This window comes from Eulemur rufifrons, chromosome 10 (genome assembly GCF_041146395.1).
Source record: "Eulemur rufifrons isolate Redbay chromosome 10, OSU_ERuf_1, whole genome shotgun sequence".
NCBI lineage: Eukaryota > Metazoa > Chordata > Mammalia > Primates > Lemuridae > Eulemur > Eulemur rufifrons.
In genome coordinates, this window is record NC_090992.1 from 6,135,142 (window position 1) to 6,260,538 (window position 125,397).

A 125,397-nucleotide genomic window follows, 5' to 3' on the forward strand; every position below is an offset into this window, starting at 1 on the left:
ATCTTTTAAGAGTGTCCAGTCAAAAAAGTGTCTGGGTCATCTACAGATTACATACCTATTTTGTTCTTCTATTTGTATGTCTTCCAGCCTTTGGGGTTGATAGTTTATCTTCCAGGTGCTTCACCAGCACTCCTTGGATGAATCATAGTCCACAGACTGGTAAAACAATAACATCTCTTTTCTCCCAGAGCTGTATGCATAGCAGGCAACATAACCAAACCCTTCCTCCCAGTTTAGGATTTAGATCTGTAAGTGTGGCCAAAGTAGTTGACCCAGAACACCTGTGTTCCTTTCTTTGGGGCTTTGGACTGGCCCAAAGTTAGTCTTTGATGAATGAAATGGCTCTGAAGAGGAGTAACCTTGTTTCTGGATTCAAGCCATCCTGTGAAGGAAAAAAAATTTTTTTAACTCTTCGTAGGTATTACAAATGTAGTTCTAAAAGATTCTAATTTTACAAGAAAATAAAAAGGTAATTCTTTTATATTTTATTTTTTTAGAAGCAGTGTCTTGCTATATTGCCTAGGCTGTATTAGAACTCCCGGGCTCAAGTGATCCTCCAGCCTCAGCTCTCCAAGTAGGTGGGATTACAGGCATGAACCCCTGTGCCCGGCCCTAGGTAATTCTTTGCATCTATCTCCCAGTCCATTTTCCCTCCCCAGAGGGAAGAAATTATTAGTTTGTGTGTGTGCACCTTTCAAATATAGTGTATACATATTAGTGTATACATATTATACATACATCCAGATTTTGAAAACACACTCTACCTTGCTTAGTATCACTAGAAATATATCTTGGGGCTTGTCGATGATAGCAAGGAAGCATGAGTAATAACAATGTATGGGACCAGTGCATGGACTAGGAAATTCTTGAACCCTGAGGTCTTACCCTTCTAACACGTCTGGACAGGGCATTTCCTCCTTTGGCCATGAAGAAATTTCCACAGGTTGCCTGGGAATCAGGTATTTGTATTTTGCGTCTGTATGCAAAAGATCCAGCTTCAAAAAGTGTGTGTCTGCACTTGTCAGAATGCGGGCGCTTGTAGATCAGTTAGTATGCCTCTGTGAATTTGTCTTAGTTTATTATGATTCCGTGTCGCTGTTCGTATGACATCGTATATCACTTTTTGGTGTGTATGTCTGAGTATGTGAGTGGCTATGTCGTTACTTAAATGTTCCTCTTTGGCGTATGAGTTTGAGGTCTGTAGGAGTCCATGTCTGTGTATCTTATCAGGGCATCGTCAGGCTCCAGCTCCACCACTCACCGCATCCCATCATTTTTGACGTTTGGGCGGGTGTGGGAACAGTGACGCGTCCCTACTCTTGCCTCCCTGAGAGAACGTGACAGAGGACTCCCAGTATACCTGCCGTTGCGCATGCACGCGTGTGCAGCCTGGGAGACCAAGTTTTGGGGGTCGCGCGTTCTCTCGCGCGCCCTCTGGTGGCCTCGGAGGGCAACGCTGACAGAACGAGAGGGCGGGGCTGGCGGCGGCGGAAGTGAAGTCACTTCCGGGCTGGGGTGTTTGTTTGGACTGGAGAAGGGAGGCGGCGAGCGAAGCGCTCGTCGAGCGGGGGAGCGGCGCTGCCTGTAGAGATCCGCGGAGGCCGACAGGATTCGTTGGCTGCCGTCCCCGCTGCCGTGCACTGGGTGAGGGATCCCCTCGGGCAGAGCGGCGACAGGGGTGCGGCGGCCCCGGCGGTCGAGAGACAGCACCTCGGCGACAGCCAAGGGCCTTAAGGGTTCCCCGGGTTGTTGGCCCCCGAGCCCTTGACGGCCTCCGTTGTTCGTTGTCTCTTTCCGCCAAGTCTGAGGGATGAGTATGGGCCGACTTCCTCTCATTCTTCTCTAAGAAATGGCCGTCGCTTTTTCTCATTGTCATTATTATTTATGATTTGGATCTTGCAGCTCTCTATCCGGGTCCTCGGTGGCGCGCGCGGGCTGCCGGGATAGCACTTTCTCGCGTTCCCCATTGCCTCAATCCTTTCTCCCTCCGCCCGTACCCTTTCCCCTGCCCCCTGCTACCGCCTCGGCAACAAAGCTCATTGTTTCTACCCACTTCACGCCTGCGCGTCGCCACGCGCAGCCCCTGGTGGCTGCGCGTGCGCGCTCCTGCCGAGTCCGAGGTTGGGGGGAGAGAAAAGGGCGGAGGGACTGGCGGGCTGGCGGCGTCCTGGGGGAAACCTCTGCAACCGTCGACGGGCCTATACCTCTCAGATATTTTCTCTCCCATTTCTTCGCCCTCCCTACCCCATATTTTTGGTTGTGTTGCGGCCCATGCTCCCGATAGGTACTGGGAACCCTTACTCCATGAGGGCTTTGAATTTGATGAACTTTAAGATCCATCCAGTTCACATTCTTTGACTTTGGTCCTCTTACCTTTTAAAACATTCTGTGCTTACTCCCCTCTCAACCCACCACCACCCAAAATAATAATAAATAAGGCTTGTAGTGAAGTAGTGTCTTCTAAATGTTTGTTGCAGCAGCCAGGAGTGATATTCTAGTGACTCCTGAAAAGGGCCTTATCTGCTTCCTTTTGTTGTCTTGCTTTCCCTTATTTAGCAGTCCCATCACCTCATTAAAAACCTCAAACTCTAAAAAGGATTTATATGGTTCTTTTAATTTGCCTTGGGAGAAGGTCTGACATAGCTGACAGCCTTTGACGTTTATTTCCAGAGAAGGCAAATTCCCATTTTGCATGTGCTGGCTATTCTAATATGATGACATTGTTTTTCACAAATTTCATTAGAGCAGTTGATCACGTGTTGGTTTGCATTTTCATTAAGTAGTCTTTGATATTTCATCCACTGTAGGTTATGTTTCAAAATAGGAAAAGGTTTTCTATAAGGATTTTAATGAGACTCCCGTGTTTGCTGTTTTGTGATTCTGTTTCCAGTTTGTGAAAGAATATTTGGGACAAAGTCTGTTTATACCGCTTGTTAATTGTGAACTTGAACAAAATTATTTCTCACAAATTAAGATAGGTAACTTTCCAAAAATTACGTAGCCTGTTCATCTGTTTCTTTAAGTGATGGAGGTTAGGAAATGGAGACCACTGTAATGGTTAAAGGTTGTGCATATTGCTCCTTAAGAGCTCAAATCCACGTAGGTAATTTCCACCGTCTTTGGGATGGAGTATATAGCAGGCTTTTCCTTGAATCTTCACTGTGTACCATATTCGGGTTTATTCCTTCGTGACTGGAGTGTGGTTCTCCAGTTTTAATGAAAATTTAAAAATTTATTAAATGTCTGCCGTTAGCCCAGTAATTTAGTGGATATAGTGGGAGATTAAAAAAGGTGGAAAATAAGGCCCCTGCCCCCTTGTAATCTAATAACCTTTTGTGCTTTTACATCTTCTTGTAATTTACAGACTACTTTCTTCCCCGCCCCCCAGACAGAGTCTCACTCTGTTGTCCAGACTAGAGTGCCGTGACGTCAGCCTAGCTCACAGCAACCTCAAACTCCTGGGCTCAAGCAATCCTCCTGCCTCAGCCTCCTGAGTAGCTGGGACTACAGGCCTGCGCCACAATGCCCAGCTAATATATATATATATATTTTTTTTTTTTTTTTAAGTTGTCCAGATAATTTCTTTCTATTTTTTTAGTAGAGACGGGGTCTTGCTCTTGCTCAGGCTGGTCTCGAACTCCTAACCTTGAGCGATCCTCCCACCTCGGCCTCCCAGAGTGCTAGGATTACAGGCGTGAGCCACTGTGCCCAGCCGGAAACATTTCTTGATCCTCTCTAACTGCCAAAGAGACAACTAGTACACTGAAAAAATAAATGTATATATATGTATAAAGTAGATAAATACATCTGCAAATAGTTCAAAGTAGAGTCCAAGGGAATGAGAAAAGGTGATGCCTAAGATTAATGAAAGAAACCTACGAGAACTCTATTTAAATTTTAATGAGTTGTGTTTTTTTTTATTGTTGTTTTTGAGACAGGGTCTCATTCTACTGCTTGGGCTAGAGTGCAGTGGCATCATTATAGCTCACTGCAATCTCAAACTCCTGGGCTCAAGCTATCCTCCTGCTTCAGTCTCTCAAGTAGCCGGGACTATAGGCATGTACCACCATGCCTGACTAATACTTATTTTTTGCAGAGACGGTGTACTACGTTGCTCAGGCTGGTCTCAAATTCCTGGCCTCAAGTGATCCTCCCACCTTGGCCTCCCAAAGTGCTGGGATTACCAGGTGTGAGCCACCATGCCTGGCCTTCCTTTAGCTCTTTGTACATGGTTTCCTTTAATTCTTTGAGCATTTTTAAAGTCTTTGTCTAATAAGTCCAATGTCTCGGCTCCCTTGGGGATGGTTTCTATTCATTTCTTTTTTTCCTGTATATGGGCCATACTTTATTTCTTTGCACACCTCATAATTTTTGTTGAAAATGACAGGCCGGGCGCGGTGGCTCACGCCTGTAATCCTAGCACTCTGGGAGGCCGAGGCGAGTGGATCGCTCGAGGTCAGGAGTTCGAGACCAGCCTGAGCAAGAGTGAGACCCCGTCTCTACTAAAAATAGAAAGAAATTATATGGACAACTAAAATATATATATATACAAAAAATTAGCCGGGCATGGTGGCACATGCCTGTAGTCCCAGCTACTCGGGAGGCTGAGGCAGTAGGATCGCTTAAGCCCAGGAGTTTGAGGTTGCTGTGAGCAAGGCTGACGCCACGGCACTCACTCTAGCCTGGGCAACAGAGTGAGACTCTGTCTCAAAAAAAAAAAAAAAAAAAAAGAAAATGACATTTTTTCCCATAGAGGGATTATCTGAGGAGAAAATGGCATTTTGAATAGTATAGCGTGGCAACTCAGAAAATGAGATTTTCCCATCTCCCCAGGGTTTTTGCTACTTACTGTAGTTGTTTGTCTTTTTAGTAACTTTTCTGAAATAATTTTGTAAAGTTTGTATTTTTACATGTGTGGCCATTGAAGTCTCTCTTCTGTTAGCTTAGTGGTTAGTGATTTGACAAATTTCCTTAAATGCCTTCAAGAAAAAAGCAAAACTCTCCCAGTCTTTGCAGCTGTATGTATGTGTTGAGGCATACCTTGAACACTCGGGCAGTGTATTAACTCTGCCTTAACCCTCACTTCCTGCATGTGCAGAGCCTGAAAGTTGGCCAGAGGTGAAAGTTTAGGGCTTTCTTGCGTCTTTTCTTAGCATGTGCCCAGCACTGATATGCCCATGGCTTTCTAGGACTCTCCATAAATGTGGGAGATTTTCAAAGCCCTTACTCTCAAAGCTCTCTTTTTACCAGGGTTTTTGCTTTATGGATTGTTTGCCCCAACTGTTATTGCTACTACATTTACCTTTTAACTGTTTTTGACAAATGTATGCATGCTGCTGGTCTACCCCCTATAGCAAACTCTTGAGCTAGTTCTTCAAGGAGCCACCAGACAGGTCCAAACAACCACAGTTCTTTGTGAATAGTATTTATATTGCTACTTCCAACCTGTACCAGGGATGCAAGTTGTTGCCGTCAAGGCTTCCACCAACCTGCAAAGTAGAGTATGGGACTGGGTAGTTGAAAATACTACAAAGATCTCTTACTGGAATTCAACTGTTTTTTCCTTCATTAAGCATTGCCCTGGTTGTTATGAGCTTTTCATTTGATTCCAGAGTTCCATTTTTAAAGTAGGTTGTATTGCAGTTCATATTCTATTATTTTGGAGAACTTTTAACCTACTAAATTTTAAGTCATTGTTTTAGGAGTGTGTCTGGTGGTAGGGAGGGAGTCAGCAACTCTTGTCACTCATTTTTTCTGTTGAAAATTCAAGACTAGCATTAAAAAAAACACACTCTAGGTAAATATACTCAAGAGAACTGCAAATATGCTCATACAAAAATGTATATAAATGTTCATAGCAGCATTAATTCATAATAGCTAAAATGTGGAAGCAACCCAGATGTTCATTAATTGATGGGTGGATAAACAAAATGTATATATCTATACAATAGGATATTATTTGGCAATAAAAAGGAATGAAGTACTGATATATGCTACAACATATATGAACCTTAGATGATAAGTGAAAGAAGTCAGACATGAGAAGAGGCCACATTTTATGATTCCATTTATATGAATGTCCAGAATAGGCAAATCTGAAGAGACAGAAAGTAGCCTAGGGTTGCTTAGGATTAGAGGACTTGGGAAATGGAGAGCGACTACAAATGGGTATGGGATTTCTTTTTGGTGTGGTGAAAATGTTCTGCAATTAGGTAGTAGTGATGGTTGCACAACCTCATAGAAACCACTGAATCAAGCACTTTAAAATGATAACTTTTATGGTGTGTGAACCTCTTACCTCAATTTTTAAAAATAGCACAAGACACAAACATATACACGAAGGACACACTTTAGATAGTGTGGTCCAAGAAGTGTCAAGGACAGATCATAAAAGAAAAGTAAAAGTCCGATACATTTTACCGTGTGTTAGGACACCTTGGGCTCAATGACTATAGGATTGTCAACATTATGGAAGTAGTTGATCCTTACTTCTCTGGTTTTCACTTGGCTGGCTATGGCCAGAAATCTGGTTAGCAGTTATTCCTTCCCCTTAGCTATCTGAGGTATAAGATTAGTGCCTAGACTCCAGTTCATTCTTGTTGGCTTCAGTTATGATTTGTTTCCCAAATAATGCTCGGCTGAAAATAACTTCATTTACTGTCCTTCACAGACTTTTTTTCCTAGGATGTACACCGAAGCCATCGGTTGTTTGATGATAATGGGCAGAAGGCTAATGTAGGCCCTGTCAGATGCATGGATTAGTCTCTGTTTGCTACTATTTTTTATGTTTTGTTTGTCACTGGTTGGCATAAAACAAGGAGAGTGGGAGTCCCCTGGTGATTCCCAGGCTAGAATTTGCTGAGGCAGATTTTTCATTGTTAGCACAAGCTTGTGCTCCTAAAATATGTGAAAAACACTTTTTAAAAAAGATTACATTTATATATAGATATACATTTGCTTCTCTATATCCATGGGTTCTGCATTCTTGGATTCAATCAACTATGGCTCGAAAATACTTAGGGTGGGGGGCGTGTGGTGGCTCATACCTATAATCCCAGTAACTTGGGAGGCTGAGGCAGGAGGAATGCTTGAGGCCAGGAGTTTGAGACCAGCCTGAGCAACATAGTGAGACCCCATCACTACAAAAATAATTTTTTTAATTAGCTGGGTTTGGTGGTGAATGCCTGTAGCCCTACCTACTTGGGAGGCTAGGGCAGGAGGATTGCTGGAGCTCAGGAGTTAGAGGCTACAGTGAGCTATGATCATGCCCTTGCACTCCAGCTTGGATGACAGAGTGAGACTCTTGTCTCTTAAGAAAAAAAAAAGAAAAGGAAAGAAAAAAAAAATACATTGGGGGGGCGGGGAATTGCACAAAATTCCAGAACGGGAGACTTGAATTTGCTAGTGCACCAAGTGCTATGTTGAATCCATACAAATGAAGTTATTTGTAGGCATTGTATTAGGTATTAGAAGTAATCTAGAGATGGTTTAAAGTGTATGGGGGACGTGCATAGGTTTTATGCAAATGCTACATCTTTTTATGTAAGGGTCTTGAGCATCTATCTGCAGATGCCAAGGGATGACTGTACTTTTTTTTTTTTTTGAGACAGAGTTGTGCTCTGTCATCCTGTGTAGATTGCAGTGGCATCATTGTAGCTCATTGCAACCTCAAACTCCTGGGCTCAGGTGATCCTTCTACTTCTGTCTCCTGAGTAGCTGGGACTACAGGTGCACACTACTACGCCCAGCTAATTTTCCTATTTTTAGTAGAGACGGGAATCTCTCTCTTGCTCAGGCTGGTCTTGAACTCCTGAGTTCAAGTAGTCTTCCCGCCTCAGCCTCCCAGAGTGCTTGGATTGCAGGTGTGAGCCACTACGCACAGCCTGGACTATTTTTTTTGGAGACAGGGTCTCACTCTACTGCCTGGGCTAGAGTGCAGTGTCATCATCATCATAGCTTACTGCAACCACCAGCTCCTGGGCTCAAGAGATCCTCCTGCCTCAGCCTCCCAAGTAGCTAGGGCTACAGGTGCACACCACCACACCCAGCTAATTTTTTAAAATCTTTTTTGTAGAGATGGGGTCTCACTATGTTGCTCAGGCTGGTCTCGAACTCCTGGCCTCAAGTGATCCTCCTGCCGCAACCCTCCCAAAGTGCTGGGATTACAGGTGTGAGCCACCAGCTGAAGCATATTTACAAGCAAGTTAAAAGTATTTCTGGATGGGTGTGTCTCACATGTACTTATTACTTAACTATTCAATTCCAGTTGAATATTGAATATCCTGTACTCTGTGCTAAAACTTAATTTCTTTTTTTGTTATTTTCAACTAACAATATAAACGGTGTGTCCTCTTGTTTGTTAATGCTGTGGTCTTCTGAAAGGTGGGATTTAATGGGTACAAGTTGGGAACATAATAATGAAAAGTTGTTTTATGTTGGGAAGTTTTTAAAAATAACTTAATGGTTGGTTCAGATGCAGATTAAGCAAAATTCCATCCATTTGTGAGGTAGGATCAACCCCTGCTATTCATAGTATTTGAACAAAATCTAAAATGTAATTCATTTAAAGATAAGCATATCAATGTTTGGTAACCTGACATGTAAGAATGGATAATTTTCTTTGGAGGAACTGATTGCTATTTATTCAAAACTTGTTATCAACATAGTTGTGGGGTTTTTTTTTTGTTTTGTTTTTTTGTTTGTTTGTTTGTTTTTTTTGAAACAGAGTCTCTCTCTGTTGCCCGGGCTAGAGTGCCGTGGCGTCAGCCTAGCTCACAGCAACCTCAAACTCCTGGGCTCAAGCAATCTTTCTGCCTCAGCCTCCCGAGTAGCTGGGACTACAGGCATCTGCCACCATGCCACCATTTTTTCTATATATTTTTAGTTGTCCAGATAATTTCTTTCTATTTGTTTTTTTTTTTAGTAGAGACGGGGTCTTGCTCTTGGTCAGGCTGGTCTCGAACTCCTGAGTTCAAACAAAATAGTTTTATTTGATCCAAGTTTAATGGTAAATAAAAATATCAAAGATATCCATTGTCTGTTTTTCTGTCTTGTCTGCTTTTATAGTGCCTCAATTTCTTAACCCAAACCATGTTTGCTTGCTTTCTCTTTATTTTTTTTTCTTTTTTTTTCCGCTTCTTTTCCTTTCCTTCCTTTTTCCTTCCCTTCCCTTCCCTCTTTCCTTTCCTTTTTCCTTTCCCCTTTCCTTTCCTTTCCTTTTTCCTTTCCCCTTTGCTTTCCTTTCCTTTTTCCTTTCCCCTTTCCTTTCCCTTTCCTTTTCCTTTTCCCCTTTCCTTCCCTTCCCTTTCCTTTCCTTTCCTTTCCTTTCCTTTCTTTCCTCCTCTCCTCTCCTCTCCTTGCTTTCTTTCTTTTTAGACATGGTCTTGCTCTGTCACCCAGGCTAGAGTGCAGTGGCATCATCATACCTCACTGCAACCTTAAACTCCTGGGTTCAAGGGATCCCCCTGCCTCAGCCTCCTGAGTAGCTAGGACTACAGGCATGCATCACCATGCCTGGCTAATTTTTCTGTCTTTTGTAGAGATGGAATCTCCCTCTCAGGCTGGTCTTGAACTCCTGGCCTCAAGCAATCCTCCTGCCTTGACCTCCAAGAGTGCTAGGATTACAGGCATGAACCACTGCACCTGGCCCACATTTTCTTTCTGCTGATACCCTACCACATAACTCTTAGTCTGTCTCTACCTCTCTGTCATACACATACATACAACAACTAGGGCAAAAGTTCCCAGTAGTTTTTAGTTGAGAACCTCTTAATTAAAATTTTCACTACCATGATGCTATTATCATTAGTATTCAGGGATAAGTCCATAAAACAGAAGGGCCAGGCAACACACACATAGAGCTAGTCTCTTCCCTGAAACTTATCCCAAGGGAAAAAAATATTTCTAGTAGGGGATTTTAGTTTTGGTGTTTCACTTGATTATGATAACTTCAAAGTAAGCAGACTTCAACAGGCTGTTCTTTAGCACAAGTCAGTACTGCTTGGGTTTATGTACAGGTGACTTGTTTTATATAAGCCTATTTTTAGCAATTTCAGACTTAATGAATTGGTAGAATGTTGTAGAATCTGAAATCTTATTCTTTAAATTTTTAGCCTATAATATATATGTTAGGTTAGATCATGTTAACAGCTATTGAGTAGTATAAGAAACCAGACCTACTGCATTTGATACTACTTTTACTCAAATAAAAAGAGATTAGATGCCTGAAGCTCATTGTACATGGGGGAAATCCAATCATGGAGGACCTTGACATGAACCCAGAAAAAGCAAATAGAGAATGGGCTCTGAAGAAGAGATCCAGAGCTATACCTTCAGACTAAGAAACTAAGAGGTTACTAAAAGTTTGTTTTCACTTTCAATCTCTGGACTTTTTGAATTCAGTTTTTAAAAGTGGGATTTGCTTTTCATCAATTTATTTAATGACTAAGTCTTCCAGACCCTGCCTGTTTTATAAAGCAAAAGAGACCTAATATAAAATAAATTGGATAGTTTGGAGGTTCCATGTAAGCAATTAACTTCATTTACTGTTATCAGAAAACATTGGATGAAAGCTGTCCTCAGCTATTTCTTAAACATTAAAATCATTTGGAAAAGAAAATAAACTTTCCAATTGCTTATCATGTACACTTAAAATGTCATGTGCTTCTTACACCTAACCACGATGGTTGGTAATAATAGATGCTCACTAAGAACTGAAAGAATGAGTAAATTAGCTGTATTGCTCTTCTTTTAAGGTTAAAAACGACAACTGACGCCAACCATGAAAGATCCAAGTCGCAGCAGTACTAGCCCAAGCATCATCAATGAAGATGTGATTATTAACGGCCATTCTCACGAAGATGACAATCCATTTGCAGAGTACATGTGGATGGAAAATGAAGAAGAGTTCAACAGACAAGTCGGTTTTGTGTACTATGTTCTTTGTTTGTAGCCCATTACAGCCTTCAAATAATGATTGTACTTGTCCCTGAAATGTGTTTTTATCTGGTCCTTTATATATGACTTCTGGATTTATGTGCCACCAGTACTGCTTTATTTGGCTGCCGATTACTGCCAGGCTTAGCTGCTTACTGAAATAATTTGGGGAGCTTGTTTCAGGGTCTCACCTGGAGACTCTGATTCAAGAAAACTAGGGTGGAGCTTGGGGAATTGTTTTTAAAAGCTCCCAGATGAACAATGAGATTTGGAAACCCTGCCTTACACCTGCAGCCCCCATGCCCCCGGGCTGCGGCCTGGTACCGGTCTGTGGCCTGTTGGGAAACAGGCTGCGCGATCGATCGCCACCTGGGCTGCGCACCACCTCTCCACCACTCATGACACCCCACCTGCGGTCCATGGAAAAACGGTCTTCCATGAAACCAGTCCCTGGTGCCAAAAAGGTTAGGGACCGCTGCCTTACACCAATCAGATTGCTGTGTTACAGTGAAAGTCAAGAGAATTAAGGAATCAGGAGCAGGTGGACACAGATGCTAGGCTGCAGAATTATGCTGTTTTTCATCTGAGGTCCTCAGTCTGATCAGCCTGAAAAATCTGATACTACTCTTAAGAAGAGAGCTGTCAACTGTCATACAATGATAAATGTTGCCTTTATTCCCGTATGTCTGGCATTTGTTCCTATCTTTTTTCTAATTCCTCCCCTGATCGTAGCTTTGCTAATCAGTAGCCAGCTTGACTTCTTCATACCCAATGATGGATGTTCATGAGTAAAACAGTTTAGTTTTATTTCAGTGAGCATCATTTCGGTGGTGTTTTTTTTTGTTTGTTTGTTTGTTTTGGGTTTTTTTAATTACCCATTCTTTGACTTTACTCCCCTAGAGGTTTTCTTTTAGTCATTTTTGGCTTAGATTAGGGTTGGTATAGCTTTTAAGTATTATAGGTAATTCTTATATGTATTCCTCGAAGAGAGCATTCCTTTGTTACTTCTTTCCTGCCACCTCAATGGTAAAAAAAGATATTCTGCTAGTGCAAGTAAAGATATGGGAAAACCTTAAACAAATCTTCCCAGGTCTTTATGGTGAGCATTTTTTTTTTTCCTTAGCACAGAAGCAGAGGAGAAAGTATGACATTGTGTTTTTAAATAGCTTAGTTTAAGATATTTTAAGCCATTCCTAGTGATATCTTACCAAGTGTGCTATAAATTATCCTTTATTTTTTATAAATCTAGATAGAAGAGGAGTTATGGGAAGAAGAATTTATTGAACGTTGTTTCCAAGAAATGCTGGAAGAGGAAGAAGAGCATGAGTGGTTTATTCCAGCTCGAGATCTCCCACAAACTATGGACCAAATCCAAGACCAATTTAATGACCTTGTTATCAGTGATGGCTCTTCTCTGGAAGATCTTGTGGTAAAAAGTTACTTTTTCATCTCTTTAAAACCTAGCATATCTTTCCCATAAGTGGAAAAGTCAGCTACCATCTGTTTAAGAAGAGTTCTGCATCTCTTCCCCCTTCACAAATTGTGCTGCTGCTTACAGTGGAAGCAAAGGTATTCCAGTCTCACTTACAACACGGAGTGACTTCTGGCAATACTATGCAACTAGTCTTAGACCACTATTATACTTCTTGCCACTGTTTTTAGTGATGTTGCCCTAAGATACTTAAATGTCTTAAAGAATTAAAAAAAAAAAAACCCACAATATTATCATGTTACTTGCCTATACAAAAGTAGCTTTGAGAAGAAGCTTTGCTCTTTAATCTTATCCTAAACATTTGGTGAAATATATTTTGCATATTTTTTACCTTTATTGGGAAGGTAAAATTTTGGAGATCTTTTCCTGACTCAGGTATTTTTTCCCTTCAAAATATTAAGGAGGGGGTACAAATGTTTTTGTTTCATGGATATCTTTTGTAATGCTTAAGTCAGGGCTATTTATGTGCCCATCATTGTACCTGTTAGGTAGGTTTTTACCTCACCCCTCCTCCCTGACTCAGGCTTTCTGTTGAGGTAGCCAGTTTGTTTGGAACTGTGATTTATGGCTTTTTTTTTTTTTTTTTTTTTTGAGACAGAGTCTCACTCTGTTGCCCAGGCTAGAGTGAGTGCCGTGGCATCAGCCTAGCTCACAGCAACCTCAAACTCCTGAGCTCAAGCAATCCTCCTGTCTCAGCCTCCCGAGTAGCTGGGACTACAGGCATGCGCCACCATGCCCGGCTAATTTTTTTCTATATATATTTTTAGCTGTCCATATAATTTCTTTCTATTTTTAGTAGAGATGGGGTCTCGCTCTTGCTCAGGCTGGTCTCGAACTCCTGAGCTCAAACGATCCGCCCACCTCGGCCTCCCAGAGTGCTAGGATTACAGGCGTGAGCCACCGCGCCCGGCCTGGAACTGTGATTTAGTAAGGAACTTTACAGGCTCTTAGGAGAAAAGGGACACTATCCTGGATTTGCATTTTTAGTTATTCTCAGTGTCTCATCACTGATGATATATTTACAGTAAAAAGTTTTTTCAGGAATTGTAATAACTAAACATTAGCACTAGAGTCCTTCATGAAAATTAAGATAAAATAATTTTCTCAAGTCACATAAAATTTTAAGTCTACATGTTAATCTTTCTGTCCATGTTTACAGTCTCTAGTTGCTTCTACAATATAGTTCTCTGGGACCAGGCATGGTGGCTCACTGCTGTAATCCTAGCATTCTAGGGGGCCAAGGCAGGAGGATTGCTTGAGGTCAGGAGTTCGAGACCAGCTTAAGTAAGAATGAGATCCCTGTCTATAGAAAAAATTAAAAAATTAGCTGGGTATAGTGTTGGGCACCTGTAGTCCCAGCTACTCAGGAGACTGAAGCAGGAAGATGACTTGAACCCTGAAATTTGAGGTTGCAGTGAGCTATGATGACCTCACTGCACTCTAGCTGGGGTGACAGAGTGAGACCCTGTCTCAAAAAAAAAGATATCTGGAATTTACCCACTGAACTCTGAAGTATTTTTATAATTGCATTCTGGTAACTGTGCAGTGGTTTCCTAATCTGTACATCATATTACCTATGAAGCATTAAAAACAAGTATCAGTTTCTCAGCTACATCCCAAATCTGGAGAATCAACTTTCTAGGCACATTTATCCAAAATGTAGTAGAGGAAGATTTCCAGCTATTCTTCCTACATGCTATCAAGACAGAATAATATTGGTACAAGTCTCTAAGGCTGTTAGAGACTTTGGCCCATTCCTCTCTTTTTTTTTTTTTTTTTTTAACTGATGCAAAAATGGAATCCCAGAGAAGGGTGGCTGATCCAGGTTTACATAGGAAGTTAGGGGCAGAGTTTGGCATTTCAGGCTTAGATCTTCTGTCTCCCCATGTAGTTTTCTTTTCCAGAGGCTTTATTACACAGCCAGCCTGCCCGAGTCAGACATTTCGAAAGCATTCTTCTAAAGGACAGTGTAGAAAGCACTGAAGTTTACATTGTGTAACCTTTTTTGCAGTGAATGATGGTAACCCAACTGAGCATATGTATGATCTGTATAGTCTGCGGGGTTATGCTTGCCTTTTTTTCCCTTTTATTTATTTCAGACCTGGTGAACAGGAAGTATATATGCTTGCTTTTAGCTACATAAATCACACCACAAATAATCCTGGTTACCCTGATGAGTAAAGCCCTTTGCTGGGCATAACGTATAACTTTATCTGGTACAGATTCTGATTTGTTCTACCCAGTCTGTTTGAGATTACTTAGTTTCATTCTTCTTCTGTAGCTGCCAAAAGATTGTACGTTTAAGAACACTACCTTTTTTATTTTTTTAAACTTAACACTTTTTAAAGTGTAGATATATTTCCCTTGGGGAAAGGGAGAATATATCCTGTCTAAGGAAATCGCTGTGTATAAATTATGAAACTAAAATTATTTCTCCAACATGTTGTTTAATATTATGCATTGGTCTTGAAGTAAGTGATGTAGAGGTCAAATTCAGTGTAAATGCCTGCCAACATGCTTACATTTCAGGCCCTGGAATCTGTCCTGGTTTCTTTTTGTCTTTATCAAATTGCAATCCAAAATGTGATAGAGGAAGATTTCCAGCTATTCTTCCTCTATGCTGACAAGTGCCATTTAGGAAAGTAAAGATTTAAAGACACAGAATAATATGGTACAAGTCTCTAAAGCTGTTAGAGACATTGGCCCATTCCTCCCTTTTTTTTTTTTTAACATGCAAAAATGGAATCCCAGAGAGGGTGGCTTATCCAAGTTTACATAGGAAGTTAGTTAGGGGCAGAGTTGGCATTTCAGGCTTAGGTCTTCGGGCTCCCCATGGAGTTTTCTTTTCCTGTTATAAACCATGCTTCCTGTGGGAATTAGAAGACAGTAAATGTAGAAAGATTAACTCCATGTTTTCAGTGAGGATCATAAAGTAAAATTAATCTATCAACAATTCCCCAGTTACTTTAATCACAATTTCAATACTTGTTTAACGTGTTTGTGTGGTATGAGAATGTTTAAAGAAAGTCAGGTGTCATAGATTAACAGAATTCCATGTTCAGTGCTATTCCTTTAATTTATGGGAACTGGGTTTCTGGTTACACTTAAGCAAACTTAATTTCAATTCCTACTTTTCTTTAGAAAGTTGATATAATTTGATAATGATATGTAAAGCTTGTGTCTGGTTCCTCCTTTCTCTGCTATAGATTTTTTGGGGTTAAGGGTAATTTTACAGTCTGAGTTCTTGCTTTTGTTTTGTACTTTTTTGGAAGATGTTTTTGCATGAGGATCTAGGTTGAAGACTTCTGAGTATCTGAAGCCATCTGTTAATGAACTTGCTTTTTTATGTACTTATTTTACAGGTCAAGAGCAATCTGAATCCAAATGCAAAGGAGTTTGTTCCTGGGGTGAAGTACTAAAATATTTGAGTAGACGGGGCCCTCTTTTGGTGGATGTAGCACAATTTCCACACTGTGAAGGCAGTATTAGAAGACTTAATTGTAAAAGCTCTCTCTTGTCACTGTGTTACACTTAATGCATTGCCAAAGTTTTTGTTAGTCTTGCATGCTAAATAAAAGTGCTGAGACTGTTATTAAGTAAAAAGCTGTCAAACGTTTACTGAAAATAGAATTGGCCCATGGCTTAATGTAAAGACAGCGAGGAAAGAAGCACCAGTCAAGTTGTGAAAAAGCACCAAATTAAATGACCTCTAAATCTTACTAAATTGTCTTCTTTGAGGCTAAACTGATCTGTTAGGGTGAACTAACACTTGTTAATAAGTAAATTTAAATTAAGTTCTAATTGTCTAATCTAGGCAGATTTCTCAATTCAGACTGAGATTTGCATTTGTCCCCATCAAAAAGAATTTCCATTTTCTGAAGGTCTATTAGTTAATTTGAGGTAATTTGTTACAGACGACGAGTATGTCTTTGATAACTGAGGTTAAAAGGTAGCGTGATCAGATGAGAGCTAGTCCTAGTTTTTCTGGTGTGTTAGCATGTTAGATTCTCCTATGTTACATCTGTGGAAGTAGAGGATCTGAGAATGGCATCTTTTGAGGATTCACTGTATATCACAGCTGCGCCTGTGTGGGGTCCACAGGCACATGACCAACACCAGCCCGTAATCCAGCTGAACAAAGATATTGTAACATTATGATTTGAGTGGTGCTTTTCCTTGCTTTGTTAACCATCACGACAATAGTCTGCAGCACAACTTTTTTTTTAACAAAGCTAGAAGAGTTTTGGCTTCTTAAACTTCATATTTGGGTAGGTTAAGCTGCCATACGTGTTCAGTGTGAATAGTGTTTAAGTTGAAAATATTGTAAAAAAATTATATTTTTTCAAAAATATTTAAAAAAATAAATAATAGTAGAACTGAGTTGATGATTGTGTTTATTGGTACTGGAGTGCAGACTCTCCAGTGATGACCCTTACTCTAGTGTGGGCCCAGTACCTTAGGACAACCTTGCTGGCAGAAGGTGCTAAGAGATCAGGCTCTGTTGGATTCTCTAGTAGCAAGTATGTTGCTGTACAAGTATCTCCAAAATACAGCAGTAAAATAAACCCCATTGCCCATCCTTGCTTTTTATTACCTCAGGCTGCAGTGTCGCTCAGTCATACAGAGCCATGTAAGAAATGTTATGGCTGACCAGTATGATGGGACGTTACTCTAGTATAACCTCCATTGGTTTCTGCCCTGCACAAGAGCTTTTCTTGAGTGTGTTGTGTTGAAGAAGACTAAGAAGGTCATGTAGTCAATTCTGGGTCCCATTCTTCTGGAGGTGGGGGATGGTGTCGTTTGGTGTGAGCACCTGTGCCCCAGTGTTTTTTAATATCCACCTTAACAAACTAATAAATAGATGGGTTTTTAAAGAAGCTCTGAGGCAGAGACAGTCATACTTGACTCTTGTTCTTTTTAGAGCCATGAAACAGCCAGTCCCTTCTGTTCTTTAACAACTCAGTACCACAAGTGGCACAGCAAGCTGTCATCTATAGGAGGCTTACAAATCCTTTTTCTCTGAGCTCAGACAGGGGCAGATGAGTTCATTTCTACGTACTGCCCAATTATAGTACAGTGAATTGGAGATATAAACTTGAATGAGGCACTGTTACCTAATGATGAAGAGCAAACACTCGAGCCAGGCTTCCTGGATGTGATATGGGCTAGTCACTTCACCTTTCTATGCCTTAGTTTCCACATCTTTAAAATGACAATAATAACAATATCTGTCTCTGGATTGTATGATTAGTTAATATACATCAAGAACTTAAGACAGTCCCTGGCACATAGAAAGTCCTATTTAAGTGATTGCTTTTATTTTTACTATTAAGGAGTTATCTAAACTAACCTCTCTTTTTTGAAACTTTTCTTGTATGTCTGAGGGAAAATGCACATTGAAACCACTTCAGTGTCTAACTAGAGAGCCAGGTGTCTACATTACAGGTAGAGATGGAAGGTTTCAGAGCATCAGCTGCACACACATTATGAAGCTTTGGGGACAAATGACTATCTCATCAGGGTCTGTACAGGCATAATTTTATGGTAATTGAAGTCGTCCTGTTTTAGAAGGTTTTAATTTTATGACCACTATTGAAACAAGGCATTGTGTCTGAGAGGCTTTTTCCTGTTCTTGTGCTGTGTTAGTATTTCTCAATCTTTTCCACGTCAAATATCAAAGTGATCCTTGTTTAGCATATTGAAGTGCAAGAATGAGACTGCCCATGGATGGAGTTACTAGCTCATGAACTCCAGTTGGCCCAGATTCTGCCCAGGTATCTAGAAGGTGGAAGGGATCAATATTTCAGCATATTTGTAACCTCTTAGTGATCCGCATCCATTGGGAAGTTCTTCTCTTACTATAAAATGTCTAAGGAATTCCACCCAAAATCTATATGTTGACTTTTTACCCAGTGCACCTTCCCCTTAAAGACCCTCAAACAGGTCACAAAAATGGAAACTGAGTAGTTTGGTTAAAGCATAAGAATGTTTTGATTATTCAGCCCTCCCACAAAAGCCATAGACACATCCTACCTTTCCTGGAAGTAACTTTTCAGACCTTGGTGTACGCAGACCCAGTTTCTATATTTTCTGGAGTGTCTTCTCGAACTGGAAACTGATCTTTAGACTTTGAAGAAAATCCTTTGAAGACTGGGCAGATAGGAATGTATTTCAGAAAGCCAATCCTTTTTACCGTGCCCATCCCAAAGGGGAAGTCGTAGCTCTTGAGACTAGCAGACGTCTCACTGTTGGCATGGGCCCCGGCTTTCCACTGTATCAGTCCTCGTTCCTCTGGGGTCCCTGGAAGAGAACAGTGGGGTCATTTACCAGAGTCCGCAACCCTCTGCTACGTCCCCTTCCCAGTCTCCCTAAGGCAGACTTCTGGAATCAAGTGTCTGTCTTAAATATTGTCTGGTCCTAAGAGTTGTTCAGTCCATGTTCTGAGCTCCCAATTTGGCCAGAGCTCTAGGAACTCCAAAGGATACCAGTTATAATTAGTATTTAGTTTGTGTACAGTGTGCCAGGCTCTGTGCTAAGTGCTTGAATTTCATTATCTTGTTTCTTCAAAATATACCCCTGGGACCACAAAATTTTAAGATGAAGAAAGAGTCAGAAAAGTTAAGTAATTGCCAACGTGTATCTGTTGAGTGTGGGGCTAATGTGTGCTGGGCCTATGGGACCACATTGTGCCCAGATTGTGTTCTCAGGATAGGCAGATATATTTTGAAACACTATAGTTAGTATTGATATTCAGTATTATTCCATATTTGGAAAATAAACTCTTGTTTTTATAATACAGACCTCACAATGAAAAGCTAGGTAAAATTGTTGATGGGTGTAGGGATACACCAAAGAATTTTTACAACTAGGGGAATTCTCTCTTAGTGGGGGAGGGGCACATGAGCTCTCTGGTTTTCACAAGAGTGCTGGGGTTGGGATTGACAAAGACTGAAATATTATAAATCTATGAGAAGGAGTGAGATTTCCACTTGCTGGCGGCCTAGGCTGAGAACAACCCCATGAGTGGTGCAAACCAAATGTATCCCAAAGTCTCTGAAGAGAGGACACTGAGGGAAGGTGAGGGTCCTTAGGAAAGGCTACCTGGAGGAGGTACTGTTTGACTAGGCCTGGCTGTACAGAGCACAGGTGGGTAGAGTGGAGAGGGAAGAGCCATAGGTGTGGCATAGACTATGTTCCTGGTGTCTGATCACCCTCCCTCCCTCTCACAGGCTGGGCAGCCCACCCGCTACATCCCTACTTGCAGTGCCTTCTGTGCTTCTCCAAATCCCCTCCTTTGTTGTGGGCCCCGTCCAGTCTCCCTCATCCAGGAAACCCTCCAGGGGACTCCAGCCCAGCCTCATTGACCTCATTGCTTATTTAAGCCCAATTTTACTTCCTATTTTGTGCAAGGAGCTCCTCAAAACAAACTGTGACTTACACATTTTTTGCACATGCTCCTCAGTGTCTTAATTCAGGGCCAAGCTGGTAAGTTCCACCAGCATTTGCTGAACTAAATTTGACTACCCTCTAAGGTTGGGCTGTGGATAGGTAAAGAGAAAGAGCAAATACAAAGTGGCCTGTCAGCAAGTTAAAGGCTGGAAAAGGCTTTTGTTCCATGGTTAAGGACTGGGTGCTGAGCCAGCCAGACCTGGGTTTGAATCCAGGTTGTGTGGACCCTAGGCAAGTGACAACCACTCTGTGCTTTGTGTCCTCATCAGTACACATTGAAGAACTGTTGAAGAGTATGTGGCATAACACATGTAATGATCCCTGGCAGGATGGTTGCTGATGTTCACTTGGGTTGAAAAATGAGGGTGTGGGGGGCTCAGCCAGGCAGTTCTGAGGCTGCTAACTACATCTGGGTAGCTTAGCTAACCAAATCACAAGCCTCTTGATGTACCGATGCCCACTCAGATGCTCTCCAGCTCCCCACATTCCCTAGGCATTAAGGCTGACACCTCACTGGCTCAGGACTACAGGACAGGCTGCTCCAGCCCCCAGCCTAGCTTCCTCTAAATGGGGAGGGGTGAGTACTATGGTCAGATACCCATCCATTCAAGGGACAGCTGCTACCAAGAGCTCCCTCATCAGTGTGGCGCAGTGACTGGGACATAGGCCCGTGACTGCATCAGATGGACATTTTTAAAAATCCCAGATTTGCAGTGTTTTAATTTTGTGACTCTGACTTTATGGTCATGGTATTTGAGAATGAAAGGAGACACTTAGCTCTACCTGACCCATAGTAGGTGTTCAGTAAATGTTAACTATGTTTATTATTAGAGCACCTGGTGACATTTTTTAATACATTTACTGGGCACCCTATATGTTTTTATACACTTATTGGGCTATGAGGATTCTCAGGGTCCCCAAAAAGTACCCTCTACAATCCTTGCAAAAAGCACTGGTGCCAAAGGGAAATATTAGGGGCTCTTCTAGCGGCCATCAGTGGTAGGCTGCTGACATTTGGAGTGGATTTTGCCAACAAACTCATGCTGCATTTCCATCTGTGCTACTCTAAGGAAGCAGACACACTTTGGCCCAGTGGCTATCAAGAATGGGAGAGGAAAGGACTCACAGAACCCAGAAATGACTCTCCTAGCCCCACCCTCTTAAAGGCCTACAAGGCAGGTCTGTGCCTCCATCTCTCCCTCCAGCCAGCAGGCACTCCACCAGCCCATCTGCTCCTGATGCTCCCCGTAGGGCCGGCATGGCATTGGACCTGGTCGCACTCTGGCTAGGGACCATCTGTTGGAGTGCATATGAGTCCAGCCTAGTTCTGCATTCCCCTCCAAGGCCCGAACTGTACCTGGCACTGTGTTGTCGAGTATAAAAGCAAGGCACCCGCCCACAAACATCTCCGTGGTCAGCAGCACAGTCAGAATCTGATCCACTTCAGGAACACCTGTGGAAGAGGCCAAGGGCCAATGGGTATCATGGCCCCACCTGGAGAGCAGACCTCAGGGACTTCCCACTTGTGCAGTCTGCTGATGTCCTTGAACAGTCACGGCAAAGACAGGGACAAAGCTCTGACTTTTAAACCTATCTGTACTCCTGTTTTTCCTATGTATGGGTTCAAATCCCAGTTCTGCTATTAATAGTTGCTAATTGTTGACTTGGGACAAATCACTTAATCTCTCGGAGCCTCATGTTCCTGAGCTGTAAAATGGAGATGAGAATATCTGTCTCATGGAGCTGCTCCGAAAGTTTTTTTTGTTTTTTTTGTTTTTTTTTTTTTGAGACAGAGTCTCACTCTGTTGCCCAGGCTAGAGTGCCGTGGCGTCAGCCTAGCTCACAGCAACCTCAAACTCCTGGGCTCAAGCAATCCTTCTGCCTCAGCCTCCCGAGTAGCTGGGACCACAGGTGTGCACCACCACACCCAGCTAATTTTTACTATTTTTAGTAGAGACGGAATCTCACTCTTGCTCAGGCTGGTCTAAAACTCCTGAGCTCAAACTATCCTTCCACTTCGGTCTCGCAGAGTGCTAGGATTACAGGCGTGAGCCACCGCGCACCCACCCTGCTTAGAAAATTAAATGAACACATGTGAAGCTCACTATCTGTCCACAGAGAGTGTCTTAGTAAAAGACAGATGCTAATTAGCCTCTCAGCTCCTGATTAATATCCGGAGTTGAGTAGGATTTGTGGCTCCAGCTGTGTGGAGTGTTGAGGGAGGGGGCTGTGCTCAAAGTTTTGGGCCCACCCCACCTCTGCAGACAGTAGACAGACAGCTGGAGGCACCTGTGTTGATGGCGCCAGCGTTGGACTCCAGGTAATTGGGCAGCGTGAGCCCGAAGAACATGGAAAATCCGAGCACGAAGAGGTTGCGGGAGGAGTTCATGTCCACGAACTGCAGGTTGGACAGCCCCACAGCAGTAATCATGCCTAAGGGCGCAGGAGAACCGCTGGAGGCGCCACGCAGCTGGTGGGTCCCACTACTTGGCGACCAGCGCCACGCCCGGGTCCCCGCGCCCAGGCCCACGCCAGGCACTCACCGAAGAGGGTGCAGAACATGCCGCCCAGGATGGGGTCAGGGAGCGAGGCGAAGAGGGCCGTGAACTTGCCGATGGTGCCCAGGATCAGCATGATACCCGCACCGTACTGCACCACGCGCCGGCTGCCCACCTGCCAGGGAGCCAGAGGCGGAGCTAGACCTGGGGGCGGGGCTGGGCGGGGTTAGTTCCGGGGGCGGGGCCTGTTATAAGCATTCGGCTTAGCCCGAACGGGGCTTGACGCAGCGGGAGGCCTCTCAAAGACAACGTGGGGTCGCTAGACCAAAGTGGGGACAGGGTTGGGGCGGGCTTGCGGCACATGGAATGAGGGCGGGACTTAGTGCTGCTCTGGCCTGTCGCGACACCTTGGTAATCCCCAGGACGCCAATGTTAGGACTGGACGAGGTGGACCCGTTGCCTGTGCCCAGTAACCCCGCGATAATGCAGCAGATGCCTTCGGTGAAGATGCCCCTGTAAGGAAAGGACGAGGGGGTGGCTTGGTCCAGCCTCTGCACCAGCCTGAGTCCTCCCATCACCCCGGCCGGCTGCCCGCCCTCTGTGGGTCTGCGCGCTGCAGCTATCAGTCTCCAGTATCCACACTCAGGGCAAAGGTAGATCTGGGAGCCAGGAGCCCAGGTTTGAGCGCTAGTCCCAGTGCCCTGGCACTTACTCCTTTGGGCAATTCTGGACTTCAGTTTCCTCATCTGTAAAATGGGGATATAAATAATGGTACCTGTCTCACAAGAGTGGTTAGCAGATTGCACAAGAGAATGCACACTGAGAGCTGGGCACATGGAAGGTTGTCCATGACTGGTTCCCCTCGACTCCATTATCTCCTCAACTACTCCCAGCAACCACAGAGAGTGATGAGAGCACCCCCATTGCATAAGCAAGGAAATTGAGTTCTGCAAAGTGTTAGTGATGTGCCCAAGTCTACACCTCTGGGACTCAACCCCATTCCTACATTTGTTTCCCGAGTGGCCCCTGAGGGGATCAGATATGGAGGAGGGCAGGTGGGCGTACCTGTTGATAGCATGTACTGGAGGGGGTGGCGCGCCAGCCAGGCGGGCACACGCGTAGTAATCTCCGATGGACTCGATGATGCCGGCCAGTGTGGCACTGAACATCCCCAGGACAGCAGCAGCAGTCACTGTGGGCAGGCCCCACTGACCTGGGTCCGGGGGAGACTGTGGTGGGTCGGGAATGGACTGGCCAGGGCTTGAGGGAGAGAGGGGATAGTGGGGGATCTGGAGCTGGGATGGGAGCCACACAGTTGCGGGAGCTTATTTGGGCCACTCAGAGTCATGGAGCTGGAGTGAAGTTTTGTCTGAGTAAATCATCACTCTGCTTGGCACACTGTAAATGTGCAGCTAACGCTAGTTGACATCAGCTGGTCTGGGGTCACCAGGAACCTGTCTCACAGGTGGTCTCAATTGGAGCCCAAGGGCCTCAAGTGGTGTTGCTCACAGGGGTAAGGGATGCGGATCCAGGGTGAGGTAGCCATGATGTCCCCACGGGCATCAGTTCGTGCCTGGAAGCCATAGGCTGTCGAGTCTGTGGGCAGCACATCCGTGAGGGTCAGGATGTAGCAGAGCAGCCACACGGTCATGATGGCCAGCACAATCTGGAGCAGGGTGGGTGGGGGCACACTGAAGGCACTGGAGGTCTCAGTCCGGGCTAACCTGCTCCAACTTCAGCCCTAGCCACAATCCCAGCCCCAGCCTTTCCCCCAGCGGTGGCTCAGACCCCAGTCCCGGTACCTGCTCCAGGCTTTGGCTGGGACCTCATCTCTGCTCTGGCTCTAGCTCCCATGCTATTCCTGCCCTTGTCCTCACTTTGGCCCTGGGCACAAGTCCAGCCCCTACCCTAGTCCCAGCCTTAGTCCCAGCCCCAGCCGCCCACCAGCTCCTCACGGGAAACATCTTGAAGATCTGGATGCGGAAGAGAGTGAAGCCCTTGCCCCAGCGGTAGACGGGCAGCAGGAAGGTGAGGTTGCGCAGGTACTGGGAGAAGAGGATGATCAGGAGAATGGAGCTGGGGGCAGAGGCACAAGGAGGTGTATGGTAGGCCAGGCTATGGCCAGGAGCCAGGACTAAAGGGGCAGGACAGGAAGGGGGGCTGGGGCTGGGCAGGGATCAGGCCTGGTGCCTGCTCACCAAGCTGAGATGCCCCAGTGGGAGCCAGCTCGGTCGCCAGCAGCTTGGAAGACAGACAGGCCAATAAGGGAGACAGTGGGGGTGACCGTGAGAGGCCCAATGTAGCTGAGCAGGGCCCCAGGTAGACCCATCAGTCCGATCACCACTTCCACCATGCTGGACACCATGATTGCACCCTGAATCTAGAAGGGCAAATATCAGCTGTAAGTCACTATGTAAAGGCTATGACCTGGCTGTTAGCAGGAGAAAAGCTCCTGGGTCACCTCCTTGAATCCCCCAACTCAGCAGTGATCCTCCCATCCAACCCCCTCCTTAGGACCCTTCTACCTTCACATGCAAACTCACCTCCCGTATCCGTGGATGCCAGATATGAGAGGTGTTCAGGGGCAGACTCCAGTTACCATAGATCTCCTCTGGGGACAGTCAGGAACACACACAGACAGGGAACGGAGAAGGACAGAAGATGCTGCCATGACTGCACCCTGTCTGGACTAGGGACAGTTACCCAGGCCTCCCCTTTTCTCCAGGGCAGACCTCAGAAATGTGCCCACCTTCTGGGGGGCATTTCCATCTGTCCAGGGCCAGGATGGCTTTGGCTGGAACCAGAAACGCAAAGGCACTGGCCTGGAACAGCGGGAGCCTGCGGGGGAGGCACAGAGCAGCAGGGGGGGTTGGGGTGGGATGGGGAGGAGTGGGGAGGAGGGTTATAGACACAGGGAGATCAGGGAAGAGGGGCACAGAGAGAGGGACAAGGGTAGGGGCAGAGCAGAGGGAAGTTGTTGAGGGCTCAGGCAGGAATGTCTCCAACATTTTAGGGGCCCAAGAAAGAAAACAAATGGAGCCCCCAGCTCAAAACATGCCCCCTTCCCTTGGCAACGCCAGCTCCTGCACTGTGAGGACGGCGCACCTGCGTGACAGGGGGCTCCTGTCACGTTCTGTATCTGAGTTCCACTCACAACCTCCCCCCGCTCCCACCCTTCTCAATCCTTTTGCCACCCAGGCCTGGGGCTGTGCACATGGGGGCGGGGCCCCCTGGGAGGGTGAGCCATTGAAGAGGCCCACATAGGCCGGAGGAGTCAGCTCAGGGCTGGCCCTTTGGGCAGGGAAGGCACCGGTCCCAAGTATTCAGAGTGGGGCTTAGGCGTCCCCTCAAACCTACAGACTCGTCCTTAGGAGCACAGAGCACGGCACACCTAAGTCAAGGTGCCAGGGCAGGAGCCGCACTGCCTCGCTCTGAGTCTGGCCTGGGGCCAGGGGCAGCAGGTGCGAGCGGACAGCAGCTTTTTTGTCCATCAGAGTCCTCTGAGCGGCCACCTGCTCTCCTGCGTGTGGATCACAGCCGGCGGGGGGTTGCTCACCGGATGCCCAGTGTGGTCTGGATGAGGGTGGTGATGCCCACACACGCAAAGATGGTGCCGATGAGCTGACTGACCATGTGCTGGTCGTGGCCCACGCACAGCGCCTCGGCCAGGAGGAAGGGCACAGCGATGGTGCCGCTGAAGCACGTCAGGTAGTGCTGCGGGGAGGAGAGCGTGCGGGGCCTGAGGCAGGGCCGGCGGAGCTCATGGGGAGACTGGGGCACCCTGGAGTCCTCACGCCAGCCTCAGTGGGCCTGAACCCGGCCACCCTTGGCAATGTGCCCACCCAGGACTGACTCCCCACAAAGGATTCCAAGAGAGCTACTGCTCACCAATGGGGGGTCAGTAATCTCCTCCCAAGTTATTCCTGTGTTTCTGTGGGGTGGACCCTTCTCCCTGTCACCAACACTCTACCTGGCAGGTGTCACACGCTCCCAGAGGGTTAATCCTCTCTTAGGCCCCATCGATCTTCTTCCCCACCCCTGTTTCATGACAGTCACTGTGCTGACCTTCGGTTTCTCTTCCTGTTACCCAACATAACCTCACTGGCCGGGAGGGGCTGGGATCCCCGGGGAGTGCGCAGAGTGAGGGTGGGGACACCCCAGGGGAAGCCCACCTGGAAGCCCAGCAGGATGCACAGGTACCAAGGTGGCACGTCCTCAATCTTGTACAACATGTCAAACTTGGGCTCTGTGGGCAGAGACTTCGGGGGGTCCCTGGTGTACTCATGCTGGGGGCAGCAGAGAGAAGCAGCTCAGGATGGAGTGAGAGGGACCAGCAAAATCCATCCTGGCCCGGAATCAGTCAGGTAGCCCGAGTGGCCTGTCAGCGACTCAGAATCGGGTCCTCACCCTCCCCCACAGTCCATCCACCCAGTTGTCACTCGGCTTGGACACGCCTGCCTCCCACCTCACATTGCTGCAGGGATGAGTCCACTGTGTTGGCTTCTAGAGCCCTCAGGACCTGGGCATTTTAGCCAGGGCAATGGACCTCTAAGTCAGAAGACCTAAGAGCCCTAGGAGAGGGGAACAAGAGGGCCCGAGACTGTGGACAAGCCCGATCCAGTCTCACTTCTGCCCTGGAGATCCTTGGGGTGTCACTGGCAGAAAGTTTGGGCCCCTACTGGCTCCCAAGCTGGAATTAGCCTGTCCCAAAGCTGAAGGCTCCTTCACCCCCACCTCCACCCCATCCCCCAATTGCCACATCCAGCTGGGGACAGTCACTGTCTTATCAAGTTCATCAGAACTTTTGTCTCTGGCCTCCCAGAGGCACAGGCCTCCAGCCCCCGCCTGCCCTGCCCCCACCCCGCTCCCACCCAACCCCCAGCACCTGTGTCCGGCCCTCGGCGTCCGCCTGGGCCCTCATCTTTGGGGCACAGGTGTGAGCAGTTCCTGAGGAGAAGAGGGGATGAGTTTACGAAAGCCGGGAGGACTTTACTCCGCGTATCGGGCACTGCTGGGCGTAAATCTGTAACCAGGCCTCCTGCCCCGGATTGCGCAAGGGGACCCCGGGCAGAGGTAAGGTATTAACTCTGCCATAGCGGTAAAGGCCACCGAGCCTCAGCCACTTCTGCCTCCTGCGCGCTCCCTTCCCTGCCTGCACCTGAGCCTGGGCACGGGCCGGAGTCAGGGGGTGAGGAGGAGACAGCCTTGGCAGTTTACCACGCACTGGCGAGGTGGGAGGAAAGGGAGCGGAAATGGGCGCTTGTTGTGTGACACCCTGTATGAGGCCCTTCCCCATTTATTAATCGCAAGTTAATCATTATCATCATCGTCATAACCATTTTTGTTATGAGGACTGGCCTTGTTGCCATATGTAACCGCTGGTGCTGGGTGGCATTAGCCCCTTTGACAGCTGAGGAAACAGATTTAGTAGATGTGATTTGAGCAAAGCCACCCAGGGAGCAAGGTTTTAGAAAACCAATCCTAACATCCAGGTCGGTCGGAACTGCCCTGGGTCCCTGCAGCAGGCAACAGATGGGGCTTTGCTGACAGCTGCCCAAGCTGGCCTGGCCTGGCCGGTGTCCTGTGCCGGGACAAGGATTCCTTTCCCCTCCCAGCCAGGACCGGCTACATAATTTGTGGGACCGAGCGCAAAATGAGAATGTGGGGCCCTTGTTCCAAAAGTATTAAGAATTTCAAGGTAGCGACAGTAGAAAGTTAGACTGAGCATGGGGCCTTTCTAAGCACCAGGTCCTGTGTGACTTCGTGTCACACAGCCCAGGAAGCCAGTCCTGTGCCCAGCCTGTTTCCCCTCCTGGCAGACCCAGCCCAGGCTGGCCCTAGTGCCTGAGGGATGGGGACATGGGGAGGGGTCCAGAGGAACTCAGGCTCCTCAGATGGTGGAGGCTGGGCCTAGGGTCCCTATTCTGCTCCCCTCTGGGCTGCCCCAGCCCCAGTACCCTAGGGGTCCACCTACTTCTCAATTGCCATGTCCATGGCCAGGCCGGAGGGCCCACGGGCAGCACCGCTCTCCAGCTGGGCAGCAGCTTCATGCCACAGCCCCGAATCTGTCCGCCTGTCCAGCCTCCAGCCTGTTCCTCTTTCCCCCTCTCCTCTCCTTCTTGGCTCCTGCGAGGAGGTTCCCAAAGCTGTCCGACCAGTTTGAAGCCTCCGCAACTCCTCAGCACTTTCCTCCCCACCCTCTCTGCCCAGTGCTCCGCAGGGGGGCTGTTACACAGAGCCCCACCCCTTGCAGACACAGCTCTGAGGACACTCAATTCAACCCAAACCACACAACGCACATAGCGACAAAGTGGAGAAGTTGTACATGGTCCGAGATGCACAGTAGCACAATGGACCCACACACCCAGACTCCGACGCAGTCTCTCTAAATCACTCCACAGAAACACATGGTCACTCAGGCCCACGTCACAGGGGCCCAGCTCCACACCTGGTGCTCCTGACTGCTCAGCCAGTTCCTTGGCCTGGCTGTCCCCCTCGTGCCTAGGGGTTCTCTCCTGAATGAGGGCCAGGGAAGGAGGGGCCTCAGGAGGGTGACGGATGGAAGGGCTCAGGCTCCAGTGCAGCTCCCAGGAAAGCCAGATGGTCAGGGCCTGCCTGGGGCACTTCCATCCCTCCAGCAGCCGACCTTCGCCCACCCCCATAGTCTGAATCCCTTCCCAGCCCTGCCACTGCTCAGCCTGGGACTTGGCTGGAGCCTCTTCTGTTGTCTAAGCTTCAGTTTCCGTGTCTGTCAAATGAAGATTAGAGTGTCTGTTCTGTCTCCCTCCCACGGCTTCAGCAGATCAGAGACACTCACAAAAGAAACCGAAAGTCACAGTGCCACTGATCTCAGGTTCCCAGACCCAAGTGGGGCCCAGGGCTCCCTTCCTAAGGAAAGGGCCCCCAGCCAGAAGAATTTCTGGGGAGAGCAGGACTGAGAGCCAAGATGCTGAATCTGGCTGGTTAGGAACCCTGCCCTGCCTCGTGCCGGGCAGGCACCCAGGGCCCACCCATCCCAGCTAGAGACAAAGGCAGAGTATGGAAAGTGAGCGGCCATGGTGTAGACCGCTGGGTTCTGGGAGGGGCACAGACGGAATGGAGCGGTCAGAGCAGACATGCCGCAAGGTGGCCTGCCTGCAGAGTTTGCCTCAGTCTTCTTTTCTCTCATGGTGGGTGTGAGCACCTGGGGTGTCACCATGCATGTAAGTGGTTCCATATGCCTTTGATAGCTTGCTCACATTTCCAACCATGGCAGCTCTCTCTTATCGCTAGGAAATTGTAGCGACGTGTTTTAGGCCCTCCTAGGAGGGATGTGATGTACTGAAATTGTATATTTGGTCTTCAACTGGACCCTGTTTCCTGGCATACATTTCCTAAAATCTTAAGAATCTCCAAAATGGCTCATGACTATAATCCTAGCACTTTAGGAGGCCAAGATGGGAGGATTGCTTGAGGTCAGGAGTTTGAGACCAGCCTGAGCAAGAGTGAGACCCTGTCTCTACTAAAAATAGAAAAATTAGCCAGGCGTGGTGGCACACACCTATAGTCCCAGCTACTTGGAAGGCTGAGGCAGGAGAATTGCTTGCACCCAGGAGTTTGAGGTTGCAGTGAGCTATGATAATGCCACTGCACTCTAGCTGGGGCAACAGAGCAAGACTCTGTCTCAAAAAAAAAAAAAAAAATCCCGGCTGGGCGCGGTGGCTCACACCTGTAATCCTGGCACTCTGGGAGGCCGAGGCGGGAGGATTGCTTGAGCTCAGCAGTTGGAGACCAGCCTGAGAACGAGCAAGACCCCATCTCTACTAAAAATAGAAAGAAATTAGCGAAACAACTAAAAATAGAAAAAATTAGCCGGGCATGGTGGCACAGGCCTGTAGTCCCAGCTACTTGGAAGGCTGAGGCAGGAGGATTGCTTGAGCCCAGGAGTTTGAGGTTGCTGTGAGCTAGGCTGACGCCACGGCACTCTAGCCCGGGCAACACAGAGAGTCTCTGTCTCCAAAAAAAAAAAAAAAAAAAAAATCCCCCAAATGATATTTTTTTCCTATGCTAATGATACCTGGCAGCCCATAGGTAGCTTCAGAGCAGTGGTTGGTTACTGGAAAGACCCAGGCAGGATTAGAAGGTTGGGACTTTTAGCCCAATCCCAACCTCTGGGAAGGAGAGAGGAGCTTGAAGGTTAAGTTGATCACCAGTGGCCAATGGCTTAATCAATCATGCCTACGTAATGAAGCCTCCAGAAAACCCCAAAAGGACACGGTTCAGAGGACTGCCAGAGAGCAGAACATGTGGAGGTTCCTGGAGGGTGGCTCGGCCAGGGCGGCACGGCAGCTCTGCGCCCCTTCCTCCACATGTCACCCTGCGCATCTCTGCGTCTGTATCCTTTGTAATGTTCTTCACAATAAACCGGCGAATGTAAGTAAGTGTTTCCCTGAGCTCTGTGAGCCGCTCCAGCAAATTAACGGAATCCAGAGAGGGGGAGAGGGGCCGCGAGAATCCCATCGGGAAGCCAGTCTGTCAGTCAGGAGTTCTGGAGGCCCCGGCTCGCGACTGGCATCGTCTCAGGGAACTGAGCCCTCAGCCTGCGGGACCTGATGCTACCTCCGAATAAATGGGGTCAGAATTGAAATGGAGGACACGTAGCTGGTGTCCACTGCAGAACTGATTGCTTTCTTGGTTTGTGGAGAAAAAGCTCCACACGTTTGGTCACAGAAGTCTTCTGTGTTGATTGCTGTTGTGAGTGAGGGAACAGGAAAGCACCCTTTGCAGAGAGGAGTTGAGGTCACTGGGTTTTATTTGAGTCCGGAGGGGCAGGCCTTGGCTGCCACCCAGGCCCAGCGACGGACGCCGGAGGAGAGAGGGAGGGTGGCAGCCCCGGGTGACGCCTCCCTGCCCGCAGACGGGAACGGGGATGATCCAGAGGAAGCCGCAGCTTCTTCCAGAGGAAGACAGAGTCCAGGACTAGAGCTCTTCCCGTGTGGCTGGCACTTCCTCCGAGCAGGCCCCCTGCGGGCCCCCACACAGCAGTGCCTCCAGAGCCTCTCGGCCTTCTTGGTGGGCTGCATAGATACGGTCCTCTCCAAACTCCCCCAGGTAGTGCAGACATGTCGTGGAGAGCCTAGGGGAGCCCAGCAGGAGCCTCAGACCCTGCCTGGCACACAGAGGGGCAAACCGGGCTCCATCCCAACCCCCACTCCACCCCCACCATCACCTGATGGGCCAGGGGCCCCCGGTGACCATCACGCTGATGCTCGGCTCTGGCCCCTTGCTAAGCCCTGGGCCCACGAGATGTTTCACCTTGTTCACTTCTCGGACCCCGTAGCTGGCGGCAGTGAGGAGAAGAGGGGTTTGGCATTGGTGGGAGCCCAGTGGGGAGAGACCTGTCTCTACACCAAGCTGGGCACACTGGCATTTGCTGAGTTCAGAGAGGAAAATCCCTGGCCCAAGGTCACACAGTGACCTTGTCCGCTGGCCCTCTGCTCTCCCACTTGCTCCCAGCTCCAGAGCCCAGACTTCATCCCAGCCAGCCCCCTCCCTAGGACTAGAGCCCCAGTGGAGTGTGTGGGGTGTGAGTGGGAGAGCGGCGGCTCCCCCACCAGCCCTGCCCAGGGAGGAGGGACGTAGAGGTTGGCAACTCACTCCTGCCACTGCTGGGAGCAGCTCAAGTCCAAGACGTCTGTGTATACCGACTCACTCAGCTGCCGCCGCCCCTCAGAGTCTGGGGTATGAAGTTTGGCCTCTGCCTTTGCCAGATGCTGCCCCATCTGGAACAAGGAGGGGCTGGGAGCCAGGGTCTCAGGACTGCTGCTCAGAGGGGCAGGGCAGGAGTCTCTGGGGAGAATGAGGTGGCAAGGGAGCCGTTTGAGCAGGAAGCACCTGTGAGGCCGGCGCGGCCCGCCCCTAGACCCAAGAGCTAGAAAGTGGCAGGAGCCACTTCCCAGGGCTGGGGGGCGGGGGCAGAAGTGCTGAGGTGGAAGGCTGGGCCCGAGTGCTGCGGCCCCTACTCCAGGGTACACCTGCCAAGTCGCACATGCTATTTTAAAGCACAAGAAGAAGGAAAAAAAAAGATCCTAATCTTCAATGGCATGAGCACTCACAGGCCCTGCACACGCAGAAATACTGGCACACAGACGTGCTCAGCAGGTGCACGCGTGAACTCAGACACACGCATACTCCCACATGCAGGCACGCAACACATGTGCACGTGCGCAGCACGTACGCATATGCGAAGGCACCCAAGTCAGATTTGGGGAGGGAGTCCAGACCTGAGGATGGGCCTGGACAGGGAGGAGTCTCAAAGGACAAGCAGGTGATTCCCTGGGGTCTCAATACTGTGGGTCTGTCCCAGACTGTCTGCTCTGCCAGGCAGGCAGATGGAGGTTCAGGGAGGTGGGGCTGGCATCACGGAAGGCTGAGTCTGGGGCTTGATGCCCAGCGCTGGGGGATTGGAGATCAAAGGCCAGAGGTGGAATCTGAGGTCGGTGGGGGGGTCTGGCTTGAGATGAGGTCTAGGCAGGGTAGGGGAACGGACTCACCTGGTAAGCCACAGCCCTGCAGGCGTCACAGCGCAGGTGGGCAGGCATGTGAGCTGAGTACTTCTCCTCATCGTCCAGCTCTGGGGCAGTGGCTGTGAACAGGTCCCTGTCCCCATGGCTGCCTGGGATGGTCCAGGCTCCCAGAAGCAGCAGCAGCAGTGGCAGTGACATCCTCGTGGCCTCTGGAGCCAGCTCAGCGTGTGGGCTGTGGCTGGGGGGCAGGTGTGCGTGTGCAAGTGCGCAGTGGGGACCGCCACAGGACACTCGGCCTAGACCAATGGGGAACTCACACCTCACCCCTCCCATTCTCTCCCCTCCCCCAGGGCCCCGGAGATGCCACGTGTGCACTTCCTCTCGCAGGACCCGGCTCCAGCCAACTCAGCTCCATTTCACACATGGGCAACAATGAGGTGAGGAGAGGGCCCAGGTCTAGGCAAGGACACATGGGGCTGATGCCTCTTAAGTCCTGTGATCTGCCAGGTGGCGGGCACTGTCCTGAGCACCTGTGGGAGGAAGTGGTTACTGTCATCCTTATTCTGCCCCTGAAAACACAAAGGCTCGGAGGGAAGTGACAAACCCAAGGCCACACAACTAGAGGGGCCATGCTGACATTGGAACCCAAGCCTGATTGGCCCTAAAGCCCCCGGCCACTCCACTACCTGGAGGAACAAGGCCACAGGTGTGCTTTCTAGCCTTGGGCTCCCTCTTGGGAGGCAACTCACTGAGGAGGGGACCCCACAGAATGTGAAAGACACACATGCTCTGCCTCCCTGGCCCTGAGGTCCCTTCTACCCAGGACCACCCAGGCCTGGAAGGGCAGGAAATCAGGCACCTCACACCAGTTCTTTTACCCACCATGGCTCATGGGTCAGCGATTTATTTATTGCACACCAGGATGAGGTGAGGCACCTGGGGTGACCCCAGGAACCTCCATGCCATCGGAACCAGCGTCTTCGGCCATGAAATGTCCAAGTTATTCTGTCTCATGGTTCTAGTCAGCCTGCAGTCCAGGGCAGGGGGGCAGGGACTCTGAGGGACCTGGCCACGCACAGCCCTGGAACAAGGACAGCATCGATCCCCCTCCCGGACACTGCTTCTAGTGGGAACTGTCCTTCCCCAAAGTCATCACGGCACACACCAGTCCAGCAAGGCCCAGCCATTTCAGACTCAGAACGACACACAGACCCCACGCAGACCACCTCCCACCTCCTGCAGATCCCTCATCTCCCTCAGCCTTCCTCAGGGGCTCCTGGAATCTCAGGGCAACTGAAGCACGGACTCTGGGTCCTGTCCCTTCCTGTGCTGTGACCAAGGGGAGTGGGACCAGCTGGGTGCTTCAGGTCCCTCTGACCTACCCCACACAGGGGGATCCCTAACCCATCATCCACCCTCCCAAGGGGGCAAGGCTCCCCTGGGACAACAGCTCTCCTGAGTCCTTCCCTATGACTCATTTCACCTGCCGCCTACCTGGGTGGCAGTGGCTGAAGCCTTGCCCCCGCCCAGGATGAGCCATCTCAGCTCTGGGGCTCAGAGCAGAAGCCACGTCAGAGACTGGGGGTGACGGGAGGCTTGGGGAGCCAGGCTCCCAGCTGGAGACCACAGCACCTGGGCCCACCTTACCCCCAGTCTTCCCACCCCAATGCCAGGCTGTCTCTGCAGCCCCTCCCTCTGTTACTTGCTTGCTCCACCTGCACTTGCTGTCCCCCCAGCTCCGTCTCTCAGCCCCAGCCTGGCCTCGGGCTGCACTAGCCACTTCCCCCACTGCCTCCCAGGCCAAAGCTCAGCTCCTCTTCCAAAGAGCAGGCTGCATAGCCACAGTCCTTCCCTTCCATGTCACCTGTGCCTGATGGCCAGCTCCACCTCAGCTGGGCCCACCTTCAGGGAGGGACAGATAGTTCACTACCTCTGGGGGCAGCCCTGTCCCCTGATGCTCCCATTCCTGCTGCCCCCTGGGGAACCCCAACACCTCCTTGGATTGGCTCCTGGGGATAAGCCCTGGGATTCCACGCTTTTCCGTATTTGCTCGCCTGCAAACACACAAACACAGGTAAACACACACACCACACCCTGGGAATGCTTGGGAAAGGGACATACAATTTTGTTGAGGAGGAAGGAGGCAGCCACGTCCTAAGCTCCAACTCCATCAGCCCCGGGTCTCAGACACTTTCTCTGAAGGTCACTTCTGGTCTGACAATTGGCAGGCATAGGCCAAAGAGAGGGGTGATGGAAGGACAGGAGGGCAAGGGACTGGATGCCAGAACCTCCAAGGCCATCCGAGGGCCCCAACTCTGGGGCCTCACAATGGGAACAAGGAGCCCTTGCCAGGCTGGGTGGTACCCGAGCTGGAGGGCGGGGCACAGAGGAGCAGAGGAGGTGTGGGGCTGGGGGTCCCGCTCACCGGCAGGTAGTACATCCCGTCCAGGGGGCCCGTCTCAGAGGCCCAGGGTAGCTGGGGGCTGCCGAGAGCCGGTGGGCCCGGGGACGGTGGCAGTGAGAGGCCATGGATAGGCCCATAGGCGGGCGGGTAGAGGCCTGGCCCCAGGGCCAAGGGGGTGTAGACGCGACGGGGTGGCCCCGGGGACGCAGGCGGCAGCAGGACCTCCACGTACTGCCCGCTCTCAGGGTCGAAGAGCAGCCGCAGCCGAGGCTGCCGCGGCATCTCCACAAAGTAGTAGCGGCCGCTCTCCGGGTCCACCAGGACCTTCCCCGGGTGCGCAGCCCCGGGCAGCCTGCGCACCCCCTGGGAGGGGCCTTGCGGGGACCGGTCCGTGGGAGGCGCCGAGGCAGCGCGAGGCTGGGCAGGGGCTATCCTGCCGGCCGGCGCCTGGGGCTCCTGCGGCAGGGGCGCCTGGACGGCAGCCGTGGGCTCGGGGGGCTCAGGGGGTGTCTCCAGTTTGGGTACTACCTCAGGGCTCGAGTTGGGGTGAGCCTGTGGGGAGCTGGGGCGCGGTGGTCGGGCCCCTGCTGGCTCTATGGGGGACCGTTGGGATGGGTTGCGAGCGCCGCCTAGAGGGCTGGTCCGACCCTCGCCATCGGGGACGAGGCGATGTGGCTCTGCACCCCGGTTCTCTCCGCCAGGAGCGCGCACTCGGACTCCGGGGGTTACCTCGGGCCGGCGGCCCAAGGCCAGGGCACCCGGCAGGCGGATCTCTGTGCGTGCGAAGGGCTTTGCCGTGTTGTTCTCTGCTCTCCGCCGCACGACCCCGTTGGGCTTTGAGGCGTCCCGGGGCACCGTGTCGAGGGGTGGCTCTGGAGGCTCGTAGGGGTGCGGCACGACTGGCAGAAAGTCCTTAAGAAAAATGGAAGTGTAGTGAGCCGGAGCGGGGGGCCCTAGCGCCTGCAGCTCCTGTGTCTTGGATGCGCCGTCCTCCTCCCCGCAGGGGTCAGCAGGAGGCGCAGGCAGCCCCGAGCCGGCGGTTGCCGCCGGGAAGCTTGGCGCGTACGTGGTCTTCACCATCTTGCGCACATCTCTGGGCCGCGGAATGGCCACACGCTGGCGTCCCGAGGCCGCTTCTCCATGGCCCAAGGCTTCTGGACGAGCATCGGCGTCCGACGTGCCCACAAGGTGACCGCAGGGCGGCTCAGGTGCAGCCGCTTCTGGCGACGGCCGACTGCCTCGGAAGGCAAGATCCGGAATCTCCTGTGTGGATGGACTCTGCACCTCTGTTGGTTCTGGAGTCCCGGGTGCTGATGGTGTAGATGGCACCAACTCCTGAGCTTCGCCATTTTGAGCTTCCCGCGTAAATACTACGGAGGAGCCCCGCACCACGGGATCCCACGTCTCTCGGGGCGATGGGCTCCGAGTCCCAATAGGACGATCTGGAGATTCCCATGGGAACAAGGTCGGCAGGGACGGGCTCCCATCCGGCTCTTCCTCATCCCCGACTGCGACTGCGGGATGTGGAATCTCCCAATGGGAAGGAGCTTTGGGGGATGGGTTTTCTGCTCTGGCAACACCCTGGTTCCACTGGCAAAGGGTCGGAGGCGAAGGGCTTCTCCTGCTAACAGTTTCTTCGACGGCGGGATTCTGATTTTCCCACGCGGAGGATGCTTCTGGGAACGACGGGCTACTCACCCTAGGAATGGACCGATCCCACGGGGACAGGTTCTGGGGGGATGGGCCGCGAGGACCTCGCACGTTCCCATTTGGAGTCTGCGACCGCGGGGACGGGCTTCTTGGCCTCACAGTCCTGCTCGGAACCTCCCAGGGGACTATAGACTCAAAAGGCGGACTCCGTGCCCTCGGGACGGTTCTATCCGGAGTCTCTCTCGGGAACCGAGTCTTGCGCGCCTCCTGGATCTTCTCTTCTGACTGTAGGAAGATGCTGGAACTAACAGGACCCAGCGGCTGGGTCCCAGGCGCCGGCTTGTCGCGCCGAATAGCGCGCTCTCGGAGGCTGGGCCACGGCCGTGGGGCTTTTGCTGGGGCCGTACTATCTTGTACACGAAGTGGCCGAGACTTAGCCTTCTCCAAGGCGGTCTCCACACGAGCGCTGCGGGCCGTTTCCCGGGTCGCAGGTTCCGACCGTCCCGTGGGCTCAAAGGCGGCGCTGCTAGGGGCTGGGGCCTCGGGGCTCAGTTTTTTGGCCAGCGCTGTCTGCACGAAGCCCGCCGCGGCCTGCAGACGACTCAGTGACTCGTCAAGGGAGCCGGTGCGCAGGAGCAGTCGGGGGCGCGGCGCGACAGCCACCCGATGGGGACTCTGGGGCCGGGGGCGCAGCTCGATCTGACGCTTGGGCACCGTCCGGGGCTTGGCGGGCGCGGTGCGTTCCTCCAGCGCCACCTCCACACACTCAAACTGCGTGGGGGAGGCAGGACTCTGCCCGCCGGGTCGCAGCTCCAGGTATGTGGCCCAGCGAGAGCCACCGTCGCGGGCCTGGGGCTGCAGTGGGACAAGGGCGGGAGACGCTGGCCCTGGCGGTAAGGGGCTGCCGAAGGCCGGCTCCGTGAGCTGCTGCACCTCGCGATCCTCCGCGGCGGAGCGGCTGAGCAGGGGCCCGACGCCGAAGATGACTTCCATCTCCCCCGACGGCAGTGTGCGCAGCTGGGGCAGGGGTGGCCGCGGGCCGGAGCCCGGGCCTCGCGGGAAACCCGAGCCGGGCCAGTGCTGCTGGCGGCTATTCTGGGCGCTGACGGACAGGCGAGGCTGTGCGCCCGCCCCCCGCCCAGGGGCCACCCAGGGCCAGTTCGCTCGGCCTTCCGCGTCCGGCCCAACGTCCGGGGGCTCCGGAGAACCCGGAGCCGTGTGGTAGGAGCTTGACGAACCGGAGGAGTCCTGGCGCCGCGCGGGGGCCGCGGGCAGCTGCCTCGGGATCCCAGGCACGGCTGGCGGGGTGAGCGCGGTCAGCATGGTGGGGCCGGACACCGCGCACTACCTCCCTCGCATTCGCCTCGGCTGGTGGCGCCGGCACTGTCCCCGCCCCGCCCGGCGATGCCCTGGGATCACCGCGCCTTAAAGCGGCCGCATCCACTCCTGAGCCAGCGGCGTAGCAGCAGGAGAGACCCGGGCCCTGGGCCCTGCCCTCTCAACTCCGCAAGCCAAGCCCACGGGCAGGTGAGGGGAATGCAGGCTCCAGGACTCCCTCCCACCCCCACCCCCCGCCCCGACTCCAGAAGTTGTGCTGGGGCCTCAGGAAGGTGCTATCCCTGGCTGGGCCCATTGCCCTTACGGGGATCTACTGCAAGGGACGGGAGTGGACAGCTCTAGCCTTGACAAGCCGCCTTAGCGCCCAGGACAAGCCCTGGAACCGTTGAGGTAGCTTGTGGTACCCTCTCTACGCCCCCTGAGGCAAGAAAGCCCTGTGCTCCCCCAGGCACCCACAAGGCCCTCATTCCAGCCCCCAGAACCTTAAGACCTGCCCTGGGGACAGGTGCTGGTGGAGGAGCAGCCACCACCTGTCATTGTCTGAGGACAATGGGCACCACTTGCCCTTAAACTTCTGGCTTCAAGGTCCTGCTGTGAGTCAGGCTCCAGCTGGCCCTGGAGCAAGAGCACTGGCCCACCCCGTGCACTCACGCTCACGCTACCCGGGAGAGGCTAGACTTGGCAAATCCTACTCTTCCTTCCCTGAAGCAGGTCCCCTGCTTCCTAGATGTGTCCCCATGATCACCCAGGGCACACACTGATGGCTCCTGAAAGAATCTAGCCTATCCATCACATTCAGCCCTGCCCGTGCAACTTAAGCTAAGTTTGTGGTCTCTTCCAGACCCTTTCCCTGCCTTAAAAAGAGAGTGTTGTCTTTTTCCCTTCCTCCCACTTGTGAAGACAGATGCGCTTCTGTTTGGGGGAGGTGTAAGAAGGTGCAAATGTGATTCATGGCTATGACATTCTTGTTATGTGATAAAAGCTGATTTCCCATATTCACTGGGGTCCTGGAACTTTCTGATCAGGGCCTCTCTCTCTCTCTCTCTCACACACACACACACACACACACACACTTTCCTGCCTTACAGCCAACTTGAGAGTTAACATTACAAGGGCACTGCGAGTGGGGAGGATGTTACTGGGATAACCAGGGCTGTTAATATCGGAAGGGATTAAATACCAAAAGTAAGGAGCAGCGCCTACTGGACAACAAACCCCCACTCCCATGGACCCAAGGGAGGCAGGGAAGTGACAGGGGCTGCAGGCTTGAGTAGCATCCCCTTCTGACCCCAGAAGTGGCCTAGCAGGTGGTGGTGCAACACTTGTCTTCCACCCAGGTGACTTGCTTCTCTCTCAGGGCACCAAGGCCTAGGAGGCGGGCAGGTGGGTGGGCAGGAAGAAATGCCTGCTGCCTGTTTCCCTGGAGGTCAGGTCTGTGGCAAGGGGACCCACAGAGATGGGAAGGGCAGAGCTGGGGACTCCCCCAAGCAGAGAAGGCAGAGGTTGGGCATTATAGCCAGAGAACAGGAAGGCGACCGCCATTTTATTTTTCCCTGAGACGCTGGCGGCTGCGAGCCTGACGCGTCCCCGAGGCTTTCTTATGCTTCTGGTCCAGCACCTGGGCCATGTAGTTCTCCTGCTGCTTCTGGATCCGGCAATCAGACATGTGATTCCTGCAACGGAGCCTGCTGGGTGGGCTGTGGCCAGCCCAGGGTAGGGGCCAGAGGTCTGGCTCCCCACGTTCACCAACAACCCCCAGCCTGGCCCAGAGCCCTCACCTGAAGATCTGTTTCTGCTGGCTGATAACTTGCTGCAACTCCTTAATCTCATTCTCTTTGCCATTAAGTATATCTTCTTGCTTTATAATGTGAGACTCAATTTCTGTGGGGGAGAGAGGCAGGGAGGAGGGGTGGTTCCCATCCCACAGGCTCCTTCCTGAGATAAGGCATTCCCTTCAAGGGGCTTTTCAGAACTTGGCTTCCCCCCACCCAGGGGCTCTCCATGACTAATACCTTCGTATGAATGAGTTTATTATGCAATGTTTGATTGTTGTGTCAGCGACCTCACAACTCTATTCTGGACCAGCAGACCCACTGTGAGGTCGGGCGAAAGTCCTTGGACAGAGGTGAACAGCCCTGCCCAAAGGCAGGAGCATAGACGGCTCCTGCCCTCAACTCCTCCAGGTCTTTACAGATGTCACCTCCTTGGCAAGATCCACCCTAGTCTAAAAATTATAACATTTCCTGATACTTCCTATCCCCTCTCCCTGCTTTCTTTTTCTTCTTAGCACTTATATCTAACACACCATATATTTCACTCATTTGTCTTCTCCCCTACTGGAAGTAAGTTCCACAAGGATAAGGATTTTTGTTGTAATCACTGTTTTATCCCTAAGGCCTAAAACAGTGCCTGGCACATAGTAAGCGCACAATAAATCTATTTGTGGACTGAATGAATGGGATGTCCCCTGGGAGTTTAGGACTTAGAAACATCACCTAGTTTTGTCACGTCAGTCCAACCAGACCTCCAGAGGGCCGGCTGGATGCTCAGCCCCGTGCCAGGGCCTCAGGAGTGGTGGAGAAGATGCAGTCCCTGCCTTAAACAGGCAGCTCCTGAAAGGAGAGCTAAGACTCAGGAACTGGCCCGGCGTGGCAGCTTGAGCCGTAATCCCAGCTACTTGGGAGGCTGAGGTGGGAGGATCACTTGAGGCCAGGAGTCCGAGACTACCCTGGGTGATATAGTGAGACCCCGTCTCAAAAAAAAAAAAAAAAAAAAAAAAAAGACTCAGTAACTGGTCAGAGAACAGAAAAGGCTACATTTCAAAAAAGTTAATATTCGTAAGACAGTTTTAGTACTTTGGGAGTTGCCTCCCTCTTCAGATCCGTTGCCTCATCTGTAAGATAGGGATGGAGACAGCCCCTGTCCCACAATGGGGTGGGAAGCACCCTGTGAGAAAGTGGTGGCAAAGCCTACCCCCAAATGAGTGCACGTTGAACGCAGAGATGATTTTTGTGTCTTGGATCAAAATCCAAGGAGGCTGTAGGGATCTGGGGGTGCTTCAATTACATAACGATCCTTCACGGAGCCCTGGAAAATTGTGACTCATACAGAAATCCCACTGCCCTTAAAGGTTGGCCAAGGATTAATTAATTAGAACACAAGCTCTGAGAACACAGAAATGATGAAGCATTTAAGATTTCAGAAGAGATTTAGTGAAAAGTTAAGGCATACCATGGAAAAGGCGACAGTGACACAGGTGAAGGGGAGAGAATGAAAACATGAGTTCACTGGGTCGTGGAGCCACGACTGTGGAACCTCCTTCCCTGGGTTGTCCAGCTAATCCAGATTAATTGGTTGTGAAGGTCTTTTGGGAAAAAGAATTAGAAATTTGTGTGACTCTTAAAATAAAAGCCTGTAGCACACAATGAAAGAATGGTTAAAAAAATCCCTTTGAGTCCGGGCGAGGTGGCTCACGCCTGTAATCTGATGATCGCTTGAGGCCAGGAGTTGGAGTCCAGCCTGAGCGAGACCCTGTCTCTACAAAAAATTAAAAAATTAGCTGGGGCCGGGCACAGTGGCTCACGCCTGTAATTCTAGCACTCTGGGAGGCCGAGGCAGGTGGATCGCTTGAGGTCAGGAGTTCGAGACCAGCCTGAGCAAAAGCGAGACCCCGTCTCTACTAAAAATAGAAAGAAACTATCTGGCCAACTAAAATATATATAGAAAAAATTAGCCGGGCATGGTGGCGCATGCCTGTAGTCCCAGATACTCGGGAGGCTGAGGCAGGAGGATCGCTTAAGCCCAGGAGTTTGAGGTTGCTGTGAGCTAGGCTGACGCCACGGCACTCACTCTAGCCAGGGCAACAAAGCGACACTCTGTCTCAAAAAAAAAAATTAGCTGGGTATGGTGGCATGACCTGTAGTCCCAGCTACTTGGGAGGCTGAGGCAGGAGGATCGCTTGAGCCTGGGAGTTCCAGGTGGTGGTGAGTTATGACGATGCCACTGCACTCTAGCCCGAGCAAAACAGCAAGCACCTGTCTTGAAAAAAAACCAACCAAAAAACAAACAAAGTTAATTAATTAAAACATTTTAAATTAAAATTAAAGAAAAATCCTTTTGAGAAAAATAAAGAACTATGTAAGGGAAAAAACCAAACCAAAGCTGGTACAGTGGCTCATGCCTATATTCCCAGCACTTTGGGAGGCTGAGGTGGGAGAATTGCTTCAGGTTAGGAGTTCAAGACCAGCCTGAGCAAGAGTGAGACCCCGTCTCTACTAAAAATGGAAAAACTAGCCAGGTGTGGTAGCATGCACCTGTAGTCCCAGCTACTTGGGAGGCTGAGGCAGGAGGATCACTTGAGCTTGGCAGTTCAAGGTTACAATGAGCTATGGTGACACCACTGCACTCTAGCCGGGGCAGGTGACAGAATGAGACCCTGACTCAAAAAACAAAACAGAACAAAACAAAAAAACCAACACACAAACCAAAACCACAAAAGGGGACGTTGTAGGAATGGGGTTGGGACATGGGCCAGAGTAAGGTTCTGATCCCCAGCCTGGCTATGGTGAGGGCTTGTGCCCCACAAGTGGGGTTCAGGACGTTCTGGGAGGAGGCAGCTAGGCCCTGTCCCCATGACACACGCACCTTCTACAAGCAGATATAAAGCCCCTCGGCCTTGGCTGATCTCTGTAGGAAGGATGCCTCTGGTTCTGCCAGGAAGGAACCCCAGGTTCCTTTGAGGGAATTGAGGGAAGGTCCAGGGAGAGGGAAAGGACTAGGGGAGCAGTAGCCATGAGTGTGGAGGCCATGACCACCTGTTGGGCCCTAGGCGGCCTTGGTGGGAGCCAGAGATCAAACAACTATGAGGCCTGTTGGCCTGCTGGCATCCTCCCAGAGAGAGAACTCACCAGGGGAGAGAGAAGGCTGGACGGGTGGTGGAAGGTACCCAAGGCTCCAGGTGGGAGCCGTACCAGGAGGGACCGTGACCCTCTTTGGGGCTTGGGCTCTGGCCTACTCGAGATCTGCTGTGGTGAATGAAGCAGATGCACAGGGAATTCATATCTACTTCTTAAACTAGGGGAGGAGAGTTTAGTATTCCAGGAAAATGAAAAGGGTTCACTAGGTCTGATTCTGAAAGTGCCCCACAACTCATGGCGCCAACTGAGCCAACACGTGGGCCACAGGGATCTGCGTGGAGCAGAGCTGAAAACTGGTGGCCCACAGGCTTATGTTACTTGGCCCATACAATACTTTCAAAATTGCTAAATCAGTTGCCAGCACTAACAGGTCAGAAAAGCTTCCATTAAAACTTGGTTTCCAGTTTCGTTTTTAAAGACCTGGCAATCCTGGACCCCCATTCCCACAGGGGACGGGCCACACCTCTGAGGGGGGCATGGCTTCCCATGTCACCACAGTCCCCACGCCTCCCTATGGAGTCCCCAATCCTGAGACTAAGGTCAGCTCCCAAATAGGACTGTGCTTGTGCTGCAGTTCCCCTTATAACAGAGTCATCAGTAAGGTGCACTATTTCTAATATCCATCAAAAGTGGGAAAACAAAAGGTGGACTAAGAAGGTCGTACGTTTCACGAAAAATGAGAGCGAGCCCGTTCCTTTATGGCCACGAAGAATATTGTACATCGACTTTCCTCATTTCCGTGGCCTGCCTGGTCCCTGAAGGCCTTTTCGAAGGTGTGGCCCACACGGGCCTGCCTGTATCCTCATCCGGGGACAGAAGTTGGGGTGAAACCCTGCCCTTGACACAGGCACTGGGTTGTTAGGAAAGAACCCACGTATATAAGCGTGGTGGGGAGCGTGGGGCTCCCGCCTACCATTGCACTTGGTGATGAGCTGGTCCTTCTTGCCAGACTCCTGCAGGACTTTGTTCTTGATGCTGGAGAGCCTGGGTGGAGAAGATAAAATGAGAGGATGGGCAGTGTGGCAGGCAGACAGGACCCCTGACTTCCACACCTTCTACTGAGGCCCACTCACGCTTTTTCAAAGGCCAGCTTCTCTTTCTCCAGCTGCTTAGACAGCACCTCTACCTCTCCAAGGGCAAACTGTAACTTCTCCTCTTCCTTGGCCAGGAGGGCCTTGGTCTTGGCATGGGCAGCTTTTTCTTCCTACAGGGGCAGTAGCAGTCACTTCATTACCCCAAGCCACCTTGGGTCTCCTATGTTCCCTTAACCAATCCCCTTTCCCAGAGGTGCACACAGAAGCTAGAGTACAGGAAGATTCTGGCCTCACTACTAGGGCTGGAGGCTTTCAGGCTCTAATACTCAATGACTCTGCCTAACCACAGGGATCTTGGGAAATGAGGGAAGATTAGGAACCTACAGAGGCCATTACTTACCACCAGCTTCTTCTCCACTGCGTGGAACTCTTCTTTACTGACAAAATTTTCATCTTGGAGAACCATCTGCAACAGAGCCTGGCTCAGGGAGGGCCTGGGGTTGGGGTGGAGGGGGTGCCTGCCAGGGACCAGGACCAAGAATGGATAACAGGATGAAGCCCAGGACACGTAGGATGAGACCGAGGCACTGGGAAGGGAGAGTTCAGTTCCACAGGTAAACTGAGACTCAGTTCTAAGTGCTGCCCTCAAGGAACAACCAGGGTCATAGAGGAGACAGCCCACTGCCACACTTTTAACACAGTGTGTGCTGTGACGGGGAAGCACAAGGGGCTGTGGTACCCAGAGGAGGTCTTGACCCAGCCTGGGGAAGGGTCAGAATTGCTTCTGGAGAAGGGGACGTTAGACCTGGGATCTGACTGGTAACTAGAATGGGCGAGAAGAAGACGGGTAGAGAGAAAAGTATCCCAAAAGCCAAGGCTACCTGCCAAGAGAAAGATCTGGATACCTTCAGGGAATCAAAGGTAATTCAGTGCCTAGCGCTGCATATGTTTTGTTGAATGACAGCATTAGGGTAGCAAATAGAACACGTCTCTCTCTCCTTCTCCTCACATCCAACTTCCCAGAAGGGAAGAATTTGTCTAAGAACCATTAGACTGAGAAATAGATGTGAAGCCAGTTTTATTTCTGAGCTGGAGATACATCCCAACCTTCCTATCAAGATATTAATAGAAAAGCAAAAACAGAAAAACCATGAACTCCAGCTGGCCAGGATTCTATCATGCCTGTCCAGGTAATCTGTGACTCAAATGCTTTGCACCCATTAGCTGGGATCTGATTAAGAAGACAAAAGCAAAGGGACATTAAGGGGTTGGAGGCCCTTAAGGTAACGTGGACAAGGGCCAAATCTGCACGTCCTGCACTCAGTGTGGTACTGCATTTGACTCTGCGGAAGGGTATCCATATTCTCTGCACACGAGGCCCTTGGGAACTCAAGAGAAGTCATCTCCACTAAAAATGAGCAAACTGACACGCCAGGCGCCGTGGCTCACGCCTGTAATCCTAGCACTCTGGGAGGCCAAGACGGCAGATCCTTTGAGCTCAGGAGTTCGAGACCAGCCTGAGCAAGAGCGAGACCCCATCTCTATCAAAAAAATAGAAAGAAATTAGCTGGACAACTAAAAATTTATATAGAAAAAGTTAGCCGGGCATAGTGGCGCATGCCTGTAGTCCCAGCTACTCAGGAGGCTGAGGCAGGAGGATTGCTTGAACCCAGGAGTTTGAGGTTGCTGTGAGCTAGGCTGAGGCCACGGCACTCTAGCCTGGGCAACAGAGTGAGACTCTGTCTCAAAAAAAATAAAATAAAAAAAAAAATGAGGAAACTGAGGCTCAGTAAACATCTACCAGGCCCTGCAGCAACCAACCAACCAGAGTGGAGAATGCTGCTTGATTTTGGTTAAAATTCTCTGGTAAATATTCAGGAAGACCTCGCCGCCTTTTGGCTCCACCCCTACCGGCCAGGACCCAGCTGAGCCCTGCCTCCTCCTGATGACGCCATCGGCAAAGCGTTCTAGCCACGCCCCCTGCTTCGGAACAGGCTCTGGCCCCGCCCCCGCCAGTGAGGCGTCCTGTCCCCCTTTCCCCGGGCTCTTCTGGCTGCATACCACGTTCCTCAGCTGGTGGATCAGCTCCTCCTGCGATTCAATCACGTCCCGCAGTTGATCGAAGGCGAGACACACAGATCCTGACCCCCCCTGCGACCACCCGAGGGGCGTCGCCATCTTTCGCCCCCGCCAGCTCGTTGGAAATGGCCGCCTCTGGGTGCCTCCCCACCGTCGCCCACCAATGAGAATGCGACGCCACAGAGCACCCTGGCAACCGGGGGCGCGGACTTCCTCTGTTAGCTGAGATGGGGCCCGCCTCTTAAAGGAGCCGTCTGCGGCCAGGGACCCTCTAACAAGGCTTAGGAGTTTAAGTTTATAGTAAATTTGCACATCTATTTTATCTTCTGTTTCTCTGTCCTAAGGAGCAGGCAGGGCCTGGCTTACACATCCTTTAAGTGTGTGTGGGCAGGCGACACTCAGACCAGCCCTCAGCTTTCTCTGAGGGCCTGTTAAACCGCAAGACCATGAAGCATGAGCCAGCGCAGACAACCCCAGCGTCTTTAGCTCTCATCCCTCTTTCTCCTACCCAAATCTCCAAATTTCCCCCATAGCATGAAACTCCAGCCTCACTTCGTACTTAGGGGGCCTAAGCCTAAGCAATGAAGATAGAAAAAGAAGGCGAGAATGGCTTCACCCAAGATAAAAGTCCTCATACTCTGAAGCAGGATTTTGCCCCAAATTGGTGGAGGGCAGCCTGGGCAGCTACACTAGAGCCCCGCCCAGCCACGTCCAGGAAGGCCCTGGAGAGCCTGGAGAGATGAGGAGGGCTGAAGAGGGGCTTAAAGGAGGAGAGTTCTAAAGTGGAGGCAGGGAAGGATAAGGTGTTTGCACACATTCACAAAATCCCCATTGAAGCCTTTCTTTTTTGCAACCCAAATAAGATTAGGCTCGACAAAGCGAATATATGTTGAGTGTTGGCTATTTTGTGGCACCGTTATGCTATATATTATTTCATGTGATGCTCATAAAAACCCTATGAAGTAGTTTTTATCACCCCCATTTGCCCAAGGATGCCCTGGGCAAAGATAAAAGAACAAAGGGAAAATACAAAGGTACTCTTTTTATATAAAATCATTTAATGTTTGTCTTTGTTAAAATACACTCAATCTGGATGCAGTGGCTTAGGTGACCAGATTGTTTGAGGATTCTTACCCCACCAGGAGTTGATTCCATCTGTGTCATCCTGGCTCTGGTCACAGAACATTCACATCTTTAATTCCGGTACTAAGTGTGATGCAATGATGTCATCAATATCTAACACACGGGTATATACTTACTTGGTGGTCACTGCATGAGGCAACAACAAAGCAGGCTCCAAAAATAAGATGTTTCATAACTTGGCCCTTTCCAAAAATAAATATATCCGGACACTAAGCTTACACCTTAAATGAGTCCAAAATAAACATAAATTAAGCGCTAGCTTCTGTGAGGAGCAGTGCATGCAGAGACAATAAACTTGCACGTGTAGCCAGTTGTGACAGAAAGCTGCTGGAATCCCAACAGTGGCTCCTCACAAAGCCAGTCCTGAGTATGAGGATGACAATGAGAATACACACAACTTGGCCAGACTGCTGGATCCCAGGTTCCAGTGGGGTGTGGAGTTCACTGTAATTTCGAACATTTTCCAGCAGAAAGCACAGCAATGGCATTTTTTTACTGGTCACTGCTCCCAAGCTGGGAGGCCTGGAGCTGATCAAGGAAGCTTAGAAGTTTTCTGGTGGGCACAGATGAGCCCCCGAGTTGCTAATCTGGGGACATGGATTCCTTCAAGCTGCAGTGTTTTTTGTGATGAGAAGGGTTTTCATCCTCCCCTCCTCACTGCGGGGCACGCAGTGCAGAGAGAGCACCTTCGTGTGAACGAGAGCTTCGGTTCTGCTAGAGCTTCAAGCCCTATTTCTGAGCCCCACTCCTATCACACACGTCTCCAGTGGGCAGTAATGTCCCAAGGAACAGTCTAGAGCTGTGTACCAAGTTCTCACAGCAAGAATAAGCCTTACCTAAAGAGTTTATATATGATCAGGAAATCTTCCAAAGGACGTAGGCAAGAGGAAAAAGCTATTTACCACCATGCAGATAACTCATCTAAAATAGAACCCAGGAAATCATAGTTTAACAATATTCCGAATAGCACTAAATAGATTAAACTATCCTTCAACCAAAATTAAATATGGTGCCCTTGAGAAAACCAGATGTGAGTGTTGTGGTCTGTTGGTAATAAATAAAACAGTGCCATCAGTGCTATAAAAATTAGACAGTCGATGTGACATTAATGGAGTTACTATTGCCTCTATTTAGTATTATCACAGATAGCTCATCACTGCCATGAAATCTATAAAATGTGCGGCTAGCGCAGGGTCTTTTAACCTGCCCAGTCAGTTGCATTATGGCCCGTTTTCTAGCAGAGGTTGGGGTTGGGGAGGGGAGAGCACTGATTTTTGTATATATGGAAAGACAACTTTCCATCAGTCCATTGGCTCACAGGCACATCCCTTAGTCTCTTGGAAGGGGTCAGTGAGGCCCCTCAAAACCAGGATAGGCCTAGCGGGGCAGCAAAACCTGACTATTTCTAGAAAAGCTCCTCCTCCCTACAGCTGAGCAATTTCCTGCTACCAGCCACCAAAGCCCCCATTCCTTACCTATAAACCAACTCCTGAATGGAATGCTCACATGTTGACCTACACTAGACGTTGCTGTCTAAATCATGGCTGTGCATCTGAATGGACAAACTTTATTTTGGAAACCAGTTTTAATGCAGAATCTACTTCCAAAAGAAACTTTTCTTCCAACGTGAAGAAAACATGGGGTGCAGACTACAGTCACCTACTGATCCTTTCAAGTTCAGAGACCCATGATAATCTGGGCAGCTCAATCTTGGTAGCTCACCTCCATAGAAAGGCCTGGAACCACACAGCCCAGGCAATGGCTTAGTTCTTCCTGTCACCAGTGGGAAGGGCTGCCTGCCTTTAAGGGACCTCTTATTTTGTGTGCAGAATTTGTGTAGAAAGGGTCCTGCTTCCTAAAGACCAGCAGGGAAGTTGTCCTGGATGGATGCAGGACTGCCATGGAAAGAATTCAGGGGCAGCGGGTGGGGACTGGGGGGACAGAGGCATCCTTGGGACAGATTCTGCCTTGCCAATCCGGCGAGGATCACCTGAGAAATGAGGATGATCTCTCACACTTTCTACTTGCTAATCAGCCTCCCATCTAGTTCTGCTGGTGTCAGTTGTATGACCCAGGTCAACCATTAATCCTGTCTGGGCCAATGTTTGCTCTCACTCAGATAAGCGGAGATAATGCATCTACTTCACAGAGTTACACAGAGTTACAAGGAGGCTTAAGTAAGAAAGTAAATGTGAGAGCCCATGACTTATTGTGGGCACTCAATGAATGTTCAATAAATGAAAAAGCATCTCATATCACAAACTATAGGGCACTGGGTTAAACGAAGTGACTGCTGGGGACAATGTGAGACCCCCGTAGCCACAGAGAAAGGGTCCGTCCCTGTACCTCTAGGCTTGAGCAAATAACTTGGATGGCTGGCAGTGCTTCCTCGTGGGCCTGACTCTGTACCTGTGGCAGGTGCAGGAACTCCACCCAAGTGTGATGATACCAAATGATGATTCCAAGAGGAAATGACAAAAGAACATTCTCTGGGTTCTATGATGGCCTGAGGAACCCACACTGAGAAGGGGAGGCTCAGTCTTGAGTCTTAGCTTCACCCCTGGCCCCTGTGTCCCGCTGCTGAGTTGTCCACTGAACTGTTTCACAGCTTGATAGTTTTTAACTTCTGGACCCTCTGAAGGAGAGAGGGTTAAGGAAATGATAGAATCTCACATCAGGCAGTTTGCTAATGCTACTTACTGAACAGAGATTGGGATAATAGAAAACTATTGACTACAGTAGTTTAAGTTTCTCTATATTCCTCTTAGAAAATGGAAAGTTGAGTAGCAACATGTTCCAAAGGCTGAATTCTGAGGGAGATGATGACTCTATGAGGGGAAAGGTATAATTCTTGGCAGACATTGTAAATAACTAATATTAAGCTGCTTTGGCTAAGCCTAGGAATGCCTGGGTATTAAGACTTCACTGAGGAAGGGAGAAGGAAGAAAACATGGATCTGCTCTGGGGTGCCCTGAACTACATTCACAGAGGCAGAGTAGGTGTGAAACAGAGAGACTGAATCAAATGCTTTGCCACTACTTTAACTTAGATGAACTGTTCCTGGCCCCTGGAGCCAATCCCCAGGCAAAAGTCTGTGATGACCAGTCTGGCTCCATGCTCACACTCCAACTCTGCCCAACAAAGTTAGCAAATAGTAAAATGTTCATCATTTCCTAATTTTGTATTATAAAATGGAATTAGGAACATAAATAATAACAAGTAGCAAAATCCCAACCCTGTGTAGGACTGTTATCCTCTCAGCCACCTCTGCGTAGGCCAGTAAGTTTGGAAAGTTTTTCACAGTTTTCAAGTTTCAGCGACTCTGCTTTCTGTTTCAATCGTTCATCTCTGTATAATCCTGCCAAATTTGTCAGCTCCGACTCTGAAAGATAAAAGGGGTAACCAATTCATCAAGAGAGCTGGATCTCCTTTGTTTCATTTCAATATTTCTGGAATCAAAGCTCCTTTTACTTTATTTAATGCTTTGTCTTTCAATTAAAGTTAAGAAACATTTACTCATGTATTCAAGAAACACGTCTTAGGCACTGGACCAGGTGCTGAGGATTAAAGGACATCTGTGATCCTGCAGTCCTACAGTATCTGTGCTTTCTTATAAAAGCACTGGTCTTAGTCCTTATCAATAAAACATTTGGCACCAGACTTAGGAAACCTGCACGTGTGCAGTAAGAGGAGCCTTCTTCATGGCCTTCCTACCAATAGTATTCCAGTGGCAGTTGGGAGAGAATGGAGTCCAGTCGCCTGTTTCTGTCGTCTGAAACAGACAGCTGCTTCATTCTTTGCCCCGTGTTACTGCATTGTAACTCACAGGTGCTGACGCAGAGCCTGCCTGTGGTGGGGATGCTTCTACGCGAGGCCAGCTTGCTGCCCGCTCTCTTCATTCCCTCCCCATATGTAGGGTCCTCAACTCAAAGACCAAAGGCAGCTGGGCTCTTTTAAAAGTGAAATAATCTGGATCCACTGACCTTTGTCTCCTTGACTAAATGAATTTCATTTTCTCGTCATGGTGGAGAAGGTCATTCTATTTTTAACCAGAACATAATCTCTGCTGTGTTTCCTGACTCAACCGCGGTTTGGCTGCCTCTATTTTTATTCTTTTGTGATGTTTCAGAGACATTCTCAGGGAGGAATGCCTGAAAAGCACCTTCAGAGACGTGCTGCATATGAACAGGATGGCATGTTTGGACAGGGAAAATGGCTTCTGAAATGTTTAAAGGACCAGACTTGTGAAAATGCTATTTTAATCATTTTGAAATATGCCTATCCACCCTTAATCATCTTGCTGACAGATTTTGTTTTTCATGGTGGAACGAGAGGTACCTGTCTGATTAATCAGCAAACCGCCTGGAAACAGGAACTAATATTTAGCTAGGGGAACAATGGCATTGCTTTCTGAATACATTTCTACCAACACAAAACACTGGCATTTCTGCTCACAATGATTCTATTTACACCAAGTAAGGCCCAAAGTGCAGATTAAGTGTAGGACTCCAGGGTGAGGGATGGATATGCATGAAAACCCTCCCTTTACAATGGGGCTGCAGAGCCTGGGCTCTAGCCCAGCAGTTGCTTGGCAAGCAGTGGGTCTCCCAGGCTCCAGAACAATGTGCTCTACCCCCCTTGGCGAGGTTGCCTGAATGCTGGCTAGCCAGGGCTTGCCTTGGCACGGCCATCCTCACAGGTGATGGGGCTTCGCGGAGGATCACGTGCACACCTAAATGAAAGCTCTCTGCTCTTGCATCCTGCCCAGAGCTCGGCACTAACTTCACATCTTGGGCTTCTTTGGTATGCGGGAAACCTGTTCAAGAGGCCTCCTTGAAATCAGTCTGTGCCTTTAGTGCTCTGGAGCCACAGACCAGATTCTGTCGTTTTGCTTTTCCTTGAAATTATTTCTTTATATTTTTTGTTTACTGAACTTTTCTAAATGCCTCATTCCCTGAAATCCCATTCCAGGAAACATTAAGGGCTAGTGATTCTTAATATTTTCTATTAATACATTGAAGATCACTATAACAAGTTGATGAAAGATAACTGCTTTTCTCAAAACATTATGTTGCTTTTCACAAAGCTCACTGAAACCAGGTCAGAGACCCTGCTCCAGAGGAATGAACTTGCACAAGGACAGTGTTTTGAGGAACCATGTCCCACAGCTGCACTACCGTGCTTAGAGAAACTTCTCTCCAAACTCCCAGTGAATCCTTTCACCCTTCAATGGACAAAGGGTCAACTCAAAGACTATGTCACTTTTGAAAAGTTCTGTTAATATTCAATAACTTCTAAGTAACTAAAAAAAAAATCCTCAGGAGGGGCAGGATTAAGAGAACGCCTTTTCTTCTTAGCAAGACATTCCCCTTGACCTGAATGACAGACGGACAGAGCAATGAACCTTAAAGGTAAACAGATTTAGGCAAATTGCCAAGAGAAGCAAGTCCCAGGGCCTCTCCCAAAAACACCCTGTATAAGAGCCTAGATTGAAGTTTAGACAGCAGGAAGACTCCAACAGAACCCAACTGCCCTCATGACGCAGGCCCAAGAGACAGTGCTGCAGCCAGTCTGCAGTGCCAAGCCAAGCCTGGACTCCACCAGGAATCAGGCACTTACCACGTGCCTGACACTGTGCTAGGAGTTATAGCCATACCATCTTCTAGAATCCATAGAACCTCTCTAGAAGGAAGTTGATTCTATCCCTATTTCCAAGCCTAAGCTTCTACCCACTCTGTTACCCTGCTTAAGGGCACAGAAAGAAGTATTCCTCTGCCAGGCAGGGGCCAGGAGCTCAGCTCAACTTGGCTAGGCCAGGAGACAGCTCCTGCCTACACTTTTGTCCAGTTCAGCAGAGTGGCATGGCCACTTCGCCCGGCATCAGGTTTATTATCTAGATGCAGCTGTGAAGGAGTAAACAGGACAATTAGTGTTCATAGTAAGAGATTACTCATAAAAATTCACCCAAATTAAACATTCTAAGGGAGAGCAAAGCAGAGAAATGAACCGAAGATTTAAAAAGTCAATGGCTAACTTTGCTAAAAACAGTTTTCATTCGGTATCTTGCCAAGACTGAACTTTGTTCTCAAGTGGATTTATTTTTACAACCTCCAAGTGCTATATTTAACCCTGTTGGCTGCACTTGCTGCTGGGTTGGGAGGGCAGATGCTGCCTGTTCTCAAATGGCACTTGGGTTGCGTGGAGGCTCCACATAGCCGCCGCACTTAAATGCCAGAAATAGATTTTTAAGGGGTGTGTGCTGATAACCCCCATTTGGAACTCGTGGGTACACACATCAGGCTTAATCACTGGGTTTTTATTTATACCTGGAGAGTGCCAAAGCTCTGAACGAGGCCTCATGGGGACGGGAATGAAAGCTGAGAAGCCACCTTCGGTGCAGTCCTTATCATGAGCTCCTTGAATAGTTCCAGCATCTTATTGCCACAAAGGAGGATGTAGGGTGTGTGTGTGTGTGTGTGTGTGTGTGTCTATGTCTGAAGAATGTAAAATGCAGATTTTCATCCAGTTTTTGCGGAAAGCAACAAATACAAAACCCACCCAGGGCCAAGAACAATGGGAAATTTCAGGAGATACACTGTGGCTTTTGCCTGATTTGGACCCGTGTATATACTGCCTTTTAGTCTAAGGCCTTTATCCTGTTCCAAAATTCCTTCCTAGTTCTAGAAACTTGTAAAATCTAGTTTAACAATGGGATAGGGTATTTCCTGAACCCTCAGTTTTTTTTAATAAAAATGGAATTTCCTCCTCCTATTTAATTCCCTCCTATATCCCAGAGTCACTGCTCACTAGTCTCCTCAAGCACCTTGACAGTGCAGTAGGGCTTTGCCCTATAGACATATAGGGGACAGACAAGGTCCCTAAGGGTTAGGGTTAGGACACTAACCCTGCCCTATTATTCATAACCCTCAGCGTTTTCATTATTTCCCAGTCCTAAGAATCTTCTCTTCAAAAGACATTTGCTAAGCATCTGTTCTGAAGCAAGGACTGTGCCCGGGACCAGGGACACAAAATCAGTAAGACATGGTTTTTGTCCGCAGAGAGCCGTCAGCCCCGCAAGGAAGACTGACACGTACCTGTGGAACTCTGATACTGTGTGGTCAGGACTATGTTAGGAGGGTGAACAAAGTGCTTTCAGAACACAGAGGAAGAAGAGGCTGACTTGGGGGTGGAGTTGGTAGTACACGAGGGCTCATCGAGGGCTCAGCAGCACTGTGACCAAAGACTCACTGTTAGGTGTTTAATGATAACCAGTAATCAGATTTTAAAAATGAGTTAGAATTTGCTTTTTAAAAATTAACCAAGGTGGGGTGTGGTGGCTCACGCCTCTACTCCTAGCACCCTGGGAGGCAGAGGCGGGTGGATCGTTTGAGCTCAGGAGTTCAAGACCAGCCTGAGCAAGAATGAGACCCTGTTTCTACTAAAAAAAAAAAAAAAAAGAAAGAAAAGAAAAAAAAAAGAAAGAAGTTACCTGGACAACTAAAAATACATAGAAAAATATAGCTGGGCATGGTGGCGCATGCCTGTAGTCCCAGCTACTCGGGAGGCTGAGGCAGAAGGATCGCTTCAGCCCAGGAGTTTGAGGTTGCTGTGAGTTAGGCTGACGATATGGCACTCTAGCCTGGGCAACAGAGGAAGACTTTGGCAAAAAAAAAAAAAAAAAAAAAAATTCACCAAGGCCATTTTAGAAGATACAGTTACTAATGGGGTGTGTGTGTGTGTGTGTGTAATTCAAATGGGATCAAAAGTGAAACTGGGGCCTGCGAGGTGGCTCACGCCTGTAATCCTAATGCTTTGAGAGGCTAAGGAGGGAGGATTGCTTAAGGCCAGGAGGTTGAGACTAGCCAAAGCAAGAGCAAGACCCTGTCTCTACAAAATATAGAAAAATTAGCCAGGCATGGTAGAGCACACCTATAGTCCCAACAACTTGGGAGGCTGAGGCAAGAGGATCACTTGAGCCCAGGAGTTTGAGGTTGCTGTGAGCTATGATGATGCCACTGCACTCTAGCCCAGGCAACAGGGTGAGACCCTATCTCAAAAAAAAAAAAAGTGAAACTGGTCCGGGCATGGTGCCTCACTCCCATAATCCTAGCACTGTGGGAGGCCATGGCAGGAGGAACAGTTGAGCCCAGGAGGGAGTTTGAGGTAGCAGTGAGCTGTGGTGAGGCCACTGTACTCTAGCCTGGGCAATAGAGGAAGGCTTTGTCTCAAAAAAAAGAAAAAGAAAAGTGAAACTGTTGACTGAGAGACAGGACTACCTGTGCTGCTGGCACTCCCTGGTGACACTCGCTAGAGCTATAGACCAGTGGCAGATGTTGTCGCCCCCACTGTCTCCAGAGAGGAGAATACGGTGGAAGGCCTATCACACCCACCCCTACTGAAACGGCAGACCCAGGGAATCACTTTTGTTCTGTGTGGCCACAGCCAACTGAAGGTGAGGGTAGGGGACACCTGACTCAATACCAGCAACCTCTAAACCTTTGGTCTGGTTCAAAAAGTTTGGTGGCTCAATGACATTTCCCTCCAGGGAATGTGGAATTAGGAAACTTGGACCAAACCAGCTAGCACCAAGAACTTAAAGGGAAGGCTTGTGATGTAGAAAGGGACCAATGACTGGTAGGGTTGGGGAATGTGGGAGAGTGACAAGGAGGTAGCAACCACAGTAAACCATGTCAAACAGGAGGAAGGCAGTTAGAAGGGAGAGGAGAGTGGGGCAGATGGACAGAAAGAAGGAGAGATCCAAAGAGAGATAGACAGGTAGGTGACTGGTGCTGCTTAAGTTCCTAAGACTTCCAAGTCCTAGCCACATGTATCCTGTAATAAACTCCCCACCCCCTGCCTTTTCTGGTAGTATCCTGAATGGGCCTCACTCCTTTGACTTTGTTCACACAAACAAGTTAGCCCAGGGCTGGGTACAGTGGCTCATGCCTGTAATTCTAGCACTTTGGGAGGCTAAGGTGGGAGGATCGCTTGAGGCCAAGAGTTCAAGACCAGCCTGAGTAACATCGTGAGACCCACCCTGTTTCTACAAAAAATAGGAAAAATTAGCCAGGCGTGGTAGCGCATGCTTGTAGTCCCAGCTACTTGGGAGGCTGAAGTAGGAGGATCACTTGAGCCCAGGAGTTCGAGGCTGCAGTGAGCTATGATCATGCCACTGTAATCTAGCCCAAGCAACAGAGTAAGACCCTGTCTCAAGAAACGAAAAGAAAAGAAAACAAAACAAATTAGCCCAAACAAGGAGACTGGAGGGATCAGGAAGCTAGAGATGCCCCTCATGCTGGGAATCAGGACCATCAGCTAAAACTCTTTCATAGCATCTTACTTTGTTGTTTCTCCTTCCAACAGCTTGTCTGGACGTAATCGATGTAATCCTTCTCTATTGTCTTCTCCAGGTCATGCAGAGATGCTCCTCTGTAGGCCTTGTCAAAGTTTTTGTCCACAAAGTAAGGCACCTGCAGGTTCTGAGTTTCTCTAGAAATGGTATAGCCCAAGGCCCTGAAACGAGAGAGAGACTCAGGTGAGCTTGCAATATTTGGCAATATCACTCTCAGCAATGGCCTCACAGATATCATTATCATAATCACCTTTACATAGGCCAGATACAGACATCTTTTTCTAATATACCCAACACTTATTAACACTTATTAGCAAAGTTGTAAGTATAATATCATCATAATTGAGATTTTAGGAGCATGTTCATACTGTGAATACAGCTTCAGCATAATGAGTTTATTCTCTTAAAGGATTCACCTCTCTTATGCTGCTTTCTATGCTAAAAGTAGAATGCTGAATGTTTAAAAAAAACAATGTGTATATTGTGGAGGACCTAGCATGGTACCTGACAGAGTAGGCTATTGTAAATGCTGGTTCAATGAACTGATTGTTACAGCAAACTATTTACAAAAAACTAGATACCCTGTATCAACCTAACAACCAATTTTAGGATATAATAAAAAGTACTTCATACATAGCTACTAAGTGAGGATTGCAAAAAACTCAGACAAAAGATTTCGGTGATGCCTCAGGGCTAATTCTCTGTGGGTCCAACACATCTGATGATACCTGGTGCTCAGAAACATTAAGAGGTCTGAGTTGACTAAATTCTAACCATAAGGAAGTATAGAGGGGAGCTCAAATTCAAGGTAAAACAATATGACAGCAATGTGCAAAATCCACGCTTGTTTTGTTAAAAATGGACAAATTCCATATTAAAGGAACTACATTTGGCCTTTCCCCAGCCCTCTCCTTTGATCTCACCACTTAGGGATCTTGCCAAATGTCTAAGAGCTCAGGCCATGACTGCTCCCACCTCACTGGGAAGGGATTAGCAGAGCAGGTCCCTGCTTGCCCCACCAGCCTGACAAGAAAGGAAGTTGAAGTACAATATGGAAAAACATGGGAAACAGAGGGAATCGGGCCAGTGTGACTTGACGGCAATACCTTTCCCTGAGTCTCAGTACCGTTCTCTGTAAAAGGAAGATACTGACCTAGAATGATAATCTTCGGTCTATAGTGATCACCCACAAAGACTCTTCCTGCTATGTATTGTCCCATAGATTTGACTTTTTGAAGGTTTTTGTCCATAAAACTATAATAATGAATGATAACTTATTATTCATTATTATTTAAAAAAACTAATGATTCTCCAACTTCAGTGTAGACCAGAATTATCTGCAGGGCTTATTAAAACTCAGATTTCTGGTCCCCATCCCCAGAGTTTCTGATTTAATAAATATGGAGGGGGCCCAAGAATTTGCATTTCTAACATGTTGCTAGTTGATACTGAGGATGGCTGGTCTGGGAGCCAAACTCTGAGAACTGAATCAATTGAAATAATTGAAGAAACAAAAAAATTCTCATCAGAGTTTCTAATCTATATATAATAACAAGCATCACACTTAATTTCTATATTTTCAGCAAAGAACTGCGATACTATAGTCTGACTATATAGCCTTACTGTGAGTAAATGTCCTCTTCTTGAAATTTTTAAATGGAAAAGAATCACTCAGCCGGGCATGGTGGCTCATGCCTGTAATCCTGGCACTCTGGGAGGCCGAGGCAGGTGGATCATTTGAGCTCAGGAGATCGTTCGAGACCAGCCTGAGAAAGAGCAAGACCCCCGTCTCTACTAAAAAGTAGAAAGAAATTAACCGAACAACTAAAAATATATAGAAAAAATTAGCCAGGCATGGTGGCGCATGCCTGTAGTCCCAGCTACTCGGGAGGCTGAGGCAGAAGGATTGCTTGAGCCCAGGAGTTTGAGGTTGCTGTGAGCTAGGCTGACGCCACGGCACTCCAACCTGGGCAATAGAGCGAGAATCTGTCTCCAAAAAAAAAAAGAATCACTCAATTCCAGTTACTATGCTCCCAGGCCCACAGGGGTCCAGTAATCCTATCACATCTCAATAGGGTCCTTTCTAACTCTACCATGGCATGATAACGATTTAATATGAACCTCAAGTTATTCCACTGATCCTTCAGAAACCAGTTATTGCTGTTCTGCAGCTGACCAGATGATGTCACTGTAGAACAAAATAATCCACCTCCTGAGGAGCACATGAGGCTGCCTACAGTATTTTTACTAGGATCTCTACTATTACTACCTTGCTGTTCCTTTAAACATAAAATCAGTGTTTCTAACAGCAAAAGGTGAAATGAAATGTTAGTAATGTATCAGCAAAACCTTCAAGTCTTTCGTTCTCCAGATTGTTACTGAGAAAGATTATAAAAATCTGACTTACGGTTTATAGAATAGACTATATGGAGGGTTAGCAGCCAGCAGCTGAGTAATCACAGATATAATCACAATCACAAGAACTGGAAGCAGCTGAACAAATGCAGAATATGTTGTCTGAAAAAGAAAAAATATTTGTTGTAAATGTTCTTTGTTAACATAAAGCTTGGGCCCAGTGCAGTAGCTCACACTTGTAATCCCAGAGCTTTGGGAGTCTGAGGTAGGAGGACCACTTGAGGCCAGGAGTTCAAGACCAGGTAGAGAAACATAGTGAGACACCCGTTTCTACAAAAAATAAAAAAATTAGCCAGGCACGGTGGCCCGCGCCTGTAGTCCCAGCTACTCAGGTGGCTGAGGCGGGAAGATTGCTTGAGCCCAGGAATTCAAGGTTACAGTGAGCTATAAGCTAAGACTGTGCCACTAACTCTAGCCTAGGTGACAGAGCAAGAGCCTGTCTCTTAAAAACTAAATAAATAAATAAAAACCAAAAAGCTTATTGGAAAAAGATAGTTTCCCCCCCCACTTAAAAAAATACAAATTACCAGTGCATGCACAGGAGGGTCCCCAAAGCCCAAGACTTTTCTGGGAAGGCTGTACTTCTAGCATTTCCTTTGAGTATCATGTTAGCACTTCAAAAGTTTCAGATTTTGGAGTATTTCAAATTTTAGATTTTCAGATTAGGGATGTTCAACCAGTAAGTATAATACAAATATTTCAAAATCTGAACAAATCCAAAATTCGAAATACTTCTGGTTCCAAGCATTTCAGATAAGGGATACTCAACCTGTACCAAACAACCGTTATTCTCCCTGCAAGCAGGCTGAAGGAGGCCCACCAACAACCTAGACTGACACCCAGTAATCCTCCTATAGCCCCCTTTTCTAAGACCAATGAAGCAGACACCTCTAGGTAAGTCTGTCCAGACTACCGCTCACAGGGGTGGGGCTCTAGGAGCCATGTCAGGATTATGCAACTCTGTGGCCTTGGCCACAGCTGACTGGACTGGGGGAACATCTGACTTTTGCAGGGATAATCACATCCTCTCTTCTAGGAATCTGGGGCTGAGATTCATCACCCTTCACTGCAAGGTTGTCACTTTTAAAAAGGACACGTCCTATTCTCAGGCACTGTGGACTAACCATTTGCAAGGAGAAGTAGAACAAGCCAGGCTGCTTACAGAAAACAAACCATAGGCAAAGAATCATGGGAAAACTGGAAACAATCTGGCCCCAAAGATTCCTGGAGAGCACAGCTGCCTGGAAGACTGACAGCATCCCAGGTCCTGGTTCTTGTCCATCTGAGGCCCAGCCATGCTTCTTGCCCTTGAGCTTCATAAGACTCCCTTGATCCCTTACCTTAAATAGCTTTTAGTTCTGAATATTTTGTAGGGGGTTCTTATTTTCTGCAGTAAAGAAAACCTTGATCAAGACAGCCCAACAGGGAAACTGAGATCCTGGGATAGCCACCGAAGAATGGGTAGCGGGGAGGAGACAGCATTCTGGCCTATCTGTGCCAATTATCCAGCTCTTCTGACAGTTGCCTCTGCTTTCCTAAAGCACATTTTAGCAACACATCTCAAGTTTAACTTCTAAAACCTGATTATACACCATAAAGGTAGGCTCAGTACAACTGTTTATGGGCAGCAGCTCTCCTCTCCTCCCTAGACACCTGAGGATTATCTTCTTCCTCTTCCTTCCGTGTCTGTGTCCTCTCATGTCGGTGCCGCCGGTGGCAACAGTGAATGTTATCTGTCACATTTGAAAACATATGAATATTTCCTGTAAAAGAAAAAAACAAATACTTAGCATTGGATATGGCAAACACTCCTTCCTTGCTTTTTTCAAGGTCCTTGTTCCCAATTAGGTTTAAGGATAGAGGATCTGCCTATTTTACCCAGTAGAAAAATAAGACAGTAGGTAAGCCAAGTGAACCAGCTGGAGATAGATATGCTTAGTTCTGCTGACTTCATTTAACTAGTCCTTTGCAACTAGCAAGTGAGAGAACCCCGAAAGGCTAGAAGAGGGAGAGCATTTGGGTCATGAATCCTATCTGGCATGCCCATGTCTGCTTCCATGCCCGATATCAGATTGCGTCACTGGGATCTGTTAATAGCAACTCATAGAATTCAATTTACTTCCTGGGCATTGAATTATCCCAACTTTCAACTTGTTGGGGGGTTACTTTTCTAACTCTTACCTTTATAACTGCTATTTTGTAATAATCATAATAGGAATTTTGTTCCTTGTTTATAAAGTGCTTAAAAATACCTAATCCTCACAGTGACCCTGTGAAGTAGGTATTATTATCAGCCCCATTTTTCAGGTGAGAAAACAGGGTCAGAGAGATTAAATGATTTGGTAAAAATTAGGCACAGCTGGAGGCTGGAGACTTGCCTCAAATTCCTGTTCAACTGATTCTAAATTCTTGCTGTTTCCACCATACCACTGTCCCTCTATTCAAATCTTCAAACAGGAGCTTGTTGAGAGCCATAAATAAAGAAATATTTTTAAGAATGATTATTTTGGGCCGGGCGCGGTGGCTCACGCCTGTAATCCTAGCTCTCTGGGAGGCCGAGGCGGGTGGATTGCTCGAGGTCAGGAGTTCGAGACCAGCCTGAGCAAGAGCGAGACCTCGTCTCTACTAAAAATAGAAAGACATTATATGGACAACTAAAAATCTATATAGAAAAAATTAGCTGGGCATAGTGGCGCATGCCTGTAGTCCCAGCTACTCAGGAGGCTGAGGCAGTAGGATCGCTTAAGCCGAGGAGTCTGAGGTTGCTGTGAGCTAAGCTGACGCCACGGCACTCACTCTAGCCTGGGCAACAAAGTGAGACTCTGTCTCAACAAAAAAAAAAAAAAAAAAAAAAGAATGATTATTTTGGAATACTAACCTGTAGGAAAATGTCCTCCAAAGAAGATGTTGAATAGCTCTTCTGGAGTGATGTCAGCTTCAAAGTCTCTGTAATAATTATAAGGTCTGGCTCGAGGGGCAGTGAAAGTCACTTGCTCATCTCCATATTCATCATAGCGGAGTCTCTTGTCAGGATTGCTCAGGACTGCAAAGGCATTTCCTATCGCTGCAACCAACAAAAAGAAGCACATGAGCACACAGTCTGCTGTAGCTGAAGGAGATCACAGCAGCAGCAATGAAGAGCCCAGAGTTGATTGGTGCTGGACAACTTCACAGGGGCCCAAGGAGAGGTGCTCAGATTGGAAAGTTTCCCAAAGTGCTTGTCCTTGAGGTTTTCCATGATCTAGTTTGATAAGCCAAAAACCACAACACTGGAATCAGAGGATGTAAGAACTACTCCTGAGTGAGAGTTAACTCCTAATCAACAGTCCTTGAGTGATCCCAGCTATCCTAGAAGCTAGGACCACCCCCCCCAACCCGGCCCAATTCAGGTTGCTAATTACCGCAAGTCCCAGACATGTTGGGGAAAAGCCCTCCAACTGGCCAGTTCATTCATCAAAAATGTGTTTTTACTTCATTTGAGAGCAATAGTTTACAGTTGGAAACAATTCACACATAAATAGTGGTATTCTAATTTGAAGTCAGAAAAAATTTCCTGAATTGTCTCCTGAAACAATCTTAGTAAAAACCCTCCTGCTGGGCTAAAAACAAAGCTTACTTTAGAAAATGATCTTTTGAAATTAAGAAATGTATCTTCAGTGTCTCAGTGACGGATCACAGACTGAATAGATTAAATATGCCTACCATCACCTCTCCACCCTACGCACAAATGTGCAAACTTTGTCCGGTTTCATTTAAACATGAAGTCAGTAGCACCAATCAATAGAAACCTCAGAAAAAATCTTTTAAGACATCCCACCCCCTACCTGTAATTCAGTCAACACTATCAGAAACACAGTCAGAAAGAGCATTTCATTATGATTCTTCTACCTAGGGAATTGGTAAATGTTTACAGCAATAAAACAGCTAAGCTGAAAAAACAAACAAAGGAACCTAAACAAATTTGCTTAAACATTCACATTCCTTGAAATCTAACAGATTTTCCAAAGAAATGTCATTAGTCTGTGAGAAACCTTTCATGAAGGTGTAAAGAGAGCTTGGGTGATCTGCTTGTTTCCTTGGAGAAATTGTGGGGAGAACTAGATTTACAATGGCAAATCAGCAAAGGTAGATTGTCCTCTGAGATGAATGTTGACTTTTAAAAATTTCTCAGATCCATCATTTTTTACTTTTTCTTTTGAAAAATGTCAAACCTACAGAAAAGTTGAAAAATAGTACAATAAACACATATGTATCCTTCACCTTGCCACACTGTCACACTATGCATACTGTGGTAACTACAAATTTCTTTTGCTGAACCATTTGAAAGTAGGCTATAGATATTATGACATTTCACCCCTAAACACTTCAGGATATAACTCCTAAGAAGAGAGACATTCTCCTATATGGTCACAATATTATTATTAAAGCTAAGAAAATTAATACTGGCCGGGCGCGGTGGCTCACGCCTGTAATCCTAGCACTCTGGGAGGCCGAGGTGGGCGGATCATTTGAGCTCAGGAGTTCGAGACCAGCCTGAGCAAGAGCGAGACCCCATCTCTACTAAAAATAGAAAGAAATTATATGGACAGCTAAAAATATATATAGAAAAAATTAGCCGGGCATGGTGGCGCATGCCTGTAGTCCCAGCTACTCGGGAGGCTGAGACAGGAGGATCGCTTGAGTTCAGGAGTTTGAGGTTGCTGTGAGCTAGGCTGACGCCACGGCACTCACTCTAGCCTGGGCAACAGAGTGAGACTCTGTCTCAAAAAAAAAAAAAAGAAAATTAATACCATCAAATCCAATATATCCATATATTGCATTTGGTTTTATGTCTTTTACTTTTTTTTAATCTATTAATAATAGAACAGTCCCTATCTTTTTTGTTTTTCATTATCTTGAATTTTTTGAAGAACAGGTCAGTATTCTTGAAGAATGTTTCATATTCTGATCATTTCCTCATTAGTAGATTCAGGCCAAACATTTTGGCAAGAATACCACATAGGTGCTGTACCATATAATGTTATGTTGTCCGAGTATTGGTGATACTAAGTTGGATCACTTGGTTAAAATGGTGACAGCCAGATATCTCCATTATAAAGGAATTTTTCCCCTTTGTAAATCAGTAAGTATTCTGTGGGGTGATAGTTTGAGATCATGTGACAATAACCTACCACTCAATGGTTTCAGCATCCAGTGATGATCCTCTTGCCTGAAAATGACTTCACTGTGGGAAAGGTTCTTAAAACTTGTAGTCATGTGTTGGGTTCAAAATATTTTTTAAGGATACATTTCTGAAAATATCATGGAAATCAACAAAAAAAAGATTTGATCTGTAACTGTATTTATATTCTTTTTTTATTTTTTATTTTTTTTGAGACAGAGTCTGACTCTGTTGCCCTGAGTAGAGTGCGATGGCATCAACATAGCTCAGTAGTTTTAAACTCCTGGGCTCAAGTAGCTGGGACTACAGGTGCGCGCCACGACACCCAGCTAATTTTTTAATTTTTAGTAGAGACGGGGTCTCACTTTTGCTCAGGCTGATCTTGAACTCTGAGTTCAAGCGAGCTCCCGCCTCGGCCTCTCCGAGTGCTAGGATTATAGGCGTGAGCCACTGTGCCCAGCCTATAACTATATTTGTATTCTTTATACATAGCTTTTTCATGTGAACATGTTAATAATAGGGGTTTCATGACCAAAGAGTTCAATGGTCAAAGAAGTTTGGGAATGCTGCATTAGGCCCTACTCGTAAGCAGCCATCAGCAGGTAAGTTCCACAAGAGACATCATCTCTGTTTCTTTCACCCTGGAACCTGGTCTTCAATAATACCTTCAAAAAGGTCTTCAATAAATATTTGCAAAATCAATGAATAAATGGTTCCAAAAGGTATTACAAAGAAACCAAATATTTTTTTCCAAAAGAAATTAAGGTAAGTGGATAAAGGCCAGTAGGGGCCATACTGATATTCACTGTTGAAGAGGTGTGGCAGGGAAAAAGGAAACCCTGCTTATGGCCTTATAAAACATCTACAGGGAAGGCTAAAAACCACTTGCTATGACCAACCATCACATGCACAGCATTAAGCATAAGTTCAGGATCAGACCTTTGAAAGCATCTGTTGCTCCAGGAGCACAGTTCTTGTCAGGGTGAAATTTCAGAGCAAGTTTTCTGTAAGCTTTCTTAAGCTCTTCATCACTGGCATTTCGAGAAACGCCCAGAATTTCATAGTAATTTCTGCATTTCTTAATCCTAAAAAAAAATCAGAAACATGTATGTCTATTATACAAAGGCCCCTTTTGTATAACTACAAGGTATTATTTTGCCAAGTGGAGGGCAAAATAATACATCAATCCTCATGCTAATCTATGAAACCCAAAACAAACCTACAAGAAAATTAGTGAACATGTTAATGAAACATTCAAATTCATTAACAATGTCTTCCTCCCACCCAGAGCTTAATGCCTTTCTAAGTACTTTTACATCTACTATTTTACTCTTCTTATATGCCTGGAAGTGAGTAGAACAGGTATGCTAATCCTTACATCAAGGTTCAGGCTAAGATCCTGAGAAATGAACCACAGGACAGCAAAGCTAAAAGAAACAGTTAATCATCGTCCCATTTGTTTATATTTTTCTATCTCTCTTTTTCTTTATGGCTATCTTTTTTTTTTTGAGACAGAGTCTCACTCTGTTGCCTGGGCTAGAGTGCCGTGGCGTCAGCCTAGCTCACAGCAACCTCAAACTTCTGGGCTCAAGCAATCCTCCTGCCTCAGCCTCCTGGGTAGCTGGGACTACAGGCATGCGCCACCATGCCCGGCTAATTTTTTCTATATATTTTTAGTTGTCCAGGTAATTTCTTTCTATTTTTAATAGAGACGGGGGGGGGGTCTTGCTCTTGCTCAGGCTGGTATCGAACTCCTGACCTCAAGTGATCCACCCGCCTCAGCCTCCCAGAGTGCTAGGATTACAGGTGTGAGCCACTGCGCCCACCCTATGGCTATCTTTTTTTAAAAAAGTTTTTTAAAAAGTGTGTATATGTATATATAACAAAGGCATCTTCAAAGGTGTAATCCTTCCACACTTTCATAATGTTCTGTCTGTTGGAGTTCTCTTCCATAGCTTTGACAATGCTTTCCATAGAGTACCACGTGTAATGAGCCTTAAAGATCTTTATGACCCTCTGATCAAGAAGCTGAATGAGAGTAAAGACATTGTGTTTATGGGCAAGTAGACCACTTTGACACCTTCTGTGTTTAACTCGTGGGGTTCTGGGTAGCCACTCTCCAATATCGAAAGAACTTTAAAAAGCAGTCCTTTACTGGCAAGGTAATTCCTGACTTTAGGGACAAAGCATTGATAGAACCAATCCAGAAAAAGGGTTCTTATTGTCCAGGCCTCCTTGTTGTATAACCAAAAGACTGGCAGCTTGTGTTAATCTTTTCCCTTAAAGGCTCGGGGGTTAGCAGCTTTATAGATAAGGGCAGTCCTGATCACAAACCTGACTGCATTTGCACAAAACAGTAGAGTTAGCCTATCTCTTCCTGCCTTAAATCCTGGTGCTCGCTTTTCTACCTTACAAATAAATGTCCTTTATGGCACTTTTTTCAAGAATAGGGCACTTCTGTTGCACCAAAAACCTGTTCACGCAGACATCTTTTCTCCTCAATGATTTTCTTAATTGCATCTGGGAACTTGTTTGCTGCCTCTTAGTTGGCAGAAGCTGCTTTTCCTGTTATTTTGACATTTTTAAAGCCAAACATCTTTCTAAAATTATCAAACCATCCTCTGCTGGGATTCAATTCTCCAGCTTTAGATCCTTCACCTTCCTTTTGCTTTAAGTTGTCGTATAATGACTTTGCTTTTTATCAAATAATATTAGAGACTACAGGTATACCTTTCTTACAGCAATCCTGCACTCACATAAAATCTGCCTTTTCAATATAAGATAAAAAGGTATTGTGCAAAAAATGTAAGGTTTTTGTACCTGCTGGCATAGCTACAGTGACAGCTTCACAAATTTCCTTTTCTTTTTTTAAACATGGTCCTTTCACTGGATTCATTTATCTTGAAATGGCAGGCAACTGCCACTGCACACCTCAATGTACAGTACATATCAAGGAATTCAACTTTTTCTTGTAATGGCATGACTTTACTTATTGAGAGCACTTCAGTATCACTAGTGGCACTTCGTATAGGTCCCATGGTGTTATTCAAGGTTTATGGTATTGCACTAAACACAATGAAAAATCCTTGAGAACTGAGAGAGATCACTTTTTACTATAATATGCAATTTACGGGAGAGAAACTGCTCACACAGAGATGATTAGCATCACAGGGTGTTTTAAGTGGATACTCACAACACTTGAGCTCAGCACAATAACAATAGGAAGTGGCCATGAAATTATTACAGTAGTACAATATGTACTACAGTTAATTTTATGCAGTTATGATTTAATACTGCATCTCTACATTTGTTTACATTTCTCTCAACTGCAAATGATGCCAGGTACAGCCTGTGATTGTGTATGTAAGTTTTTTTTTTTTTTTTTTTTTTGTTGAGACAGAGTCTCACTTTGTTGCCCAGGCTAGAGTGAGTGCCGTGGCGTCAGCTTAGCTCACAGCAACCTCAGACTCCTGGGCTTAAGTGATCCTACTGCCTCAGCCTCCCGAGTAGCTGGGACTACAGGCATGCGCCACCATGCCCGGCTAATTTTTTCTATATAGATTTTTAGTTGTCCATATAATGTCTTTCTATTTTTAGTAGAGACGGGGTCTCGCTCAGGCTGGTCTCGAACTCCTGACCTTGAGCGATCCACCCGCCTCGGCCTCCCAGAGTGCTAGGATTACAGGCGTGAGCCACCGCGCCCGGCCATAAGTTTTGATAAACTTTTTGTTTTTTTTTTTTAGAGACAAGGTCTCACTCTGTTGCCTTGGCTAGCATGTAGTGGCATGACCACAGTTTACTGCAGCCTCAAACTCCTAGGCTCAAGGGATCCTCTTGCCTCTGCCTCCTGAGTAGATGGGACTACAGACACATATCACCATGCCCGGCTAAATTTTTCTATTTTTGGTAGAGATGGAGTCTCACTCTTGCTCAGGCTGGTTTCAAACTCCTGGCCTGAAGCAAGCCTCTCACCTTGGCCTCCCAAAGTGCCAGGATTACAGGGGTGAGCCATGGTGCCCAACCAAGATGTATAATACTTTTTATATGTTGCTGGATTTGATTTGCTAGTATTTTAGAATCTATATCCATATAGGATTTTTTTTTTTTTTTTTTGAGACAGAGTTTCACTTTGTTGCCCGGGCTAGAGTGCCGTGGCATCAGCCCAACTCAGAGCAACCTCAAACTCCTGGGCTCAAGCAATCCTTCTGCCTCAGCCTCCCGAGTAGCTGGGATTACAGGTATGCGCCACCATGCCCGGCTAATTTTTTCTATATATTTTTAGTTGTCCAGGTAATTTCTTTCTATTTTTAGTAGAGACGGGGTCTTGCTCTTGCTCAGGCTGGTCTCGAACTCCTCAGCTCAAACGATCCACCCGCCTCGGCCTCCCAGAGTGCCAGGATTACAGGCGTGAGCCACTGCGCCCGGCCCATACAGGATATTGGTTGGTAGTTTAGTTTACTTGTGATATCTTTGTGTGGTTTTGGTTATAGGGTAATACTTGCCTCATAGAGTAAGTTGGGAAGTGTTCCCTTCACTTGTATTTTTCTGTAAAAGTTCATGAAGGATTAGTGTTAATTTTTTCAAACATTTGGTAGAATTCACCAGTGAAACCTGCTGGGTGTTGGCTTTTCTTCACGGGAAATTTTTTGATTATTAATTCAATCTCCTTATTTGTTGTAGGTCTACTTGGATTTTTTATCTTTTCTTGAATGAATTTCAGTAATTTTTATCTTTCTAGGAATTTGTCCATTTCATGTAGGTTATCTAATTTGTTGGCATACATAGTATTTTCTTATAATCCTTATTATTTTTGTTAAGATTGGTAGTGATAAACCCTCTTTCATTCTTGAATTTAGTTATTTGAGTCTTCTCTCTCTCTTTCTCTTTTTTTTTTTAGTCAATCTAGCAGCTAAAGGTTTGTCAATTTTGTTGACATTTTCAAAGAACCAACTTATGGCTTTGTTGGCTTTCTCTTTTGTTGTTTTTCTAGCCTTTATTTCATTTATTTCCACTCTATATTATTCCTTTATCGTGCTTACTTGGGTTTAGTTTGCTCTTCTTTTTCTAGTTTCTTAAGGTAGAGAATTAGATTATTGACTTGGACTCTTAAAAAACAAGCATTTACAGATATAAATTTCCTTCTAAGCACTGCTTTAGCTGTATCCCATATGTTTTGATACGTTATATTTTCATTTTAATTCATCTCAAAGCATTTTCTACTTTTCCTTCTGATTTCTTCTGTAACCTATTTGCTTTTTAGGAATTTGTGGTTTAATTTCCACATATTTATGAATTTCCCACATTTCCTTCTGTTATTTATTTCAGAAAACATACACTATATGATTTCAATCTTTTTAACTTTATTGAGGCTTATTTTATGGCCTAAGATATGGTATCCTAGAGAATATTACACTATCCTTGAAAAGAATGTGTATTCTATTGTTGGTAGAATGTTTTATAGATGTATGTTAATCTAGTTGGATTCTCCTGCCTCTCTTAAAGTAGAAGCAGGACAGTCAGCTCACATTATACCCTAATTTTCCCTTTCTACCTAGTCTTCCCTCTGAGGTCAAGAAGCTACTGTGCTTCAATAATAATAATAATAATAACACTCAATACTTACATAGCACATCCTCTGTGCCAGGCACTCTTCTAAGCACTTTACATAAAATCATTCATTTAATCCCACCGCATGCTCACCTTTGTACTCCAAGCAGCTGTTCCTCGCTGTAAGTAGAGTTTCCCTCACCCTGCCGGGTCTGATTCCGCTCATTTTCAGACTTCTTTTCCTTTTGTGCCTTCATGCAGTTACAGCAACCACAGGGGCCATGACTCTCAGGAGGTCTGTCTTCCGGGTATTTGTTTCTTCTAACTGCATCAATGTAAGCTGCAAAGCAACAGCCCCTCCATTAGGCCTCCATCTGCCCCTGCAAATCAACTTTGCTACCTGCCTTAACTCTCTGGGAGGCTGCTTGTAAGCATGAGAAGTGAGGACCAGACTAACGATGTCATGCTGACTTTTAAGCATCTAAACAGGCCGGTGGCTCATGCCTATAATCCCAGCACTTTTGGAGGCTGACGCAGGAGGATCGCTTGAGGCCAGGAGTTCAAGACCAGCCTGAGCAAACCAGCGAGACCCCATCTCTACAAACAATTTAAAAATTAGCTGAGTGTGGTGGCACACGCCTGTAGTCCCAGCTACTTGGGAGGCTGAAGCAGGATGATGGCTTGAGCCCCTGAGTTTGAGGTTGCTGTGAGCTATGATCACATTACTGCACTCTAGCCTGGGCTATAGAGTGAGACCCTGTCTCAAAAAAAAATTTTTTTTTTACAGGCACACACCTGTCATCCTAGTTACTCAGGAGGCTAGGGTAAAAGGCAGGAGGTAGGAGGCATGAGGCAGGAGGACTGCTTAAGCCCAGGAGTTTAGGGTTACAGTGAGCTGTGATCATGCCACTACATTCTAGCCTGGGCTACAGAGTGAGATTCTGTCTCAAAAAACAAAAGGCATCCAAACCAACATCTTCCCTGAGAAAACAATACAGAAAGTATAGGAAGCAACCAAGAAAAACTTATAAATGCCAGAAACATGAAGCACAATAATGTCCACCATACCTACAGCAGCCAGTCAGCAAAAAATCTTGACTCAGAGCCAGAAAAGGGGCTCAAGAAGTCTCTGCCCAATACCCTGCCTTTCGTGCAGCATACATAGAAACCTATTTCTCTGTGGTCCATAGTCAGAGTGACACTGCTCATAACATAATATTTCTTGTTGCAATGTTTCCCACCCCTAAGATTTAAAGTAGAGAGGAGTTGAATGCTTTTAAACTAACACTTATAGAACTAATATGTACCAAGACACTTGGCTAGATAGATCAAGGGGATGTATGGGTAAGACCTACTCCTGACCACAAAGAGCTTACAGTTTAATGGGAGAGGATTCAATAAATCCTAACCCCTGCAGACTGTGAAGAGGATCATAAGCAATCCAATCAAAAAGGGCAGAGGGTTCATGTCTTGTCTGGAGGATCTGGCAAAGGCTTTAAAAATATCTGTCTTTTTTTCCCCCCTCTCATCAGGGACCTCACGCAGAAATAAAAATATCTTTCTTCTGCTTAACATCCCTCAGTGATTACCCACTGCTCCTTGACACTATTCCTCTAAGTCTGCCTGCCTAAGTCCAACGCATCCTTCATGTCACCATATATGACACTTTCTCCATGAACCTTCCCTTGACACCAAGGCTGTGTTGGTTGACTTGTCTGTGTGCTCCCCAAATCTCCGACCTTGCTGTGTAGCCCAGGACTTATTAGCTCCTGCTTTGTAACTGGCTGTTTGCCTATCAATCTCTCTCAGTGGACTGAGAGTTCTGTAAGCTCAGGGACCCGTGTCAGTCAAATCCCCGCTGCAGGATCAGCATAATGCGGAGTACATAATATGCACTGGATCAACACTTTTTGCCTAACTGTAGGATGGAAAAGGCCGGCCTATCGGTCCTGATGCAGACTGGAGGGACAAGATCAAACTAGGACTGAAGGCCAGGTGGCCCAGTTAGGGGGAGGATAAGGGCCAGGTAAGCAATCTACGGGAGATGGCAGCACCCGCAGGCCCTCCAGTCACCCCGGCACGGGCAGGGCCTGACAGCCGAGGGCCCTGGGCGGGGCACGGGAGGGGTCGGGGGCGGGGCTGGGGGACGGAGGCAACAAGTCATCACCGGTGTTTCTGGGCTCCTGTCCAGGTCCTCAGTTTCCCGGTTTCTGGATCCCGGTCCCTGCCCTAGGCGGTCCCCCACCCCATCCGGAATCCTGCTCAGATTCAGCATCTTCTCACAGGCCTCCATCTTTCACCTCAGGCCCAAGATCTCAGCTCTTATGCTCCTTCAGGAGCCCCATCCCTGCTTTCTCCCGAACGCCGCCCTGTCCCACCGTCTGGCCAAGACCTGGTACCTTCGGTCCAGCGCTCCCCGCTGCCCAGAGTCGCCGCCATATCTGTTCCCAGTCAGCAGATCCACTGAGCCTCCCCCGCGCTCAAGGCTGAAAGAGAAGGGGGCGCGGAGCGCGGGGCACGCTGGTCATTGTAGTCCAGTCCGTATGTGCTGCCAGGGCACTGGCCTACAACTCCCGGCAGGCTCTGCGCAAGAGTCCGTCGGGGATACAGAGATGCAAAGGGGCTCGACCTTTGGCTGGGCGGCTTGTGGAGGTTTAGTGCTGCGAGATGACTGCTGTGCGGCTATTGGCTTTTCCTCTTCTATAGAGTAGGGATAGTGGCTTCGGCCCCGCCTGACCTTGCGGACATCCAGCGAGGAGCGACTGAAGTCCTGCCTGGGAAGAACTTCGCAAAGTGTAGGGTAGAAGATGACAGTATGACCATTATTCTCCTCAGGTATGTCCTTTTATTTTTTTATTTTTATTTATTTTTGAGACAGAGTCTCGCTCTGTTGCCCGGGCTAGAGTGCCATATCGTCAGCCTAGCTCACAGCAACCTCAAACTCCTGGGCTTAAGCAATCCTCCTGCCTCAGCCTCCCGAGTAGCTGGGACTACAGGCATGTGCCACCATACCCGGCTAATTTTTTTCTGTATATATTTTTAGCTGTCCAGATCATTTCTTTCTATTTTTAGTAGAGACGGGGGTCTCGCTCTTGCTCAGGCTGGTCTCGAACTCCTGACCTCGAGGGATCGATCCTCCCGCCTCGGCCTCCCAGGGTGCTAGGATTACAGGCATGAGCCACCGCGCCCTGCCAGGTATGTCCTTTTAAAACATACGCTAAAGCCTATTCTGTGCAAAGTCAAGGCTAGGCCCTGGAGATTCAGAGATGGGTTTGGGGGATGCCGACTCCAGCCCTGGGAAGCTTGAGAGCCAAGATTTATCGAGTTAAAGGACAGTCTGGGTTTGCCTCTCCTACCCCAGGTCCTCAGGCACTGCATCATCAGAGGGACCACTAGGAGTCAGGTGTAAAGAAAAGGACAGGTACTGGGGCCAGCATAGGAGCCCTTGTCTTTGCTGCTCTTGTCCTTTCTCCAATCCATCCTACTCAAGCGCCCCTCTGACACATTTTCTTCTCCCTTGTTTCCTTAGCCCGTTCCTTTCTTTTTCTTCCTTTCTTTCTTTCTTTCTTTTGGGTTCTTTTTTTTTTTTTTAGACAGAGTCTCGCTCTGTTGCCCGGACTAGAGTGCCGTGGCGTCAGCCAAGCTCACAGCAACCTCGAACTCCTGGGCTCAAGCAATCCTCCTGCCTCAGCCTCCTGAGTAGCTGGGATTACAGGCGTGAGCCACCGCGCCCGGTGGTTCCTTTCTCTTCTGAAGGACCAGGCTCTAAAAGTAAAAAGGAAATAAGGAAATATTCCTGCTGTTCCCCATCTTAGTTTGCATGGAGTCTAACAAAGAATCAAAGCAACTCTTTCTTCATGGCTACAGTGTCCTCGCTCGCTGACTCATGCCTGCTGGTGGGTGGGTTGGAATGGCCAAAGATCATATCTATAAAAGGGAAAAAATGATCATGTTCATTCCCAAACAAAAAATTACCTGGATTTCACCGAGACCTTATCCAAGAATACCAAATCAATTATGATATCAACCAGCAGCGACTTAGGCAGTTGGGAGGGGAGAGAAGTTGTGGAGACGTCCAGTCCTGGACACAAACTGGAAGTGTCAGAGCCCCAGATAGTGTGCACTTCCAGCCTTTCCCTGCAGTCATGGCCCTGGCTTCACTGACATCATGCACTCAGAACTCTGAGAGAACAAGGCCTTTCAGTGGAAAAAGCACTGGCCTAGAAGTTAGATAGAGGTTATAGTTGAGGTTTGCCATAAATTTTTGTGTGATCCTGACCAACTAATTTTTCCTTTTCCTTTTGACCTCAGTCTCTTCACTTATAAAATGAGGTTGGGGGTTCGGGCGTGGTGACTCATGCCTGTAATCCTGGCACTTTGGGAGGCCGAAGCAGGAGGATTGCTTGAGGTCAGGAGTTTGAGATCAGCCTGAACAAGAGCGAGACTCCATCTTTACTAAAAATATAAACATTAGCTAGGTGTCGGCCGGGCGCGGTGGCTCACGCCTGTAATCCTAGCTCTCTGGGAGGCCGAGGTGGGCAGATCGTTTGAGCTCAGGAGTTCGAGACCAGCCTGAGCAAGAGCGAGACCCCATCTCTACTAAAAAATAGAAAGAATTATATGGACAGCTAAAAATATATATAGAAAAAATTAGCCGGGCATGGTGATGCATGCCTGTAGTCCCAGCTACTCGGGAGGCTGAGACAGGAGGATCGCTTGAGCCCAGGAGTTTGAGGTTGCTGTGAGCTAGGCTGACGCCACGGCACTCACTCTAGCCCGGGCAACAGAGTGAGACTCTGTCTCAAAAAAAAAAAAAAAAAAAAAAAAAAAACATTAGCTAGGTGTCATGGTGCATACCTGTAGTCCCAGCTACTCGGGAGGCTGAGGCAGGAGGATCTCTTGAGCCTAGAAGTTGGAGGTTGCAGTGAGCTATGATGATGCCACTGCACTCTACCTAGAGCGACAGAGTGAGACTCTGTCTTAAAAAAAACAAAACAAAACAAAAAAAAGCTCTAAGGGGAGAGAAAGGAAGACATCCACAAATCTAGGAGGAAACAGAGTCGCACAATATTTTCCAGCAGAGTTGAATAGAATTTAGTAGTGCTAGCCTAGCTTGGGGAAAGTGTGTGCCAGAACTAGGCCAAGGGGGCCTGCAGTGATCCTTCGTCTGCCAAACCATCTTACTTTAGGGCCAGCCTTAGGTTTCTATCAGTTTTCTCTACTTACTTTTCAAGATATTTGTTGAACTGTAGTGAATTCTTGCTGGTGATACTGAGGTTTGTCATGTGCACTATATGATTGAGATGCTGCCCCATCCAGCCCTATAGGAAAGATGCTGAGTAACCGATCCCCCTGACCAACTGCACCTGTGTGCCTGAGCTGGTTTGTTGGTTTCCCCGCCATGGGATGCGGAAAGAAATGAGAGGACACTCTGTAGCAACCCCCACCTGCACCCCAGGGACCTGTTCCTTCTTTAGGACCATGTAGTCCTGTGTGGGAAAAGAGAGGATGTTGTCTTGTAAACAGCCACAATCCTGTTGTCTAGACATCAGGAAGAGATGTCTCGGAAGCTGCAAGAGCTTCAGAAGGCCGCACTGGATTTCCTGTCAGAGGTGGAGTCTTACATTTGCATAAATAGTAGGATCCTCCAGCAGAACCCCCTCTAATATAGTTTGCTCCAGGGCAGAATTTGGCATTGAGTTCATCCTCAATCTCTTCCCAGAGGATAGAGTTACTAAGCAACAGGAAAATCCACATGGCTAATGTGGTACTGTGGTGTGTGAGGATAAAAGCCTTTCAATCCCAAAGATTACTAATGCTAGCTAATCCCCTTTCCCCCCCCACACATAAATACCTTTTGACTAACAGCTCACATTTGCAGGACATTGTCCAGAATCAGAGGAAAATTTGTGGCCTTATAATGGAGGTGTCAACGGAGTTACCTAGAGTGAAACCCATGTCCTTGACCTGATTAGTTCAGTATGATAAGCAGCTGAACCAAGTGCCCATGGCAGTTAGAATAATGATAGCAATTCAAATGGAATCCAGTACTTCTAGACATTGTTATGTCACCTGGAGGATTCCATTACAATGGTGGAGTTTTGTACCAGAACTGGCTAGTAAGTCACTTGCTTTTTGCAGTATGATTTAAATCAAATATATATGAATTATTTTAAAAATACGGCCGGGCGCGGTGGCTCACGCCTGTAATCCTAGCACTCTGGGAGGCCGAGGCGGGTGGATTGCTCAAGGTCAGGAGTTCGAGACCAGCCTGAGCGAGACCCCGTCTCTACTAAAAATAGAAAGACATTATATGGACAACTAAAAATCTATATAGAAAAAATTAGCCGGGCATAGTGGCGCATGCCTGTAGTCCCAGCTACTTGGGAGGCTGAGGCAGTAGGATCGCTTAAGCCCAGGAGTCTGAGGTTGCTGTGAGCTAAGCTGACGCCATGGCACTCACTCTAGCCTGGGCAACAAAGTGAGACTCTGTCTCAACAAAAAAAAATAAATAAATAAAAAAAATAAAAATACTGTAGTATTGTTGTCACAAGTTGGGTACCCCAGGAAATAGACTCTGAGACTGAGATCTGTGTACTGAAGTTTTATTGGTGAGTCCTGGGAACAACAGCTATAAGGAGTAAGGGAAGCAGGATTGGTCAGGCGAGAAATTGAGGCAAGGGGTCCAGGTCATCATCCCCACCCAAAACCCTCGGCAGCCAAAACTCCCAGCAGTTGGGGAACAAGTGCCTCGATCCTGAAGTGGAACCTGGGTGGTGGTGCTCCAGGTTGTCGACTACAATTGCTGACTAGCACTTTTACTTCCCAAGTATCTCTACATTCATTATTCTCTTCTACCTGCCCAGTAGCCTGTGAGGTAGACAGGCCCAGGTCAGAATCATTCTTCCCTGTTAATACACAGGAACATGGAAGTCCTGAGAATGTCAAAGTCTTGCCTGGAGTCTACTAAGACTTGTCCCTGGCTCCCACCTGAAGTGGTCTCTACTCAATAGATTGTGTTCATTTTTTTCTTCCATTTAAAGTGTATAGAACTGTGGAAAATAAGAACTACAAAGGATAGTGAAGGCCACGTGGTCTAGCCACCTCACTTTAAAGGTAAAAAAATAGGCTTGGAGAAGGGGGATGATTTCACTAAAGTCAAGCTGCAAGTCTACAGCAGAGCCCAACCTTACGACCAGATTTACTTCACCCAAGGATATGCTGGATACAGCATGTCATGCAGGAACTACACTTATGAGCAGGTTACAGGCCCTTCCCTAGGGGATTTTAAAATCCAGTAGGTTTCTTCAGTCTCACTTTAATAATTTTAATGGGACAGAGACAGTGAAACTTTTTGTTCAAGGCTTTTGCTGTCATATCAACTTGTGAAGTCTAAACCAGTAGAAAACAGCATATTTTTGCTTCAGAATGAGTAAACCGGGTTCTCCCTGTGTTCCAAACCGCTGATTAGCAGGTGCTTGTAAAGTTAAACACTCCTTTAAGACACACGCTGACCATTCTTTCCTTAATTCTCTCCAACCAAGATTCATTTCCAAACCAGTGTCATGGTAGACATGGCTATTACTAAGAAAGCAGATTCTTCCTTTCTCTTCCTCCTTCTCTCTTTTTTTTTTAATTGAGACAGAGTCTTGCTCTGTCACCCAGGTAGAGGTAGAGTGCAGTGGTGTCATCATAGCTCACCGCAACCTCAAACTCCTGGGCTCAAGCGATCTTCCTGCCTCAGCCTCCCAAGTAGCTGGGACTACACGATGCTCGTACCATGACACCTGGCCAATTTTTCTATTTTTTAGTAGAGACGGGGTCTTGCTCTTGCTCAGGCTGGTCTCAAACTCCTGAGCTCAAGCAATCCCCCTGCCCCAGCCTGCCAGAGGGCTAGGTAGGAATACAGGCATGAGCCACCGTGCCTGGCCTCTTTTCCTCCTTCTTTTAAATGACTTTACAGTATTTCTGCAATCCTTTATTTCATTTCTAGAACACAAAGATAACAGCTGTGTGGGGTAAAGTTGGTGGGCTTTTGGTCACAAGTCTATCCTCACGGCAAACCTTTCCAATGTTCATCCTATGGCCAGGACGAAAGTGATGCATGTCCACCCTGGGGCGGGAAGAGGACATTTGCCATCATGTCATTCAGCTCTCCTCACTGGAGTTTCCATGTTCTTCCTCTCCAGATTTAAAACTTCTTTATTGGTGACAATTGGTCACTGTTTATAGCCCCTGTTTCTCTCTTCTATTTGGGTGGTTAGTCAGTTGCCTCAACCCTACTTAATAAGCCAGGTGAACCACGGCAGATCTGACAAAAAGTACCTCTACCTCCCAGGTTTCTCAGAAAAATGCCCACACAGGCAGACACTCATATGTATGCCTGGCCCCAAAGCTGCTAGAATATTTTGTTAAGAAATGTGCATATGAGCACAGACCTTAAAAGAAATTAGGGCTGGGCATGGTGACTCATGATTGTAATCCCAACACTTAGGGAGGCCGAGGTGGCAGGATCACCTGAGGCCAGGAGTTCAAGACAAGTCTTAGAAACATAGCCCATCTCTACAAAAAGTTCTAAAAATTAGCCTGGCTTGGTGGCTCACACCTGTAGTGCCACCTACTCGGAGGCTGAGGCAGGAGCATCGCTTGAGCCCAGGAATTCAAGGCTGCAGCGAACTATGACCACACCACTGCACTCCAGCGTAGGCAACAGAGTAAGACCTTGTCTTTAAAAAAACAGATGAAAAATAAATTAGACTGCAGGCCAGAAAATAATTTTAATGCAAAGTACAAAGGATTGATCCACCTTGTCATTTTTCTTGCTCTTGCTCTATCAACTCCTCTTTTCTGGGACCACGAGAAAGTAGGAGGAGCAGACTGTATTCCTAGAGTGGCTGTCCATGTGGGAAGGAGTCTTTTATATTGGTAGCTTGCTCCCAGACCTAGAGGAATGCTAATGTCCTTTAGATTTGGGGGCAGACACAAAATGATAAAATAATTTATATGTGATTCATTGCCTCTACCAATCCCGTTTCTTCCTCCTCACAGTCAAGTGGCAGCTGCATCATCCTTGGACTCATGGGGACCCAAAGTCACTTTTAAAGAACCTGAAAAATAAATGCATAATGAGGAAGGGTGAACTTAGGAGTGGTGGGATGGAGAAGAGGGAAAAAGAGCCTGGGTCTTTGAGAGTATCTCCTTTCTGGCTAAGGAACTAAGGACTGACAGGAGGAGGAGGAGGGGGAAGGTGAGTTTGGGGAAGTAAGGAAGGAGACAGAACAAAGCACCTTCTCTGCTGAGAGGCCTCCTTTGCTGTTATTCATGTTGATGTTCTTCATGGAGATGAGGGTGATGCTGTCTTTCTCTCCATTGGCTGTGGAGCAGCTGGGGGAGTTGAGGAGTCTGGGTTAGAGAGGAGGACGGGAGGGCAATGGGAAGTCAGGGAACTGTAGGGTTCTTGAACCTTGGACTTTTGTTTGACAAATCTGTATTTTGGTGGTGGGCCATAATGAAATGAGAGTGTGCTTTGAGGTCCAAAAGACTTGTATTTAAATTTACTTGGTTAAACTACTTACTACTTGTTTGATCCTGAACAAGTTACAACCTTTCTTAAGCCTCAGTTTTTTTAATGTATAAAGTGAAGTAATATATACCTGAAGAACTGCTGTAAGAATTTGAGATGATATTACAAAGTATAAATTATTCTGCTTGGCACATAGCGGGTATTCAATAAGTGGTTCCTAAGCTTAAAGGGAATGGCTTCTTAAATTAGAATCTGAATTCCTACACTTTTCATGAAGGAGTTATCGAGGCTTAGCCCTGGGGCTGAAGAGTTTCAGTCCATCTCCTGTCACCTGAATGTTTTCTTTCGGGTCTGCCTCTATCTGCCCACTCCTAGCCCCAGTCTCAGTGGCGGCTGTTAGGATAGTGTGCGTGAGTGTGGTGTGTGGTGTATGTGTGGTATGTATTGTGTGTGTGGTATGGTGTGTGGTGTGTGTGTGATGTGTGTGATATGTATGTATTGTATTGTGTGGTGTGGTGTGTGTGTGGTGTGTGTGTGTGTGGTGTATGCTGGGGTGTATGTGTATGGTGTGTGTGTGTGGTATATGTTGGGGTGTATGTGTATGGTGTGTGTGGTGTGTGTGTGTGGTGTGTATGGTGTATGGGGGGGTATGTGTGGTGCAGGGGGGTGTGGTAAAAGTGTGGAGTGTGTGTGTGTTCTATGTGGTGTGTGTGTATGGTGTATGTTGGGGTGTATGTGTATGGTGTGTGTGGTGTATGTGTGTGGTGTATGTTGGGGGGGTGTGTGGTATATGTGGGGCTTGTGTGTGGTGTGTTGGGTATGTGGTGTGGGGGGTATGTGTGGTGTGGGGTGCGTGTGGTATATGTGCGTGGGGGGGGCGTGTGTTTGTGGTGTGGGGTGTGTGTTGGGATGCGTGTGTGCTGTGGGGTATGTGTGTGTAGGAGGCAGGACGCGTCGGCTCCCTCCTGGAGTATGGGAGCAGGGGGTCAGCTAGAAGTTTCCTCCCTTAGGCTTCTGACAGTCTTACCTTTCAGACAGCCCGGAACTCCCTGGTTTCTGGGGATCTGTAAAAACCGAAGGCACAGATTGGGGGTCACATGCTGTAACTCAGAAGCCCAGCCTTCCCCTCAAAGCCCACCCAAGGGGACCCTCCCAACTCATGGAGTGGTGCTTGTTCCATTCCTTCCCTCAGCTCCAGGCTGGGTGTCACCTTGGGCTCTCGCCCTGGGTGCTCAGCACAGAGGAGCAAACGGGGGCCCTGAGGGTCACGGTAGGTACCTTCAGACTCCTTGCTCTTCCGACACTTAAACCTTAGACTGACCACACTGACTAGGACGATCACCACAACCACCAGGATGACAATGAAGCTGATAACACCTGAACAGGGAAAAGGATGAGGTGAAAGGAGGCAGAGGAGGGGACGAAGCGGGCAGCCAGAGTTCAGAATTCCCTTCCCAGTTGTCCTGTATAGGCAGGCTCCGGGAGCAAAGTGAATTCCACTTCGCTGCTGAACAAATGAGCCCTCAGCCTCCTGCCCGTGGCCAAGGTGGGCTCCACAGCCCAGCTCCATCCCCGATGAGAACCTGGAAGAACCTCCCTCCCACCAGGGCCTTCCTCATCAGCCAGTCCCTCCTAGAACAAATAGGTGAGATTTGAACTTGTGGTTCCAGACCCAGAGTCCAGGTCAAGTCCAGGGGTCAGGTCCCCTCCCATGCCCCACCTCTCCTCCCTCTCTCACCGAATGCAGCCACAGTGAGCACCGTCTCTGAGGTGGGGCTGGGCAAGACGGTCAAGTCTTCCCTTGCGCTCAGGCTTGTGCTGGCTGAATCAGGAGTAACATTTTGAGACGCGTCTAAAATGGAGTGGGGTTAAGTGCATCAGGGAAGAGGACCCACACAGCCACCTAGAGACAGCTGGCTTCCCTCCCACTTCCCCCAGGTAAAAGACCGCAGAGAGAGCTCACGCCCTACAAAAAAGACTTCCTCCCTGCCACTCCAACCAGATCCCGCGAGGATGGAGGTCAGAACTGCGGTGATGTGCAGTCATGTGAATAGCATTGCTGGTTGCTCGTGTTACTGGTTCCTGAGGACTCCAGAAGGTTCAGGATGTTTCCCTCATCGTGCTCTTCCCACCACCCCTTGGGGCCCAGAGGAAAGGGATTTATGCTGCAGAGATAGGAAGCCAGACTGGGCAAGGCAGAGCCGTCTGTGTTTTGTCAAGGGTTGAGGTGGGAGGAGAGAAGGGTACAGGAGGCTGATGCTCAGGCGCCCATCCACACTGCCAGTGAAGGGGCACAGGTTTCTGGCCCCCTTAAAAGTGCTAAAAGTTTCTTCCCTCCATGACTCACTGTACTTCAGGCCTGGTTGCTGTTCCATTTCCTTATCTTTCCTCATACTCCCACCCAAATAAGTCTGAGGGTGTAAAAAACCCCAGAGCCAAGGGATGAGATGACAGAAAGGGTCACAGACACCTCCCCTCAGCTCCTCTTCCTTGTGAACACAGACAGAACATACCTCCACTTGCGCTGCCGCCACTGCCCCCGGCGCTGCCACCGCCGCTGCTGCTGCTGCTGCTGCTGCTTGGGGCACCTGTGCCTGCACCGTGAGACAGCATGGCCAAGATGGCGGCTCCGCCCCTCCCCAGCTCGTCTCCCATGCTGCTGGGTCAAGGCCAACCTGCCCTGAGAAGAGTCCAGCTCTTTCCCAGCATTTTCTGCCTCCTTTCCCTTCACTTTGGGGTCTTCCTCTCTAACTATGCCTTCCTCAGTCCCAAGTCCAGGCTCCTTTTACCTTCACTGTGACCAGGCCCAAGTCCCTCTCTATACTCCCCACCGTGCCTCTCTCATTCTTCCCCAAACCATGGTGCTGCTGATGTGGATCCTGATTGTGGGACAGCACCTGGGCCTCCTGAAGAGGGGAAGAAGGAACCCACCCGGACATAACCCAGAATCCTTCCCCACCCACCCCCAGCCTGCCCTGGCACTCACCAAGTCCTGATGTGTGTTTCTGTGGCTGCACCTGAGTTGGGCCCTGCGAGAACTTGGAGTAACCATCTGCGGTGCTTGAGCTCAGTGTTACAGGTTTGCTCACTCCCATGGTGGCCAGTGGGGACTTCTTTGGAGCAGCTGGAATCAGGAAGCACATGGGGGTCTGCTCAGGGCCTCTGCCAGCACGTGCACAGGGAGGGCTCTTCAGTCCAAAATCTTCCTTTTCTTTACTGCTTTCAATTCCAGAAGGGGCCATTCTCTCGTTCACCTCTGGGCCTTTACCTGTGCAGTGCCCTTCTCTGCCTGGAGACGCCCTGCCACCATCCCCTCCGCCTTTGCCTGCACACCCAAGTCCTTCTGGCTTCAGCTCCAGAGGCCGCTCACTCTGGGACTGGCCGCTCAAGTCTGAAGTGCCTGACGCTGCTCTGGGCTCCCCACTACCTGCTTGTGCCCATCACAGGCCACCTCCCCTGCTTTGTAATTGTCACTGTGAGGTTCTGTTCCCTTATCTGTTCCCCTACTAGTTTATATTGTCCTTTAGAGCACAAACTGTCTAGCTCCTCACTGGGCCCTCCCTAGATGGCATTTGTAGTCTGAATGGCACAGGACCTGGGGTACCGGTGCTGGGCAGAGGGTGTGGGCTGTTAGGCTCTGAGGAAGGGATGTGTCCTGTAAGGACAGAGGCAGATAGGGATTGGAGGCGGGGCAGGTTGGTGACATCACACTCCCTCGCCCATCCAAGAACCCTTGGGCTTCAAGCAGGTCTGAATGACTGGGTGTGGGGCAGGAGAGAGGAGACCAGCTCCTCGGCAACCACACTTACCTGTATTTCGAGAAGTTGGCTCTGTGGTCAGGCGTAGACTGCTGAAGGCTCCTGCAACAGATCATAAGAGGTTGAGGTTGATGCTGTTCCCCCTCTTTGTCCCTATATCTGGTGAGTCTGTCTCCCTACCCGACTTCCCACCCTCAACCATTCATCTCTTTCAAGACATGTTAGACTGGGCCAGGCTGAAAAAAGTCCCTGGATGAGCTCAGCCTTGGATGAGCTCCTGAGAGCTCTGGCCCCAACCCCAATCACCTGAGCTTAGTGCTAAACTGACATAGAGCTCCTCTCACCCTTCCTAAGCTCCCAGGCCTACATGCTGGGGTAGACCCTGTGTGTTTGCTCTTACCCTGAGAGCTAGAGGTCTGGGTTGTTGTGGGCTGTGAGTTGTGGCCTGCAAGAGAAAGCAAAACACATAGACTAGCGTGGTAAGTCTCCCGCCCAGCACAGAACCCACAGAGGAAGCCTGGCCTTTGGCTTTCTGAGCCTCCCATGTGGGAAGGCAGACATGCTCGGCAGAGGGCTAAAGGAGGTGGGCTCTAGTGCACAGTGCTGGCTTCCTCTGAGACCGTGGCTCGATAGCACCATCACCACCACCTCATGGTTCAGAGTCCCAGAGTCTTTTCCTGTCTCTTCAATCCGACATGGGCATTATACCAACCTGACACAAGGTCAGGAGAAGGTTATTTTAAATAGCAACATGTCCAAGGACAGAGGACTGGTTGCATTTAGACAAGGACCTGGGACTCCAGGTCTCTAGGCTAATGTTTACCCTAAGCTGCCGCGGGACCATTCATTTCCCCTGGGAAGACTGTCATCCTGGAGACGCCCCAAGGGAAGGGGATGGGAAGATGAGAAGGTGAATGAGACGGGGCAGGAATTAGGGCTTGTATCTGGGCTATCGCTCTGCCCCCCATCCCGCTGGAGGTAGGAGCCTGCACAGGAAGCCAGTTCTGAGGCATACGTAGGAGGCAGGGAAGCTCTAGAACGAGGAACCCGTTACAGGCAGAGGTTACTTTAGGAAACGGTTGTTATTGGCCAAACCCGGAGAGGAGTCAGTTACCAGGAGTCCCTAGTCAGAGGCTTCGTTAGCTTCTTTGTATGTACGTGTGTGTCTGTGGGGCTCTATGCAGATGTGTGTGTGTGCGTGTGTGGGCGTGGGTGTGCACGCGCATGCGCGCGCACTTATGTGCCTCCGTGTGTGTCCCGCTGTGTGTGTGGGACCTGAAAGGTCAGGTTGTGTTTGCTCATTTTCCACAGTGAAATCATTCTTGAAACCTGTGAACAATGTGAAAGGAAAACAACGTGGGGAAATGGAGCCACCCATCTGGGTTCCCGTCCCTCTGCTCCGGCTGGGACTGCAGCCCCCGGCCCGGCCCTCCTGCTCCCTTGGCCTCTCATCATCAGGGAAGCACCAAGCCCAGGCCTGGATGGACAGAGGCCGCTAGGTGCCAGGGGCCCGCCCCAGCCTGTGGCAGCCTGCTGGTCTGTTTATTTTCCTTAAGCCACTGCCTTCCTCCATGGGGCTATCACTTGGATTAGTGTAGAATTAATTGTTTCCAAGGCCAACCTTGACCAAACCCTGGGCCATGCTTTTCAAGGTTACCATTTCTGAGAGCCCCATTCCCTTGTTGGGTGGGGGGTTAAGAAGGGAGTTAAAACTTGTAGGAAGCTCAGTCTAAAGAACCCTTTCTAGCTGGGGATCACCCTGGGAGAGTCCTTTGAATCCAGGGCATGTCCTGAAAACATCTATTGGTTATTGATCGAGCTTATCTAATGTATCATCTAAATGCTATAAGGGTATAACTTAGTTTTTGGTGGGAAGGCCCAATGCACCATCCTCCTGCATTTATGTAGAAAGAAAACTATTTAGTGGCTTGGGAGGAGTTCCAAAGTCACAAGCTTCAAGTCCCAGTTGCCTGCTCTCTCTTTGACTCTTGCTCCTCCCCTTGTCACCAACAAAGATTCCTCTGTGAGCAGGGGAGGGATTTAGGGAGCATCTGTGCCGCAGGCCGGGGGCCTCTGACCAGATGCCCAGAGCACTCTGGCCACAGCAGTTTCTGATTTCCTGGTCTCCCCTCCCTAGTCCCTACCTGCTTTATTCCCTTCCAGTCTATCTCTACCCCACCCCCAGTTTCCTCAAGAGCCTAGTTTAGTAGTTAAAATCATGGATTTGAGAGTCTGACAGGCTTGAGTTCAAGTCCTAGCTCTGTCACTGACTGTCTGACCTGGGCCTCAGTTTTTTCTACTTTAAAATGCAAGTGATATCAGTACCTCACAAGTTGTGAGGAAAAGAAAATGCATATAAAGCACTTAACACAGTGCCTGACAGATAAATCTGTCCCTGCTCAACATATGCTAGACACTTTGATTTTTGCCCCCTTCTCTCAAATCCTCCAAGTCTCACGTCCGCCCTGGCTCTGTGTACCCGCGGTCGAGCCCCTGCGTGGGCCTGAACGTGCTCGGAAGGATCCTCAGTCCACCAAAGTGGAGGAGGCACTAGACGCTCTGCGCCGTCAGGCCAAGAGGTTAGGAGACCCAGGGAGGGACAGTGGCTGAGGAAGCGTTTATACAGGCACTGGAGAGCCCTGGCACTTGCCTGGGAGAGGACAGTGGGTAGGCAAGCTGGGAGCAGTCTAGGCCTGTGCAAATGCCACCTCACCGGCCTCCCCTGCCGTTTCCACAGCAGCCTAGTCCCCCAGCCCCAGCCCCACAGACTCTGTCCTGGGAGGGAGGGGGAATGGGGGCAATTAGAGTTTTACCGCCAGCCCACGGGCTTTTAGAGAAATGCCTGACCTGTCTGAGAGGCAGAAGGTTCTGGTTCTCAGGCCCTCTTGCCCACCTCCAGGAAAGGGCCACCGCCCTGCCCATCCAAGCACGCTTGCACTCTGCTGTTTGAGCACAGAGGATTTGTGGAGGTTGAGGTGGGGGCGGGGGGGGCGACCGAAGGGAAGTTGCTGCCCTGTGAGTCAGAATGTCCTGGACTTCTCATGATTCCCAGCAACTGCTCCCTAATTAGAGGACCCCAGATGAGCTGCTTCAGGACTCATCAGAGCCCTGTCTGAGAGGTGTTGTTTCTGAGTAATCTCCTCTGGAGGTCATCTCACCTAGCTGCCTGGGTGAGAATGGTAATTCTCCTTGGTAAATAGTTCTCTGTGTCTAACCTGAGTCCTCTTGCTGTGATTTGAGCTTAAAGTCAACATTTGGAATTCCCAGGTGTTTACTCCTCATATGAAAGAAGAAAAAAGATCACCTGTAAAGCTCAAGGTGCAGACAATTCATGTTAGAACAGTCAGTAGAGTGACCATGGTTAGCCCTGCCCCCAGACCACACGGTGAGGCTCAACGTGACAGCCACGGGCTTCTTGGGCCTGCGCACACCTAGAAGAAGCTTCCTGGCCTCAGTCGCACACCAAGACAGCGCTTCCCACAACTCAGGGGGCCAGGCTCTGTGGGGGCCCCAGTTCACCCTGGACAATTGCCCACAAAAGGGTTTAACCATATCACTATTCTACCCCTGCCTGGTAATAGCACCCTCAATCCCACTGGTCCCCTTCACGGAAAGGCTCTGGAATTTCCTTCGTGCACAGCCCCCGATGGAGAGCATGTGTGTCCGGAAGGACTGACCAGGGACCAGGCATCCAAGACTGCCAGCCATGGAGAGGAACCACTGAAGCAAAGTGGCAGGCGCGTCTTACCTCGGAGCAGGAGGAAGCCCAGGATGGCCCAGCACAGCTGCGTGGCTCCTACGGTCCCCATGTCAGCTGGGTATGTGGCGGGCAGGCAGCAGCTCAGTGGAGGCTCTGTCCATAGTGGAAAAGAGAGAGGGAGTGCTGGGGCGGGGTGGGGGTGGGGGCTGGCTCTCCAGGAGCTTCCTGTCAAAGAATAGAAGGAAACAGATTGGGACTAGCTCCAGGGGCCCTGCTCAGCCCGGCAGCCCAAATGAGGATGTGAGGCTGCAGCAGCAGTGACCACAACTACGTGCCAGGGCTCTGTGTGGCCTGTGCATGATGACCAGTGATGGTGACCTGGCCCGATCCCCATTCTCCTCTCCAAAGAGGGGTCATCAGTTTCTACCATGCACCACCTGGGCGCTTTCCTGGAGTCTAACTCCATCCCGCCCCATGCTGCCTCCGACCTGCTTCTCCTGAAGCTCAGCCCACCAGCTGCCCATGCCCTGTACACTCTGAATTCTCCACATTCCTCTCCCTCCTCGGGGCTCCCAGTGCAGATGGGGCTCCCGGCATCTCTAGGGAGGCCCTACAAACATTATTGTGATTCTTAGTGGGAAAAAGGAGTGGGCCTCATTCCAAGCTTCCTTCCCTCTGCCCCCCATTGGGGTTAGGTGTCCCCTGTGCTGGGCAGCACCCTGTCCCCAGCATCCATGCAGCACTTACACTGCAGGCCGGCATTGTCACTTTCTAGTACCCCTACGACCTTGCACACTGCCTGCCATAGAGCCGGTCTCCAGCATATATTTATTGAACTAAACGCAAAAGATTTAAGAACAGAGGAATATTACACACCATCCTACCTCCTTAATATTAATTATATCATTGTTTTGGATTTCCTTCCTGTCTATACGCCTTCCAGTCTATGAAAATATGCGCATACATATAGAAGCATTTATAGGGCTGGTCTCCTTTTCTCCTTCTTTATTTTTAATAAATATTTTAGTTTGAAGCAGTCACAAACTTATAGAAGTTGGGAGTACGTTACACAGAACTTTTTTCCCCTGAACCAGTTGAGAGTAAATTGCTGGCAGGATGCCCCTGAATAGTGTAGTGTGTATTTCCTACAAATGAGGACACTCTTCTACATAATCACAATGCAGCCATCAAAATTAGGAAATTGACATTAATATATTAATACTGTATAATCTTTGGATCCTATTCCAGTTTTGACACTTGTCCCAGCAATGTCCTTTACAGCAAAAGGATCCTGTCCAGAATTATTCATTGCGTATCTCTTTAGTCTCCTTCGATCTGGAGTAGTTCAGTCTTTCCTTGACTTTCCTTAACACTTTTGAATGTTACAGTCCAGTTATTTTATAGACTGTCCCTCACTTTGGGTTTATCTGTGTTTCCTCACAATTAGATTTAGGTCATTCATCTTTGGCAGGAATGTCATGGAGGCAGTGCCATGTCCCTCTCTTTGCACTCTATCAAATGATGCATGGTTTTTTGTTTTGGGGTTTTTTTGTTTTTTTGTTTGTTTTGAGACAGAGTTTTGCTATGTTGCCCAAGCTGGCCTCAAACCTCTGAGCTTACGTGAGCCTCCAGCCTCAGCCTCCCAAGTAACCGGGACTACAGGCGAGTGTCACCATGCCCAGTGTGCATGATTTTGATTTGTTCCATTACTGAGGATATTCACTTTCATCCCTCACTTAAGGTGGTGTCTGCCAGGGTTATTAGTTTCCTGTGGCTACTGTAACAAATTACCACAAAGTGGTGGCTTAAAACAACACAAATTTATTCTCTCACAGCTCTAGAGGCCGGGAGTTGAAATCAAGGTGTCATCGGCGCCACACTCCTTCCGAAGGCTCTGGGGAGATTCTGTTCTTCGCCTCCTCCTTGGCTTGTAGCCGAAGAGCTTCAGTCTGTGCCTCCATCTTCACCTCACCTTCTCCTCTGTGTCTTCTCTTCTGTGTGTCCCTTACAAGGACACTTGTCCTCAAATTTAGGGCCCGCCTGGATAATCTAAGATGATCTCCTCATCACAAGATCATTAACTACGTCTGTAAAGACTCTTTTTCCAAATCAGGTAACATTCACAGGTTCTGGGGATTAAGATAGGGAAATATCTTTTTGGGGCCCACCAGCTAGCTGACTACAGCCAGCTTTCTTCACGCTAAAGTGACACTTTTCCCTTTTGTAATTAATAGGGATTTTTGTGGGGAGATACTTTTTATATGTGTATGGACTCATGTATTCCTGTTTTATTCAGTGGAGTATAGAACAATATTATTTTGAGGCTCACATTGTCCCCATTTTAGCCACTGGGAACCCCTTTAAGCAGGCTTCTGTGTCCCTATGACATGTCTCCATCATTTTTTAAGCACTTCCTCACTTTCCGGCATAATGAGATGTTTCAGGTTCATCGTGTGCTTTGCTGGCCTCAGCCCTGGAATCAGCTATTTCTCTAAGAAGACTTCATTCCTTTTAGTAGCCAGCGGTATTTAGAAACTGAGATCTGGGGGGGTAGGTGTGCTCATGTAGCAAACTATTAAAAGAAGACAGAGCTAGTGGCCGGACCATAGAGATTTATTTTATATATATATATGTATATATATATAAAATAGAGTATATTATAATCTACAGTTTCCAGTGTGTTTGAGATATTGTATTTAAAAAGAAAAGATCAAAGGACGGTAACTGCAGGAAATTGGTTGAGGTGGGGAGTCAACATGTCTTGGTGGGGGGCTGGCCTGGCTTCTGGGATCTGGTGGAGGCGGGCTGGGCAGGCAGACCTAGGCTCCTGAAGCGGACAGGGGGTATGAAAGGAGGTGCCAAGCACGAAGACTAAGGTGCCACCAGAGCTAAGCCAAGATGTTCCCGGAAGGAAGCACAATGCAGGAAGCAGCGGTGCGGGTGTGTGCACAGGGTGTGTGCCCTGGGAGCCCCACAGACGTGGCAGCTCTGAGTGGGGGCCAAGCCCTCCTTTACCTGGCTGGCTGCCAGTCCCAAGGAAGCAGTGCACTGTCTCGCTGTCGCGGACAGCACACCAGGTAGACTGTTGGCTCACCCCTTCCTGCCAGAGCAGCCTGACTCCCACAGGGCCTTTCCCCTGCCTGAGCTTCCTTTTCTCCTCTGTGCAGCTGGCGCTGCTTCCTCACCCCTGCCTTGGGAGCTCTGTGGCCGCGGCCCCCAAAGACCTCATACCCACAAGATGGGGGTGGGTATTGGGCTTCCCACAAGCAAAGGGACAGTGTGGGGGATGGACGGTCGGTCAGCAGTGAGACTGAGGGACTGAAGGAAATGGGTTTGTCCCGGGTAGGCTTTCCTGGGCTCCAGCATGTCCTTGCCTACCCACAGGGAGGGCCAGGCTGAAGGCACAGGGTTAAAGGGAGGGGCTCCAGGACAGTCCGTCTGGGAGGAGGGGAAGCTAGGGAGAAAAAGTTTCTTGAGCCTGTGGTGACCTCACCAACCCTGGGGTTTACAGTTTTGAGGTTTGCTACCTTCACAGCAATCCCCCCACCTTCTCCCAGCACCTGGCAGGCTGGAGACAGACAGAGTAGGGACCATGACCCCCAGCTTTTGGTAGAAGAACCCGTGGGCCCTGACAAAGGTAGGTTGGCACAGGGTCCCCTCGATCCGTCCTGGACAGAGCCAGGAGTCCACACTGAGCACTCCCTTTCCTCCAAGCCCCCTGAACCTGACTCTGACACTCGGGAGGGTGTAGTCATAGAGTGAGGCAAACCCCCTGCCTGGGGATTCATGTCTCATCTTCCTCTCCCCCGCCCCAGGGTGCCACCTTTCTGCCTGCCACGTGAGTCGTGAGTCAGGAGTAAGGGTGATTAAGATGCTAGCCAATGACTCCCTTTTTCTGGCACTTTAAGAAGCAGCTGCTCACTGCCCACTGCCTAGGATGTGGGACAGTAGCCCATAGCGTGCTAAGATTCCTGACTCAGGACACAGTATCTTTTTAGGAATTTTGCTAGAGACCTGGGAAGGGGAGACAGTGGGAGGGGACTTCAGAGGCCAAACTCTATAGGCCCGACTGTAACGAACCTTCCCCCACTGTCCCTTTCTGAATGACTCTGTCTCCCTATCTCTGTCTCTGTCTCTATATTTCTGTCTGTCTTTATCTGTCTTTTTCTTTCCTTTTTCATCTTTCGATCTTTCTCTCTGTATCCCCCTTTGTCTTTTTCCTTCATTCTCTCAGTTGCTGTATGTGGTCTACCTCTGTGTTTCTCTGCCTTTCCCTGTCCCTCTCTCTCTCCATGTCTTGACTCTGTCTCTGTCTCTCCCTCAGTTTCCTTTGGGTGTCCGTCTTTCTCTATTTTGGTCTTTTTCTGTGTGTGTGCATCCATGTCACTTTTTCTCTCTGCCACTCCCCTCCCAGGCTGGTCCCACACCTGGCCTTCTCCAGCTGTGAACAGCTGTTCAGGGCAGGAGCCCCAGAGGCAGCTCCCGGAGGCACTGGGTGGGGCTTGGGAACCCCCTCTAGGGATGGGCTTCCCCTGCTCACTGTCCTGTCACTGTTTTTGTCCTGCTGGCAGTCTGCGTGGTGGCAGTCCGCTCTGGACCAAGGCTGCACCAGGGCCGTGTCACTCTTCCTGCAGAGCCAGGGGCCCTGAAGCCAGAGGGCAGCGTCTGCCTCATCCACTGGCAGGGGCTGGGCCCCCAAGATGGGCATGAAGAAGACCACTGGGGACCTCTTGTCTCTGGCTCCTGCCCTGCATCAGATGGGCCCAGGCCCAGCATCAATGAAGTCACTTACCTGTAAGAGGGAGAATTTGGAAAGGTAGCCTGACACGGCTCAGAACAAGAAACTGGACAAAGAATTAGAGCAAAAGCAAATTGCACCCTGGGCATGAGAGCTTCGGAGGGCACATTGGACTCAGCTGGAGTTGCCCTCTCAGGATATTTACAGAGAAAGCCCCACCGTGGACAGGAGAAATAAAAGAACCTTGACGGCCTTGCCCAGAAATGTGCTGCTGTGGGCATTCCCAGTGCCCAAGGCCACCCTTCCAAAGTCACTACCTCTTCTTCAGGAGCCACCAGACCCCTGAACCTCCTTCTCCAAGTCCCCGCTCCCTCCTGGCACCTCTAATCTCCTTCCCTTTCTGTGTAAAGTGAATCCAGCTTGGGAGATTCCACTCCTACGCCACCCGCAAGCGGGAACATCAGAGGCCCCGCCGAGAGGCCTCGCCTTCATGACCCCCAGGTCCTCTGAAGGCCAGCCAGGGAGAGTCAAGGCAAGGAACCCAGGGGCTGCCTTCTCTGAGACTCATGAGGACTCAGGGAAGGAAGGAGTATCTGTTACCCTTCACCTACTGCGGGGCAACCATTTGGCTACCAGGGTCCAGGCCCTGTTGTCAACCTCCAAAGCCCTTGTAAGCCCCAAGTACAATTTATAGTTCAAAGATTGCCTTTGAATGCTTCCCGCTGACTCTGTCTTGCCTTCCCAGATGCGATGGGAGTAGTTTGGGGGCCTTTCACTACCTCCCACTTTGTGTGTGCATAAGCCTGTTGGTACAAGCCTAGAATTTACCATAAAACATTTCCCACATCCAGAACTTTCCAACTGTGGGAAAACAGGAAAGGAAAAGGAGCTCCATGGAACTTGTTTGGGGAAGGAAGGAGTGGGGCGGGGACCACTCCTCACGGGGGGAGGAGCATGGGGCTAGTCAGTAGTGGGGGCAGGAAGGTGCAGCCAGGGACCAGAAAGACAAAGCTGGGCCTCCCAGGGCCTCTCTGGAAAGGTTCCTGTTTCCTTGGCACCTCTGAACCTCACTCGTGGGCCGTCAAGAACATGCAGACAGACATTTATGGTGTTTTTTTTTTCTTTTTATTCTTTTTTTTTTTTTTTGAGACAGGGACTTGTTCTGTTACCCTGGCTAGAGTGCAGTGGTGTCATCATAGCTCACAGCAACCTCAAATTCCTGGGCTCAAGTGATCCTCCTGCCTCAGCCTCCTGAGTAGCTGGCATTACAGGTACGTTCCACCACACCTGGCTAATTTTTGTATTTTTGTAGAGACAGGGTCTCGCTGTTGCTCAGGCTGTTCCAAACTCCTGGCCTCAAATGATCCTCCCGCTTTGGCCTCCCAAAGTGCTAGGATTACAGGCATGTGCCACCGTGCCCAACTCAGACAGATTTTTATGGAAGGACTTCTGGTGTTTTACTCTGGGGAAGTCCTGAAGACAAGTGAACCCTGGGTCCTGGCCTCAGTGAGACCCCAGCATAGTCAGGGAGGCTGGGAAATAATAGAATATGGAAAGGAACAGAGGTGGGGATTGCAGTGTGCAGAGGAAAGGCTTGCCTCCTGGGACTGGTGAGACAGAGCTATCGTGTTAATAGTTGTTCCATCTTGGGGGTCAGCTGTGTGCTGGGCACTGGGCTTATCTGTGGACCTACAGATATTATACCACTCACTCCTCACAATAGGCTTGGGAGGAGGGGCCGCTGTTATCCCCATTTTACACTTTGGGAAACTGAGGTTTATCAGGATACCCAGGCAGACAAAGGTACTAAGTGGTGGAGTCAGGATTTGAACCTGGGGCCGTCAGGCTCCGTAGCCTGAGCACCACCCTGGGGCTGGATGGGAGGGTGAAGGTCGTGTTGGAAAGGCCCTTGATTCTGGGCTGGTTTCTAGTGTAGGAGTCACTGGTGTGATGTCGGAGGATCCTCAGGCCTTGGGGGCAGAACAGCTAGGGCAGCTGGGGAGAGAGGACACTGCTCCCCCTTGACACCCGTGGCTCTGTCATCCTTAGGGGCAGCCAGCTCCTTCTGGCAAATGTGTGTCTGTGTGTGGAGCATTTCTCCACAGGGATGCTGTACTCAGAAATGCATACTGAGCATTTGTGATTTAAAAAAGCCCAACAAAGGCGGGAGGGAGGGAACAAGCCCCACCTGGTAGAACAGATGGAGCTAGCAGGGATGGGCTGCCGTCCCTCCCAGGTGGGGGCAGTTGTGTCTGCGCAGTGTCGTTGCAGCGGCTCGGTTCTAGCAGTGAAGGCGTAAGGTACGGCATGGTGGCTGGCTGTGTCATCCAGGGCCCCCCAGGTGTGTCCCATCTTCTCATACAGACTTTTCCCCCCTTATCCCTTTGCAGGCTCTCTCATCTGGGGATATTTATTCAGTGGCCCCTGCTCTTTTGAGTGGCCCCTTGCCCAGGACGCAGCTGTGAGCTCTCAGAGCATCTGTGTGCTGGCCCAGGCCAGCCGCTGGCCCCTGCTCCCCACGCCTCCCACTGGGACAAGGGCACTAAAAGGGCAGGTGGGTGGGGGTGCTGCCCAACTTTATACCTTCAGCCCAACTGGTGGACTCTGTCCCCACTGAAATGACACCCACCACGCCACTGCCCTCTTCTAGGATGAGGAGGGGTACGAGAAAACATGTACATGTAAGCAGATTTGGACATTGCAGATGAAAAATCAATCCCTTATATCAGAGTCTGGCAGGAAAAAAATGACACACTCAAATTGGGTAATGTGAGGAGTGTATTTAAAAGGGACTATTGAGCAAGGGCCGGGGATAAGGAAACCACAAGTGACAGTGAGTAGCCCAGTGGGGAACCAATACACCACTAGGTTTGAAAGGGCACGGGGAGGAAGCAATTCCAGAAACCTGGAGACAGACAGGGTTGCTGAGAGGTTGCCGGGCAGGAGAGCCACAGCATCCTTGATACTGCAGGGAGGCGACCCAGGGGAATGACTACCCCACCTCACCTCCTCCTTCCCCCGTCCCCCTGAAGGGGCTCCCCATTCACCCCCCTGAACAGAGGCCGGAGGGCAGGGGAGCCTGTTGATGCCATCCTGGGTGAGTGTCCCAGGGCAGAGGAGGTGGAGGAGGGTGGAGAGTAGGTCTGGAGGTCTCCGTGGAAGACACCTGGCACATCCCCAGGTTACCAGATGCTTAGAGTATGAAAAACTCCCACGCGCTCACAGTCCTCATAGCAACCCTGCGAGGCAGGTAGCGCAATGATCATCATCTCGGCTCACAGACTGAGGACACTGAGGCTCAGAGAGGTGAAACGACTTGCCTGAGGGGCAAAATCCCCAGTGGGAGGAGACAGCTCTGCCGGGCACCCAGCGGCTGGATAAAGCCCCCAGTCCAGAGTCTTGAAGGTGACTGGAGGCTCAGGCAAGGTGACCTGGGCCTCAGAAGATATCCGTGCGGAGAGGGAGAGGCTGTTCCATACCACTGATGAGGAGCTCAGGGTCTTGGGACAGCATGGAGGAACTGGGCACCACTGAGGTCCCCAAGGTGCCCACAGCAACCTCCTCCTTTTCCTCCTGCCGCAAGTGCTGGAGAATCTCCTGTGACAGCGAGAAGCCGCTTCCCTCTGCAGGGTGTGGGACAGGGAAGTAGAGGAGAGCGGGGTGAGGACCTGAGACATTTCCACTCTGAACACACCCGGAGGACTTGCTGGCAAGATCCGCTAACCCTTCCTACCCCTCTTCCTACACAGCCCCCAGCCACTGGGGCTAGAGTTTCATGGACTCCTCAAGCTAGAAGTGGTTTTAGAGATAATGGAATTCCACCCTCTCACTTAGAGATGATGCTCCGAGTAGGGCAGAGATCTGCCCAAGGTCACACAGCGAGGAAGTGGCAGGGCTGAGGCTGCAGCCCTGGTCTCTGGTGCCTGGCACACACTGGCCTGGGACTCTTCTGCTTCCTCTGGCATCCCTAAATGGAGGGGCCCCTAGGACCCACTTCTTCAGGCTCCACCCACGCCCTACAGCCAAAGGCCTCAGAAAGCAATCTAGTGTCTGGGGGTAGGAGAGGGACCTTTCCTAGGGGAGGAAGGGGCAGGGCTTAAATGCCAGGGCATGGTGCTGCCTTGTCTCTTTCTGACCCTCCCAGGACCCCTGACTCCCACCCTCCAGCCTGTCAACCCCTCACCCTGGTAGACAATGAGGCGGCAATTGTTCTCAGACCCCGGGACATCTGCCAGGATGTCCTCAAGTGTCCGGCAGAAGAGTTTGGCCTGCTCAAGCCGATCCTCCCGGCTAAAGCCAGCTCGACCGTCCTGTGACATGGCGAACAAGGTCTGCAAGGGGGTGGCATACTCCAACACACAGATGCCTGCCTGGAAGAGGTGAGAGAAGACCAGACTAAGTCATGGGCCAGGCAGACAGAGTCTGGACCCCAGTGCCCTGGGCTGAGGCCCCATTCCCTCGGTCTGCAAAGATGGAGTCCTGGGAGGTAGCCATCCCGATGGGGTCTCTGCTGTCTGGTCCACCTTTGCCTCTGACACCTCACTCTGAAATCAGGGTCAGGGCTGGGCTAAATTTGTCCTTCACAGATACTCATCCTAAGATCCCCAGGCAAGGCTCACAGAACCAGGCTGTCAACTACTCCGGCTGGAAATTGAGTCTGGGGGCTGGCCTTTGGGGTTCAACTCTAGCCTGGGTTCCCCTGCACCCACATGAAATCCCTCAGATATTCTCATAGCTTTCATCCAGGGCAGCTTTGTGGTTGAGAGTATGGCATACTCAAGTTGAAATCATCCATTTCCCCCATGTTTCTGAGCCTCAGTTTCCTCCTCTATAAAGTAGGGATCATAACAGTCCCACCCACAGGGTGGTGGTGAGGATTCAATGAGGTGGTCAGATGATGCACCCAGAATAGCATCTGGCATGCAGTAAGTGCTCAATAAATGTTACTTATCACTGTCATTCAGAGCTGAATCTTGTCCAGCCCAGGGACCAACTGGGGAAACAGGTTCAGAGAAGGGTGGTGAATTTTCATCAGCGCTTGGCCAGGGCCCAGGGTCCTCAGGGGCCTGACCCGTCCCCAGTGGCCCCTGCCTCCTTGCATACTCACCGGTTTCCCGTTCTCCAGAAGCTCATAGACGCTGTTGGTGTAAATCCGGCCCTTGATGCCGGCACGGTCAGTGATTTGCTGGGGCAGCATATGAAGGAAGCGAATGTTGGGGTCGGCCACACTCAGGTCATCGGGCACCCCACAATCCAGTGGGAAGAGGATGTACAGCCGCCGGCTCCCTGTGCCTCGTAGCATGTTGTTGTGGAGCTGATTGTAAGTTCTGATCCGGGACTGGAGCCCTGGAGTGGGGAAGCCCATGAAGTCATTCCCACTAACCCTATTTCTTACCCGATTCAGGACCGAGACCCAGGTCATTGGCCCCTCAGTGTGTGGGTGCAGAAGAATGGAGGGTTCAGTCCACTGTCATTGTATAGAAGGCCAGGAGGGCAGAGCATCCAGGAACCCTCCCGGCCACTCCTTCTGCCCCACCACCCTTCCCCACACTTCTTTTCCCAGATTTCTGTGTCAGCCCCACCCCTTCCCACCACAGCTTTCAGGGGTCTGAGGGATAGGCTGAGCCCCGGGAGGTGACATTCCCAGCATTCCCAGGTGCACAGAACCAGGCCTCCAGAACTATCTTCTAGCAGAACCCCTTGTGTCAATGCGAGGTAGCAATGAGATGTGGAAGAGGAGCCACAGCTTTAGCCTGCAAGTCAGAGGAATGAGATGCGTGGGCTCCACAGTGCGGTGGTCAGGGTCCAGGATCTGGACCAGACTCAGATCCTTTCTCCGCCTCTCCCTAAGTCATGTGACATAGGACAAGTTACTTGATCTCTCAGAACTGCACTTTTAAAATCTGTAAAATAGGAATGATGGCTGGGAGCTTTGGGAAGCTGAGGTGGGAGGAGTGCTTGAGGCCAGGGGTTGGAGACCAACCTGGGCAACATAGTGAGACCCTTGTCCCTACAAAAAAATTTAAAAAATTAGCTGGGCATGATGGCTTGTGCCTGTAGTCCCAGCTACTCAGGAGGCTGAGGTGAGAGAATGGCTTGAGCCCAAAAGTTCGAGGCTGCAGTAAGCTATGATTATACCACTGCACTCCAGCCTGGGCAACAGAGAAAGACCCTGTCCCTCCCCATCAAAAAAAAAAAAAGAAAAGGAAAGAGAAAGAATTCACAGGTGACCTTGGGCAGTCACTTAGTGGCTCTAAGCCCCATATTTCTTACTATAAATGAGGCATAATAATAGCATCCTTTATACCTACAAGGATGCTTTGGGAATCAAATGATTTGGTAGGCTATGAAAATGCTTTGAAAAGTATAGCAAGTTCTGGAAACACAAGAGGCTGTGTGTCTTATTGTCTGTCTTACAGGTCTGGAAATGGGAGCATAGAGGACAGCCCACCTGGCAGGATAAGCTGCAGGTACCCGATGTAGTACGACCATGCCAGCCCATGGGCCACGTTGAAGTTCCTTTTTTCACAGATTGCAGAGACCTCAGCTGGGGCCAGGCTCTGTGGACAGCAGGATGGGGCTGGGGGTCTCCGTGAAGGACACCCAGAGCCCTCCTCCTCCAGGAAGATTTCCCAATGTGCTGCCAGTTTGCTCCCTTCTCTGCCACTGCTGAACCTGCTGTTCCAGGACATTATAGGCCATACTCCAAGGACTCCAACCTTTAAACCACTCACAGTAGCGTGCTCAAAGCAGGTCACACTAGCCATAGCCTCCACTTGGCCAGACCCTCCAGCTCCCTCTGTGTCTTACCTGGAGACCCAGGAGGATGTTCAGAGCCTGTGAGAGGCCCAGGAGGGCAAGCACCCAAGTGACGGGCAGGCCAGCCTCATTCGGGAAGGAGAAGTAGACGTAACAGGACAGCAGCAGCAGGGCCCCGCAGCGGATGGGGCAGCCCAGGCAGGCCCGCACAGCCTTCCAGTAGCTGCCTTGGTACCTGCAGATGACAGCCAAGCCCCAGCCCCCAGCCCAGCTCAGCCACAGAAGTTCAGGAAGGGGCAGGGTTAGTTGTCAAGGGACAGACACATGTTGGGTGCCCAGTCACCACTGGTACTGCAGAGAGTCACCTGGAGTGGATGTGGCACAGCTCCTCGGCCAGATGGCAGACCCCATTCAAGAGTAGTCCCAGCTGCATGGAGGCCAGGTGGAGCACCAGGCACAGGAGAGTGTGTTCTGGTGGCCCTAGCATCCCAAGGACTGCCAGGCAGACACTCAGGAGGACGAGGGCTGCCGTCTGGGCCCTGCGACCTCTGGGACGTGGAATAGACGGATGCAGGCTGGAGTGAGGCATCTGTGGGCACCAAGAAATCCATGGCCACGCTCTCCTCACTTTCCTGCCCTTCTGAGACTGAGGCCCTGGCTAGGCACCTCCCACCAGTTCTCCCTTTCCCTGGGGCCCCACCATTCCCAGAGGCTGCTCTAGGAGACAGGCTGGGAATACATCATCCCAAAGCTCTTGTCCAGGAGTTTTGCTGAAAACAGAGCAGAGCCTGCACACGCATGCCTCACCAAACCCCAGTGAGGCCACAGGTGTGGCGAAGAAAGAAGGAAGCGACTATCCCAGAGCCAGACTTGCAAGGGTCTTGTGCAGCTCTACTCAACCAGGGACCCTTGGGGATCTGGGCTCCCCAGTCCCCAGAATCTGCCCCAGGGAGGACATTAGTTAGTAAAGCACAAAACTGGAGCTCAGGGAGTGGGGGCACGGCAGTCCCTGATCCTACCTTCTGCCTCCTGGACACGGGCTGCTCCTGGAAGATGACAGCGAGAGAAGGCCCTGTCCAGTGCACCGGCCAGCAGCGACCAAGGGCAGCCTCTCTGAGTGCAGAAAATGAAAATGAAAATGCAAAGTTAAAAACAACTGCTTTCTCCACAACACTCCAGCCCTGCCATCCATCTCTCCAAACCACAACTTGAGGTGCACTGGGAAGGAGGGTATTTCCTGCTTCCCCCCTCAAAGCCCCCAAGAGCCAGGCCCATCTTGGGGTTGGGGGTAAGGCTGAGAAAGGCCCCATCCCGTTGCCCCGTGCTGCCCCAAAACCGAGGATGTTTCCAAACACTCACACTCACCACAGTCACACCCTGCACACCAGGTTCCCCTCACGCCCCCATGACCGGAGACACTCTACCCAACACCTGGACAAGACTCCACACGCCAGAGGCAACACACACACCACACGCTGTTTCCCTGTCTAATTCTTTTTATTTTGATTTCCAGAAGCAGATCCTCTTTTTCTGAAGACTGTGACATCAGGAGGGAGGCGGGGAAAATGAGCAGAGTTATTTCCTGTAACGGCCTGGCTCTTCACAGGAAATGGCCACGCCTGCAGCTTCTCAGAGACGGGCCACCGGTTCCTGTCAAGAAGGCAGTTGTGCCGGACTTGGTGGCTTGCACCTGCAATCCCAGGTACTCGGGAGGATGGCTTGAGGCCAGGAGTTGGACACCAGCCTGGGCAACATCATGGGCCCCTGCTTTTAAAAAAAAAGGCAGTTGTATGGATGATAATAATAAGGTGCTTACCTTGTTCCAGACACTATGCCAAGTGTTACATATGTCATTTCGCTTAGTCCTCCCAGCCACCCTCCCAGGTAGCTGTCATTTTATCTTGGCTTTACAGATGGATGGCCCGAGGCTCAGCGAGTGAGTGAGGGTGGAGCAGGGAACCCGGTGGGCTGCTCAAAGCTCAGCTTGCAGTTAGTGATTAGCTACGGATGTGGTGAGGGCCACAAACAATGCACTCGGCTTGCTGCTCCGAGGGAAACTGGAACACCCAAGTCCACATTTCCCTGAAGGGGGCCGTTTAAGCCAGTTTAGAAGGGAGCCTGGATTTAATGGGAGGGAGTGGAAGGTGGCAGGACCACCCTTCATGCTTACAGTTTCCCCTGGGGCGGGATGGATTGGGAGACAGGGGCAGGCCTGGGGAGTGGGTTAGGGTGGCGCCTGCAGAGCAGCGGTGGTTCACTCCCTCCCAGCTCCGAGCGTCCTTGCCTAGACCGTCCCCACATCACGACCGGGCACAGGGAGACACACACATTGACAGGTACCCCTGGCCTCACAGGAGCAATGAGGCTTCCTGGAAATCCTCTGGTTTTTTGAAAATCATTTCCTAAGAATGGAGGGAGTTCCCTACCTTTCTCTCCCCTACGATTGGCTCACATAAAGATCTGGAAGGATTTATGACAAAATGCTAACATGATTACTCTGTATCATAGGAATGGGGGTGATTTTTCTTCTACTTTTCCTTTTTTGCTCATTATGTTTTCTTTCTTTTTTTTTTTTATTTCAGCATATTAAGGGGTACCAATGACAAATGTTTAGGTTACATATATTGCCTTTGCCCCACCCGAGTCAGAGCTTCAAGTGTGTCTGTCCCCCAGACCGCTCATTATGTTTTCTAGGACTTCTTTTTCCTATGCTGAACATGTATCATTTGTCTGATATTTAAGGTGTGCTGTAAAGAGAGAAAATCCCAACATTGCCGCAGTCTTGGGACCTCCTTCCACTCCCCCCGTCCTGTCTATCTCTCCTCTGCCCAGCCGGCTGCTCTGCGCCCATTTCCCTGAGTTCGAACCTGCTCTGACACAGGCCTGGCAGGTGCAGAGGGCCCTGGGGCCAGGTCATTCCTGAGAGACTGAGGTGTGGCTTGGCTGAGAGGAGTGGGAACGATGGGGGCCAGGGAGGCAGGGAGGCCAGTGGGAGCCTGGTGGGGCGGGAGCCAGTTCCTGACCTTGTCTGGCCTGTCTGGAGAGCAAGGGCCTGTGGAGTGGGCGAGCGAGCCGGCTGCTGAGGGAGCAGAGGCCCCACGGTCCGGGCCTTCCATCGCCGGCCAGGCGTTCCCCACACCTTTATCCATACACTCTGCCCCGTGTCCTGGCTTCCTGCCACGGGGCAGGGACTGGCTCAATATGGGGAAGGATTGCTGGTGCATGTGCCGGTCCAGGCCCCTGTTGTCATGGCACCCACAGTGGGGCAGGGGAAAGGGCAGACACAACTGCTCGGTAAGTAAGCAGCCACGGATGTGGTGAGCGCCACACACGATGTGCTCAGCTTGCTGCTCTGAGGGGAAACTGGAACACCCCAGTCCACATTTCCCTGAAGGTGAGCACTTAAGCGAGCTTGGAAGGAGTATAAGAGGGACGAGGGCAGGGCAGGAGGGTGCAGGACATTCTGAAAGGAGCTGCACACACAAAGGCCCTGGGGGGTGGGAAGGAGCTTTGCCTGTGGAGGGACAGAGAAGCGGTTGGTGTTGCCGGGGCATATGAGCATGTTGGGGGTCTATGTTCTGAGGGCTCCTGCAACAAAATATCACAAATTTGGTGGCTTAAAAACAACAGAAATTTATTATGTCATAGTTCTGGAGGCTAGAAGTTCAAAATCAAGGTCTTAGTAGGGCCACACCTCCTCTGAAACCTCCAGAGGAGGATGTTTCCTTGCCCCTTCCACCTTCTGGTAGTCCCAGGTGTCCCCTGCTTTTCAGGAACAAAATCTCTTTCCTCCGTCATCACATGGTGTTCTCCTCTGTGCCTCTGTCTTCACATGCATGGCATTTCCTCTTTTTCTTTTCTTTAAGAGACAGGGTCTTGCTCTGGTGACACGATCTTAGCTCACAGCAACCTCAAACTCTTGGGCTCAAGCAATCCTCCTGCCTCAGCCTCCCAAGTAGCTGGGACTACAGGCATGTGCCACCACGCTCAGCTAATTTTTTTCTATTTTTTGCAGAGACAGGGTCTTGCTCTTGCTCAGGCTGGTCTCGAACTCCTGAGTTCAAGCAATCCTCCTGTTTCAGCCTCCTAGAGTGCTAGGATTACAGGTGTGAGCCACCGCGCCCGGCCCTATTTTAAATTTTTTATTAAAATGAACATGTATTGTTTGTGTAATCAAAACTGAGAAAAAAGGAAATGAGAAAGAGAAAGATGGAAATGAAGCTTAGTCTGAGGTGTATAAACTCGGCCACGTGATCCCTAGATGGGGATGCTTTGGCCTCTTAGCGGTGCAATTGAAGAATCCCGCAGATCATCATGAAAAGGCTGATGTCTTCCTGGGCCACATTAGCGGGACATAGTGTCTGCATCAAGAGAGGTGATCCATCAGGCCAGATCTGGGCCTTGACCCTGGTGTCCACAAGGCACTGAGGGGCCCAAAGGTGCTTCTTCCTTCATTTGGGGCCTGTTGCCTCACAGCTCCTTCCTCAGTTGTGCACTCCAGCAAGACTGAGCCTTGTCAGCCCCCCAGTCACTCCATGCTCTCTCTCACTGCCTGGGTGGCTTTTCCAGCCCCTCCTCGGTCCCCCAAACACCCCATCCCTCCCCATGATGCTGCATTTCCCAGTGAGCAGACTAAGCTCGGGATATTTAAACTGCGTTGAAGTTGCTCTGCTCTTGCCTGACTGCAGGGAGATCTCCCAGGAGGTCTTCCCGGCCCCCACGCTGGGTGAGGGCCTTGCGTCCTACTTCAGGTTGGCCCACATCACTCCTGTTTGGCCTTGTGCATGTTTTATTGTTATTGCTAGTTTGGTTGTTAGCTTCCTGGACCGACTATCAACCACAGGAGGAAAGATCTCAATCTTATTTGCTCTCCGCTGTGGCTCCCAAGGCCTGACACGACGAATGCTTGTACATAGTCACGCAAGAGTGAACAAACAAATAAATGAACACACAAACTCAGGAGACCCAAGCAAATTCTTCAAATGTCTGAAGGGCCATTTGTCTGTGGGGCAGAAGAGCCTTCCTCTTTCTGACCACAGATGGCAGAAGTAGGACAAGTCAAAGTGAATGTCAAGTTTTGGTTCTAAATCAAGAAGATTCTTCTAAGAACATAGGCTGCCTTGTGAGGTAATGAGCTGTGGTCACCAAAGGGATTTATAAGAAGACTGGTTGACTCTCTGTGAGGAACAGGCTGCAGAAAGAATTCCAGAATGGACATAGGTTGTGAATTCCCAAGGTCCCAGGTCAGCTGGGTTGTTGAAGAAGTCACAGGAGTGTCTTTAATTTATTTTATTTTATTTTTGAGACAAAGTCTCACTCTGTTGCCCAGGCTAGAGTGCCGTGGCATTAGCCTAGCTCACAGCAACCTCAAACTCCTGGGCTCAAGTGATCCTTCTGCCTCAGCCTCCCGAGTAGCTGGGACTACAGGCATGCGCCACCATGCCCGATTAATTTTTTCTATATATTTTTAGTTGTCCAGCTAATTTCTTTCTATTTTTTTTTTTTTTTAGTAGAGATGGGGTCTCGCTCTTGCTCAGTCTGGTCTTAAACTCCTGACCTCAAACGATCCTCCCACCTCGGCCTCCCAGAGTGCTAGGATTACAGGCGTGAGGCACCGCTCCCAGCCAAGAGTGTCTTTATTATGGAAGAGAGGCAAGGAAGTAGATTTTTTTTTCCACTTGAAGAACTTGCTTCTGATTCAGGCTGGCTGAGCAGAGCTGGCCAAGTTCCACCCGTCCACACTTCCCCATCCGGGCCCATCTCTTCTCAGGCCTGCAAGAGGCCATGAGACTGACACTGGTGACACCTGGTGGCCAGTCGGACTAGGACAGAGACAGCTGTCCATCTGGTTCATGGCTATATCCCAGGGCCTAGATAGAACAATGCCTGGTACAGAGAAGGCCCTCTTCTTGAGGGGTGAATGAATGAATGAATGTAGACTAGAAGGAGGAAGGGGAGGAGGAGAGGCTGTCTCTCTGGGCCTAGAGACCCACTGGCGGGACCAACCAAGACTGCACAAGGCCAGAAATTCACCCACTTAGAGATGAAGGGCTTCTGCTCTCTCTCCTGCCTTCTCCCTCTGTGGCTGTCCTGTGTTTTAAGGGCATCTGTGAGGCAGGGGAAGGGGCTATTTTGGGAAAAGGCTGAAGTTAATTAAAGCTGCTTCTGCATTTGAGCTTAATCGTGCCATGGAGCTATGAACAGAGACCCATGGACTGGGCTGGAAGTGCCTGAACTATGCTCCTTTCAGAGAGAGGACATTGAGGCCGGGAGAGGGCAGGGGCCTGCCTAAGGTCCCACAGCCAGGCTGTAGCAGGGCCAGGACTCCCAGCTCCAGTTCCTTAGGCCATGGCGTTGGACCAGCTAAGATAGAAACACGAAGGACAGGAGCGGTTGGTGTGGAGCCCAGAGGGGGCAGCACAAGCACCCACGCCCGGCAGGCAGGGCATGTTACCAGCACCACTGACTCTCCCAGCAGGTGCCTTTCCTTCCAGCTGAAGAGCTGTGGGTCCCAACTCCCCTGGGCCCCCTCTTCTCAACCACTCTGCTTTACACCCATTCTTCAAGTGTGTGGTCTGGCTTAACCTCGCTGAGCCTGCTTCCTAATCTGCAAAGGGATTGTTGGAGTGTGAGAGAGCCTGCATGTCAAGCGCTCAGAACAGTGTTTGGCACTTGGTAAGCATCCAGTAAGAATCAGAGCTGCTATCACCATAGTTATTCAAATTAAGGCCCAATTCAAATCCTCCCCACAACCCCTAAGTGGAGAAGGACATCCCTGAGGGCAGTGGTCAGGGATCCTGACTCTGTATTCAGAGAAGGCCCCCAAGGGTGGTGTGTGTTGGCTCCAGAGGACATCTGCCGGCTGGTTTCCCCATGGGCTGAGCAGGGGACGGCCCTGCTGTCTGAGCCTGGCTCTCTGGCTTTTGTTCCTTGAGGCTGTAATGGGTTATTTGCCTGGACTTGGGATTTCTCTAACAGGTCAAAAAACAAGGAGAGACAGAGTGCCACTGTGCCGCCAGAGTACAAAGACACCATCCTAGCTGCCCTGGATGGTACAGGTGGGATTCAAACCCCATACAGAGGAGCAGGGCTGGGGAAGAAGTGGGTCTCAATATGGTAACCTTGTTAAGATGCACGCCACACCCAGGGATTCTGATTTAATGTGTCTGGGGTGGGGACCCAGAATCTGCATATTTGACAAGCTCCACCAGCGACTTTGATGCCAGTGTGACTGTGGCTCACTACATGAGGAAGACATTGTGAAAGATGGGCTGGAGGTTGTGGGGTCCAGGCCTAACAGGATAGTATGTCAGATGGAGGAGTTTGATCTTTATACCAAAGCAAGGCTACTGAAGAGCATTAATCCTGGGAACAACAGAATCTCAAAGATTCCTCCTCCTCCAGCTGCTGGGCAGAAAATGGGTTGAAGAGGGTCGCACTGCTGGCTGGTGTGGCCTTCCAGCCTGGAGTGGATGTTGGCATGAATTAGGAAAGTGGCAGTTGGGACAGAGAGAAGCGATCGGGTTGGGGCAGGAGATTCACAGGACCCGCTACTGCGCTGGCCCTGAGATTTAAAGGGTGGGAGAGAGCACGAGGGTGGCGAAGAGCCACACCGTGGAAAGAGAAAACGGAATAGCGTGGGGAGGAAAGGAAGGGACCCAATGCGGAATCTAAGGGGTCTGCGAGGGACAGACCACGGTGGCTGTGGCAGTTGCCTGAGAACACAGGCTAGACGGTGGGAAAGGTACTGCAGAGCTCTTGGTGACGCTGGACGACTGTGACCCCAGGGTCGGGAGGCCCTACGCTCAGGTGTGAGCCCTCAGTCTGGACAGAGGCCAGCGGGGCCCGGACCGCTGCTGTGTCCAGATCTCCCTCCGCCCCTTCGGTGACCGGCCCCGGCGGCTCGGGTTCCCGGCATGCCTGCGGCGGTGACCTCATCGGCTCCGGCGTTGCGGCCAGGCCTCCGCTAGATGGCGCTGCTCTCAGCAGCCCGCTCGGCCCCGCTCGGCCCCGCTCGGCCCCGCTCGGCCCCGCTCGGACCCGCCCCGCTGCCCGCTCCGGCTCCAGCGCCTCTCGAGCGGCAGGTCCCGACCTGTGACCGCTGGCTGGCGGGCTCTGGCTTACAGCTCCGCGCTTTTGCCCGCTTCTCCCAGGCGCCCACGTCAGAAAGCTGGGCTCCGTCCTTGAGAGCGCTGTCACCCTCACAGCCACATCCAGGCACACCTGGCGTCCGGTTGTCCATTCTGTCTCCAAATTTTCTCAGCGCCCTTCCCCGACCCCTGCCTTCTCTCAGACCCGCACAGCATGACGATAAAGGAATAGGCTCCAGGATCAACTCCTGGCTGTGACCCAGAGGCAGCAATCTTCCCACACCCCAGTTTCCCTTAAAATGAGATGGAAATAGTACTAACTACCTCATAAGATGATTGGAAGAACTAAATGAAAGAATATTTTTCATTACAAAGCAAATGCTCAATAAATACCAGCTATTTTAACACTTCTCTCTGTTGCTGGATTTTGCTCACTGGCCCCAAAATCTTTCATGCTTCTGCCCTCAGGGTCTAGTTCAAACCTTGGGCTTGGCCTGCAAGGCCCCTTCAGCCTCATTTCCTGTCATCCCCATCTCTTCCTCTCCCCGCGCCTTGTTGGCTTTAGCATAGACTCCTCTGTGCTTTGGCATGAACAGCCTTTCCCCACCTTCTCTACCTGCCTAAACCCTCCTCACATTTTGAGACCCAACATAAAAGTCTTCCTGTTACACACACCATCCCCACTATCTCCCCCACAATGATCCCAAAGTTTTAAGATGCTCAGAACATGCATTATCAGAAAAAAAAAATGAAAAAACTAAGTGACAATATGTCATGATTATAAACATCCTTGACAGCTTGAGCAACATAGCGAGACCTTGTCTCTACAAAAAATAGAAAAATTAGCTGGGCGTGGTGGTGCATGCCTGTAGTCCTAGTTGCCCATGAGGCTGAGGCAGGAGGATCACTTGAGTACAGGAGTTTGAGGTTGCAGTGAGCTATGATGAGGCCACTGCACTCTAGCCTGGGCAACAAAGTGAGATCCTGTCTCAAAAAAAGAAAAAAAAAAAAATCCTTGAGCCCTCTGTGCTTACTTTTAGGGACAAAAATAGTCCTATGTCTTTCTGGATAGGGTGGGTTAGTGATAGATGACTGGGGAGATGAGTGAGCTGGGATATTAGAAGAGAAGAGGATGAGGAAGGAGAAAAGGAAGGGAACTTTCCTCCACCCCCACCTCTCTAAGGTGTCCAGGCCCTGATGAGGCCACCTCCCCAGGATGCAGGTCAGATCTCCAGACAGAACTGGTTTATAGGTTCTTGGAAACAGCCACCGTGATAAGGAAAATCCCTATCAGCCACCTGAGACCCCCCACCCCTCACGGAAGACCCGCATCAGCATAATACTAATCTATTACCTGACACATCAACTAACCTATTACCTTAGCCACCTGAGACCCCACCCCTCGGACCACCTTAATAAAAGTGGGAAAAATCGGGTAGACAGGGCTCAGAATTTGGTGGTGAGACCCCTCTGAGCCCACTGGTGAATAAACCTTGATTCTCTGACTCTCTGTGTGCTGCTGGGTTTGTCCTCGGGACCACCCTTTGTAATACTTGCTGTAACAACTACACACTTACATGGGCAGCATTTCCAGCTGTAGGAATGGGTGCCACTGAGTCACCTGCCCACTGGCATCTGGTACCCTGAAAACCAGAGGCAGGCACGTGTGGAGGCCAGCCAAATCTGGGGCAACGCAGGCTGCGGGAGGATCTGAGCTGGCAGCTCTGTGAGAACTGAATCTAGATCCCAGCACACCCCTGTGAGTAACCTCATATGCTCATGCCTATGCCCAGAGTCCTTCTGCCTCCCAACCAGGTCATCCAAAGCCTCCATTCAACTGAGTGAACCTCAGAGAAGTGAGGGCACAGGATGTAAAACCCCTTCCCAACCATCTCAATCCTTCCCCTGTACTCAGCAACATGTGTGCCAGACCTTGGGCGGGGCCATGACAGATAGATGGGGCAAGTAGAACAATGTCATCCTTTCCCTCTTGGGACTCATGGTCTAGTCAGGGAGATAAGTAAACCATGTGAAAAAATGTGACACGTGCTGTGAGAGGGTTAAGTGAACGAGGAGCAGGCAATGTAGTGCAGTGGTTAGAGGCCTAGACTGGCACGAAATGATGCTGTAAGAGTGCTTAGGGCCATACATGATTCACAGGGAGTGACTGATAGTTACCTGATGCTATTTACCCAAGAAGCTATTGACGATGCAAAGCTTGTCCTTAAAGCCTTCTGCAGGCTCCCTGTAAAACAGGAAGGAGAGCAGGAGTGACTCCATGACAGGCTGGACCTCCTGCAATAGGCCTAAGTTTCGGTTTCCCCGACTTGGGTCCTCCCCTTCCCCGAAATGACACTGGTAACAACTGGAAGGTCCCGAGACTTGGAGCCGACCAATCAGGAGCCAACACGATCAGCCACTCTTGAAGGAGCAAATGAACTAAGGGGTGGAGGAGGATGGTGTGCCCAGCATATGTAACCTACTGAAAAGTATAAAAGCTTAGTTTTTACCCCAGGGTGGACGGTCCTGGTTCGGAGAGAGGCCACTGCATTGGTGCTCTGGGCCTTGGACCCTAGCTCGAGCTAGCCAATAAACTCCTTTGCCTTTTGCAGCCTCGGTGGCTCTGCCTCTCTCTTCCTGGGGCCGAGGGAAACCAGTTCTAACATCCCCGACATATGTGAACTATCCCTACTACATCTGTGTAGTTATCTTTCATAGTCCCCCTGAACCTGGACGAGCACCCTGCCCCCTACAGATAGCCTGGGTTCATCACCTGAACAGAGGACAATGGAGGGGGGAGGGCAGGGGAAATGTCTGGGAGGACAACGGGAGAAAGAAGACTAGGGGAGGAGCTGGCACCTCTAGAGGAGGTAGCTCAGGCCCCTGGGGTGCCAGGGAACACCAAGGGGACACATCTGGTGGTAAAGGGTCCCTGGGGGATTTATCGTGGCGGTAAAGGGTCCCTGAGGGATTTATCGTGGCGGTATATTTGCATGAGAATAAGAAAGCATCAATTATCCATATCAAAAAAAGAGAAGGGGGCTCCCAGTGCCCCCTTGGCACTGCCCCTACTCTCCAGACCATTAAAGACACAACTGAGGATGCCAGAGTATCACAAAGGGGGCCACAGATGTGCTCATCTCTTCATTCTTGCTGCTGCTTTTCTTTTGACCCAAACTTCTAGATGTGCTGGGGCTTCTTCACTCTGAAGTTCACTGGGCCACCAGAAGACAGGAATCCATCCAGGGGCTAAATGCAAAACCAGTCAAAGGCTATCAACTCCCATCTGTACCCAAGTTTTGCCAAATATGGGCTTTTTCCTCTTCATTACAGGATAATACATGCTCATTTGCAAATAAATTAGAAACCACAGGTAAATAACAAGAAGAAATATTTTATATCAGTTTGTGTCATTTTCCTCAAAAATATTACAAGGTAAATAAAGTATATTATGAACATTTGCTCCTGTAATTAAAACCTTTTTCTGCTGCACAATTTGTAATGTCTGTAGACTGTTGTGTTGAAGATATATATTTCCAATCTCCTATCATTAGACATGGAGGTTGTTTCTGTTTATAAATAACATTGATAGGACTGTCCTTATAATATTAATGAAATCCTTGCTAGGCTCTTTATTTATTTCAGGATACATCTCTAGATGTGGCCTTGTTGGGTCAAAGGGAGCAAACTTTTGACTCCATTGCCAAAATACAAATGCGCCTACTTAGAGTCAGATTTTAGGAATCAAGTTAGGAGTTAAAGCTGAAGGGAGGTGGAGAGGGGTGGGCAGGAGGAAAAGAAGCCAAACTAGGTTTGCAGCTATTCCAAAGAGCTCTGGGAGGTAAAACTAGAAAATAATCATGGAATCAGTGGGATACCCCACTCTGGTTTCCCTGCATACTGTTCCAGTTGCCCACCCCCCACAGCTTCGCAAGGCATTCTTTAGCAAGGGAGGTAAAGTTTTATTCCTGGGCAGTGAGGAGTAAGATTGTCTTTATTTGGGATCAAGGGTGTTAAACTGATGATGACCTAAGCCATTCTGATCTTCTCCAGCTTTTAATGTTAGGCATTGTGCTAAATGATATGTACATTATCTCATTTAATTCTCACCAGAGCCCGAGGAAGTAGGTGTTATCTTTACTCTCAATTTATACATAAGGAAACTAAGGCACAAAGGAGCAAAGGGATTTGGCCTAGGCCATACAGCTAGCAACTGGTGGAGCAAGAGCTCTGAAGACGCCCTTTGTCCCCACCCTCTGCCCGGCTTGTTGGGTCTCCTGGGTCATCCAGATGTGATCACCCTGGGAAGGGAGAAACTGACAAAAGATGACTTGAAGCTTTGGCCTAGGCCATTTCCCAACCTAACCCTGGGATGAGGGAGACAGGGACAGAGCCCCTTCTCAGCACTGGTAACCTTTGACTTTCAGGCAGGTTGGCTAGCAGAGGCAGCCAAAAGGATGGAGAGGTGGCTGGACTGGGAGGGACTGGAGAGCTAATCCCTTTGTGACCTCAGGGGCATCCTAAATAATTGGACGGTCAATGATTACTGGTGGGGGGTATTGAAACTCTTTAGTGGATGGGCCAGAGATGAGGCCAGAGAGGGGCCTGAAAAACACTCTTCACACTGGGAGGCCACGGAGAAGCTGAAGTACCAGCAGGAGGGAGAGAATGGGCAGGTGGAGAGCACTGGTTTCAGAGCCCTAGCACGGGCTTTCAGTGCCAGTGGGCCATTTTGTTGCCTTGTCACTTTCAGCATTTAAGGACTTTCAGCCTCCTTTTCTTTGTCTATAATAGTCCCTTCCTCCAAGAATAGTTGTGAAGGGTTTGGTACCTAATAGGGACTCAATAAACAATAGCTTTTATTGTCACAAAGTGCTTAAGATATGGGTATATGGGCCTGAGAGTGGTGAGGGCCAGTAAAGGGGGCCATTGTCATGCACTGCTCGGCTCCACTGCTGGCCCAGCCTGGACCGTTCTCAGGGTGGAGGGCAGGATCAAAGGAGGCCTGGAGATGCCGAAAGTGAAAGCCCCTCAGGAGGCTCCAAGGATCTGGGACCCTAGCCAGGAAGGCCTTTCAGATGATTATTAGGCCCCAGATGGGGGCCCACTCTCCAGCAAGGCCCAATCACCCCCACCCCACTCCTACTCTAGACAGGGTCAATAGTCCCCCTGGGGCCTCGGCAGAAGTGTGAAGATCCTTGATGGAAATAGGGAAAGCCTCACCAAAGCCCAGCCAGGTGACAATGGTCCCTCTGCTCCTCTCCCCCGCCCCCACCACCTGCAGATAGCATCTGGGTCTCCAGAGATAGGTTCAGGACAAAGAAAGAATGGAAGATGCCCCAAAGAGCACCCTCCCCATGCCGCCTTCCCTCCCCCACAGGGGAACCAGGGAAAAAAGAGAAAAAGCTACAGGGAGCCTTAAAAATGACCTCTCCTCACTACAGAACTCAAGCGAATAACCTGAAATGGCAGTAGGAGGGATTCAGATTAGACTGCAAGAGGGATTTATTTACCTACTGACAGCAATGTTAAGTGAGCTACTTACAGAGAGGTTATGAAACCTTTTGTTGGAGAGCTGTAAGAATCATAATAGCTACCTGGTTATGTCTCTGGCACACTCTTCATACATTAGCTCATTAATTCCTACAGCCATCCCATTGGGTAAGTGCCACTGTTATTTCCATTTTGCACATAAAAACACTGGGCTCAGAGCAGGGGAGGCCACTTGCCCATTATTATTCAGCAAAATAAGTGGCAGTGCCAGAACCCACTGGGCAACTCTGCCTCTTGGACCCTCACCTTCAGGGAGAGGTTGGGTAGGCCCAAAACCTCTTAATGATTCTTGTGTTTAATTTGCAGAAGCTCTGGCCTCCCCTATATATAAAGCTGTGACCTAAGATCACAAGTAGATGCAGATGCTGTTTGTCATTGCTGCCAAAGGCTGGGGGTTTCCAGTGAGTTTCCAGAAGGGCCCAAAGACACTCAGAGCAGAAGCTCCTAGTGTCCCTGCTCCAGGGCCAGAGGCCTTCCTCAAAAAGGGAGCCAAAATGCAAGAGATTTTCACTCACAGGATAGGGGAGAAGAAGGCAGGAACTGCACAAGCATTGACGTTCATTCTTGATCTTATAATTCTTATGCCCAGGGTTCCTAGGAGTCTACATCCCCATTTTTACAAATGAAGAAACCAAGCTTCAGAAAGATATAGGAATGTTAGCCTCTGAGCAAGAAATACCGAATGGCCAATAAGCATATGAAAAAGTATGCCCTACCTCATTCTTGATGAGGGATGTCTTTGGGTGTGGGGAAACGGGTGGTTTTATACACTGTTGGTAGGGGGTGTAAATCAGTACAACTTCCTTAGCAAACCATCTGGCAATATCTATCAAAAATTTAAGTTTGCATATCTTCCGACCCAGCAATATTACATCCAGGAATTTATTCTACAAATGTGCTAAAAAATTAGCCTCAACTTAAATGTCCTTCAATAAGGAATTAGTTAAATAAATTATGATACAATCATCACTATGAAATACTTTACAGTCTTTAAAAAGAAAAACATAGTTCTGCATACCTCGCTTGTAAAAATGTCCATGATATATTTGTGTATAAAAGTGCAAGTTGCAGAAAAAAATAGTATGATCCCATTTAAGTAAAAATAAACCATAAATCTATATATAAAGATAAAAGTACAAAGAAAAGAGTCTAGAAGTATATACACCAGACTATTTACAATTTATGTCACAGGCAGGGGGATTTGGGAAGAGTTCGAGAAGGACAGAACTTTTACTTTTTATTTTATACACTATACATACACACACATACACTTTTTAAGAGAGGAAAAGTTGCCCTTGTTCAAATAACTATTATAGTAATTTGTGGAGTCACAATTCAGCTCAGTCCTGTCTGGCTTTCCCCACTGGCTTTGATGCTCCTTTTTTATCTAGCCCCCTGTGTCGCAGGGGATGATGTCTGGCATGTGGTGTGCTCTTAGTAAACATGAGTTGTTATGGTGGCATGGCCCCTTACAGGGTTTTATCTTCTGGTGCTCTCCTGTCCTTGCACCTGCCAAGTTCATCCTTCGTTCATATTTAGGTAGTCCAGCCAACAGTCCCAGTTAAGGTCTCAGCCTTCAGCTAGCACCGACCACCATACATGTGAGCAAGTAAGTCTTCAGATGATTCCAGACCCTGGCCTTTGTGTCTTCCAGCTGAGCCCCTAGATGTGGCAGAGCAGAGATAAGCCAACTCCACAGTGCCCTGACCCACAGAATCCATGTGCACAATACATTATTGATTTACACCACTGAATTTTGGAGTAGTTACACAACCATATAACTGGAACACTCTTACATCAGAATATGAGCTCTTTGAGAGCTGCAACTTTATCTAGTTTATACTGTGGAGCCCAGTGCCTAGCATAGGAGCTGGCACACAGTTGCTGCTCAATAAATATTTGTTGGATGAGATAATATATCTACTTCCCTCCTCATTGTCTATCGAATGGCTAATACAACTGGTCCTCCATGTTAAGGACTGAAGATGCCCTTTGCAGGGCCCATTTGCCTTTTAGATGGGAAACTTTGATACAAGGTTAGGGGAGAATATGGCTTACTAATAGGACCCCCTTCCTCCCCAACCCCCATGCCTGACTTCCCGTCTGGCTTTAGTGTCAGCATGTGGCCACACTTATCTTGCTCTGGCCACCCTGTAAGTGTGACTGGCCTCAGCTCAGCCACCCATTCCCAGGGCCTTGGCAGTATTTGGGGTGACCTGGTATTCCCAAAGGGCAATTTGGATGCAGGCTCTGGTCTACAAGATGACAAAGAGGTCTTTGTGGGCAAACAGGAAGAGCTGGCAGAGAGCAGATGCTGGCCCTGGGACTTTTGAACTGCGGACCCCAGTGCAGAGGAAAGAGAGGCCACAACTGCTTCTCCTGACTCATAGGACGCATAGGCCTTTATCCTCACTTTTCCCTCTGCCTAGAAAGGTAGCCCCTCGTTCGTCCAGGCCTGATTATCTCCAACCAGTAATTTCAGGTTTCAAATGAAATGTCCCTGAAATACCTTTCCAAGACTCCTTCTCTGAGCTTCACGGTCTGGATTAGTACTTCTCCTTTGTACTATACAACCCCCTGTGCCTACTCCTACCGAAGCCTCCGTTTCCTCCACCTGTAAACTATTTACTTATCTCTGAAATAAAAATAGTATCCACCTCATGCAGTGGTTGAGAGGATCGAAATGAGGCAAAGCTCAGAGTCAGGGTTTGGTAAAAATGATGATTTGTTGTTTTTACTATTGCTATCAGTTTTACCTTACAGGATTATAATTTCCTACGTATTTGTCTCTGTGCTGCTTGACTATGAGCAATTTAAAATCAGTCTTATTTATTGTACAATGCTTGGAACACAGTAGATGCCCACTCGCTTATTTACTCAATCATTTATCTACTCATTGAACAACTAATTATTGACTAATCATCTCATATATGCCAGACACTGTCAGATGTTTCCCAGCCTTTGTACTTTGGCCTTTCTTCCCACGTACACCTGAACATAAAGCCTTGACTACAGAAGCGGGGCAGTGTAGTTCAGTGGTCAGGCCACACCACTTCCTAGCTCAGTGGCCTTGGGCAAGTTACTAAACCTCCCTCAGCCTCATTTTTCTTGTCTGTGACATGAAGCACATGGGGAGTCACTGTATATGGGCACAAAGTTTCTTCATGGGGTGATGAAAATATTCTAAAATTAGTTTACAGTGATGATCGCACAACTCTGAAAATGTACAAAAAAACCATTGACTTGGACACTTAAGTAAATTTGATGGTATTTAAGTTATACCTCAAGAAAGCTGTTGAAAAGAAAAGGACTGATAAGGACCAGTGTATTATTGGGTGTGTCAGGAAATAGGTAATCTCAAGGATTTATCTAGAGAACAATCTCTCTCTATATAAAAAAATGTTTAAATCTGCACATCCTTTGACCTAGCACCTTCATTTCTAGGAATTTATTCTAAGGAAATAGTCAGTTAATTGGGCACAGATGTTTGTACGATATTTTCCGCAGCATTGTTTAGAATACTGAATATTTGGAAACCATCCAAAGGTCCTCTAGTAGAGAATTAGTTAAATAAATATGGAAGGGTATGCAGCTATTAAAGAGCATGAGGCAGGTTTCCATGTACTGACATGGAAGGATGTTCATGATATATATTTTAGTTACTATGGAAAATTTTCAACATATGCAAAGGTAGACAGAATAGATTATAATGAGCTCTCATCCACCCATTATTAAGCTTCAAAAATTACTAACTCCTGGGCAGTCTTGTTTCATTTATACTTCCACGTGGTTACTTCTTAGATTATTTTGAAGCAAATCCCAGATATCATATCATTTCCTCTGTAAATGTAAACATAACCACAATCTTATTAACACACTTTGAAAAATAAAAAGAATCCTAATATGTTCAAATATCTAGTTGGTGTTCAAATTTCTAATTGTCTCATAAATTTCATTTTTAACAGATAGTTTGAATCCAAATATAAAGAGGATCCATACATCATGATTGATTGATATGCTTCTTAAATATCTTTTTTAACAGCTTTATTGAAATATAATTCACATACCATATAATTCACTCATTCAAAGAGTACAATTCAATGGATTTTAGTGTATTCACAGAATTGTGCATTCATCACCACAATCAATTTTAGAAGACTTTCACCCCTCCCCGCCAAAAATCCCTTTCCCCTTAGCCATAGTCCTCAATTCCCCCATCCCCCATCCATCTGTCTCTATGGATTTGCCCATAATGAACATTTTGTATAAATGGAATCATACGATAGATGGTCCTTTGTGACTGGCTTCTTTTACTTAGCATGTTTTTAAGGTTCATTCATGCCATGTTGTACCTTGTATCAGTACTTCATTATTTTATGGCTGAATAATATTCCTTTGTACGAATATAATACATCTTATTTACCCATTCATCAGGTGATGACCACTTGTTTTTCTTCCATTTTTTTTAGCTTTTATGATTAATGCAGCTATGAACATTTGTGTACAAGTTGTTGTGTGGATTCTGAAATATCTTTTGATTTATAGGCTTCCTTCATTTGTCTGTGTGTGTGTACATGCGTGTGTGTGTGTGTGTGTGTGCGCGCATACTTGCAACTTTTTTGCTGAAGAAACTATGTAGTTTTGCTGGTTGCATTTCCAAGGTGTGTTTTTTGTTTGTTGGTTTTTCTTGTTTTTGGAGACAGGGTCGAGAGTACAGTGGCGTCATCATAGCTCACTGCAAACTCCTGGGCTCAAGCGATCCTCCTTCCTCGGCCTCCCAAGTAGCTAGCACTACAGGTGTGAGCCACCGTGCCCAGCCTCAAAGTGCAGTTTTGACATGCCCCTCTGCCCTTCATATTTCCTGTTAATTGCTAGTTGACTGTAGAGATACGATGGCAAGACTACTTCATCATGACACACACAATGTTGGGTTGTCTCTTTCTAAAAAGTTAGCAGCCATTCATGCTCCGTACCTAGATCCATTAATTCATTAGAGGTTGCAAAATGCTGATATTTTATTTTTCCCTGTTAAAATGTTAGCTGTAATACTTCTATAAAGAGAAACTTTCCCTAACCTACTATTCTGTTAATCCATGGCATGATATAGTTCTGAAAAATGCACTATAGAACACCCATGTTCATAGCAGCATTATTAATAATAGCCAAAAGGTAGAAGCAACACAAGTGTCCATCAACAGATGCATGGTAAAACAAAGTGTGGTCTATGCATACAATAGGATACTATTCATCCTTAAAAAGGAAGGAAATTCTGCACATGCTATGGATAGATGAACCTAGAAGACATCATGCTAAGTGAAATAAGCCAGTCACAAAAAGGCAAATACTGTGTGGTTCCACCCATGTGAGGTACTTAGAGTAGTCAAATTCATACAGACAGCAGAATGGTGGTTACCAGGGGCTGGGGGAGCAGGGAATGGGGAGTTATTGTTTAATGGATACAGAGTTTTAGTTTTGCAAGATGAAAGAAGTTCTGCTGATGGATAGCAGTGATGATTACATAATGAGGAATGTACTTAATGTCACTCGACTACACTTAAAAATAGTTAGAATACTACATTTTTTGTTTTATATATATAAACTTCAATTAAAACATTTTTAAGTACATTGCAGAATGAAATACTACTTGGCAGTAAAAGGTGACAAATCCTGATGAACACAGCTTAGATGGATCTCATGGGCATTATGCTGAGTAAGAAAACCCAATCTGAAAAGGTAACAAACTGTGAGATTCCATTTATATAACATTCTCAAAATGACAAAATTATAGAGGCAGAAAATAGATTAGTAATTGCCAGGGGTTAGGGATATGGGGGGGTGCGATTATTAAGAGGTAACATAAGGAAGATCTTTGTGGTGATGCAAAAGTTCTGCAGCTTGATTATGGAGGTTACAGGAATCTGTACATGTGATAAAATGACATAAAACTATATACACACATTGTACCAACATCAACTTCCTGGTTTTGATATTGTTCTGTAATTATGTAAGACGTAACCATGGAGGGGAAACAGATGAAGGGAACACTGGAACTCTCTGTACTATTTTTGCTACTTCCTGTGAATCTATAAATATTCCAAAAATAACGTTTAAAAAGTACATCTACAGAACCTTATATATGATATAAGCCCACTTGTTTTAAAAAATTAAAATAGTAGTTATTTATTATTATCTCATTTTACATTTGAGGAAACCAATGTCTGGGTTAAGGGTTGAAAGCCTGTATCCAGTGTATTGTGAGATACACTGTATATATTTGTATATACAGTGTTTGCATTAAAAAGTTTGGACAGCCAGGCAAGGTGGCGCCTATAGTCCCAGGTAATGGGGAGGCTGAGGCCGGAGGATCACTTGAGCCCAGACGTTGGAATGCAGCCTGGGCAAAATGATGGTACCCCATCTCAGAAAAAAGAAAAGGAAAGGAAAGAAAAAGAAAAAGTCTGGACAGACAGGCACCATTTGTTAATGGTGATTCCTGGGAAGGCAGAGGTAGAGTTAAGGAAGGAGGCTTTAATGTTCAGATCTATGGGCTTCTGTATTGTTTTGATAGTTTACAACCTCAAACTCCTGGCCTCAAGGGAGCCTCCTGCCTGGGCCTTCCAAAGTGTTGGGATTATAGGCCTGAGCCACCGCACTCTCCTGTTACTTTTTTAATTAGACAAAAACATTTGGGAGGAAAAGAAAAAAAGAAGGTAAAGTTAGTGAGGCTCTCCCTCCTCCATGTCCTAAAGACGGATCTGGGTTACCTTCCATCGCTGACGTTTTTCTGAAAGGCGAAAGCTTGGCACAGAGGGCCGGCAACCTCCGTTAGGGCGTCCTGCTCCCCGCTCCCCCCGCTCCCCATTTTATGTTCATCTCTGGCCATTCTGCCTTCTTTGGGCCCAGCCTGTCCTCTAGATCTACGTGGGTCTTGGCTTGCACGTACGCGGGGCTGGCTGCCGAGAAAGGACGCTGTGCCGGTTCATCCCGGTCCTACCCCGCGGGAGGGTGGCAGCTGCCCGGGCGGCGACAGCGGGGACGGGACGGAGCCTAACGTTGTGGGGGGGGGGGGAGGGCCTGGCTGGCGAGGTGGCCTCTCACTCGCGACTGGCGCTGCTCAAAACCAGCCCCCGCCGCTCGGGGCCCAGGTGCCTGTTTCCCACTGGCTAACTTTCACTGGCACAGGATCCTTTCCAAAAGAATGCTTCTAGGGCATGGTAAAAATAGACATTTAAAAAGTGATAATGTTCACGCGGAGCTTCGCCGCCAAATCCCAATTCTTTCCCAAGAGCCGTGCTGAAGTTACAAGGTCGTGGGGCCACAGCATTTAAGTGCGTCTGCTTCCTCGTTTACAGTAGATCCACTTCAGCCCAAAGTTAAATTTGCTTAATGTAAATTGGTGGGGAAATCAGCGAGCACATTATCTGGAGTGGGCACAATTTGCCCGAAGCCTTTGGTAGGCTTGCACTTCATTTTCTTTTCCCACAGAGAGGGAGGGAGGCAGCAGGAATGCCCTTGGAACCAACCGAGTGATTTAGGGAACTCCACTGAGGACAAAGGATTTTTTTTTTTCTATTTCTTTTTTGTTGTTGATAACAAAAGCAAGTCATGCTTACTATTTAAAATGTAAATAATGTAGGAGAATATAAAGCAAAAAGTGAAAGAACCTTCCCTCACTTTCCCCATGCTATTCCACAGGGATAATTAAGTAGCCACTGTTAAAAAATTTTTTATTCATCTGTCCAGACCTTTTGCTATGCACATTCTATCATACACACACGCCCCCACCAGAATTCTATGAAGATTTAAAAAAAAAAGCTTTTATTGAGGTATAACTTAAATAGTGCAGATTTTAAGTGTACAGCTTCATGAATTTTTTGCATATGTATACATCACTGAGACTTTTTTTAACCCACAAAAAGGGTGATATCATTATGTCAAACATTGCAGTTTGCTTTTTTTTTTTTTTTAACTCAACAATATTGTGATAGTTCTTCCATAGTGGGACATCCATATCTAATTCATTCTTTCCCTGATGGCACAGTAGTCAATAGTATGAAGTACCGGGAATTACCTTTCCCAATTGATGGATAGTTAGATTATCTTCAATTGCTTACTATTGCATGTTGCCAGATTTTAAATTTTATTTTTTCTTTGTATAAGAATAATATATGCTTAGTGTAAAACATCTAACATTTAAGAAATGTATAGCTTAGAAAGCAAAAATCCTTCATAATTTCCTCTCAGATAACCACCAAATACAGATTTCTATGCATATACCACATATATCATCTCTACTGTGTAGTTTCTATACACTATTAGAAACACAAATTGGGTTATACTACACATCTTGTTAGTTGCTGAAGCCATTGGATTTTGAATTCTGGGTCCTCATCTTCCCAGCCATGAAAAGGCTGGGCTCTTTTAGGCTACAAACTGTGAGAACCATCAAGTCCCCAGAAATGGGGAGTTTACTGGGCTGTTTATGCTGCCCTGCCACCTGTTCTGCCTCCCTGTCCTTAGACCCTCCTCCTACCCCTCCAGAGCAACCCTCCTGTCCTCCACCTCTCCAAGGGGTCCCAAATTCCTCTGAAACTCCAAGTCCTTTTCCGTTCTTATCTTTACAAAGTATCCTTTGACACACGATAAATACAGGACTTGTCCACATTCTTTGCTATGTAAGCCACTTTTACAGTTAGGTAAATCCTTTATTTAAGCAGCAGTCCTAATAACTGACAAAGTCTCATTTAAAAATTGTTTAACTTTTCCCTTCAAATAATACCAAACAATACCAAACAATAATGACAGATTTAGTGGACAACTTGTATATGTACAGTCTCCCATTCAAGTGTTCCTTGTCTTCCCACCTCCTCTCCAGGATACAGAGGAAGGTCAGGGGACTGTCTGTAGATTGCCCAGGCTGTTTGTTTTCCAGGCTGAAAGCCCCCAAGATTGCTGCCACATGGAGTGTGGGCTGAGCCTGCAGGAAGTGATCCACCCTCTGTGGATGCACTATCATCCTGGTCACAAGATCTACAGGAAAGAGGAGTGGTTGAGGTTTCTGGGAACCCAAAACCCCAGCCTCACAGGGACTGAGCTTGTAGATTTCCCTCAAGGGCAAAAAGTTGGCTGGGACAGGTCTTTTATAACCCCTCTTTTCTCAAAAAAATAATCAGGTCATCATCATTGTCATCACTGATATTTATTGAGCACTTGCTTCAGGCCAGGAACTTTATACATACATTTTTTTATTTAACCTCACAATCCTATGAAGATGCTAACATTATCTTTGTTTTACTGATGAGAAAAACCAGGTTTCAAAAAGTCAAGTAATTTTCCCAAACTTCACACTATGAATAAATAGCAGAGTAGGGCTTAAAACCACTGACTTCAAAGCCCTTGTTCAAAACCACTATATCACTGTACCACACTTTCCTTAGTACCACTGACTCCAGTATGGGAAGAAGTGCAAGCGTGCACAACCTTCTCCTTCTTGTTTTGGATAATTTTACCAGGGGGACTCCACATTTGCACAATGTTATCTTCTCCAAGGACGAAGTTGGAACAGTATTTCTCCTTCCTACTGAATATATATATATATATATATATTTTTTTTTTTTTTTTGAGACAGGGTCTTGCTCTGTTGCCTGCTAGAGTGCAGTGGCATCATCATAGCTCACTGCAGCCTCTAATTCCTGGTCTCAAGCGATCTAGCAGCCTTAGCCTCCCAAAGTGTTAGGAGCCACTGCATCCAGCCCCTACTGAATTTTGAACCCTTCTGCTCTGAGTTTAGACCATAGTTCTATAACATAAAGTCTTAGATACCATGGAGTGTGTTTGTATGAGTGTGTTTATGTTTTAAGGGTTGCTGTCTTGCCCAACAACCTATGAGCATAAAGGCGTTTTTCCTGAGCTGCTCATTATTCAGCCAGTCATTCATGAATTCATTCAACAAGTGTCTTTGAGATGCGAGGCACTGAGGATTAAAAGAAGAACAACAGAGACAACATCTCTGCCCTTCAGAAACTGACAGTTTATCGAATGAGACAGTTGTCCAACAATTACAATCAAGTGTGATCAATCTCTGGTGATAGGACTCTAACCTAGGGACACCTAGCCTAGTCTAGGGTGACTGGTCAGGGAAAGCTTCCTGAAAGAGGTGACTTTTAGGCTAAAACTAGACTGCCAACAAACATAAGAAAGTGTTATAAGACAAAGCTAGTGTCATTTCTTTACTTAGCAATTTCTGTGAAGGGGGCATGAATACAATACGGTGCCAGATCCCAACAGTAAGCAGGACACATTCCAAATCCAACTACATAACAAGAGAGAGCAGCTGTACAAAATGACTGTAAAATCAAGTGTAATTCCTTTGATAAATCAATGTTCTGATTTTTGACCAAGAAAAAACAAGCTACTTCAAACTCACAAAGCTTAGCTTTCCAAAGAAATAGAATAGCCTCTAGTATAATAGAGAACCTCTAATAGCTAGCCTGTAATGGTGGTATTATCTTAAAGAGTCAGGAATGTTTGGGGACATCCTTACATTTTAAAACTATACCTTAAGAAATACAACAAGAAAAGATCATACTGATGCAACTAGAAAATCAAAACCTGATTACTCAATACTCCTTACTCTGCCATTCTCATAAGACACAATGAGCTCTCCTATAGGGTTGCTGGGATCCAGAAACAGGGAGTTCCCAAATTGCTTGAGCTGCACTCTTTACTCAGCCCACAGCAGTCATCTGCCTATTTATTATAGTACATATTATATTAATGAGAGTATCCTCTTTATCATTTAATCTCCAGCTACGTCACAGCTGTCAGCTGTAAGAACACCTTTGCCAAAGGAAAGCCTTTAAATACTATAATGCTGGCAGCATTGTGTTAACAACCGAGAAGGGAGATCAAACTCCAAGAACATGCAGTGTGCTTACAATTTCAGTAGGACAATGGAAGGTAAACCAAGGGCTGTATAACCCAGGTTGGGTGAGTGGGAGGAAAAATCACCTGAAGGAGAAAACAATTATATAAGATCATTCTTTAAAAAATTATAATATTGTTTCTACACATATATACACAATTTACAATAAAATGCACAGATCTTTAATGTTATGTTTTATGAGTTTTGACATATATATGTATATGCCCAAGTAACCACTACCAAACTATATATAGAACATTTCCATTACTCCAGAAAATTTTCTCAATCCCTTCCTTGACAAATCACCTCGCTATCAGTAACAAACACTTCCAGACTTCAAACACCAAACATTAGATTTGTCTGTTTTTGGACTTCACATAAATGTAATTATACAATCCATATTCTTTTTTTAATTTCAGAATATTATGGAGGTACAAACATTTTGGTTACATATAATGTCTTTGCCTCACCCAAGCCAGGGCTATAAGCTTGCCCTTCCCCCATACAGTGTGCTCCACATCCGTTAGTTGTGAGTTTACTCACCCCCACCACCCGCCACCCTACAGTCCATATTCTATTGTCTTTCTTCTTTTGCTTAACATACTCATTTGGGATTCATCCATGCTGCTGAGTGTATCAATTGTTTGTCCTTTAATTGTCATTGTTGAGTACTATTCCATTGTATGAATATGCCACAATATTATTCCATTCTCCTATTGATGAATAGTTGTGCTGTCTCCAGAAATGGCTGCTAAGAATATATGTGTACAAGTCTTTTTGTGGACATATATTTTCATTTTTCTTGAGTAAATACCTAAGAGTAGAATTGCTGGTTCATATGGAAGATGCATATTTTTAAGAAATTACCAAACAGTTCTCCTAACCAGTTATACCATTTTACACTCCCACCTGCAATGTATGAGAGTTCCAATTGCTGCACATCCTTGCCACCATTTACTGTCAATGCTTTTTATGTTAGCCATTCTAGTGTGTGTGAAATGGTATCTCCTGGTGATTTTAACTTGCATTTCTTTGATAACTAATAAATTCCAAAATATTTGAAAATAACCTCCAAAGAATAAATCACAAGGAAACTTAGAAAATACTTTGAATGAAAATGAAAATACAATATATCAAACTTCAGGGATGCAGCAAAAGCAGTGTGCTTTCAGTGCTTTATTAGAAAAGTGCTTTTAGCCGGGCGCGGTGGCTCACGCCTGTAATCCTAGCACTCTGGGAGGCCGAGGCGGGTGGATCGCTCGAGGTCAGGAGTTCGAGACCAGCCTGAGCAAGAGTGAGACCCCGTCTCTACTAAAAATAGAAAGAAATTATATGGACAACTAAAATATATATATACAAAAAATTAGCCAGGCATGGTGGTGCATGCCTGTAGTCCCAGCTACTCGGGAGGCTGAGGCAGGAGGATCGCTTGAGCCCAGGAGTTTGAGGTTGCTGTGAGCTAGGCTGAAGCCACGGCACTCACTCTAGCCCGGGCAACAGAGTGAGACTCTGTCTCAAAAAAAAGCAAAAAAAAAAAAAAAAAAGAAAAGTGCTTTTATTAATAAAATGGAAAAGTATAAAATCAGTGATTTAAGTTCCTACTTTAGGAAACTAGAAAAAGAACAAATTAAATCAAAAGTGGAAAGAAATAATAAAAATAAAAGCAGAAATCAATAAAATAGAAAATGGATTGAACAACAGAGAAAATAACAAGGACAAAAGTTAATTATTTGCAATAATTATAATAATTAAATTGATAAATCCCTTGTTAGATAGAGGGAGGCCGGGCGTGGTGCCTCAGGCCTGTAATCCTAGCACTCTGGGAGGCCAAGGCGGGAGGATCGCTTGAGCTCAGGAGTTCAAGACCAGCCTGAGCAAGAGTGAGACCCCGTCTCTACTAAAAATAGAAAAAGTAGCCAGGTGTCGTGGTGTGCACCTGTAGTCCCAACTATGCAGGAGGCTGAGGCAGGAGGATTGCTTGAGCCCAGGAGTTTGAGGTTGCTATGAGCTAGGCTGACATCACACCACTCTACTCAGGGCAACAGAGTGAGACTCTGTCTCAAAGAAAAAAAGAAATGCACAGAGGGACATCAGTATAGATGCTACGGATAGTAAAGGGAAAACTAAGAGGATATTATGAGAACTTTATTCTAATAAATTGGACAACTTATATGAAATGGGCAAATTCCTTAAAAACACAAATTATCCCAACTGACCCAAGAAGAAAAAGAAAATTTAAATAGCTCTGTATTTACTAAAGAAATTGAATTTATTATTGAACCCTTTCCTCAAAGAAAACTCCAGGCCTGCCAGGTGCAGTGGCTCATGCCCATAATCCCAGTGCTTTGGGAGGCCCAGGTGAGGACTGCTTGAGGCCAGGAGTTCGAGACCAGCCTGGGCAACATAGCAAGATCCTGTCTGGGCATGGTGCTGT

General features: G+C 48.3%; 9 protein-coding genes across 15 annotated transcripts; 2 read left to right on the forward strand and 7 right to left on the reverse strand.

The window, feature by feature from the left end:
* Positions 1-1,527: 1,527 nt before the first annotated feature.
* On the forward strand, positions 1,528-16,774 carry PAIP2 (poly(A) binding protein interacting protein 2). The gene is made up of 4 exons (XM_069483721.1): positions 1,528-1,644; positions 10,755-10,918; positions 12,185-12,364; positions 15,790-16,774. Exons 2-4 carry the CDS (start codon positions 10,781-10,783, stop codon positions 15,844-15,846), a joined length of 375 nt encoding a protein of 124 aa, XP_069339822.1. The 5' UTR covers positions 1,528-1,644; positions 10,755-10,780; the 3' UTR covers positions 15,847-16,774.
* Positions 13,382-27,369, reverse strand: SLC23A1 (solute carrier family 23 member 1). 3 transcript variants are annotated; one of them, XM_069483718.1, is made up of 15 exons: positions 27,260-27,369; positions 26,547-26,660; positions 25,931-26,088; positions 25,124-25,212; positions 24,906-24,985; positions 24,573-24,754; positions 24,330-24,450; positions 23,884-24,040; positions 23,440-23,587; positions 22,782-22,887; positions 22,420-22,549; positions 22,166-22,309; positions 21,234-21,329; positions 18,461-18,727; positions 14,130-15,294 (listed from the first exon to the last, which is right to left on the reverse strand). In XM_069483718.1, the coding sequence occupies exons 1-14, from the start codon at positions 27,293-27,295 to the stop codon at positions 18,480-18,482; spliced, it is 1,809 nt and encodes a 602-aa protein (XP_069339819.1). In that variant the 5' UTR covers positions 27,296-27,369; the 3' UTR covers positions 14,130-15,294; positions 18,461-18,479. The 3 variants fall into 3 exon arrangements, with proteins under 3 accessions (XP_069339821.1, XP_069339819.1, XP_069339820.1); XM_069483719.1 differs by having other exon boundaries at positions 14,137-15,294; positions 24,918-24,985; positions 27,260-27,368; XM_069483720.1 differs by lacking the exon at positions 24,906-24,985 and having other exon boundaries at positions 13,382-15,294; positions 24,573-24,615.
* A 3,803-nt stretch (positions 27,370-31,172) lies between these two features.
* Positions 31,173-33,212, reverse strand: MZB1 (marginal zone B and B1 cell specific protein). Of its 2 annotated transcripts, none has more exons than XM_069483723.1 (4): positions 32,907-33,212; positions 32,011-32,135; positions 31,583-31,693; positions 31,173-31,489 (listed from the first exon to the last, which is right to left on the reverse strand). In XM_069483723.1, exons 1-4 carry the CDS (start codon positions 33,210-33,212, stop codon positions 31,333-31,335), a joined length of 699 nt encoding a protein of 232 aa, XP_069339824.1. In that variant the 3' UTR covers positions 31,173-31,332. The 2 variants fall into 2 exon arrangements, with proteins under 2 accessions (XP_069339824.1, XP_069339825.1); XM_069483724.1 differs by having other exon boundaries at positions 32,011-32,202; positions 32,907-32,979.
* Positions 33,213-35,185: 1,973 nt separating this feature from the next.
* PROB1 (proline rich basic protein 1) lies at positions 35,186-38,327 on the reverse strand. Its single transcript, XM_069483722.1, has one exon. The coding sequence runs from the start codon at positions 38,254-38,256 to the stop codon at positions 35,203-35,205; it is 3,054 nt and encodes a 1,017-aa protein (XP_069339823.1). The 5' UTR covers positions 38,257-38,327; the 3' UTR covers positions 35,186-35,202.
* A 1,129-nt stretch (positions 38,328-39,456) lies between these two features.
* SPATA24 (spermatogenesis associated 24) lies at positions 39,457-46,428 on the reverse strand. Its single transcript, XM_069483726.1, has 6 exons — positions 46,283-46,428; positions 44,622-44,687; positions 44,261-44,391; positions 44,101-44,171; positions 40,050-40,152; positions 39,457-39,944 (listed from the first exon to the last, which is right to left on the reverse strand). The coding sequence occupies exons 1-6, from the start codon at positions 46,397-46,399 to the stop codon at positions 39,815-39,817; spliced, it is 618 nt and encodes a 205-aa protein (XP_069339827.1). The 5' UTR covers positions 46,400-46,428; the 3' UTR covers positions 39,457-39,814.
* Positions 46,429-50,700: 4,272 nt separating this feature from the next.
* Positions 50,701-72,357, reverse strand: DNAJC18 (DnaJ heat shock protein family (Hsp40) member C18). Its single transcript, XM_069484093.1, has 8 exons — positions 72,318-72,357; positions 70,072-70,258; positions 65,311-65,456; positions 62,089-62,274; positions 60,864-60,973; positions 59,203-59,312; positions 56,784-56,956; positions 50,701-50,825 (listed from the first exon to the last, which is right to left on the reverse strand). Exons 1-8 carry the CDS (start codon positions 72,355-72,357, stop codon positions 50,701-50,703), a joined length of 1,077 nt encoding a protein of 358 aa, XP_069340194.1.
* A 6,590-nt stretch (positions 72,358-78,947) lies between these two features.
* Positions 78,948-87,036, reverse strand: ECSCR (endothelial cell surface expressed chemotaxis and apoptosis regulator). Of its 2 annotated transcripts, XM_069484094.1 has the most exons (10): positions 86,948-87,036; positions 83,600-83,644; positions 83,251-83,301; positions 82,428-82,565; positions 81,955-82,035; positions 81,180-81,293; positions 80,720-80,818; positions 80,469-80,505; positions 79,206-79,302; positions 78,948-79,025 (listed from the first exon to the last, which is right to left on the reverse strand). In XM_069484094.1, the coding sequence occupies exons 1-10, from the start codon at positions 87,006-87,008 to the stop codon at positions 79,017-79,019; spliced, it is 732 nt and encodes a 243-aa protein (XP_069340195.1). In that variant the 5' UTR covers positions 87,009-87,036; the 3' UTR covers positions 78,948-79,016. The 2 variants fall into 2 exon arrangements, with proteins under 2 accessions (XP_069340195.1, XP_069340196.1); XM_069484095.1 differs by lacking the exon at positions 81,955-82,035.
* Positions 87,037-87,327: 291 nt separating this feature from the next.
* Positions 87,328-91,697, forward strand: SMIM33 (small integral membrane protein 33). Its single transcript, XM_069484461.1, is given in 5 exon segments — positions 87,328-87,428; positions 90,457-90,536; positions 91,314-91,415; positions 91,418-91,441; positions 91,444-91,697. Coding segments are annotated over 5 exon segments (561 nt in total).
* Positions 91,698-95,041: 3,344 nt separating this feature from the next.
* STING1 (stimulator of interferon response cGAMP interactor 1) lies at positions 95,042-99,895 on the reverse strand. 3 transcript variants are annotated; one of them, XM_069484098.1, is made up of 8 exons: positions 99,828-99,895; positions 99,416-99,509; positions 98,762-98,985; positions 98,448-98,631; positions 98,089-98,197; positions 96,745-96,983; positions 95,821-96,007; positions 95,042-95,260 (listed from the first exon to the last, which is right to left on the reverse strand). In XM_069484098.1, exons 3-8 carry the CDS (start codon positions 98,983-98,985, stop codon positions 95,076-95,078), a joined length of 1,128 nt encoding a protein of 375 aa, XP_069340199.1. In that variant the 5' UTR covers positions 99,416-99,509; positions 99,828-99,895; the 3' UTR covers positions 95,042-95,075. The 3 variants fall into 3 exon arrangements, with proteins under 3 accessions (XP_069340199.1, XP_069340200.1, XP_069340198.1); XM_069484099.1 differs by having other exon boundaries at positions 95,042-95,269; positions 99,762-99,895; XM_069484097.1 differs by lacking the exon at positions 99,828-99,895 and having other exon boundaries at positions 99,416-99,567.
* Between the last annotated feature and the right edge of the window lie 25,502 nt (positions 99,896-125,397).

Coding starts and splice junctions, on each gene's coding strand:
- PAIP2 (XM_069483721.1), top strand. CDS start 10,781: ATGAAAGATCCAAGTCGCAGCAGTACTAGCCCAAGCATCATCAATGAA. Junction 10,919..12,184: donor AAGAAGAGTTCAACAGACAA/GTCGGTTTTGTG, acceptor TTATAAATCTAG/ATAGAAGAGGAGTTATGGGA. Junction 12,365..15,789: donor CTTCTCTGGAAGATCTTGTG/GTAAAAAGTTAC, acceptor CTTATTTTACAG/GTCAAGAGCAATCTGAATCC.
- SLC23A1 (XM_069483718.1), bottom strand. CDS start 27,295: ATGAGGGCCCAGGCGGACGCCGAGGGCCGGACACAG. Junction 24,986..25,123: donor ATGGAAATGCCCCCCAGAAG/GTGGGCACATTT, acceptor GACTGTCCCCAG/AGGAGATCTATGGTAACTGG. Junction 21,330..22,165: donor CGCTGGCGCCATCAACACAG/GTGCCTCCAGCT, acceptor CCTCTTCCACAG/GTGTTCCTGAAGTGGATCAG.
- MZB1 (XM_069483723.1), bottom strand. CDS start 33,212: ATGGGAGGGGTGAGGTGTGAGTTCCCCATTGGTCTAGGCCGAGTGTCC. Junction 31,694..32,010: donor TGCTCCCAGCAGTGGCAGGA/GTGAGTTGCCAA, acceptor CACTGCCGCCAG/CTACGGGGTCCGAGAAGTGA. Junction 31,490..31,582: donor GGGGGCCCCTGGCCCATCAG/GTGATGGTGGGG, acceptor GGGCTCCCCTAG/GCTCTCCACGACATGTCTGC.
- PROB1 (XM_069483722.1), bottom strand. CDS start 38,256: ATGCTGACCGCGCTCACCCCGCCAGCCGTGCCTGGGATCCCGAGGCAG.
- SPATA24 (XM_069483726.1), bottom strand. CDS start 46,399: ATGGCGACGCCCCTCGGGTGGTCGCAGGGGGGGTCAGGATCTGTGTGT. Junction 44,688..46,282: donor TCCACCAGCTGAGGAACGTG/GTATGCAGCCAG, acceptor GCTCTGTTGCAG/ATGGTTCTCCAAGATGAAAA. Junction 44,172..44,260: donor AAGCTGGCCTTTGAAAAAGC/GTGAGTGGGCCT, acceptor TTCTCCACCCAG/GCTCTCCAGCATCAAGAACA.
- DNAJC18 (XM_069484093.1), bottom strand. CDS start 72,357: ATGGCGGCGACTCTGGGCAGCGGGGAGCGCTGGACCGAAG. Junction 60,974..62,088: donor TGGAGGACATTTTCCTACAG/GTTAGTATTCCA, acceptor TTTCTTTTACAG/GAAATATTCATATGTTTTCA. Junction 50,826..56,783: donor TTGGAAGGAGAAACAACAAA/GTAAGATGCTAT, acceptor TTTATCTTTCAG/AGTCGGAGCTGACAAATTTG.
- ECSCR (XM_069484094.1), bottom strand. CDS start 87,008: ATGGGGACCGTAGGAGCCACGCAGCTGTGCTGGGCCATCCTGGGCTTC. Junction 81,294..81,954: donor TGGCGGCAGCGCAAGTGGAG/GTATGTTCTGTC, acceptor ACTCCATTTTAG/ACGCGTCTCAAAATGTTACT. Junction 80,506..80,719: donor GAAGAGCAAGGAGTCTGAAG/GTACCTACCGTG, acceptor CGGTTTTTACAG/ATCCCCAGAAACCAGGGAGT.
- STING1 (XM_069484099.1), bottom strand. CDS start 98,985: ATGCCTCACTCCAGCCTGCATCCGTCTATTCCACGTCCCAGAGGTCGC. Junction 98,632..98,761: donor CTGTGCCACATCCACTCCAG/GTGACTCTCTGC, acceptor TGTCATCTGCAG/GTACCAAGGCAGCTACTGGA. Junction 96,984..98,088: donor CCTGCAGCTTATCCTGCCAG/GTGGGCTGTCCT, acceptor TCCCCACTCCAG/GGCTCCAGTCCCGGATCAGA.